This window comes from Bos mutus, chromosome 15, assembly GCF_027580195.1.
Source record: "Bos mutus isolate GX-2022 chromosome 15, NWIPB_WYAK_1.1, whole genome shotgun sequence".
NCBI lineage: Eukaryota > Metazoa > Chordata > Mammalia > Artiodactyla > Bovidae > Bos > Bos mutus.
In genome coordinates this window covers 50,984,256-51,124,916 of record NC_091631.1, presented here as the reverse complement: position 1 = coordinate 51,124,916, position 140,661 = coordinate 50,984,256, and the positions used below count along the sequence as shown (strand labels likewise).

The window sequence follows — 140,661 nt, the reverse complement described above, 5'->3', positions numbered from 1 at the left end:
ATGTGTCACTCCATGCTGCTGCTGGGTGGGGAGTCTTCCAAAATTAACAAAACAAGGAGAAAAAGTCATCTCTACTTGAATAAATTCTACTGGCTTTTACTGCCTAGAGCTGGTCTCCAAGCCTCTTTGATGCTTATTAATACCAAAATAATTTTGGCACCCACTTCTAACATAGGTATATTTCTTTACATAAAAATTGTATTTCCATATTCTACCATCATTCAGTTCAGTTCAGTTGCTCAGTCGTGTCCAACTCTTTGCGACCCCATGAACTGCAGCACGCCAGGCCTCCCTGTCCGTCACCAACTCCCAGAGTTCACTCAAACTCACGTCCATCGAGTCGGTGATGCCATCCAGCCATCTCACCCTCTGTCGTCCCCTTCTCCTCCTGCCCCCAATCACTCCCAGCATCAGAGTCTTTTCCAACGAGTCAACTCTTTGCATGAGGTGACCAAAGTACTGGAGTTTCAGCTTTAGCATCATTCCTTCCAAAGAACACCCAGGGCTGATCTCCTTCAGAATGGACTGGTTGGATCTCTTTTCAGTCCAAGGGACTCTCATTAGCCAATATCTAAAGGATAACCAACCTTTAGAAAAAGAGTATCACCAACACCAAGAGATTTAAGTCTATATTTCAAATAATCCTGATAATTTTTAACAGTTCTAATCAGCTTCCATTAATAGTGATTAGATTGTTACAGTTTTTAACTCAAGACTAAAAGGTAACAAGGAGCCTATTTGAAGAGTGGGTTGCCATCTGCTTGGACCACTGGCTTTCTCTTCAACCGCCACCGTCTTTTCAGGAAACTTGCTATTGTCCATTGCGTGTGGGTCAATTTAGTTAAAACTAGATGAAAGTGTTAGTCACTCAGTCATGCCCGACTGTTTGAGATCCCATGGACTGTAGCCCACTGGACTCCTCTGTCCATGGGAGTCTCCAGGCAGGAATACTGAAGTGGGTTGCCATTTCCTTCTCCAGGGAAACTTCCCGACCCAGGGATTAAACCTGAGTCTCCTGCATTGCAGGCAGATTCATTAACATCTGAGCCATCAGGGAAACTTTCTTTTTTAACTAGATGAGCTCACCCCTAAATCTACTTTGTGAGCATGTGTAAGTGTGTCACAAGATGCTACAAGGGAGTGACGGTGGAAGGACCCTTCTGCCCATTGTCATGGAACTCTGCATCCCCTGTTCCCCTCAGATCCCCTCAAACACACACAACATGCATGACACAGGGGCTAAGTGCAGGCACTGGGGTCACCTCACACAGAAAATATTGGAAAAACTCAAATTCTTCCTTTGATTTTCATTTTAAAACACACATAACAATTTCATTATTTTTCAATATTGAAGTTTCAATATTTTTTCCTCCTATCCCAGTGGATCCTCTTGCATAATCACCGGGTTTAAGAACCCTTATTGGGAACTTCTAAGACTAGTACATGGGCCTGTGTCCAAATTCCTCATTTCGTGCACAGGTTCTGCAAAAGAAGATATCTTGTGAGTTTCACTGGAACTCTGCAGCTTCCCAGCCCCAGTTGAAGGCTGGCATGGACAAGGTGCTCAGTAAATATTTGTGGAATTAAGAGCTCCTTCCCCAGACACCCAGCCTCCCCTCTGTGCTGCGAATGCTCTCCTCCCCTTTGGCTCCCACTCTTCCACCTGACCGCATCCTGCTCATCCTCATAAGCTCAGCACAAATGTTACCTCTTCTGGGGAGGCTGCCAACTCTGGCTCTGTTTGCTCTCTCAGCTTAGCCTCCCAGGCAGATCACAGAACCATGGGGCAGGGAAGTTGCCTGATTCACCACGTCCCTAGACTGCAGGTGCTCAGTAAATGGCTGATGAGTGAGAGAATCCCACAGAGCCTGGGGTGAGGTCAAGGGATAGCCTGGGCCAGAGACTTTCAGGTTCTCTGGGTAATGGACAGGGAGAGGATGAGGGCCAAGAGAGATTGTGTGAGGGGCGTCCAGGACCGTGTCTGCATGCTGAACCTCAGGAGGACTCCTCACTGATGGTCTTTCAGGTGGGAGACGAATCTACTTAAAAAAGAAACAGGGACCCTGGGGTGAGGGAGCGAGCTTCCACCACCTGGCAGCGTCGGGGAATCCTAGGGAGGCAGAGCAGCTTCCAGGAGCCAGGCAGCCTCTCCCCAAGCACCACTCTGCGGCCAGAAGCACTCAGTCAAGCCAGAGGCACCAGCATTGTCATTAAGTGCTCATCTGCGGGATTTGGGAAGGCCTGGACACAGACCATCTAAAAGCATTTCCTCTTCCAACAGGGTCAACCCACTGAACCCAATTTTTTTTTTTTTTTTTAATCAGATCAGATCAGATCAGTTGCTCAGTCGTGTCCGACTCTTTTTTTTTTTTTTTAATTTTATTTTTAAACTTTACAATATTGTGTTAGTTTTGCCAAGTATCAAAATGAATCCGCCACAGGTATACATGTGTTCCCCATCCTGAACCCTCCTCCCTCCTCCCTTCCCATACCATCCCTCTGGGTCGTCCCAGTGCACCAGCCCCAAGCATCCAGTATCGTGCATCGAACCTGGACTGGCGACTCATTTCATACATGATATTATACATGCTTCAATGCCATTCTCCCAAATCTTCCCACCCTCTCCCTCTCCCACAGAGTCCATAAGACTGTTCTATACATCAGTGTCTCTTTTGCTGTCTCGTGCACAGGGTTATTGTTACCATCTTTCTAAATTCCATATATATGCATTAGCATACTGTATTGGTGTTTTTCTTTCTGGCTTACTTCAGTCTGTATAATAGGCTCCAGTTTCATCCACCTCATTAGAACTGATTCAAATGTACCCAATTGTTAATGGCGCACCATAACTCCATCACCCACAGAGAAACCTCAGAGTCATCCCCAGTTCCTCCCACAGCCAGTCCGTTAGTCTGTGTCCGCCATGTTTCTAAATCCTGGCACCAATCTTGTGCTCTGCGTTTCCCTGCCAAGTATGAGCTGAGTGATATTGGGTCAGTGACTTCAGTTCCCTCAGCCATAAAATGGGAACATTTTATGAGGGTGAGTCTGCAAGGTTATTAGCACAAAATAACTTAGATATAGCACATAGGATAGGGCCCAACACAGAGTAGAAAATTAATAAAGAGAGCCTTTCCTTTTCTTCATCATCTCTAGAACTTCTCCATTTTTGCCTGAAATATTGCAACTGCCTCTCACTTGGTCTCCCCACTGCTGTCCTACATGGCTGGCTGAAGTATCTTCCCCTGTGGCAAGAGTTACATTTTAAACTAAATTTACTCAAGCAACATTTAAGCACGTTGTGTGCCAGGCATTGTTGTGTGCCAGGCATTGCACCAGTGCTACAGATATATAAATAAATGAGCTCTCTCACAGGGAGCCCAGCACAGGGTTCCATAAATACTTATGACTTTTTCACCTAGGAGGTCATTAAGCAGGGACTCGAACCCATGGACACCGAACTCATGGTCTTTCTGATTTACCCCTGATCTCCATCACCCTCACCTGCCTTCCTTCCTCCATTTCCCCCAGCCACTTTCATCACAAAGATGTGTATGTGTGCATGCACGTGTGCCCAGCCGTTTCAGTCGTGTCTGACTCTGTGACCCCATGGACTGTAGCCCACAAGCCTCCTCTGTCCACGGGATTCTCCAGGCAAGAATACTGGAGTGGGTTGCCATGCCCTTCTTCAGGGGATCTTCCCGATGCAGGGGTCAAACCTGCATTTCCTGTTTCTCCTGCACTGCAGGCAGATTCTTTACCACTGAGCCACCGGGGAAGCACTCATCACAAAGACAAGTAGCAGAAAGTCCCCGCATAAAGATACGGTCTAAGCATGGTGACAGCAACAGTCAACAGGCAAAGATTATGACTCAAATATCTGCAAGAACCTGGTTCAATGGCTCTAGTGGAGGAAATGCCTCTCTTGGTGGGGGTTGGGTGGTCAACTCCTTTCTCGATATTTTCCTTTACGTGGCAGCCTAAACAAGATAAGATCCTCAGGCAGCATTGATCCAGCCCTCAGTTGAAGGCCAAGAACAAGATCCAGCTTGAGCCCTCAGCCCCAGCCTGAGACCTCCAGCCCCAGACAGATGGACTCTGAGGGTCTGCCAGACAAAAACTTGTTCCCCAGGGTGTGATGGCCACACCGCCTCCTACCTCCCCTCCCAGACACCATCACGCCTACAAACACAGACGGACACACTCTCAGAGAGTAGCTGAGACAGTAGAAGTTATGCTGAATAAAAGCCAGAGCCAAATAGGATTAGACAGGTGAATTTGCTGTAATAAATATAATCCAGGTCAAGGAATCCAAACTCCATGTCTATGGAGGGCATGAGTTGTCAGGACTTAGCTGCGCTTTGTGTATAACCATCCAGTAGGGAAAAGGACACAGCAAGACTAGAGGAAACAGAAACACAAGGAAGAATAGGACAATCCCTTCTCTTATCACTGAACAGCACTAACATACCATAAACTAGGCAGCAAAAACAAGAAACTACTGTCTCACCATTCAACCAGAAGTCTGAAATCAGGGTGTTGGCAGGGCTGTGCTCCCTCTGAAGCCTCTAGGGAGGATTATTCATGGCCTCTTCTGACTTCTGGTGGCCCCAAGTGATCCTTGGCCTATAGCAGCATCACTCTAATCTCTGCCTCCATCTTCAATTAGCCATCTTCCCTTCTCAAGCACGACCCAGTCTTAACTGATTACATCTACAATGACCCTCTTTCCAAATAAGGTTACATGCTGAGGATCTGGGTGAACATGAAGACTCGGGTGTTACCAACTCAAGTCCTCAAATTCTTTAACCAGTACAAATTGATAAGAGGCCAGACAAGGAATTCTGGAAGGCATTATTGGTGTTTCTGCTGCACCTCAAGGGAACCAGAACAAGGTGGTTTCTTAAACGGAGGAGGGTAGGGGCAGATCAGCCCACTGAGTTGGGCTAGAGGGGTGGCTTAGGTGGTCTGCCCACCCCCTTGGTGGTGCTGTGTACAGGGATGGTTCATAGTATCTTGCTTTTGCTCCTGGTAACTCAGAAATGGCTGTTGGTTTGTGGCCTTTTTGTATCTTATTGTTTCTTCTCTGTCCCATCTGCACATGTGTGCAGTTAGTTTTAGTCCCTTGTAGTTTCTTTGTATTCTTTTGCACTAGCAGATGTTTATCCAGATGCAAGCACTGCAGCAAAGCGTCCCAGGTCCCAGTCTGTCTCAGAGAGACATTATTCAACCCAGTACAGCATCTACAATCCAGCACGAGGATACACTGCCAAGTTGCCAATAAAAGTTAGAAGAAAGGACCATGTGAAGGGATTTGGGACAGGTCAGTTCCAGGTGGACATCTTAGTAGGTGTAGTCCTGGAAAAGCTGCTCAAATTCTCTGAGCCTCGATTCTCTGGTTGACAGCACAGGATTGTTTTGAAGGTCAAATAAGAAAAGATGCTTTGTTGCTCTGTAAAACCCACACAGACACATGTGACATTTATTCACCAATTCATGCACCTTTTCTCTCAACAATGCTTGAGAAGACATTGACATTCTCACTCCCTCTTTTCTGGATTCAGTGCTTCTGCCAGAATACTCCCCTGTGCCTGTGAACACAAGTTGGTTTCTTGAATGAACTGCAAGCTACCCTCATCAAGCATTTGCTAAGGCATCTCTGAAAAAAATCAAAACTAGATAATTTCATGATTTGGGATATCTGGAGGGCATCCTTTAGTAACTGTGTTAGAGAGTCCAAGCTCACTGCAGCTAAGTCGCTTCAGTCGTGTCCAACTCTGTGCGACCCCATAGATGGCAGCCCACCAGGCCCTGCCGTCCCTGGGATTCTCCAGGCAAGCACACTGGACTGGGTTGCCATTTCCTCCTCCAATGCATGAAAGTGAAAAGTGAAAGTGAAGTCGCTCAGTCGTGTCCGACTCTTAGCGACCCCATGGACTGCAGCCTACAAGGCTCCTCCGTCCATGGCAGGAGGAGCATTTTCATTTCCTCCGTCCATTTTCTAGGCAAGAGTACTGGAGTGGGTTGCCATCGCCTTCTCCGACACGTCTCTAATGCTTTTCTACCACTTCCTCTTCCACAGTCAGTTCAGGTAAATAGAGAGCCAAGAGGGGTTATCCAAGCTCCATTGCCACAAACAAAGGTGCTCTTTCCTTCCCTCTAAACAGAGCTCCTGCTCTTAATAACAGGTTTACTTCCTAAATGAAGGGCCTGCCTTCACAGCAAACTGGTCAACAATCACTTTACTGCTGGCATTATGGTTACTGCTCTCATCCTCAATCTATAGGATTTCCTGGGTCAAAACAGCATTCAGACAATGGTTCAAGCTGTAGATGTCTCTCCTTATCCTGGCAAAGGCAGGCCTGCATCTGGCGAACAATCTCTGGCTATAACGATTCCTTTCTTTTTCGGCTCCATCTCTCACTCTTCTGTTGAAATTACAGAAAGAAACCACTCCAGGGCTGCCTTCCTCTTCCTCGTTAGGAACCAGCTTGCAACACGCTCTCCGGGGTGCACGTGAACGCGCACGCGTCACTCCCCTCTAACGCGGACACTTTGCCGGCGCGCGCACGCGCGGATGCGTCGGCCTCCAATCGCCCCGCGCCCAGCGACGCCGACGCGGCTCCCCGCCCCGCCCTCCCGCTGGCCCACCGCCCCCGCTCCCCGTGGGCCTTCCGCAAGCTCACTATGCCAGGCCAATTAGTCAAGTGTACGGGCAAGGAATCATGAGTTTATTTGAAAATCCTGCAGACTTTTCTGCACATGGCAGACTAATGTCTCAAAATAACCATCTTATCAGGGTCTGGATGTCTGTTTCTTTTACAGAACCCAGAGGGGGAGGAGATGAGGAAATAAAACAAAAGACCATTAATCATGTCTCTTGCTGGAGCAACTGTGAGGAGATACCCCATGTCCAAGGGCAAAGGAGAAGCCACTGCAAGATGATAGGAAGGGCGAATTCACATTTAGAATCAAGCCCCATACCTGCCAGAGATGCTCAGAGGGCTCAAACAACCTTATATGCGCCAGGACCTGGAGACCCTACAGAGACTGAGACAGAACTGTGTTTGAGTGTCTCCTGTGGAGGTATGGGTCAGCAGTGGACTGCTGCAGGGTCAGGGGCTCTGGGTGCAGCAGACTCGGCTATGGCAGAAGCTCTCTTGGAGGAGGTTGTCGTTAACCCCACCACAGAGCCACCAGAACTTACACAGGACTGAGAAACAGACTCTGGGAGGGCACAAACAGAACTCTGTGTGCACCAGGACCCAGAAGAAAGGAGCAGTGACCCCACAAAAGACTGACCCAGACTTGCCCATGAGTGTCCAGGAGACTCCAGCAGAGGCGTGGGTTGGCGGCGGCCTGCTGCAGGGTTAGCTGCACTGAGTGTAGCAATGCGTGCATGGGACCTTTTGAAGGAGGTCACCATTATCTTCATTAGTCCACCATAGTTTGGCCCCAGGTAAATAACAGGGAGGAAACACAGCCCCACCCATCAACAGAAAATTGGATTAAAGATTTACTGAGCATGGCCCCGCCCTTCATAACAAGACCCAGTTTCCCCCCTCAGTCAGTCTCTCATCAGGAAGCTTCCATAAGCTTCTTCATCATATCCTTCTCCATCAGAGGGCAGACAGAATGAAAATCACAATCACAGAAAACTAACTAGTCTGATCCCATGGACCACAGCCTTGTCTAACTCAGTGAAACTATGAGCCATGCCATGTAGGGCCACTCAAGACAGACCGGTCATGGTGGAGAGTTCTGACAAAACGTGGTCCACTGGAGAAGGGAATGGCAAACCACTTCAGTATTCTTGCCTTGAGAATCCCATGAACAGTATGAAAAGGCAAAAAGATAGGACACTGAAAGATGAACTCCCCAAGTCGGTAGGTGCCCAATATGCTACTGGAGATCAGTGGAGAAATAACTTGAGAAAGAATGAAGAATCCAGCAGTGGATGTGACTGGTGACGGAAATATAGTCCAATACTGTAAAGAGCAATATTGCATAGGAACCTGGAATGATAGGTCCATGAATCAAGGCAAATGGAAAGTAGTCAAACAGGAGGTGGCAAGAGTGATCATCAACATTTTTAGGAATCAGCAAACTAAAATGGACTGGAATGGGTGAATTTAACTCAATGACCATAATATCTACTACTGTGGGCAAGAATCCCTTAGAAGAAATGGAGAAGCCATCATAGTCAACAAAAGAGTCCAAAATGTAATCTTGTTGGATTGGATTGGATTGGATGCAATCTCAAAAACGAGAGAATGATCTCTGTTCTTTTCCAAAGCAAACCATTCAATATTACAGTAATCTAAGTCTATACCCTGAGCAGTAATCCTGAAGAAGCTGAAGTTGAATAGTTCTATGAAGACCTACAAGACCTTCTAGAATTAACACCCCAAAAAGATGTCCTTTTCATTATAGGGGACTCGAATGCAAAAGGAGGAAGTCAAGAGATACCGGGAATAACAGGCAAATTTGGCCTGGAGTACAGAATGAAGCAGGCAAAGGCTTTTTTTTTTCCCCAAGAGAATGCAAACACCCTCTTCCAACAACACAAGAGAAAATTCTACACATGGACATCACCAGATGCTCAATACCGAAATCAGATTGATTATATACTTCACAGCCAAAGATGGAGAAGCTCTATACAGTCAGCAAAAACAAGACTGGGAGCTGACTGTGGCTCAGATCATGAACTCCTTATTGCCAAATTCAGACTTAAATTGAAGAAAGTAGGGAGAACCACTAGACCATTCAGATATGACCTAAATCAAATCCCTTACGATTATACGGTAGAAGTGACAAATAGATTCAAGGGATTAGATCTGACAGAGAGAGTGCCTGAAGAACTATGGACTGAGGTTCATGACATTGCACAGGAGGCAGGGATCAAGACCATCCATAAGAAAAACAAATGCCAAAAGGCCAAATGGTTGTCTGAAGAGGCCTTACAAACCGCTGTGAAAAGAAGTGAAAGGCAAAGGCGAAAAGGAAAGATATCCCCATTTGAATGCAGAGTTCCAAAGAATAGCAATGAGAGATAAGAAAGCCTTCCTCAGTGGTCAGTGCAAAGAAATAGAAGAAAACAATAGAATGGGAAAGACTAGAGATCTCTTCAAGAAAATTAGAGATTCCAAGGGAACATTTCATGCAAAGATGGGCTCAATAAAGGACAGAAACGGTATGGACCTAACAGAAGCAGAAGATATTAAGAAGAGGTGGCAAGAATACACAGAAGAGCTATACAAAAAAAGATCCTCACAACCCAGATAATCACGATGGTGTGATCACTCACCAAGAGCTCGACATCCTGAAAAGTGAAGTCAAGTGGGCCGTAGGAAACATCACTACAAACAAAGCTAGTGGAGGTGATGGAATTCCAGTGGAGCTATTTCAAATCCTGGAAGATGATGCTGTGAAAGTGCTGCATGCAACACGCCAGCAAATTTGGAAAACTCAGCAGTGGCCACAGGACTGGAAAAGGTCAGTTTTCGTTCCAATCCCAAAGAAAGGCAATGCCAAAGAATGCTCAAACCACTGCACAATTGCACTCATCTCACATGCTAGTAAAGTCATGCTCAAAATTCTCCAAGCCAGGCTTCAGCAATATGTGAACTGTGAACTTCCAGATATTCAAGCTGGTTTTAGAAAAGGCAGAGGAACCAGAGATCAAATTGCCAACATCTGTTGGATCATCGAACAAGCAAAAGAATTCCAGAAAACATCTATTTCTGCTTTATTGACTACATCAAAGCCTTTGACTGTGTGGATCACAACAAACTATGGAAAATTCTTAAAGAGAGGGGAATACCAGACCACCTGACCTGCCTCTTGAGAAATCTGTATGCAGGTCAGGAAGCAACAGTTAGAACTGGACATGGAACAACAGACTGGTTCCAAATAGGAAAAGGAGTACATCAAGGCTGTATATTGTCACCCTGCTTATTTAAGTTCTATGCAGAGTACATCTTGAGAAATGTTGGGCTGGATGAAACACAAGCTGGAATCAAGATTGCTGGGAGAAATATCAATAACCTCAGATATGCAGATGACACCACCCTTATGGCAGAAAGCAAAGAAGAACTAAAGAGGCTTTTGATGAAAGTGAAAGAGGAGAGTGAAAAGTTGGCTTAAAACTCAACATTCAGAAACTAAGATCATGGCATCTGGACACATCACTTCACGGAAAATAAATGGGGAAACAGTGGAAACAGTGGCAGACTTTATTTTTCTGGGCTCCAAAATCACTGCAGATGGTGACTGCAGCCATGAAATAAAAAGATGCTTGCTCCTTGGAAGAAAAGTTATGACCAACCTAGATAGCATATTCAAAAGCAAAGACATTACTTTGCCAACAAAGGTTCATCTAGTCAAGGCTATGGTTTTTCCTGTGGTCATGTATGGATGTGAGAGTTGGACTATAAAGAAAGCTGAGAGCCGAAGAATTGATGCTTTTGAACTGTGGTGTTGGAGAAGATTCTTGAGAGTCCCTTGGGCAGCAAGGAGATCCAACCAGTCCATCCTAAAGGAGATCAGTCCTGGGTGTTCATTGGAAGGACTGATGCTGAAGCTTCAATACTGATGCAAAGCTCCAATACTTTGGCCACCTGATGTGAAGAATTGACTCATTGGAAAAGACCATGATGCTGGGAAAGATTGAAGGCAGGAGGAGAAGGGGAAAACAGAGGATGAGATGGTTGGATGATATCACCGACTCGATGGACATAAGTTTGAGTAAATTTCAGGAGTTGGTGATGGACAGGGAAGCCTGGCGTGCTGCAGTTCATTGGGTCACATAGAGTTGGACGCAACTGAATTGAACTAAACTGATTAATCTTCCAAATATCTCCTAGAATGGCCAGCCTCCAGGGAGAGATGTATTAACATTCTAGCAGAGGTGTAGGGTTCCCCCAGGCAGGCAATTATGTCTAGACCATATCCTCTTAGTGAACAAAAGCAATAGGAAGCAAAGGGTTAAAGTAAAAGAAACAGATTATCTCCTATAACAGCTGCCAGAGTTAATTGGTGTATTGTCCTATTAAGCCTTCAACCAACTAGCTGCCTCCTCTGGTCCAGGCTCCTCATTGCACACAGCACTAGGAACTCTTCAGCGATCTGTTTATAATTCCATCCCTATAGGGGTGTGAAAGCTCAGAGTTGGGAAAGAAGACAAGGTAAGGAGATGCAGGATAAGCCAAGCACACAACAAAGCAAAACTCGGGTGAGATCGCATCTGCGGAACAGTCCAGCCCTTCCTGGAGCAGGTACATGGACTACACCTGGGCCTTCAAAATTCTCACAAGTCCCACATCTATAATGAATGGGTCCCTTACGCTGACAGAGTCCTGCACAGTGGTGAAAGAAAGTGAAAGTGAAGTCACTCAGTCGTGCCCGAATCTTTGCGACCCCATGGGCCTGCACCAGGCTCCTCCGTCCATGGGATTTTCTAGGCAAGAGTACTGGAGTAGGTTGCCATTTCCTTCTCCAGGGAATCTTCCCGACCCAGGGAGCGAACCCAGGTCTCCTGCATTGTAGACAGACGCTTTACCATCTGAGCCAGAAGACCTTACACAAATGTCCTCCCCTCCCACTGTCACAACCACATCATGGACCAGACTGTGCAGCTATTTTTACCCCACAGGTAACTGAGGCCAAGAAGTAATGTCCTGCCCTCATCCCCAGAACTGGCAAAGATGGGGCTGGAATCTGAATTAAAAGCATGCATTGTTGATGAAGCAGTGAAAAGACTAATGGGGTGTAGACTACTCAGCACACAGTCATCAAAACACACATTCTGGGACTTCCCCGGTGGTCCAATGGTTAAGACTCTGTGTGCTTCCCCTACAGGGGACACGGGTTTGATCCCTGTTTGTGATCTCGAAGAGGCAGCCATGAGCAGTCGCATGAAGCAAGATCTTAATTCCCTGCCCAGGAACTGAACTTGGATAGCCTGGATGAAAACTAGGAATCCTAACTACCAGACCAGCAAGGGCTAGAGGTTAGAAGCAAATTTTCCCTGGATCTTGCCCCCACTGAAAAATGCATTTCTCAAGGAGGTAAAAACTGTAAAAATACGTATGAAGTTATTATTAGAGACACAGCACAGGAACAAGTGGGAAAGCACACAGAGAAACTGTTTGCTTAGTTAAGATAGAAGCAAGGCAGATGCACACCCAGAAAGAAAGGGTGTGGCCATTGCCCCTTGTGAGGAAGAGAGCAGCGAAGAAGCAGTTAAATCATTTATATAGGACAGGTCTTTCAGGTCTTTGTTTACCTTTGGCTAATTATCTAGTTTTTTCCTCACCTGACCTACCCTGGGACCTTCCCCAACATGCATGCGCAACATTTTCCAAGATGGATTCCAGCCCAGAGGCCTATGGGATCACATATTAGCATCATATATTACAGGGTGGTGTCTCCTCTTTTTGACCCCAGAGGAGCCTTTCTGCACATGTGAAATGTCTCCTTGCCCCAAGGATGGGAAATACATGACTTTCTGATCCTTTGCTCAAACAAAGTTTAGCCTCTCTCTGTTCCTGCCCTGACTGTCACCCTGTGGTGTCCACGGGAGACAAGTCCTGGCTATTTACCCTGTTTCAGTTTTTCCTTCCACTTTGGAGAGCAAACAGAAGGAGGCTGGTTGTAAACATCTAACCTGGAACCCACCTAGCCCCCGAGTCAGGAAATGCAAACAGGCTAGGTGTAAGCTCTAACACGAAGCCCATCTTTTTCTTGCCCCAAGAAACGTAAACAGGATGCCAGTTGTAAATGCCTTGCCTGGGTCCCACCTATCTCCTGCTTCAGTTCAAGAACTAGGATCTGTTAGGTAGGTAGAATAGGGAAAAGGAGTCCAATATGGCGGTGGCTAAAAGACAAGGAAGGGAAAAGCCCACAAAAATAGAACAAAAGAAGGTCTGAGGACTGGAGTGAGAACATCAGGTAAAACAAACAACACTCCTGGCTGGCCCAATTTACATAGGACAGGCCCAGGGAGAGATAAACATATAAATAGAGGAGCCAAAGCTAGCTCTCTCTCTCTCCCTCTCCTGCACGCTGGGGAGCTCTTCTCTTCGCGTCTTTGGATCAACGTGCCCTCACGCCTCGAAGATGGATTTTCCTGCTATCTTCTAAATAAAATAGAGCTGTAACACTGAGTTGTAACACTGATTTGTCTAAGAGCTATAACATGGTCCATTCGAGACCTGAGAGCTATAACACGGTCTATCCAAGACCTGAGAGCTGTGACAGGCCGAGGGGGCTTTAATGTCCGTCACTCCAAATCTTTGTTGTGACAAAACAAAGAACCGAGGAACATACACTCGCGTGACAGATCCAACATGCCATGTACTCCATGGGGGAGTAAAAAAAAAAAAAACCAACACATTCCAAAGGTGGTGATTTATTTAACCTGTGGCTAAAAAAATAATCACTGACAATATTTTTATGGTAGCATTGCAAGCACTTTACAAATATTAAGTCACCTAATCCCTGCAACAGCCCTAGATGATATATATTATTGTCATCCTGTTGCAGGGAAAAGCCAATTCTGACTCTATGTTGGAACAGTTTCTTTGACTTGCTGTTCATTGCTTTTGTTATTATAATCATACATAATGTCCTGCCTCTGAGACTATCCTGTGCCTTTGCCTGAATGTTAAAGTGCCTTTGTTCAGAACTCGGTCCAAAGGTAGATGACAAGAAGGAAGAAATTAACATATCCCCTGCTTGAGACTTGCCATTCTAAGAGATAGTTGCAAGATTAATGGCCTTTTTACTTTGTTTCCTGGCTTCCCAGCTGGTGCAGTGGTAAAGAAGCCACCTGCCAATGCAGGATACACAAGAGATGTGGGTTTGATCCCTGGGTTGGGAAGATCCCCTGGAGTAGAAAATGGCAATCCACTCCAGTATTCTTGCCTAGAGAATCCCATGGACAGAGAAGCCTGGAGGGCTACAGTCCACCGGGTCGCAGAGTCAGACATAACCCTGCACGCATGTGCACACGCACCGCCTCCCCCCATCTCTGCTCTATTAAAAAACCTGCATCCAGAACCTGGTAAGATGGTTACTTCAAGACGTTAGTCTGCCATCTTCTCAGTCAGATGGCTCTCCAAATAAAGTCATATTCCTTGTCTCAATGCCTTGTCTCTGATTCATTGGCCTGTCATGCTGTGAGCAGAGGGAGCTTGGACTCTGTAACAATCCATTTTACAGATGAGGAAAGTGAGGCACAGAGAGGCTAACTAACATGCCCAAGGTAGTAGGTAGACAGAACCGTTATAGTTAAAATTTAAACCTGTTCATGGAGTTAATCCCATGTAGAAGCTGTTCATTATTTGACCCTGAGAAAATAAATGTAATGAAGTTTCCATCTATACTATTTAATTTCTAACCAGATTCCTTTTTTAAAAAAAGTTATCAAAGTACTGTATGTTCAGAGTCTCAAATCTACAGCACAGTTCAGAGGAAAAGCAGCATCTCCCAGCCCCACTGCTCCCCCTTCTTCTAAACCACTGGGCTTCTCCAGGGTGAAGCTATGAGTAGCCTCTAGAGACAGAAGAAAAGAAAGAGGCTGCCTCTGAAATGATCAGAAACTCATTATTTGCCTACTGTGGGGGGAGAGGCCTGAATGAAAATGTTTTTTCTGAAACTGATTTCAAGTTACACTGGCAATGTAGAAACTGCCCCCTGGAACCCAGGCAGGCTCACCTGGTAGCTTGCTCGGGGGCCCAAGTGGCTTTCCAGAGGTCCCTGGAGGACAGCAGAGGCCATTGCAGATTCTCTCCCTGACCCATGCAAGGCCTACCCATGCACAGTGGAAGAGACCTGGGTGTGCCGGGTCACACAGACCTGGATCCCAGCCCGATCTGAGCCTGCATCTCCTTCTTTGTAAAATAGAGGAAGAGCAGCATCCACACCTTACGGTGGCCACAGGGACTAAATAAGGTGATGTTCTTTCTTTGCACAGGTGTAAAAGCCTGGCACATGGGAGCACAATTTATGTGCTGGCCTTTTGCCCCTTTTGTGGAGCAAATGAGTCCTGTCATTTCCCCTCCTGCCCCCAACCTTAGTTCCCCAACCCAGGGACGTTCATCCCAGCCAGAGAAAGGTCAGCTCCCACCCATCAGAGATCAGCCAGGGTTTCCCCCGTGCTTCTTCGGTGCAGATATTTAAGACTCAATTCTACAGCCTTGGGGCCTAACCCAGGTCTTGGAAGAAGGGTTGGCAAGCAGTGAAAAGAGACATTTCCTCTGCAAAGAGACTGAACAGAGAGCCACACCTGAAGCATCCCTCACAGCGAGCCGGGCTACCCCTTGCTGTCCCTAGAGTACAGGTACTGCATTCCCCGTGTGCTGTATTTCAGAGTCACCAGGCTCTGGTGACAGGAGCCGCTGCCAGCACGTGCCCACAGGCTGCACCCTTCCTCACTTAATTTCCTAGGAAAGGCTCAAACAAAAGGGTCTGTTCCTGACACTGATCTCAAATTACTTGGGCTCAGAGGAAGGAATCATAGACTCTGCTGCTTGGAAGAAACCCCAAGGACTCATGGATGTCAAGCCTCAGTCTCTGAATTCAGCTTGCTCCAGAAATGACAGCCTCTATCCTCTCCCCAGGGCTTCCCTGGTGGCACTAGTGGTCAAGAATCTGCCTGCCAGTACAGGAGATGCAAAGATGTAGGTTTAATCCCTGAGTCAGGAAGATCCCCTGGAGAAGGAAATGGCAACCCACTCGAGTATATTCTTGCCTGGGAAATCTCATAGGCAGAGGAGCCTGGTGACCTACAGCCCATAGGGTCGCAAAAGAGTCGGACCTGACTTAGCAACTAAACAACCGCACAAGAACCCACTCTCCAGTGTGAGAAGAGATCTAGCCCAGCATTTTTCAAACTTAAGGGAACATTCAAATCACCCAGGATCCTTGTAATGCAGATTTACTGATTGAGTAAATCGATCAATACACCTTGCTGCCCTCAAAAGCTCCTGTTTTAGTGGGGGAAGTGCAGTCTCTGGGCAGGCTGAGCCCTCCAGGGCAAGAGCTTTATATTTTCTCCAGTCACATAGTCTAATGTCACAGTACCTTTAATATCATAACCTGTAACTATAGAAAATATTTGTTGGATGGTTGTATGATTGGGTGGGCACATGTGAATGGATGGGTGGATGGGTGCTGATGTGAAAATCAAATCAATCAGAAACAGTCAGCAATTGATAGACTGTGTGTGTGTGTGTGTGTGTGTGTGTGTGTTAGTTGCTCAGTCATGTCCGACTCCTGGCAACCCCATAGACTGTAGCCCACCAGGCCCCTCTGTCCATGGGACTCTCCAGGCAAGAACACTGGAATGGGTTGCCATTTCCTTCTCCAAAAGGAACTATAGAAAGAAAGAAAGTGATAGACCATACTATTGAATATTTACATATGTATTTACCTATTATATATAGAGGCAAAATAGTCCTGGGGGGAAATGGGGGAAGGGAGAAGGAAGGAAGAAGGGTGGGAGGAAGACAGGGAGGGGCAGAGAGACAGAGGGAGGAGGGGAAGGAAAGAAGGTAGTGAAAGAGGAAAAACTCTCCAAACCCCCAAAGAGTTTTCTTTATCCCTTTACTGGAACATCTTACTAATTTAGAATGATTTATGGATGCGTCACATCCCCTCCCGTAAACTATAAGGTATGTGCATGCGAGACTGCGTCTTTTATCTCCTAATCCCCACTGCCTGGCTGTAGTAGGAACTCTGTAAACATACATTTTGTGAAATGAATAGCGATAATAGCTCCATTCAAGAAATCCTTCTTAGGTACCAGACATGGATATCTCATTTAATCCTGTAACAGTCTTATGAGGCCAGTCTGATTATCCGCACTTTACAGATGAGGATGGTGAAATGTAGCAGGATTAAATAAAATGCCCATAGTCTACATAATCAGCGGTTGGACCAGAGCCCACAGTCTTGACCAAGTGATAGCCAGATTTTGTGAGGCCTGAAGCTGATATATTTTGAGGGACTCACTTTACGGAAAAGAATACCCCAAAAAATCTGCTGCAAAGTTTACAGAATAGTATGACCATGTGAACACAGAACCAAGACAGGGCTCCTTACAGGGGCCATGCAGGGAGGGGCTCTGAAGCTTGGACCATACGAGTGCCATGGCAAAACGTCCTCTGATCTTGACCCACGGACTGGAACCAGAAGCAACAGGAAGAAGGAAGAGATAAAAATGTCAGAAAAAGAGATGAAGTGATAAAAAAGGAACAAAAGGAAAGGGAGGAGGAAGGGAAAAGGAGGGGACTCTAAAGAGATGGCTGGGGGACTTCCTTGGTGGCTCAGTGGTGAAGAATCCACATGCCAGTGCAGGAGACACTGGTTCGATCCCTGGTCCAGGAAGATCCCGTGTGCTGTGGAGCAACTAAGCCAGTGTGTCACAACTACAGAGCCTGTGCTCTAGAGCCACACAGGGGAAGCCACTGCAATGAGAAGTCCATGCATAGCAACAAAGAGCACAGTCAAAAATAAATAAACACTATGTATATCTGGTCCCATACTTCATGGCAAATAGATGGGGAAACAATGGAAACAGTGAGAGACTGGAAACAGTGAAGGCTCCAAAATCACTGCAGATGGTGACTGCAGCCATGAAATTAAAAGACGCTTGCTCCTTGGAAGAAAAGCTATGACCAACCTAGACAGCCTATTAAAAAGCAGAGACGTTACTTTGCCAACAACGGTCTGTCTAGTCAAAGCTATGGTTTTCCCAGTAGTCATGTACAGATATGAGAGTTGGACTATAAAGAAAGCTGAGCGCTGAAGAATTGATGCTTTTGAACTGTGGTGTTGAAGACTCTTGAGAGTCCCTTGGACTGCAAGGAGATCCAACCAGTCCATCCTAAAGGAAATCAGTCCTGAAAATTCATTAGAAGGACTGACGGTGAAGCTGAAACTCAATACTTTGGCCACCTGATGTGAAGAACTGATTCATTGGAAAAGACCCTGATGCTGGGAAAGATTGAAGGCAGGAGGAGAAGGGGATGACAGGGGAAGAGATGGTTGGATGGCATCACCAACTCGATGGACGTGAGTTTGAATAAGCTCTGGGAATTGGTGATGGACAGGGAAGCCTGGCATGCTGCAGTCCATGGGGTCGCCGGACACAACTGAGCGACTGAACTGAACTGATGTATATACATATACATCTTTTCCCAGGTGGCACAGTGGTAAAGAAACTATCTGCCAGTGCAGGAGACATAAGAGACGCAAGTTCGATCCCTGGGTTGGGATCAAACCAACTGGATGAGAACCCAGTGAGGAGATGCAAGCCTGGGGCCCGATGTTTAGCTCGATACATATAAGAAGCATGAAAAGCTTGGTTGGGAAAAGGAAATGGCAACCCACTCCAGTATTCTTGCCTAGAAAATCCTATAGACTAGGGAGCCTGGTGGGCTGCAGTCCATGGGGTCGTAGAGTCACATGACTGAGTGAGCACACACACACACACACACACACACACATATAAAGAGATGGTTAGAAAACAGAAAGAGCAGGACAGGAAGGGATTGAGGGAGAGATGAAGCTGCCTCTGGATGAACGGAGGTGGGGGAGCGGGGAACATCCAGCCAGCTGGTCCCGCACCCCCGCCCCAGGCACCTGGAAGGATGGGCCCTCTACTCTCTGCAGGCCATGACACCTCCACCTGCACACTGTGAGCCTCCTCCCTGCAAGGACCCTGCCTCATCCTGTCCACGTATCTCCTTCTCCAGCCTCTCCTCCGGCTCCCAGACCCTGGGAGCTGCCCCAGAGCTGCAGCCAGGAGGCCTGAGTAATCAGCCCTCCAGCCAGCCTCGCCCAGCAGCATTCTTGCCCAGGCAGCTACCTCTTTCCTGGTTCATCACCTGAGAACCCAGTGAGGAGATGCAAGCCTGGGGCCCGATGTTTAGCTCGATACATATAAGAAGCATGAAAAGCTTGGTTCAGGGTAACCCACTGGCCTCCCACTGCCTGATTGCTGGGTCCTCCTTGAAAGGGACATGCCTGCCTGTGTCTTCACAGCCTGTCCCTTGATGTCGCCTGTTCTAAGATCACGGGCTGTTCACATTGCCCAAAACTTCTGATTCTAAAGGCACCACCCTTGATTGGGGGAAAGTGGTTGGCTCAAGAGACACTTCAGACCAGCTCAGATCTCTGCTGCTCAGAGACAAGTCCAAGGCCATACCTCACGGAGCAGCCAAAATTAGGCCAGTAAACTGTTCAATCTAGCCCATACTCCTCCTCCTGCTCAGAGCTCACCAGGGTCTTCCACGGGCCATATCTCCCCAGGCCATTACCCAGGGCTTCCAGACACCTGTGCTACATTCAATTCTGAGCCAGACTCAAAACTGCCAAGAGCCCAGTACGACTTGGGGGCCAGTCCCTTGTCTCCATGAGCTACTATTTCCTCAATGTCAAATGGGAGTTTTGACAGGGTTGTGGTGAGAACTAAAGAGATGATGGCCCAATACACAGATCTAACCTGGGCTGGTCCCTGGGGAGGGTCCAGGCTGAGAAATGGACGAAGATCTGGATTTGTTCAGAAACCAACACTAATTTACTGTGTGACCTTGGGAACTTGGAACTTAGTTTCCTGACCCATAAAAACGATGGGAAATGACGGTTGCCCAAATCCCTTCCAGCTGTGTGGTTCTGCAGTCCCAAGGTCTCTCTGCACACCCCACTGGCCAAGGGGTGGCTCCAACCCTGAGAATATGGCAAGACGTGAATCAGCAGGGACCCTGTGAGGAGTGGGACCCGTGTTCAAGCCAGAGCACCAACAGTAATAGCCAAAATATTGAATTGGCTAAAATGTTCCTTTGGGTTTTTCCATAGGATGTTACAGAAAAATCAGAAAAACAAAAACAAAAACAAAAAAACCTTTTTGGCCAACCCAAAAGTAATAACTGGTTTGGTGGGGCTAAGAAATGCTTAGAAGGGCTGCTGACTGGAACCCCATATATAAGCCTACCCAGGACAGCGTCACCCCACGGTCCAGGGAAAAAGGAGGGAACCTCTTCTCCATGGACTTTCCAATCCGGTTGCTCCACTCATGGCAACAATCTGGTTCCACTGAGCAGTAAACTCTGTCATCCTAACTCCCCACAACCCCAAACACAGCACCCACACAGGGAGAAGTCACTCATCTAGAAGAGATAGAGAGAGAGAGGGCCTTCTAACATCACCAGCAGCCAACACCCAGTTGGGTGGAAGCCACTCAGGTGGGAAGGCCTTTACGACATCTAGGTGTGTCGCCTGTTCTGAGGCTGAAGGTCCCAGGAATGACTCCAGGTGTTGTTCCAGCCCCTAACTAAGACAGGTGTCAGGTTACAAAACATAATCATTCCAGTTTGGCAACTTTACCTGGAGGATTGCTTTAACTGACCTGCCCCACACTCCCCAAATCACTCCTGGAAGACGGCAGTGGGAGGCACGCGCCAGCTACGCCAGGGGATAGAGATGCTGGACGCCAGGAACCACCAAGGCCTGCCCTGCACTTAGGGCTCCTCCAGCCAATGTTGCCTGGGGATCGCTGACCTGCTGGCCAGCCAGGGCCCGGTCCCGAGAGACCCTCATCCTGACTTGGGTTGGCGACCTCAGCTCCAGGCCATGGAAAATTCAGAAGATCGAAGAGCCAGGGTGGTAAGTGTGGGGGCTCCAAGGACTGGGAGAGGGAGGGTCTCCCCTCTTCAGGCAGCCTAAGAGGTCATCAGCTCACAACTTTGCAGCACCTTCCAGGTGAAAAAAGAGGTCCCACCTAAGTCACCCTGGTCCCCACCTGCCCTCCCCTCCCTCCAACAGCCAAGCCGAGGCTATCCTTTCAGCTCAGCCCTCCTAAATCCTGCCTCTCTCTTACCCAAGGTCTCCTGGCTTGTTGGCTGGAGACTGGCACCACCTTGCCAATGGCGAGGGACTGTCTTGACACAATGGTGGCCCTCTGCCCCCTCTGTGGGGAAACTGACTCATTTCTTTTTAAAGAAAACAGTAGAGCACTGACTTAGAACAATCTAGGGTGCCATGGAGATCTACTTGTCTCTTTTGTTGGCTCTGCCTGCTCTCCTTCTCCTCTGAACACTGAGAGCTTCTCCACGGTCTTGGGGTGAAGAGAATCAATCCCATTTTTCAGGGAGGATAACTGAGGACAAGGAGGGGAGGAGGTGGAACCCAGGGAACCTTCCTTCTCCGATTGTTGGACAAGATGCCACAGTTGCCAACAACCAGCATGAAAATGAAAGGGAGGGGAGGGGGGAGCACTATGTCCAGGGAGAAAGGGATGACCTGCTGGGGCCCCTCAGGTGCTGGTCTCCTGACTCTCGAGCACTTCCCGTGACACTCCTCTGGACTGTCTGGCAACACTCCGGCCCCAGGGCTGGGGTAGCCGGGGCCAGGAAGGGCTCACCGCTTTACTCTGTAATTCAGCCAGGATCGAAGCACACCCTCCCGTGTCCCATCCCTAGACGCCCAGCCTGTGTGCCGAGAAGCTCCATCCTGCGGGGCTCTCAGAATGGAGGAGGGAGCGGTACCAGCCTGCCTGAGTGTTGGCAGCTTTCTGGTGTCACTTGGAGCCACATAGGAGGCAGTTTTTTGATTTATAGTTTTATTTATTTACTTTGGCTGCGCCAGGTCATCATTGATGTTTGTGCTTTTTTCTACTATGGTGAGCGGGAACTACTCTTCATTGCCGTGCACAGGTTTCTCAATGCACTGGCTTCTCTTGTGGAACATGGGCTCCAGGGCCTGTGGGCTCTGAAGTTGCGGTTCCTGGGCTCTAGAGTACAGGTTCAACAGTTGTGGCACACGGGCTTAGTTGCTCCATGGCATGTGGGATCTTCTCAGACCAGGGATCAAACCTGCATTGGCAGGTGGATTCTTTACCACTGAGCCACCAGGAAAGTCCCAGGAGGCAGTTTTGATGGCAGATTGCTGGGGCACTACCTGCAGAGTCAAAGGTCGCATGGCCAGCTCCTTTGTGAGCTTATCAGTCTAGAGACTTTGAAACTCACCGTCTCCTTCTATAAAACAGAAATATCCACACCACCCCCTAGGCATACACACAGGTTAGCCTAGTGATATATGAGAATAGCCTCTGTAAACCAGGGAACCCTGTGCAGAAGTCAGGACTTTATGACTAAATAGAACTTGCTCCAGGGAATGGCAGATCGGGGGGCATGACCTACACTGACCCTCCGCTGCCCTGGGCAGGAGCTGGGTGCTCACTGCTGTGTGAACAAGTTGGGGCAGGTGAACACACTGGGGAGGAGGGGCCAAGCCTGGGTCCCCAAAGGCCAGGCAACAGTGAGGCCATAAATCAGGATAGCACCCAGCGAGCTTCCAGTCCCTGAGCTAACCATTAAACCACTGTGCCTCATAACCTGCTATTTCCTCTAATGAGGCCCAGACAACTATAGCTCCCAGCCCTGGGAGAGATGAGACAGCCTTCCCTCCTCCTCCCACACCCCAGGGCCTCTCCCTGGACCAGGTCCTGCACTGTGGCTTTGTCTTCATACTGGTTCTCCCTCAAACCTATTCAACCAGATGTGCCAGTGAGACAGGAGCTAGGGAGGAAGAGGGCCCTGGGAAGAGGTCTGAGCCTCGGCCCTCAAGGGGAACATGTCCCTTGGTATCTGATACCTACAGCTGAGCCCTGGAGGGAAGCCTGGGATGGGAGGACTAGCCATCCTGGTCTTAACTGGTTACTGCCCAAGAGGCCCCAATACACTATGAGTGACAGGAGTAGAGGGCTCAACACTTGAGGTCAGTCCAACCCTCGGGCTACCCTGGAGAAAGCAGGTCCTCCTTGCCTCTCCTCCTTAACTTGCTACTGATACAGGCCCAGAGGTTACTGGGCTTGGTGGGACTCAGGAAAGTGGCCAGTCAGCGGGCAGCCTGCTGGCAGCGGGGGTCAGGGAGCATGAGTGGTGTCCACTTCAAAGAGAGGCTGAGTCCAGGAGCCCACTCAGTCCTCGTGGTGCCTTCCTGGCTGGTAGACAGAAGAGTTGGGCCATGCAAAGACCCAAGAGAGCAAGACAGGCAAAGAAGGGCTAGGCACCCTCCTGTTCTCCAGGCCCCCCACCTGCTGTGACCCCCAAAGTAGCTGCACCCTTCCAACTGCCATTTAATCAGCCCCTCCTACTGGCCAGCCTCCAGACGGCTGGAAGTGGAACAAGAGGGTACAACGCCTGGGTTCTGGCCTGGAGGTGCTCAAATCCAGAGGAAGGGCGGCTCCTTAAGCAAAGGATCCTAAGGCAGTGTGAGCAATCCAAAACCAGAGGAGGTGCGAGGTACCGGTGGAGCAGAGAAGGCAGCAGATTCTCTCTAGGGGTAGCCGGGGAGTCGTCCCAGAAGAGACAGTACTTGCACTTGACCTTGAAGCAGGCTCTCTCCAGGCAAGAGGAAGTGCATGTGAATAGCAGAAAGCATGGCAGTGCAGTGGCAAGGGGGCGGGGGCAGTGGCTGGAGCAAAGGGCACAGGCGCAGCAAGCACAGAGGGCGAAGCTGGGGTCTGGGCCCCTCGGGGTGTCAGGCAGGCTCTCCATGGAGATTAGGTTCGGGGTCCCCACCCTGCCCTGGAGTTCAGGGGGGCTGGGCCAGGGTGAAGTCCCAGCAACTGCTGGGTGCTCATGCTTCAGGTTGAGCCACCCCTAGAACCTGGCACAGCCCCACCTCGTCCCAAGAAATGGGTGCTGTGCCTTCTCTGTACCCACACTAGACTCGCTGGTGACAGAGCAGACGTGGGCCATGCACTCACGGAGCTCAGCGTCTAGAGCACATGGAGGGTAGGAAGGGGTTGATGGTTATCAACAATCTGTTTCACTCCTGAAACAGGAGTTTTACCAAACAACTGAGTATCACAGGCTGCGATGAGACACACAGGAGCTGTCAGAGCCAGACCAGGGTGTGGGCCTGGCTAGAGGTCAGCAGAGGCCAAGGGCTGCATAGGAGCTGGGATGCAGGGAGATGGGCCATGCCGGGTGGAGGGAACAGTGGGCTAGAAGGTGGACGTACCGCCCCAGGCCCTCTTCTGTCTCCCAGGACTCTTCCCTCCAGCCCTGGGGGTAGAGCTCTGTGCCTGGGTTTGAGGATGTGGAGAAGTGGTTTAGAAGTCAGGCCTGGTCCTGCCCCCGGCCTCTCCCTCACCCTCCCTGCTGCCGCTCTGTGCCACTGAGACCCCAGCGGCCATCTGCAGCAAACATCTGTGCCCTTGACAAAGACTGAGAAACTGAGGAGCTAAATATGGGAAGTGAGGCAAGATTAGTTCAGGACAGAGGGGGAACATGGAAGAAACCAAAAACAGGGCTCAAGAACTCTGGACAAACTTTTCTGAAGCCCAGAACTAACCCAGGATAGCCGGAGACAGGTGTTCTCAGGCCTGAAAATCTTGGCAGGCCTCTCAGATTTCCACAGCTCACCTCCCCTCACTCTTCCTTCTTGCTCAAATAAAAACATCTGCCTCTAAAAAGTACCTCAAATGCCCAAGCAATGATCCACCCCAACAGTGATTCCCCAAAACCTGAAATGCATTCATCTGCCACATTGTTTTATAAACATCAGAGTTACTACCAGACTGTGAGCTTTGAGAGGAGGGTCTGTGTCTCTATTGTTATTTTTACTTATTTATTTGTTGTTGGCTGTGCTGGGTCTTCACTGCTGCGCGGCTTTTCTCTAGTTGTAGCGAGCAGGGGCTACCCTCTAGTTTTGGTGTGCAGGCTTCTCGTTGCTTTACTTACTGCGGAGCACAGGCTCTAGGGCTCATGGGCTTCAGTAAGGCTCGTGGGCTTAGTAGTTGCGATTCCCAGGCTCCAGAGCACAGGCTCCAGAGTTGTGGTACATGGAATTAGTTGCTCCACAGCATGTGGGGTCTTCCTGGACCAGGGATCAAACCTGTCTTGTCTCCTGCGTTGGCAAGTGGATTCTTTACCACTGTATATAGAAGCCCAGGTCTGTGTCTTTTCCATCTTTTTAGCCCCAAACCTACCATAGGACCTAGCACGGAATAGGCACCTGATAAATGTTTGCTAACAAAGGACAAACAAATGACCAAAGACTGGAACCCCTGTACCTAGCAGTTTGATTTATTTGACACTGAAAACAAGATTATCCAAGTCTGAATGGAAAGATCCCAGATGCCACCAGAGGTGTTCCCCAGCTGTTTTCATCCCAGATGGGGCTGGGATGAGGCCTGAGCCCACCTGGAAACCCCAGTGATAAGAAAGAGAGAGTTTGAGCACAGCCAATGTGGCAATCGCCGTGCGACGTGATTAAATCCACCTCACAGCCTGCAGCTCTGTCATGATCACAGCAGGGAAATTCGTAAACAAGAGTTAAGACTCAAAACCGCAACACCTCTCTCCACTCCTCCTTCCCAGAGCAGCTTCCAGCTTCCTCGCATAATCCACACGCAACTGGAAACTCTCACAGGGTAGCAGGAGAAAGAAACACTTGAGGAAGAGGGCAAGAGGCTGCTTTGGCACCCCTTCAGGGGTGGACCCACGTCCAGGGGTGTCAGCAGCGTCTTCCGTCACGAAACGTGCAGCACACCGGGCTGGCAGGGGCTCTGCCTGCTGGTGTGGCTGATGCTTTAGGCATTTCCTGCAGTCAGTCTCTGCCTATATAACATGCATGCATGCATTCAGCATGTGCTTCCTTGAGCATACAGTATGTACTATGCACGGGCAGGACACGGTGGGAGACTCAGAGAACACCCAAAATCTAAGCTCATGTGCTCCATATGCTCTCTATGGATGGAACGCTGCTGCTGCTAAGTCGCCTCAGTCGTGTCAGACTCTGTGCGACCCCATAGACGGCAGCCCACCAGGCTCCTCTGTCCCTGGGATTCTCCAGGCAAGAATGCTGGAGTGGGTTGCCATTTCCTTCTCCTAGAAGCAAGGAAAACTACTTCCCCCCACCTCAGGCAGAGCAGAGCATCTGTTCACCCACGGACATGAAACAGAAAGGGAACAACGTAGCTGAGGCCACCCCACCTCACCTTCGTTCCATTCCCACCCTGACACTGAGGACTACATGCATGATCATGCCTCTGATCCCCAGAGAAGAGGGTCCTGCCAGGGTGTCAGAGGACCTACCCTGGTGAGAAAGAATCACTGACACTCTAAAGAGAATAGTAACAATAGCAGCTGCATCTCATCTCCACCTGAACACAGCAAGAGCAGCATTTTCTGGCTTGAGAAGCACATTCATATCCAGAATCACCCTGAATCCTTTTTTCAATATGTATTTATTTGGCTGCACCAGGGCTTAGTTGCAACATGTGAACTCTCAGTTGCAGCATGTGGGCTCTGGTTCCCTGACCAGGAATCGAAAAGGCCCCCTGCATTGGGAGCATGAAGTCTTAGCCACTGGATCGCCAGGGAAGTCCCAAGAATCTCTCTGCCTCTTACCCCCGCTCTCTGAGATGTAGTGATCCTCCTTGTACAGATGAGGAGACCGAGGCTCAAAGAGCTCAAGTGACTTGAGCAGGATCACTTAGCCAAGAGGAGTCAGGGCTGGGACCCTAAGCTCTGGGATTTGGGGATCCAGTCCCCTGCTTTTCCGTCCTGCCGTCCTATCTCCTCGAAGATGTGGACCCATAAGACCTGAACTTAAACTAGAAACTGTAAGACCAGAGGGCCCCAGTTTCCTATCTAGAAGCTGATAAATTTTATAATAAAGTATGCATTTAGGGAAGACTGCATCAGCTGGTACAACCAAATGGAATAAAGACAATGTCATTTCTGCAAGGAGACTGCATTCCTTGCTAAGCTACTAAAGGTCACTAAGGAAGAAATAAAATACAGGGACACAAGAAGCCAGTGGGCACGATTAACTCAGACTTTCAAGAAGGCCTAGGACAAGGTTCATGCCTGATGCTACCTAGGAGAAAAGCAAGTTACAATGAGATCACTAAGGACAGAAAATTGATTTAAAGAGAGAATGTTATGAGTAAATCAGCACTAGGACTATCTTATCTGGCAAGGAGGTAACAGAAGTTCCTTATTAACAGCAAGCTCTTCAGAATCATAGGCCCTAAGGAAAGGACTTTAGAGGTCTTCCAGATAAGTGGTTTCCCGAAATTTGGTTCAGCCTCAGAGCCCTTGGCCCCTCTGAAATCTAATATAGAACCCCAAGTGGAAAACAGAGAAAAAGCCAGAGCTGCAGTATTTGAAAGAACTGTGACCCCCATCCACTCCTCTCCTGCCTCCCTCCTGCTGCAGCAACCTCTGGGGCTCCGCCAAATCCCCAGGATTCCCCAGAGCGCTTCACTGGCCTTGCCTTTGTCTAGAACGGAAATTTCCTTCACGATTCAGCTTCTACTCATAGTCCTTCCGTGGTTCATAAGAATCTTCCCTTTGCCAAGAGAAAGCCATCTTTATGTGACTGGCCCCATTTGTCCTCAGCATCCTTTTTGCCTCCACCTTGAGATGGCCCTACACGTGTTTTAACCTTTTATTTATGTTTTATTCTTGGCTGCCCTGGGTCTTGATTTTGCAGGCTTTCTCTAGTGGTGGTGAGCAGGGGCTACACTTTCGTTGTGGTAGGTGAGCTCCTTATGGCGGTGGCTTCTCTCTCCTGCAGAGCATGGGCTCTAGGGTGCACGGGCTTCAGTAGTTGCAGCTCTTGGGCTCTAGAGCACGGGTTCAATAGAGAAACACAGGCTTAGTTTCCCTACGGCATGTGGAATCTTCCCAGACCAAGGATGGAGTTCATGTCCCCTGCATTGGCAGGAAAATTCTTAGCCACTGGGGAAGTCCAGCCCTACATATTTTAAAGGACCACATCTGTGCCACCTGAAATCTTCACTTCTCTGGCTCCTGCATCCTCCAATCTTTGTTCATGGAAAGATCACACACGTCCCATGACATCACTTCAGGTCCCCTAACTGCCCTGGTCATTCTCCCCACCAGGGCATCCTCATCCTTCAATTCCTTTCCTAAAGTCAGAACCGTTGACCTAATGAAACCATAAAATAGTTACCATTTGCTCTGCTCCTATTACACACATGCTAGACCCTCTACTAGGCTTTCTCATTAATAATTAATGATATTTTAGTATCTATTATGTCAAGCCCTTCCTAGGTTCTATATTAATATTGTGAATTATTAATTTAAGTAATACAATATATACCCCATGGGCACAAGGACTTTGCCTACTTGTTCATTGCTATATCTCCAGTCCCAGAACAGTGTCTTACTGAATGGACAAAGTATTAGTATTATTGTTGTTGTTGTTGTTGTTAATATTTATTGCATTCCTACTATGTAATAGGCAATGTGCTATATGCTATGCATATTTTGGTCTCATTAAAAGGAAGACACTGAATCTCTGTCTAGCTCTATCTGTGTCTCTGTCTCTCTCTTTCACTCTCTCTCTCTCTCTCACACACACACACACACACACACACACACACATCCTTGAGGCCACCAGGGGCTAAATAACTTGATTGAGGCCCGTGCTCCATCCATCCAGCATGAAGCACAGTCTCCTCTAGAAAACGGCAGCCCAGAAAGGAGAAACTTCACCAAGCGCTCCCAGTGTCATCTGAGTGGGCAGGAAAGCAGGGGGCTTCCTTGGTGGTTCAGTGGTAAAGAATCCACCTGCTAATGCACAAGACTTGGATTCAATCTCTGAGTCAGGAAGATCCCCTGGAGAAGGAAATGGTAACCCACTCCAGTATTCTTGCCTGGGGAATCTCATGGACAGAGGAGCCTGGCAGGCTACAGTCCATGGGGTCACAAAAGAGTCAGACACGACTGAGTGACTGAACAATAACAATGGGAATGCGGGAAAGGAGCTTCACGTTGTACAACTCCAAAGTAATAGATGAGGAGCAGCCACGGAAGCAGCGCTGAAGCACCGTTTGCAGGATCACGAGTTCAGGGTTCACAGGCAGAGATCCCGGAATGACTACAAACTTCAGCCAGGAGATGGCAGCTCTTTGCTGCAGCAGCCAAACCAGCCCACTAGAAGCTGGTTCTCTGGCCTCATGCGGAACAGGGAGAATCAGTTCTCAGTTCCGCTGGGAACTGAGAATCAGTTCCGCTCAGTCCTCCCTGTGAAGTCCTCCCTGTGAAGCCACCTTCAGACCCTCCTCCACTGCTGCGGGGAGTCCTGCTCCCCAAGCCTCCGGGGCATGTTGGAGGGGTGAATTTTCATGTCAGGAAGATCCCTGAAGAAGGGAATGGCTACCCACTCCAGTATTCTTGCCTGGAGAATTCCACGGACAGAGAGGCCTGGTGGGCTACAGTCCATGGGGTCGCAAAGAGTCAGACATGACTGAGTGACTGAACAACATCAACAGTTCCTCTGTACATCAAAGCACTGTGTACGTCACCTCAGTTAATCCTCACCAACAACCCTGTGAAGTAGATCGTATTCTCCCCATTTTACAGATAAGGAAACAGAAAAACTGAGTAACTTGCTCAGGATCACACTGTCGATAAGGGGCGGAACTAGGTTCAGGCCAGTGCTCCTGACTCAGAGTTCAGAGGGTACAAGAGCAGAGACACCCCTCCTCAGACCACAAACACCAAGTGAGCGGGACCATGAGCAGGTCTGTTTGACCAGGAGAAGACCAGATGCGGCTTTCTGTGAGCTTGAAAAGGTGCATCGAAACTAGGACGTAAAGTACCTGATGGAAACTTTCTCACTGTCAGGTTTTATCACAGTAAGGTTTATCACACCTGAGTTCCGAAGGAAAAAACTCGGTCCAGAAGATGTTAAATGATTTACCTAAGGTAAATAGTAGCTAAAAAAGAGCTCCGCAGGTAAATAGTCAGATTTTACAACACCAAAGTCCCTCTTCCCTCCCCACCATTTCTCTCCCTGTTAAAGTTTAAAGGACAATTCAGGACAAGCCAAGGGAGTATGATTTTTCCAAGGCAATATAAACTTTGTGGGGTTCTTTATCAACCTCAGCCTGAATCACGGATGGCTGTTCCTTAGTTCAGGTAAATTACAAGGTTTAGAGAACCCTGCCAAGCTTTGAGATCCATTAGCTTAAAAGGCAGTTCCAAAGGCAAACCCCTAAGGGTCCCTGTCAGTCTGGGTGGCCTGCCTCCTGGCGGCTTTCCTGTCCCCTTCAGCCTCTGCGCAGGCATAGCCCTCGGGTGTGCAGAGGTGGGGACACCTTCCTTCCCATCACACCGTGCAGGGAAGGGAAAGTGGGCTGGATGGAGCCACTGTCAGAAAGCAAACTGAATAAAGTAGAATTGCTAGGAGAACTCAGAGAGGCTGCAAAGAAGGGGCTGCTCCTCCTGAGGCCGAAGGATGGCCCTCAGGTGGGATTTGTAGGAGCGACAGGTAACAGCAAAATCAGCTGGAGGCAAGGGCTCTGCACTGGGGAACCCCAGCTTCCTTCAGTTTGACTCAACCCAACAGGCATGTACTAATACCTCCCGCCAGCCCTTCACAATGTTCAGCCATGTGACCTGGGGCGAGACAGCACAGTGCCTCTGGACCTCAGTTTCCTCACTTGTAAGCCACCTTTGCTCTCTGCCCTGGCCCTACCTGGAGTTGAGAGCTGTGCCTGAACACAAAGGCTGATTCTTAATTGATGGCAGTGAACAGCAGGCTGGCCACAGGATAATGGCAGGTCACCCGACACCTCCCTTCCGCCCCAGGCCCTGCCCTGGAGCCATTATAAGCTGGGATGGGGCCAAGGTGCTCAGCTCAAGTTGCCAACAGGTCAGCATCTATGTGCTTAGAACAAGACAAAATGGTTTTGAATGTAGCAACTGAGACTGAGGTTGGTCCAAAGGAAAGCAAGCTGCCATAAGGACATCTCTGCCCAAAGCAAAGTGAGCAAGGGCATATCCAGAGGCCCCTCCTTGCCAGGGTGGGGATACCCACCTGTGCGTGGCCATGGCTGAGGGGTCTGCCTGGCCATGGGCTCTAATAGTTCAGAAGATACTTGAAAGCCAGCATGATCTGTCATCTCTGAGAACCTTCCATGTACTCAGGGCTGCTGCTTCCCATCCAGGCTCGTCTCAGGACACTCACACTCTCCTCTCTTGACTCGTGATCCCTCAGCCCCACTCACAGCCACCCTCCTTACCTTACCTGTCATGGCTGAGGCACCCTAGAGAGAGGGTACTCGCTTCAGCCTGCCAAAGGCATCAGACTGCGGATGGACAGTATGTAACTGCTTGCCGTCAGGTTGGGAGTGAGATGCAGGTTCATGGGTCAGAATTGTGTGAGGCCCCTCAGAGCAGCCCCTGAGCCAGCCGATGGCCGAGCCCCACTCTGCAGGCTAACTGGGAGCAGCCTCTGGGTCCCCTGGCTCACCCAGAGAACTTCCCCCACCTCCTCCCCTGGGTTTCCCCCCTCCCTACCATATCACCAGCCTTAGCAACCTAGCTGCCACCTGCCAGAGCCCCAGAGGACCTGTATATCCCGTCACCTAGCAACAGCAGCATCCCTTCTCTAAGTTTTCCCAGGGAGACTATGGGAAGCCAGGGCTTCAGACCCCATGGGAGCTTGAAGCTGCCACAGACCAGATCAGGGCCAGAAACCTCCTTTCTGTAGACCCCTGCTTTTCTCCATTCTTCTACACCCCAATCAGCCAGCTCTGCGCCCCTACCAACTTCTTTCTGGAATAAGGAATGAAGAGATAGCATTACAGAAAAGAAGAGAGAAATGAGGTCCAAGAGCAGGCTACTTGGCAAAGAAAGCACACCAAGGAGCTGACCAGGCTTTCTGGCCTCTGTGAGCAGTTGCTTCTTCTTTGCCTCATTATTAGCCTGGTGGTGCCCATTTCATTGTGCAGTTAGTTACCCTCTTCTCTGCTTCATCATCTCTGAAAGAGAGCTCCCAATTACTGAAGGCATCTTGAGGTTCAGAGAGGTCGAGGAGCATGCCCAAGCTCACCCAGCAAGTCAGAAGACAGGGCAAGATGAGAACTCATACTCCCCCAACTGGGTCTTCGTCTTTCCTACAGTACACTTAATCCTCGCCCCCATTTAAAAACAAGAGCTGCCTTCTGTTTGATTCATCACCTCTGTGCAGGAGGGGAAACAGCTGAGATAGTTATCTGTGATTTGGAGCTGAGCTAAATACAACCAGGAATTTCTTGGGATCTAAAACAGCAGGGACTTGAGGGGAAGGGATAGTTAGGGAGTTTGGGATGGACATGCACACATGCTGTATTTAAAACAGATAACCAACAAGGACCTACTGTCTAGCACAGGAAACTCTGCTCAGTGTTATGTGGCAGCCTGGATGGGAGCAGAGTGTGGGAGAGGATGGATACATGTATATGCACGGCTGAGTCCCTTTGCTGTCCACCTAAAACTATCAGAACATTGTTTATCGGCTGTACCCCGGTGCAAAACTAAAAGTTAAAAAAATAGCAAAACAGCAGTGGCTGAGGTAAATAAAGGAAAGAAAGTAAATAAAATAAAGGTAAATAAAGGAAGGAGAGCAGGTGATAAAGGTGCAAAGCTAAAAGAACAGAGGGAAGAAGGGGTAGTAAATCAATAAAGCTCCTGCCAGGTACCAAGCACTGTAGTAGGCCTTTCCTTAACTCAGCCTGGGAGGAAGGTTTTCTCAGCCCTGCTCACGGACAATTTAGCAGAGTCAAGAATCATGCAGAGGTGGGTTTGCCTCCAGACTGAAGAAGGGCTGGGGAGATGCTGGGAGTTAAGTTCTACATGTTGACTGCATGCTAATTATATGCAACTAGACATTCATGGGGTCGCAAAGAGTCGGACACGACTGAGCGACTGAACTGAACTGAACTGAACTGAAGACCTCGTTGCAGGGGAGTGGAGAATCAGAAGGATCCAGTACCGGTTGACAACAGCCAAACAGGTTCCTGAAACAGTGGGGAAATGAAAACAACAGTCCACCAAGCCCAAGAGGCTGGCCTCAAGGGCTGGATCTGTTACTTACTCTGGGGCCATAGCGACCACTCAATCTATAGGAGTCTGGGTTTTCTCTTGTATAAAGTGGGGATAATTTCTCAGGGTTGTTGTGAAAATATTTAATCCTCGTGGCATTTATGAAAGATATGTAACAATACCCAATTGCAGAATAAGTTGTTCTGCCTCCATATTTAGGTCTTGGGTTAATGTCTTTCTGCCACCAATTGAGAAGCAAGGTAAGAAGATTCTCTGAGAGAATCAGGCAGTAGGCACTAATGTAATGTTTTCCAGTCAAATAACTTCCACCCACCTCCCACATCCCTCCAGCTCTGGGGTCTCCGGGGCCCTAGGGATTCTTGCCCTTTTGTTTTACTCCAGACAGCAGGAGCCTTATTCCAGGATAAGCCCTGGGTCAGACACCGGTTTGGCTGGCCCTGTGAGTCAGGGCTCTACTGGCAGACTGAGTCAATAAGGCAGGTGACCCCACCAGCAGCCCCAACCAAAAGAGGAGGGCCAACGCCTTTGCATGGGCAGGGCTGGGCCTGGGCTGTGGCAGTTGTGGCCAGAGGCTGAGTTCAAGCTGAGGATAAACAGAGACGCCTCCAGCAAAGCGGAAGGAGACACAGCTGGTCTTTGGTGGCCTCATAGCCCCCTTCACTCTATCAGCTCCAAGGCAAGACATTACCCTGGCCTGGAGGGAATCAGAGCAGAACATCGGGAGGATGAGAGTTTAACACCTTGAACCCCTCAGCAGAGCCAGGTGGCTGCATTTTTGTTTTCTCTTTGACCCTCAGATACATGGCCCTGGATAAATCATAATCCTTGATTCATGGCGTTTTTCACTGTTGGCCCATGCAGGTCTCACTGTATGGAGCTCACCCCCTAGTTTCAGTAACATAATAAGTCTCCATAAACCTACCACCCAAAACAAAAGCTAGGATTTAGCAATAACCTATATCTAACCAGGCGATCTCCTTGCTGAGGGACGTGGGCAAGTCTCTTTTGTTTATTAATTCAACAAATCTTAGTTGTACATATTTGATAGGCCAGAAAGAGTGCTAGAATCAACCTGAATGCCATGTTCATAATTTCCTTGCCTTTTTCCGGAAAAGATTCTGTGTTCTATGAAGTCTTCTGGGAGTTAATTTTTCCTTTAATATGAAATTGCTCAAGCCATTCGTAGTACTTCGCGGCAGTATACTCTGTGTGTTTTGACTGCAGCATAATATTCTATTGTGCGAATTAACAGCCAGCTTCTTCAAGGCTAGCTTGGGACTGAGCCCTAAAACTGCAATCTTTTCCTTAATTTTTTCATTCAGCAAAGATTTATTAACTACCCATAATGTGTCAGGCATTGTAGGAGACACCAGGGGTGCAGTCATGACCAAAACACCCGCAGCCCCTATCCTTCTAGTTTGCAGGCTTTTCTCCCCATTTTTCTTTTGTATTCTAAAAGGTAAGGCTTTTCTGTATAATGACCACTATTCAGTTGATAGCAACAGAAAGCATATTAGCCCGGGGTGCTGAGGTCACTTCAGTTCAGAGATGAGGAATTCAAGGTCCCAGCAAGAACAGGCTGAAAGCCTCTTTGGTTCCTGCTCTCAGCTTCTAGAGCAACTCTGGACCCACCAAAGGAAAACATTCAATATTTGTTGAAATAATAAACAAAAGAGACTCGACCTACCTGCTTCAACCAATGCAGACACTTATGTGCAGGCAGACTCTGTGAAGAAGAAGGACTTGACAGGGGACTGGCCACTAACTGGATGTTCTTGATACCCCTCCAAACTGCCCCTCCCATAGCCTTCCACCCTCTTGCCTGTTCACTAAAAACCCAAAAGCATTCAATCTATTAGGAAGGCCGATTGCCTTTAGGCCCTGGAGGAGGGCATGGCAATCCACTCCATATTCTTGCCTGGAGAATCCCCATGGACAGAGGAGCTTGGTGGGATACAGGTCATGAGGTCTCAAAGAGTCAGACATGACTGAGCGACTAAGCACACATTGCCTTCAGGGGCTTCCCAGGTGGCGCACTGGTAAAGAATCTGCCTGCCGACACAGGAGACACAAGAAACTGAGGTCAACTTGGGTTCATCCCTGGGTCAGGAAGATACCCTGGAGGAGGAAACTGCAACCCGCTCCAGTATTCTTGCCTGGAAAATTCCATAAACAGTGGAGCCTGACAGGCTACAGTCCAGGGGGTTGCAAAAAGTCAGACTTGACGGAGCGACTGAACACACACACACACATTGCCTTTATCTTTGAAGCACAGCTGAATCTTTCACCAGCTGTCTGTTTATCCCTCCTTGCTGTAGCCACACTGATCTCCATTCTGTTCCTCCAGCACCAAGCTTATTCCTGCCTGCCTGGCAACTTCCGGTCATTCAAGCCTCAGACCAGAGGTGCTCTCTAAGATGATCCCTTCCCTAGATCTCCCATTCTCAGCACACAGCCAGGCACTGTCTCCCATCACCCACATTACTCTCCGCATAGCACCCAGCTCTCTCTGGGTTTATCTGCTGATGGTCGGCTCTCCCCTAACTTCTCCTACTCTCCCCCACCTTCCCCTACCCTCCCCCTGACTCCCCCACCCCCACCTCACCTCAGGATACAAGCTTCTCAAGACCAGGGTCCCGCATACCTTGTTTGGCACTTCTCCCATCCTTGCTGTAATTATTTCTCACTTGTCTTTAAATCCGTAGCTCCCAGAGCAGTGCCTGGTACAACACTGACCCTCAACAAATAGTTGTTTAATACTTAGCTATTGAACCACTCTGGTTATCAGACAAGTGTTATTTCTTTTCACCTTTGTATTTGACTGAATTAGACAAAAGAGCTTTGTGGACTGTTACTTGCTGATTGTGTGTAGATTACTGTTGGTAACATCACCTGACTCTGTAGCTACCGAAATGGAGGAGTCACCAGATTTGTTCTCATCTTCATTCTGGAAGTAGCTGCTGATGCAGGCCCTGGTGATGGTGGAGGAGAGATGGCCCAGAGGAGCTACAGTACAGAGCCCAGAATTCTAGCTGTCATTTACTGGGCCTCTACTAGGTAAAAGCCAGATGCAAAGCACCGAAGGCAAAGGCAATAAGAAATAGAGATCGCCTGACTGGAGAGTTCCTGGGGTAGAGTCCTGGGCCAAGCGTCTGGGGGCACAGGGAGGAAGGGCCCGGAAGGAAGCTGCTTTGTGAACCAGGCGCTTCCCACTAGATATTTCACGGCAGCACTATGATGCAGGTGTCATTTTCCCCGCTCTGCCGAGGGGACGCCTAAAGCTCAGAGAGGTTAAGTATCTTGCCCAAAGGCTCACAGTTAATAGGAGGCAGAGCCCATGTTCCAACTTGGTCCCTGCAGAGCCTTGGCCATCTCTGCTGCATCCCCCAGCTACCCATGGCCTAGTGCCCCCATAGGGCAAAGCCAGGCACGTCCCCAGAGCAGACCACAGAGTTGAGGAAGAAAGGAAGAAGCTCCTTCTCCCAGTGACTGTGTCTGCCATGAGAGCAGGTAGCTCCCAGGGACCCCACAATTTATAATCTAGATCACCACCCTCCCCTCCAGGCATTAGAAGAGTCCCTCTCAATCCCCAATGGGACTCAGGAAATTCCAGCTGGAAATGTCCAGGGACCTGCAGCTTCCCCACCTGCTCTGGAATGGCTGTGACCTCAGCCAGTGCGCAGGTGAGCCCCGGGGTGGAGACCTAGACCTCGCCCTGCCCAGGGGCTCCCGGTCATGTGCTAGACAAGGAAAAGGAAGAAAGAAAAGAGAGTTCACAAGTGGCAGGAAAGCATGAACTTAGGCAGCACCCTCCCCTAACCTCTGCATTGCAGGAAAGGGTGCAAGTACTTTGCATGAGAGTCATTGTGTATATATTTTTGTATGTGTGTTGACAAGACTACACTTGAAGAAATACTTTAGTGTCCTGGTTGCTTTTTTTTTTCTGTCTATTCTGTTGAGTATAATATATGTTCAGTAAATTACTCAAATCTAAAATGTACAACTCAATGAATTTTTACCCGTAGGGGCTCAGTGGTAAAGAATTTGCCTGCTATGCAAGAGACTCAGGTTCAATCTCTGGGTCAGAAAGATGCCCTGGAAAAGGAACTGGCAACCCACTCCAGTATTCTTGCCTGTGAAATCCCATGGACAGAGAGCCTGACAGGCTACAGTCCATGGGGCTGCAAAAGAGTTGGACACAACTTAGCGGCTGAACAACAATATACCCCCATGTAATCAATGCTTAGATCAAGATCCAGTTTTCCAACATTCCAAAAGGCTCCATTGTGCTCCTTCCAATAACCCTCATTATAATCACTGTTACGATTTCTATCACCATGGATTACCTTTACCTTTTGGTCATATATATGAAATGATATTCGTGTCTATAGTTTCTTTTTTATTATTATTATGTCTTTGAGATTACTCCATGTGTCATTGCATTTGCACTAGTGCTGAAACTCCAGTACTTTGGCCACCTCATGCGAAGAGTTGACTCATTGGAAAAGACTCTGATGCTGGGAGGGATTGGGGGCAAGAGGAGAAGGGGACGACAGAGGATGAGATGGCTGGATAGCATCACTGACTCGATGGATGTGAGTCTCAGTGAACTCCAGGAGTTGGTGATGGACAGGGAGGCCTGGAGTGCTGCGATTCATGGGGACGCAAAGAGTTGGACACGACTGAGCAACTGATTTTATCTGATCTGATTCTTGTCTACTGCTGAATTATATTCCATTATATGAATATACCACAATTTACATATCTATTCCACCAGTGATTGACTTTTGGATATAGTAGGAAGACTTCTATACAGGTGTTTTGCTGAACAGATGTACTCATTTCTCTTGGCCCTAATTCTTGGTCATAGAATCAGAGAAGAGTCATTTGTTTAGCTTTAGTAAACTCAGCTAAACCTTTTTCCAAAATATTTATACCAATTTACACTCACAGCAGCAGTGTCTGAGATTTCCAACTGCTCCACATTCTCATCAACACTTGTTATTGTCAGGCTTTTTAATTTTAGCCACTCTGGTGTCTGTGTAGACATGGCTCATTGTGGTTTGAATTTACTTTGGCCTGGAATTTCCAGTGGTCCAGTGGTTAGGACTCCACACTTTCACTGCTGAAGGCCTAGGTTCAACTTCCGGTCAGAGAACTAAGATCCCACAAGCCGTGTGGCATGGTAAAAATAATAATAATAATTTACATTAGGCTGATGAATGATGATATCAAGCATCTTTTGGCACTTAACTGGCCATGGAAGCATCTCCTTTTGTGAAGTGTTTGTTCAAGTTTCTAAAGAATTATATCATCCATAAAAGTAGACAAATGATGGACAAAAACATAAAAGAAAGCAAAATCATCTTAGAAACTCAGTAAAACACACAATAGCCCAGCAGCCAGTTGCTTCTAATAATTGATAACTAGTAGCTACAACTAGTAAATCTGCTGTACCAGGTCATTTGAATGCATAACTGATTTATATATTTTGAACCAATTATTTAGATATCATGGAGACCTCCAACTTAGACTTAACAGGGAAAAGAGAATGTAGATAAAAGCCCTTCCCTCAGTTCAGAGCCCCAGCTTAAAAGGCTCCCTCACTTAACTCACTATTTTTCCTTCAATTACAGGATCCTGAGATCAATCGACCCCTGAACAGCCTCGGTAAGCTCAGGTCTAGCTTTCATTTGTCTACCTCGGCCTCAATCAGTTACCAAGTAGATACTAAACCCCTCTTGCAGGACCCTCACCACCACCTCCAAGTGGTAAATGCTACGGGAGACACCCATCCATCATTCAACAAACATTTATTGAGCGAGTGTAATCTCCAGGATTCGTTATAAGAAAGAGGCACAGTCTCTGGAGAAATAGGATCAACAAACCTAAAACCCTAGTGGCAGTGACTCTCTAATTCACTCGTTCAGTTCCTCATTCTCTCATTCCTTCAACAATACTATGAGAGCCTGCATGGGCCAGGCCCTGGACTGGACGCTGAGCTACAGCATAAATACAAGAGCTAATGTCCCTGCCCTCGTGAAGTTTACAGTCTGACCATGCTGCCGAGGAACAGCCTGAACAAAAGTGCTTTCACTAGTAAAACAGAAAATGGGAGGGACTTCCCTGGCGGTCCAGTGGTTAAATCTCCAAACTTCCACTGCAGAGGATGCCAGTTTGATCCCTGGTCCGGGAACTAAGATCCCACATGCCAAAAATTAGTTTAATTAAATTGTAAAAAATAAAAGCAAAAAATAGCATATAAAATGAAAATAGCAGTATTTGCCTGACTTACAGCAGAAAAAAGGAGTTAATAGATAAAGTCTTCCCAAATATAGAGGGATTGTTTTTCCTCTCGTTCCATTTCCTTAAATTTTTGATACCTATGTCTTATAGCCTGGATCAGCAAAAAAAAAAAAAAATGAGCAGAGAACAAATATTAATATGACAGGTTCATAAGGAAATGACCAAACCCACTTACTTTGATAGCTTATTATTTCAGGGTCATGGGTTAATAAAGATCACAAACAATACAATCTTCAGCAGGTAAAATGATGCCTAGTTTCTACTTTGCGATTTAACATATCAGTATTCCCTGGTATCCCCAAAGAACACCAGACGTACAAGCGCTCCATCACCTGAGTAAGCCTGGGAACTGCCAAACGAGAAAACAATTAAGGGAGCCCGGGAGGGAGAAATCAGTGCCAAGTGACAATCCTGAAGTTAAGAGTGATTACAGGTTGTGCAAGGACCAGGGAGTGAATCTGTTTGTGTGGAACCAGGGCTGGTGAGGACTAGCAGTGGGAATCCATCTGACTGGGAGAAGGAGGCCAAATTACACTGGGTTTGAAAGCCCAGAGAAGAGTGTGGTCCAGTTATGGAAGTCGTGGGGAGCCCTTGTGGGTTCCGGAGCAGGGACATGACAGGATGAAAGCAAAGTATTAGGAAGCTCTGTCTAGCAGCAGATGGCTGGACAGGCTGAAGGAACTGAGGCAGGCAGGGACGCTGTTCACAGGTCAGAGGGTTGGTTAACTTTATAAACAGTAAACTTTATAGACAATAAACCAAGAAAACCCTTCCCTTCATGATGATGTTCTCCATGAGAACATCAGGGAGGCAGAGACTCTGGGCCCTGGACAAGAGAACTCATCAAAGAATTCCCAGTAAGTACGTCTGGGAAAACCAGCCAACCTTGTATCCCCAGAGGTAAGTGCTCAATGAAGAAATTGCACGTGAATGAAGGAGCAAAATGTCTCCATGTCCACGGCCCCAGGAAAGAGGATAGTTTTGAACACTCACTGCTGGAACTTGAAAAACAACACCCACTAACATTATTAATAACATTATTAATAACATTATTAATGTTGCCAGGCGGCATTAGTGGTAAAGAATCCGCCTGCCAGTGCAGGAGACAATAATAGATGCAGGTTCAATCCCTGGGTCAGGAAGATCCCCTGCAGGAGGGCATGGCAACCTACTCCAGTATTCTTGCCTGGAGAATCCCATGGACAGAGGAGCCTGGAGGGCTACAGTCCGTAGGATCACAAAGACTCAGACACAACTGAGCTACGAAGCACACTGGACTGGATAAGCACGTACTGTGCTGGCAGCCCCTGCACACCTGGAGCTCAAAGTCTGGTCAAAAGTTAACCCGGGAAAGAGGATGCCTGCACACGTGCTCAGTCGTGTCCGACTCTTAACAACCCTGTGGACTATAGCCTGCCAGGCTCCTCTGACCATGGGATTCTCCAGGCAAGAATACTGGAGTGGGTTGCCATGCCCTTCTCCAGGGAATCTTCCCAACCCAGGGATCGGATCCTGTCTCTTAACGTCTCCTGCATTGACAGGCAGGTTCGTTACCACTGGCGCCACTTGGGAAGCCCAGGAAAGAGGTCACGTGATATAAAAGGAAAGGGGATGGGCCTCTCCTGGGGCAGACGCAGGTCAGACTGGACAGAGTAAAACATCCTAGGACAGGTACCACGGCGGGAGGAGCACCGGGAAAGATGGACAAGCCCGGGAAAGTGAAAGGAGGTGGGGGTCCACGCGCTGAGGAAGCTGAGCCTAGTCTGCAGGAATAACCCCAGCACCAAACAAAACTGTACCCAAAGTTTTCCCAGGGCCAGAGGGTGGGGAGGCTGTAGCCCTTGGCAGGGGCAGCCTCTGAGAGCTGACTGCTCTTTCCCTCCCCCTACAGATGTCACCCCCCTGCGCAAATCCCGCACCCCGTTGGAGATCTTCAAAAAAGTAGGGATCCCGATCATCGCAGCAGTGCTGATCCTGGCAACCATCATTGTGGTGGCCGTCCTCAGTAAGTCCCAGCCCCCACCCAGTGTCCAACCTCACCCCAGCAAGGGGTAGCTCCCACCCACCCCTCCCCTGCCCTCACCTCCCAGCGCTACCCATCCTTACCCCTCCCACCCCAGCAGAGTCGAGGGGAGGAGATGTGCATATAGCTTTGAATCCACCCCTGCTTTGAACGAAGTCTTCCTCTTGGAGTGGAGGGGAGATGAACTCCTCCCCCGTCTATCCCAGATGGATTCTGTCCCCGATGATTCCTTCTGCCAGGAAAGCACAGTTTGCACCAGTTACAAAGCTACTCAGGCAATTTGCGCAGCAGCCGCGCCCCCAGCCTCCTCCCTTCCAGGTCTGCAGACTGAGAGCTGAGTGAATTCTGGCAGCTCTGGGGCTGGAGAAGCAGAGCATGTCTGCTTGTGAGGAGGGGAAGAAGGAAGAGGCATTAGGGAAGATGCCCAGGAGGGTAGCACCTCACCCCATCTTGAGCTTTGGTTTCACCATGGCTGGAGCCTAAGACCCAGTGTGATCCAAGCAGGCAAAAAATGAGTGAATCAAGCAAGCCCTGATTCCCAGAGCCTGTCCCTCTCAGCCTCCCCCACACCCCATCCTACGACTGAGCCCTCACCTCCACCCCCCACCATAGCCAAGCAGGGTACTGACCACAGATTTCACCCAGGAAGTAGGGCCAAGAGGACCTGACTAGGACTCAAGACACCTGGGATGGGGATCCCGGTGCTGCCCCTTCTTGGTGCTGTGTGACCTTGAGTAAGTCTCCCAACCTCTCTTAACCTCAGTTACCTCGCCTGTAAAATACCCTATCTTCATCAGAGGGATATCAGAGAACCAATGAGGTAATATGTGTAAAGTGCTTGGATTAAAAACTAGGCTGTGCAAAAGTGGAAGTCATCATGCATATGTAGGGCTGAGGCCAAGGGCATGTGTTTGCTCACCAGGCCAGGACGGCTTTCCAGGAGCCTGGGGCGGCCTCCGCCCCATCGGAGGACATTCAGAGCTCATCTGATCCAACCCCTCAGTCTCCACTTGGGCACTGAGGCAGAGAAAGGGGATATGGCAGTTGAGGGGCCTGGACAGACAATCAGGCCCCCAAATGAGCATGTCCATTTCCACCTCATGGCGGTGGAAATGCAGATCCAAAACATAAACATCACCCATCCTGGGTGCCCACGGGGACATGAGATGCAGATAAACCCAAACCCTTTAGACCTTGGCTGACCCAAGAGTGGTGGTGGGCATCAGCAGATTTGTTGTCCTAAGCCTGTTTGGCTCAAACTAATAGTAAGATGAGCTTACCTTCTCTGACCATGTGCCCCGCCATAGTGGAGAGAGCAGTCAGGGCCAGGTTCAGGGTGAGCCAGGGCAGGTACTAATACATGATTTAGAGTCAGGCTTTCCTTGTCCCAGAAGGTCCTGAGTGACTTCCAGCCCGGGGCCCCCAGGTTCTGCAACTAGAAGCAGTAACCTGAACTTCCTTCCTGGGCTGGGCTCCAACATTTGGTTTCTGGGGACTCAACTGGTGACACTGTATCCTGGCTTCCCCCAGGAGGCAGGACTGACCCTTTCTGACCCTGGCTCCTGACCATGAACCAAACCCTGAAAGTTGAGGAAATAGCTGATCTGCTCCTTTTCCCTTACTTCTCAAAGCAGGAGCATCAGGACCAAGAAGTCACATTTTAAGCTCCTGTAGGGAAGGCTGGGAGAAGTAGCAAAAAACTTTGGAGCTGGACGGACTAATTGAAATCCTGGCTCCACCTAACTGCATGTGGCTTGGGAAGTAAACCCTAACTCTCTAAACTTCCATATCATTGTTTGTAACATGAGTTAATGATAGCACCTACCTCCTAAAGTTATTGTCAGGACTCCGGGTGACAATGCCTGGAAAGCTGTTAGCAGTGATAAGCAGCCCCATCATGACACTTGTTTCCATCACTCTGAGGGCCACTCAAGGGTGATGCTAGGCTGCCCAGGGGAGCTTCAGGCCAAAGGAGAGTTCGGTTAGACAGGAGGAGCTGGGAGAGTTTGGAAAAGTATTGAAATATCTGTTTCCTGAGGACTTAAAAACACCAGACTCCTTCCCATCATCCAAGACAGAGAAGGAGCAATAGACTCTGAAGGCAGGAGGCAGAAGACAAAGCAAGCAAAATGCCAGCCTCTTTCAACCCCAGGTAAAAGCACCTTGTCCTAGAACTGCGCTTGATAGCGAAGAGACACTTTCACAATCACCAGCCCACTACTTGTTCATTCTCCACAACCCTGTGAAGCCCAGAAAGGGCAAGGGATTGGTCTAAAGTCACCCAGGAGGTGGCAGAGCCAGTGCTCAGGTCTTCAGACTCCAGGCCCAGAAAGGGCAGCGACTGGTCTAAAGTCACCCAGGAGGTGGCAGAGCCAGTGCTCAGGTCTTCAGACTCCGGGCCCAGAAAGGGCAGCGATTGGTCTAAAGTCACCCAGGAGGTGGCAGAGCCAGTGCTCAGGTCTTCAGACTCCGGGCCCAGAAAGGGCAGCGATTGGTCTAAAGTCACCCAGGAGGTGGCAGAGTCAGTGCTCAGGTCTTCAGACTCCGGGTCCAGAAAGGGCAGCGATTGGTCTAAAATCACCCAGGAGGTGGCAGAGCCAGTGCTCAGGTCTTCAGACTCTGGGCCCAGTGCTATCTCCCCCATCCACAGAGGCCCTGGCCAATACTTGGGCTTGAGAAGCGAGTGGGGGCTATTTCTGAGTTGCTCCTCACACATGATCTTGATAGACTCTGGGGACTGGTGTTATTATCAACACTTTACAGATGAGAAGACTGAGGACACCAGTAATTAAGTGGCAGAAGTGGGCCTGGAACCCATATCTGCCTGTCTCCAGGCCCAGCAGGTTTTCAGGTAAACACAGCCTCTCCTACCCCTGGGCTGCCTGCCTGACCATCAGCCCTCTCTGCCCTTCCCTGCCCTTGCCTTCCAGTCAAGGTCATTCTGGACAGTTACTTCTTCTTCTGTGGGCAGCCCCTCCTCTTCATCCCAAGGGAGCAGGTGTGTGATGGCCACCAGGACTGTGCCTCAGGGGAGGATGAGAAGTACTGCGTCAAGAAACTCCCCGACGGACCTCCAGTGGCAGGTGAGTCCAGGGGCCAAGGGGCCAGGGGAGTGGACAGAGCAGGAAGTTGGCTCAGGTCCTCTTGGTCCACTGCATAGCATCTGCTACCTGACAAGTCAGCTTCCTTCCCTATTGTAAGAGTCTTAAAAACAGGATCATGTCTTATCTACTGGATCCCCAATACTTAACATGTAGCAAACACTCAGTACATTTTGATGAACAAATGTGGACCAGAGGGGACAGGGAGTTGTAACTGAGCCTGCCCCATTCCTGCTGCACCTGGACGCTGAATTGAATGACCTTGGGGAGTTCCCTTTTTTCTCTGACACCTATTATTTCAAGAGGACTGCAAAGAGACCATATGGCCACTAGCCAGCTATTGATTCTTCTATTTATTTTGCGTGTGTGCTTAGTTGCTCAATCGTATCTACTCTTTGCAACCCCATGGACTGTGGTCCCCCAGGCTCCCCTGTCCATGGGATTCTCCAGGCAAGAATACTGGAGTGGGTTGCCATTTCCTTCTCCAGGGGATCTTCCTGACCCAGGGATCGAACCCAGTCTCTTGAATTACAGATAGTTTATTTACCATCTGAGCCACCAGGGGTGGCTATTCATTATAGAAATGTTTATTGTAACATGTTATGGAACAAGACTGAGCTAGGTCCTTCAAAGGATGGTTTTTACATAAAAACCCATGTTCTTCCTTGGATTGGGTTACTCCAGCTTGATCCACCTAGTACTTGGGCTCTGCAAAGAAAAGACAGCCCAGGGCATGGGTGATGGGGGCTTTTATAGGGCAAGGCTGAGTGACATCCTGTGTATTTGATCCTTTTTTTAATCAGAAATCAAATGCCTGTGAGCCTTGCCACCCTACTGCCAATAGCAATTCTCACTCGCCTACCCCTCTCTGACCTTACATGGAAAAAAGAGCAAGGTTCCTCTTTGAGAAGTTTTCCCAGACAAGAGAACTTGTGTGAACCACAGGTAGGAAGGCCTTATAATACAACCATCAAATACATATATGCAAATACATCTAAAAAGTGAAAGTCACTCAGTTTTGTCCAATTCTTTGCGACCCTATGGACTACACAGTCCAGGAAATTCTCCAAGCCAGAATACTGGAGTGGGTAGCCTTTCCCTTCTCCAGGGGACCTTCCCAACTCAGGGATTGATCCCAGGTCTCCCACATTGCACAGATTCTTTACCAGCTGAGCTACAGGGGAAGCCCAAAAGTGGAAGGGGAGCTATTAATAATTATGCCAGGGCAAAAGTCAAAATGGAGATTATTCCCAGGACATCTGGTCACCCTGCTGCTGCTGCTGCTAAGTCGCTTCAGTCGTGTCCGACTCTGTGTGACCCCATAGACGGCAGCCCACCAGGCTCCCCATCCCTGGGATTCTCCAGGCAAGAACACTGGAGTGGGTTGCCATTTCCTTCTCCAATGCATGCAAGTGAAAAGTGAAAGTGAAGTCTCTCAGTCATGTCCAACCCTCAGCGACCCCATGGACTTCAGCCTACCAGGCTCCTCCATCCATGGGATTTTCCAGGCAAGAGTACTGGAGTGGGGTGCCATTGCCTTCTCCTGGTCACCCTAGCTCCTGTCAGAATGAGACTCAATCAGACAAAGCCAAAAGGAGGAACTCCTCTTGAGGTGGAAAGGTTAGGTGTTCTGTGAGGCTCCCCGGTTCCCAGGAGGGTTTGGACCACCAGTTTGGGCTGGTCACATGATAAATTCTTTGGGAGATGAGCCAGATGAGCCCCTGCCCTGAGCTGACCCGGGTTCCTTCCCTCCCAGTCCGCCTCTCCAGGGACCGATCCACCCTGCAGGTGCTGAACCCCGCCACGAAGAACTGGGCCTCCGCCTGTTTTGACAGCTTCACAGAAGCTCTGGCCAAGACCGCCTGTCGGCAGATGGGCTATAACAGGTACCCAGCCCAAGGTCCGGTGGCTGTCACCTCACCCCATGACCTCTCTCCCTCTCTTCCTTCCCTCCTCTTTTCCCCTTTCCCTCTTTCCTTCCTCCTTCCTCTCTCTTTCCTAAAAATTGTAGGTATTGGAGTCAGACAACTGCTTTTGAAACACTTTTCCTTACAAGCAGCATGAAGTTAAATCTTGTAAGGCTCAGTTTGTTGAAGAGTTAATGGAGATGTGTGTGTGTGGTGGGGGGAGGTGGTGAGGCTTCCCTGGTGGTCCAGTGGCTAAGATTCTGTGCTCCCAATGCAAAGGCCCAGGTCTGACCTCTCGTGGGTGAACTAGACCCTGCATGCCATAATGAAGACTGAAGATCCTGCGTGCCACAGCTGAGACCTGGTTGTTGTTTAGTGGCTCAGTCATGTCCGACCCTTTTGTGACCCCCATGGATAGCCCACCAGGCTCCTTTGTCCATGGGATTTCCTAGGCAAGAACTCTGGAGTGGGTTGCCATTTCCTCCTCCAGGGGATATTCCCAACTCAGGGATCGAACCCATGTCTCCTGCATTGGCAGGCAGATTGTTTTACCACTGAGCCACTTGGGAAGCCTACAGACAAATTAATTAATTAATTTTAAAAAAGAATTAATGGGAGAAGCAATGCCAACCTCATAGGATGGTTATGAGAGAGAGAATATCTGCCCTCAAAAGAAAAAAAGGAAAAAAGAATATCTGCCCCCCCATCCCCCCTCACCCCCATCCCCACCCCCACACACAGTTCAGGCTCCTTATAATCCCCTCCTTTCCTTTACTCCTCTACCCTCATTTCTTCTTGGTTTGGCAAGCTGCCATCCCTGCCCCAGAATACAAAAAAATCTTATTTATTTATTCAAAGTCCTATTGGTTAAAATTTAGTTTAAATGAACCTGATCTCACTGGGGTTTCATGGGCAATCTCAGCTCTCAGCAAATTTCAAAGGCAGTTTTAAATCTTTAGTGGATGAAAAAATATACAGTTTTAAGAAGGGTAATTAACATTGCATACTTATATTCATTTGATCTTGGCAAAAACCAAAATGGTAGTTACTATTCTATCTGTTCTATAAGTAGGTTCAAAGAAGGTAAATAACTTGATCGGATAGTAGCTGGGAGCAAGAGGGCTGGAATGTGTGCCCAAGACCCCCTAATTCCTGGGTGTCAGAATTATATCTGTTTCTAGGTTGGGTAATTCTCTCTTTTGTGGAGGTTTCATCTATAAAGGGAGGAGAGGGGAGACAGTTGATCACTCAGAGCCTAACTGGAGAGGATAAGAAAGGACCCATGCATTCAGCTGCACAGGGGGTAATCTCTTCCTGGCAGGCCCCAAATTATAGGATTCTAAGAAACTGGACCCGGAGACTAGGTGTAAATGATACATCCTAGGCAGACATAGTCCATCAATCAATCACAGAATCCTCTTCCATCAAATCCTAGAGCAGCCTCAAGCTCATTTTTCAGTAAGTACTCTAGACAGACATCACCGATCCATCAGAACTATTTGCGTCTTCTGCTCTCTGGTTGTCAGGTTTCTCCTGCTCTCTGCCCTCCACAGTGTGCAACTTGCAGTACCCTCCGGAAAGGACACCCTGCCCCCTTCATTTCCAAGGAGAGCTAGGAAGGCAAGCCCTGCCCCTGCGTCACCCCTCCCCCAACAGCAACCCCAGCCTGGCCTCCTGGCTGCAGCACCCCCCTCCTACTGCAGGCCAGCCAACTGCAGTGTCAGCTGTACTAGCAGAGCAGGCTGCAGCCTGATTATGAAACCAGGATGTCTCCAGGGGTTCTTAAGGTAAAAGGCTCCTAGATTTTCTGTCCTTCTAAGCTCTTTAAGGCATCAAGCCATCTAGCTCTTGGGCTCTGCAAGATCAATGCTGATCAGAATTATTCATCATGATGTAACTGGTGAATAGAGGCTAACTCTCCTGGGAATGTCCACTTCCACCATGATCCTTCTTTTTGTATCTCAGATTTCCCTGGCTAGGAGGGCCTTCTTGTCCCAGGACCACAAAACTCTAGATGCCTCAAGATGGGAAGGACTCTGAAGATCATCTGGTCTACCCATCATTAATAGAGGGGGAAACTGAGGCTTAGAGAGACCCAGAGAGAAAATGTGACCTGCCAAGGGTCACAAATCAAGCTAGTGTCAGAGCCAGGACAAGAATCTCAGGCTTGAGGGCTCTCAGCACAAAACCCAGCACTGCTAGACTTCAGCCTTTCAGGTGCCATGGCTGGGTCATCCAAGTAGTGCCAGATTCCTGGGTGGGCATGTGAGAGTGTGCCAGTCAGCCAGTGTCTTGGGTTGACCCAAACCTGCATACAGAGCTTATGCTAGCATGACTGGTATAAAGGATAGGCAAGGACAGGAGAGATGGAAAAGAGGTACATTCAGTACAGCAACAATCAGAAAGATGAGATTAATCAGGGAAGACTTCTTGGAGGAGGGAAGACTTATACTCAAGGTCTGAAAGAAAACAAACATGGATTTGTGGAGAGAAAGAGAGATAGTGATCCAAATGAGAGAGATGTTTGTCTGAATGCACGTGAAGCCTGATCTTGGCCTGTCCCACCTTCAAAGGGACCATAAATGTACCCCACTACCACGTTCAGACCAGATGCCTCGTTTGGAGAACCAAATGTCCACATCTAGTTCCCTCCAAGGTAGGGATGGGTGCTAACTTGTTTCCTCTGCCTCCTTGTGAACCAGGAGAAACAGCTGGGACATTTGGAATAAGGACAGAGCTGGGAGTTACAAAAGAGCATCCATAGGATTTCTTCAGAGCTCTGGGCTCTGAACCAGTCTTCCCTGCCCAAGAAAGCAAGTCCACATCAGCGCTGTGCTCAGGGCTGAGTCCTGGATGTCAAGAAACATCCCTTGTCCTCTAGCAAAGCAGGCACTACCCTCGCTTACCACCTCCACTCCCCTGCCACACCCCACCCAGCACCCTCCGCTGCCCCCTCTCCTGGGAGTAGGGGCTACTCCCACCATCTTGGTCTGAGCTCCTGCCTCAGCTCACATCTCTCGCTCTCTCCCTTTCCCTCCCAACACTAGCAGCAAACCCACCTTCAGAGCTGTGGACGTTGGCCCAGCCCAAGATCTGGACATTGTCAAAGTCACAGAGAACCTGCAGGAGCTTCAGGTGCAAAACTCAAGTGGGTAAGTGAGAGGATGCCTCTGGCCCAGAAAGCTCAGCCACGCTCGCTGTCATTGGGATTGCAGCCAGACTGCCCCGAACGGATGCAGCAAGGGGAACATAAGCCAGACAACAAGAACTCCTGGCCAGGCAGACAGTCCGATATCAAAAGCTAGAGCATCACATTTCTGAGCGGTTTTCTGTGTTGACTCTTTGGCTTAATACAAGGGGCAGCTGGACAAAGTGTGCTGTCCACACGCTGGCGGCCTTTCATCAGTCAAAGAAGAAAACCAAATTGGTTTCCTATGGCCTTATGCTCTCTTTGAGCCCCAGAGGCAGGATTCCAAAGGCCACTTTGTCCTTCCTGCCACTCACCCAGGCCAGAGTAGTACCCCCCTCTGCATTTCTAACTCTCCAGGGGAGCAGCTGTATGGCCGCTGTCCTGTTCTCATGCCCACCATCCGTGCCAGAGCCCAGCATCTACAGGAACACTGTCACCCCACAGAGAGAATGATGTCTCCTTAGGATGCAGGGAGGTTGCTGAGAGCTGCTTATTCATCAAAGAGTAAATCTTGAAAAGGAGAGGACTAGGAGCAGAATGATTGTTTGCCTGGAGTTTCACTAAAATCCCATTCCTCTTCTGTTTGAAGAACCTGCAGTGCCGCAGACACTGGTCCAGCCTCTGCTCTCTTCCATCTCAGGCTGCCAAGAGCCCCAGGGTGGGCTGTGACTCAGGCAGGGCCCAGCACATAGCAGATGCTTATCAGTAGGGGTGTGGAATCCAACTGCATTCAGTCGCACTGAATTGGGTGGAAGTACGGTGTCTATATGGGGCTTCCCTGGTGGCTCAACTGGTAAAGAATCCACCTGCAAGGCAGGAGACCCTGGTGAGTTTCCTGGGTTGGGAAAATCCCATGGAGAAAGGATAGGCTACCCACTCCAGTATTCTTGGGCTTCTCTGGTGGCTCAGACAGTAAAGAATCCACCTGCAATGCAGGAGACTTGTGTTCGATCCCTAGGTTGGGAAGATCCCCTGGAGGAGGGCATGGCAACCCACCTCAGTGTTCTTGCCTGGAGAATCTGATGGACAGAGGAGGCTGGAAGGCTATAGACCATGGGGTCAGAGTCAGACACGATTGAACAGCTAAGTACAGCACAGCACGGTGTCTGTACAGCCCCCACCCAGCAAGGCTTCATATTTCCTGGGTGCTGGGAGGGGACTGGAGTCAATAGTGCCAGGAGACCCGAGTCCCTGCACCCCAGCCAAAAGACAAGCAAAAGCCACAGGATGCCTGTGTCTCCTTTCCAGCCCCTGTCTCTCAGGTTCCCTGGTTTCCCTGCAGTGCCTTGGTGAGTACGCCCCATCTCTGAGGGTTTGGGTCCTGGGCCAGCAATAAGCAGGAAAGAAGACCTTCATCCTCATTCTTAAATCACTCAGACTCCAAGTGTCACTCTATTCTGTCCAGACATTACTCCCTGGACCTTGGGCTTGTAGGTGAACATTCCTTCAAGTAGTTGATGTTAAGAACTCCCTCCCACTGCCCACCCATATCTCCACACTTGTTGTGGGCAGAGATCCAAGAGAGAGTAGGAAAACCAGAGCCTCTACCCGCTCTCACCCCTGGCCAGGGCCCACGTAATCTCATCTGCTCATTCCGTTTAGCAAAGATTCATGGAACAGTTAAGATGCATCATCACTGTCAGATGCTAGCTGGAAGTAGAAGATACCAGACAAGCAAGAGAATTGGCCTCTGTCCTCAGGAGCTAATGGCTGACCAAAGGGAGAGGTGTGAGGCCACATGGAGGAAGTGCCAAACTGACCAGTAGTCCTGACTAACATGCTCCAGAGTGATGGCATGGGGCCGGGAGGGCAGGGGGGACATCAGGAGATCTGGACAGCACCTGTCCCACTGGCTTCCAGTGTGACCTTGGGTAATTCACTTGATCTCTCGGAAGTTCATCTTCCCAAGGAGCCCTTTAGTCCAACAGCCCAACAGAATCCTGGGAGAGCCCCTAGTTCTGAGAGAAGATCAGAAGGAAAAACAAGCTCTGAGGTCCCACTCATCCCACCAGCCTCGTGGGAGAACCAGGCTGAGCCTGGCAGATGGCCAGAAACTGGATCGCCTGAGAGGAGGAAGGTCATCCTCGCTGCCTTTGCAGTTGAGCAGTGAGGATGCATCCCTGCAGCTTAGTAGTGTGTGTGCATGGAACAACGGACTGGTTCCAAACTGGGAAAGGAGTAATTCAAGGCTGTATATTGTCACCCTTCTTATTTAACTTCTATGCAGAGTACATCATGAGAAACGCTGGGCTGGATGAAGCACAAGCTGGAATCAAAATTGCCAGGAGAAATATCAATCACCTCAGATACGCAGATGACACCACCCTTATGGCAGAAAGTGAAGAGGAACTGAAGAGCCTTTTGATGAAAGTGAAAGAGGGGAGTGAAAAAGCTGACTTAAATCTCAACCTTCAAAAAACCAAAATTATGGCGTCTGGTCCCATCACTTCGTGGCAAATAGATGGGGAAACAATAGTAACAGTGACAGACTTTATTTTCTTGGGCTCCAAAATCACTGCAGATGGTGACTGCAGCCATGAAATTGGAAGATGCTTGCTCCTTAGAAGAAAAGCTATGACCAACCTAGACAGCATGTTAAAAAGCAGAGACATTACTTTACCAACAAAGGTCCATCTAGTCAAAGCTATGGTTTTTCCAGTAGTCATGTATGGATGTAAGAGTTGGACTATGAAGAAAGCTGAGTGCCGAAGAATTGGTGCTTTTGAACTGTGTTGTTGGAGAAGACTCTTGGGAGTCCCTTGGACTGCAAGGAGATCCAACCAGTCAATCCTAAAGGAAATCAGTCCTGAATATTCATTGGAAGGGCTGATGCTGAAGGTGAAACTCAACACTTTGGCCACCTGATGTGAAGAACTGACTCATTGGAAAAGACCCTGATGCTGGGAAAGATTGAAGGCAGGAGGAGAAGGGGACGACAGAGGATGAGATGGCTGGATGGCATCACTGACTCGATGGACATGAGTTTGAGCAAGTTCTGGGAGTTGGTGATGGACAGGGAAGCCTGGCGTGCTGCAGTCCATGGGGTCGCAGAGAGTCGGACATGACTGAGCAACTGAACTGACTGATGCATCCCTGTTGGATGTTAAGACTTTTACCCATTCTCATGTGATCTCAAGTTACTGATGGGATCTGAGCACCTGATGTGCTGAGCTAAGCAGCACTGAAGTCAGAACGAGGCTTAAGCCACAGATCCTCCCTACAGGAGGCTTCAGTCTCATTGAGAAGACAAGACTGAACAATGACAACAAGGAAAGCTGGCTAACATCCAGGCATGCTGTGAAAATGCCAGGAGAGGGAAATCCCCAGGGATCAGGCAACGTGGAGAAAATTCTCAGGCTAAACATCACAGAATGAACTGTAGGCTCTAAGAGGGCAGGAACCAGGTCTGTCTCTCTGTCTTGGCCAGTGCTCTCTTCCCAGCCGAATGAACAGTGATTTAGATGAACATGAGAGGAGACAGCATCTCAGGGACAGGGACTTCCTGGAGCAAAAACAGAAAGACTTTTCAGGGAGCTACCAGCAGATCGATTTGGCTAGACAGCAATTTTCTATCAGGAGGCTGCCAGGAGCAGGAGTTTAAACTCTTCCCCTACAGACAGAGAGGGATGCTAAGGAGCTTTGAGTGAGGGAGTGAGGGATGTGTAGAAAGCAGTGTTTGGAATTAGAAAGTGTTTCACAAGCCCCTTCCAGGCACAAACCCAGAGAGGGTGGTGGCCTTTCCCCCTTAGAACCATCACTGTGGCAGTGACTACCAGAAGGATTGGAGAGGCTGGGAACAGGGCGGAGAGGTGGAACCGGAGATTTTTTACAAGAGTTCACAAGTCAGACGTGAGAGCCAGGAGAGTGGGATGTGAAAGAGGGAACAGGATGTCAAATCGGGAGACTCTCTGAGCAGGGGGAAGGGACTTGGAGAAAGGTGTGTTTAGGATGGGAAGATCCATTTCTGGAACTTTCTTCCCACTCTCCAATCCCGAAGCAGCCTGTGGGCGTCTGTTCACTGTTACTCAGTGGGAGCAGCTGGGGACACCCCCTGGGCAGGACTTTCATAATTCTGGGTCCACGTTTAGCTTCAAGGTCATGAATTCCAGCACAATGGACACATCTATATTCCCAGTATAAACTCCATCCGAAGCTAAAAACAGGAGACAGAGATTGGGGGAGTCTGGGATACTCAGCGTCTCCTGGTGAATAATTCAAAATTGGCCTGGTTCTCTACCCCCACCCCTGTTTCCAGTCCTAAGGACCCTGCTCAGGATAGGCTGGCTGGGGGCTCTAAGGGGGACAACCCCAGTCCCCAAGAGCCTGACTCCTTCTTTTCTTTCTCCTTCCCTCTGAGTCCAGCCTGCGGACAGAGTGTGAAGGCCCCTCGGGTGGTGGGTGGGAAGGAGGCCTCTGTGGATTCTTGGCCTTGGCAGGTCAGCATCCAGTATGACAAACAACACATCTGTGGAGGGAGCATCCTAGACCCACACTGGATCCTCACGGCTGCCCACTGCTTCTGGTAAGGCGCATTCGGGGAGCTCCTGGGGTCAGAGCTGCAGAGGAACCTGAGCACCTGGATCCTCTGTCTCCAATCTGTTGTCTGATGCCCTCCAGCCCTTCCCTTCCCCCTAAAGAAGGGTGTGGCTGCCTAATGAGACACTGGACATGACATCCTTTGTTAGGCCTTGGGGGGTCTTAGCAGAGGGTACCAGTCACCAGGCCTGACTGGTACCAGTCACCAGGCCCTTCCCTTTCGGGGGGGAAGCCAGCAAAGACCCCGTGTCCTCACTCTCCCCTAAATCACTCACTGCACAAAAGCACTTCCCATCCGCCTCTGAGGACTCCAAGGGAGGCTTGAGAACTCTCTCCCTTTCTGCTAGTCTTTCAAGAAGTGGTTCCAAATCCCAGGTCCATGCCACTCCTTCATTATATCCAGAAGTTAAAACAGAAAAAAGTATTCTGTTACCAGCCAGCAGAGACAGGCCTGCCCATACCTCTGGAGAAGGACCATTCCAGGTCCTCTTCACCTTCATTCATCCATCTGTTCATTCATTCACCATCTATGAGTACCTACTAGGTACCACGTGCCTTCGTGCAGCAGACGCCAGAAGTGCCTCAGAGGAGCACACCGTGTAGGCCAGTGATTTTTAACTTTTTTGGAGAATCTGATAAAAGCTATATTTCCCCTGTGCACTCAGCTGTGTCTGGTGTCAGGAAGAAGAAAAGTACAGTAAATTCCCTACATATGAATGTGTTCCATTCCAAGAATACGTTTGTAAGTCCAATTTGTTCATTAACTTCAACAAAGTTAGCCTAGGTACCCAACTTTTACAAATAGCGCCAGACACATTAACTAACTTACATGATTGGAGATGCAAACACACATTCACATCTTTGAGAGTCTTCAACTTGAAGGTTCATACGTAGGGGACTTACTGTATACAATAGAACTGACCACAATGCAAGTACCACATGAGTAACAAGACCAGTAAAATGCACTAGAGTGTCAGGACCCAGAGCACAGGCACTGAGCATAGCCCATTCCCCAGCCCTCCAGTTTTAAGTTTCTTCCAGCAGGTTTCACCAGGGAGAAGAATCGAATCCCCTTTAGAATCTGACCTGCAGTAGGTGATTCCTCAGATGGCCCTTCTCCAGCACCCCTGCCCTTATCATCATTACCCGCCAAGGCAGGGACATGCAGCACCCACTCCCCAGGGCCCCGGAGACCCAGCCTTTAGCAAAACCTCCTCATGCTTGACTCGGACCTGAACTTCACTGTCTCTGCCCCCAGGAAGCATCTCGATGTGCCCAACTGGAAGGTGAGGGCTGGCTCAGACAGATTGGGCAGCTTCCCATCCCTGCCTGTGGCCAAGATCTTCATCCTTGAGCCTAACGCCACATATCCCAGAGAGCATGACATTGCCCTCGTGAAGCTGCAGCTCCCGCTCACGTTCTCCGGTGAGAGCCGGCGCCTGGGGACAGAACTCCCATTCCGCCACTAGCTCTTTCACTAAGTGGCCTTGGGCACATCACTACTCCTCTCAAGATCTCAGTTGGCCCATTGTTTCTGGCAAGTATATCAGCCTATTGTCATGAAAGCCATGAGGCCTCCTCGAGCTCTCAGCTGACACCTTACCCCTGCCAGATTCTTCTGATGTCTGTTTTCTCTACATAGAGCACCCCAAGTGAGAATCACAGATTCATCCAATCTTGGAGTTGTGAGGGACCTAAAAGATCTCCTGGCCCATCCTCCACCCCAACCAATGCAAAAGCCTGCACAATCTCCCTGCCAAAGGGTCATTGAGCTCATTTGCTCTCCTCCAGGGACAGCAACTCATTACTGTTAAGGCAACCCATAGCATCTTTGACCAGCTCTGTTCAATGACTCAGGCTTACACTGGGTAGTATTTAGATCAGCATCTCCAATGGTTGGTTCCATAGAACACGGGTCCCTTGGGTACAAGAGGGTTCCTTTCTCAAATAAGTTTGGAAAATATTTTTATACCATAGCTCTCTTCCTAGAACACGTTAGTATATTAATGACATTAAGAGGGTTTGGGTTTTTTTTAGCAATTTGTTTTGTTGTGTTTAATTCACATTTTCTTTATTTAAAATTATTTATTTGTTTTTGGCTGTGCTGGGTCTTGATTGCTGCATAGGCTTTTCTCCAGTTGTGGCAAGCAGGGGCTACTCTTCCTCGCGGTGCTCGGGCTTCTCACTACTATGGCTTCTCCTGTTGCAGAGCAAGGGCTCTAGGCACACGGCTTCAGTAGTTGCAGCACATGGGCTCAGCAGTTGTGTCTCCTGGACTCAGTTGCTCTGTGGCATGTGGAATCTTCCTGGACCAGGGACCAAACTCATGTCTCCTGCATTGGCAGGTGGACTCTCATTCACTACACCACCAGGGAAGTCCAACACATTTTCTAAACTTATTTGACCACAGAATCTTTTTTTTTTTTTCCATGCTACTTCTATTAACATCCCATGGAACATGTGCTATGGAAACCCTGGTGTTAACCCTAACAGAGGATTAGCCACCAGGCTCTCCTGAACTTTGGGTCCCCTCTTCCTCTCTGCTCCTGGTAGGCACAATCAGGCCCATCTGCCTGCCCTTCTCTGATGAGGAGCTCACTCCAGGCACCCCACTCTGGGTCATCGGATGGGGCTTTACAGAAGAGAACGGAGGTAAGTGCCAGGCTCAGGATTACAGGACTAAGTGAGCAGCTCCCAAAAGTGATGGGAAGGAGGACCATCCTTTAGAAAAACCCATCCTGGAGGTCCAAGCACCAAGGTACCAGGAAACCCAGAGAACTGTCCTGGGCTGGGATTTGAAGGCAAGAATGGGAATGCAAGTGTGTTTTCAACCTCCAGGGAAGATGTCTGACATACTGCAGCAGGGATCCGTCCAGCTCATCAACAGAACTCGGTGCAATGCAGAGGATGCGTACCAGGGGGAGGTCACCAAGACGATGATGTGCGCAGGCCTCCCGGAGGGCGGCGTGGACACCTGCCAGGTGCGGCCTCCAAGGATCATGAGGGAATTACAGAGATAGGGGAAGTCTGCTCTGAAGAGATGAAAAAGTTCAGAGGATGAATGCCCCCACATGAAGGCTTGCACATGGTGGGCACTCGGTGTGTGATGAAGGGAGGAAGGGGGAGAGGGAAAAAGATATAAGGATGGATGGATGCATGGATGCATGGATAGACAGATAGAAGCAAAGAGATTTCAAATGTATATTTTACATATAAAGATGATGTTTCCCTCCCCACCTGCTCTTACTTCCCGTCATTTAAAACAGTATGAGCCCCTAGCAGGCAGGAACCCCAGGTCTGTTTTCTCTACAACTGTCCTCAAGCTGCTGAACTACACTAGAGAAAACCCATCTCGTGCTGGATAAGCCCCAGTGCACTGTCCCTCACCCATCCTACTGGCCAGTCCATGAATATATTCTCACATCCCCACCCAGAGGATCTTCTCAACTATTTTCGTTAAAACCCCAAACCCTTCTCCCACCCCCATTCTCAGTCATTAAATTCCTTCACTCAAGAGGCATCTCTTAGTCATCTCTTGATGACTTGATATCAGGTAGATGCAGAACTTTGAGGACAGTGTCTTCCCTCAGGGAGTTCACAGTAATGGGGGCGGGGGTGAATAACTCCACAGGCAGTTCAGCTACAGAGTTATTGGGTTCTGAGGGATGAAACCCCAGAGGCTATAAGAGCTGGTAAGAAGGACACCCAAATAAGTGAACTTTTCACTCTCTCTCATTTTTTGTACAAGAAAATGTCATTTTGTAGTTTGCTTGTTCTCTCTCTCTCTCTCCATTTAATTCTAAGCTCCCTTAGGGCAAGGATCTTTTCTCTTTTCATTAATTGATCCCAGTTATCTAGAACAGTGACTAGCATGAAATAAGCCCCCCTGTAATGGTTCAATAAATCTGGAAACTACTAGGTTAGATGGGCTTCCCAGGGGGCTCGGTTGGTAAAGAATTCGCCTGAAATGCAGGAAGTGCGGGTTCTATCCCTGGATCGGGAAGATCCTCTGGAGAAGGGAATGGCTACCCACTTCAATATTCTTGCTTGGAGAATCCCACGGACAGAGAAGCCTGGCGCGCTGCAGTCCATATGGTCACATAGAGTCGGACATGACTGAAGCGACTTAGCATGCACTGCTGCTGCTGCTGCTAAGTCGCTTCAGTCATGTCCGACTCTGTGCGACCCCATAGACGGCAGCCCACCAGGCTCCCCCATCCCTGGGATTCTCAAGGCAAGAACACTGGAGTGGGTTGCCATTGCGTTCTCCAGCACACACTGAGTTAGACAAAGATAACCAGGCTTCTTTACTACAGGCCCTTAGAGCCCTCACTGTGCTAGTGTGAGTTGTAGATCTCCAAGAAAGGGCTAACAGCACACCCACAACTTGGTTGACCGCAGACAAAACCCTTTCACCCCGAAAGGGAAGGGCATTCCAGGCTGCAGGAACAGCATGAGCAGGGGAAGTGAAGGTAGAACAGCAGAGGGCGCTGGAGAGCAGGGACCAGATGGGCCAATGCAGTGAGGGGAGGGTGGAGAAGCCCACCTCTCCACCCCAGCCCTGCCCACCCTCCCCAGCAGCCTCTGCTCTGGCCTCTCTCACAGGGTGACAGTGGTGGCCCTCTGATGTATCACTCTGACTGGTGGCAAGTGGTGGGCATCGTGAGCTGGGGCCATGGCTGTGGGGGGCCTACTACCCCAGGAGTATACACTAAGGTCACAGCCTATCTCAACTGGATCTACAATGTCCGGAAGGTAAGCGTGTTTGCCCTCCCTGTGGTACCCTCCCTCCCTTCCTCTCCTCTGTGGGTTCCAAGCCACCCTTAGTGACTTAATGGCTCTGAGATTCCCCTTTAAACCCCCAATAGTCTTCATTTCCAGCAGTGACAACCTGGAATTCCACCATTAAGAGCTGAAATTCCTTAGATCAGAGACTCCCATTAAATCCAAATACCTTACTGTATGGAACACACCCAGTTTTACCATTCTCTTGTTCTCTGATCAAATGCAGCTATCAGACACTTTCCAGAGACCAGATTCTGATAAGAAGGAGGATGGAAATATTACTCAGTCATAAAAAGGAATGAATTTGAGTCAGTTGTAGTGAGGTGGATGAACCTAGAGCCTTTTATACAGAGTGAAGTTGATCAGAAAGAGAAAAACAAACATCAGATATTAATGCATATATAGGAATCTAGAAAAAAATAGTACTGATGAACCTATTTACAGAGAAGAAATGGAGATATAGACATAGCGAACAGACTTGTGGATGCATTTGGAGAAGGAGAGGGTGGGACAAATTGAGAAAGGAGCATTGATATATATACACTATCATGTGTAAAACAGATAAGTAGTGGGAAGCTGCTATATAACACAGGGAGCTCAGCCTGGTGCTTTGTGATGACCTAGGGGGTGGAATGGATGGGGGGAGCGAGGCTCAAAAGGGAGGTGATATGTATAATCATGACTGATTCCATTAATGTACAGCAGAGACCACCACAATGCTATAAAGCGATTATCCTCCAATTAAAAAAAAAAAGGAGGATGGAAAGGCTTATAAGACTTCCTGAGCTCTAGAGAGTAGAGAGAGGCGCAAAGAGCTTCAGAAAAGGAAGATTAATTTTGCATGCCACCATTTTGTTCAATTTCAAATTACCTAGTTTATTTGTTGGTCTCTTTTATTCTAGTCTGATCCATGATGCTCCTGCCCTTGAAGTGCTGGAAACTGCTTCCCCCTGCCCTGCCCACATGGGAATCCCCCAGAAGTCAGACACAGACCAAGAGCCCCCTGGGGCACACCTCTCTGCCCACACTCTCAGCATTTCTAGGTGCAGCAAAGGACCTGCAATCCTGTAAGTCACCCCACAGCTCACAGGCACGCAGGAAATCAGCAGCTCCAGTTCAGCTGCCCATGATGCTCTCGGCATCCCAAGGAGGGAGAGACACAGCCCACCGAACAAGCCAGCCTCCAAGACTGAGGTCTCAGAAGGCATTGCTAAGCCAAGAACTTTCTACTCTATTGAATGGAAACAGACGCTCTTCTAAGAGCCTAGATCACCAAGGGCTGGAGTGGAGGGAGGAGAGGGTCTGAGCCAGCCCTCTGCCTCCCCACCCATCCCCAAGCCCACCTGAACAAGAAACCGTTTATAATGGAAAATGTGCTGTCCTGCTCTTGGCTCAAGTACTGTTTCTTACTGTTTCGTATTGTGGCCACTGTTTATTAAACTGGTGCGTGAAGTCTTTGACATAGGCTGACTGGGCTGCTTGAAAAGTGTTGAGCTAAAGACTACCAAACTATGATCTTTATTCCTTGTCCTGGGTAGGAAAAGATCTATGGGAAATGATTGATTTTCAAAGTAGAAGAAAAGAAGGCATGGGTACCAGAGCTGATGGGTGGGGGCACCCCACTCAGGGGGCAACAGTGAACAACCAACTGGGGAAGCCAGGGGTCATTAAGTGTGCTTTCTACACAGGGGACTTGTCCCACTGCCTTCCTCCCCTTCCTCTCTGCCCTGATATCAGCCACAAGCAGGGAGAGGATCTGGGCTTTCAAGGCTGACTTTGAATCATGGCTCCCCAAGAGGCTGGGAAAAGGTATTGCAACTCTAGGTCCTAACATCTACCTTAAGAACTCTAGGTGTGATTTTTAACCATTCTTTTCTTTTTTTTTTAGCCACATGGCATGTGAGATCTTAGTTCCCCACCAGGATCAAACCCACACCCCTGCACAGAAGTGCAGAGTCTTAACCACTGGACCACCAGGGAAGTCCCTATCATTCAGTTTTAAGCAGTCATTTATCACCTGCTTCCCTGGCGGCACTAGTGGTAAAGATCCGCCTGCCAATGCAGGAAATGCAGGTTCGATCCCTGGGTCTGGAAGATCCCCTGGAATAGGAAATGGCACCCCACTCCAGTATTCTTGCCTGGAAAATTCCATGGGCAGAGGAGCCTGGTGGGCTACAGTTCATGGGGCCACAAAGAGTCGGACATGACTGAGCAACTGAGCACAATCCTGCACAGGAATGAGATGGTCTCCAAGCTGGGATCTGAGGATATTAGCATGAATAAGTTCCTGCACTCAAAATAATCAGAGAAGTAAGCCCCATGAACTTTTCTGGCAGCTGTAGGGAGCCTAGGTGTTTTGAGGACCCTCTTGCTATAGTTGTGTCAAATCCTTGATAAAATATACTTGTTAATGTCTTCTTAGGGTCTTAGTAAACAACAGAAATCCTCAAAGGCCAAAAAAGTAAAAATAAAGCAAAGCCATCAGAATCATGAGCTGAAACTATGGGGGAGATCTGGGAACAATAGCTTACTAAAGTCTTGGGTTGCCCTCAGACAAAGACTTACATGAAAGCTGAGATCAGAACTAACCCCAGACCCACTGTAGGCAGGGAAGCTGAAACTGGGATTGTCACATAAAACAGAGACAACTGAATGGGGTAGATCCCATGTGGCAAATATAATGGAGGAGGAAAGACTCCATTAGATTTAGGGCCTCAGGATTCCCAGAGGAAGATCCTCCAAATATGAGTTCACAATCAAAGATTGGCGAAGAGTTTAAAAATAAAACCTCAAGAACTTTAGATGTTAGAATTATAGATAATTATAATAATTATAATATTTTATTATACATATAGACATAGAATGTATATATATATATACATATAGTATATATATATACTGTATCATATATCATATATATATGATAGAGTATGTCTGTGTGATGGACACTACTCTTTAATGGCTTCATCATGTAGGTAGTCACTTAATACTCACACAAATCTATGAAATTGGTTCTATTCTTATCCCCATTTTATAGATAAGAAAACTAAGCATAATCAGAGTAGATACCTTGCCTGAGGTTGCATACTGGCAAATTGAACATAAGCATTCTCACTCCAGAGTTCATGGTACAAACTACCAAAATATTGGGCCATACATATTCTAAGTGGTCAAAAAAAGTAACCACCAAAAGAATGGAAATAAAGTTTTTAACTTCAAAACAATAAAAACAAGAAATAGATTCAGTTCAGTTGCTCAGTTGTGTCCGACTCTTTGCGACCCCATGAATCACAGCATGCCAGGCCTCCCTGTCCATCACCAACTCCCGGAGTTCACTCAGACTCACGTCCATCGAGTCAGTGATGCCATCCAGCCATCTCATCCTCTGTCGTCCCCTTCTCCTCCTGCCCCCAATCCCTCCCAGCATCAGAGTCTTTTCCAATGAGTCAACTCTTTGCATGAGGTAGCCAAAGTACTGGAGTTTCAGCTTTAGCATCATTCCTTCCAAAGAAATCCCAGGGCTGATCTCCTTCAGAATGGACTGGTTGGATCTCCTTGCAGTCCAAGGGACTCTCAAGAGTCTTCTCCAACAACACAGTTCAAAAGCATCAATTCTTCGGCGCTCAGCCTTCTTCACAGTCCAACTCTCACATCCATACATGACCACAGGAAAAACCATAGCCTTGACTAGATGGACCTTTGTTGGCAAAGTAATGTCTCTGCTTTTGAATATGCTATCTAGGTTGGTCATAACTTTCCTTCCAAGGAGTAAGCGTCTTTTAATTTCATGGCTGCAGTCACCATCTGTAGTGATTTTGGAGCCCAGAAAAATAAAGTCTGACACTGTTTCCACTGTTTCCCCATCTATTTCCCATGAAGTGCTGGGACCAGATGCCATGATCTTCGTTTTCTGAATGTTGAGCTTTAAGCCAACTTTTTCACTCTCCTCTTTCACTTTCATCAAGAGGCTTTTGAGTTCCTCTTCACTTTCTGCCATAAGGGTGGTGTCATCTGCATATCTGAGGTTATTGATATTTCTCCCGGCAATCTTGATTCCAGCTTGTGTTTCTTCCAGCCCAGCGTTTCTCATGATGTACTCTGCATAGAAGTTAAATAAGCAGGGTGACAATATATAGCCTTGACGCACTCCTTTTCCTATTTGGAACCAGTCTGTTGTTCCATGTCCAGTTCTAACTGTTGCTTCCTGACCTGCATACAGATTTCTCAAGAGGCAGATCAGGTGGTCTGGTATTCCCATCTCTCAGAATTTTCCACAGTTTATTGTGATCCACACAGTCAAAGGCTTTGGCATAGTCAGTAAAGCAGAAATAGATGTTTTTCTGGAACTCTCTTGCTTTTTCCATGATCCAGCGGATGTTAGCAATTTGATCTCTGGTTCCTCTGCCTTTTCTAAAACCAGCTTGAACATCAGGAAGTTCACGGTTCACATATTGCTGAAGCCTGGCTTGGAGAATTTTGAGCATGACTTTACTAGCATGTGAGATGAGTGCAATTGTGCAGTAGTTTGAGCATTCTTTGGCATTGCCTTTCTTTGGGATCGAAATGAAAACTGACATTTTCCAGTAGATTAAGGAAAAACAAACTAAATATCAAGCAATCTCAAAAGAAGGATGAGAGCTAAAATTAAAAAAGTATAGAACACGGAATAAATAAAATATACAAAGATAGGATAAAATATCAATAATTACAATAAATGTTAAATTCATCAACTAATACATAGAGATAGGCAAAATGGATAAAAATGTACAATTAAGCTACATGTTATTTATAAGAGACATACCAGAATGTTAGGTTACAGACTGTTAAAACCAAGAAGATGAAAAAAAGTACAAAAAGCAAGCACATCACAAAATGTAAGCTGGAGAAGCTAAATATTTTTTTAAAATAGGGATTTAGGACAAAAAAAGGAAAAAATACTTAAGGATAAAGAGAGTTACTACACAATCATAAAAGCTTCAATTCACCAGGAAGACACAGTAAGTTAAAACTTGTAAAAGCGGCTGCTGCTGTTTTCCTTCCAGTCCCGGAACCAAATGGCTGCCCCACGGAGGGCTTCCAGGAGCATCTAAGTCACTGCAGGTTTTCCTCCTCTTCCATCAGAAAACAGCTTCTAACTGACTTCAGCCTTCCCTCATCTTCTCTTAGATGCAGAGAGATCAAGCTCTGAGCCTTTGGAGTGGGATCACTGACTCCAAGACCCTAGACTACCAGAGAACTAACCCTTGGGAGTATCAGATGGTCAGAACTCACACAAAGGAAACCACTTGAAGACAAGACCTGCATCCCCTTACCACCAGTAGCAGCCTGTGCAGGACGCCTCATCTAAACAACAAACAAAAAAAAATACAAACCAAATCATCAGCAGACAGGATTACCACCTCACTCAGCCTTGCCCATCAGAGGAAAACAAATAAACAAAAACTCAGCACAAATCACACCCTATACAAAGCTTACACAAATCACTAAACCAACCGTAGGAGGGCAGAAACCAAAAGGAAGAAGGAATTCAATCTTGAAGCCTGGGAAAAGGAGACCTCAAACACAATAAATTAAAAAAATAATAATGAAAAGGCAAATAAATACTACACAAACTAGAAACACAGAAGTCCAAATAAATGAAGAGGAAATAGGCAAACTACCTGAAAAAGAAATCAGAATAATGATAGTAAAGATGATTAAAACCTTGAAAACAAAATGGAGAAAATGCAAGACTCAATTAACAAAGACCTAGAAGAAATAAAGAATAAACATATAGAGACAAACAACACAATTACTGAAATTAAAAATACTCTAGAAGGAATCAATAGCAGAATATCTGAAGCAAAAGAACAAATCAGTGAGCTGGAAGATAAAATGGTGGAAATAACTTCTGAAGAGCAAAATAAAGTAAAAAGAATGAAAAGAACTGGAGACAGTCTCAGAGACCTCTGGGACAATATCAAATGCACCAACATTCGAGTTATAGGGGTCCCAGAAGAAGAAGGTAAAAAGAAAGGGTATGAGAAAACTTTTGAAGAGATTATAGTTGAAAATTTCCCCAACATGGAAAAGGCAATAGTCAATCAAGTCCAAGAGGCACAAAGAGTCCCATACAGGATAAACCCAAAGAGAAACACACCAAGACACATATTAATCAAACTAACAAAGACTAAACACAAAGAAAGAATATTAAAAGCAACAAGGGAGAAACAACAAGTAACATACAAGGGAAACCCCACATGCTTAACAGCTGATCTTTCAGCAGAAACTGCAAGCCAGAAGGGAATGGCAGAATATATTTAAAGTACTGAAAGGGAAAAATATACAACCAAGATTACTGTACCTGGCAAGGATCTCATTCAAAATTGATGGAGAAATATAAAGCTTTTCAAACAAGCAAAAGTTAAGAGAATTCAGTACCACCAAACCAGCTTTACAACAAATGTTAAAGGGACTTATATAGTCAAGAAATACAAAAGAAGAAAAAAGATCTACAAAATCGACCCCAAACAATTAAAAAATGGCAATAGGAAAATATATATCAATAATTTCTTTAAATGTAAATAATTAAATGCTCCAACCAAAGGACACAGACTAGCTGAATGGATACAAAAACAAGACCCATATATATGCTGTCTACAGGAAACCCACTTCAGACCTCAAGGCACAGATAGACTGAAAGTGAGAAGATGGAAAAATATATTCCATGCAAATGGGAAGCAAAAGAAAGCTGGGGTAGCAATCCTCATATCAGACAAAACAGACCTTAAAATAAAGAAGATTGCAAGAGATAAGGAAGGACACTACATAAAGATCAAGGGATCAATCCAAGAGGAAGACATAGCAATTGTAAATATCTATGCACCCAACATAGGAGCACCTCAACACACAAGACAAACACTAACAAACGTAAAAGGAGAAATTGACAGTAACACAATAATAGTAGGAGACTCTAACACCCCACTCACACCAATGGACAAATCATCAAAACAGAAAATTAATAAGGAAACACAAGTCTTAAATAATACATTAGATGAGATGGATCTCATTGATATTTTCAGGACATTTCATCCAAATGTAGAAGAATACACCTTCTTCTCAAGTGCACATGGAACGTTCTCCAGGATAGACCACATCTTGGGTCACAAATCAAACCTCAGTAAATTTAAGAAAATCAAAATCATGTCAAGCATCTTCTCCGACCACAATGTTATAAGACTAGATATCAATTACAAGAAAAAAAAAACTGTAAGAAACACAAACACGTGGAGATTAAACAACATGTTTCTAAATAATCAACAAGTTACTGAAGAAATCAAAAGGGAAATCAAAAATTTCAATGAAAACACGACAACTCAAAATCTATGGGATGTAGCAAAAGCAGTTCTAAGAGGGAAGTTTATAGCCATACTTACCTCAACAAACAAGAAAAACATCGAATAGACAACCTAACTTTACACCTAAAACAACTGGAAAAAGATGAACAAAAAACCCCCCAAAATTAGTAGAAGGAAATAAATTATAAAGATCCAAGCAGAAATAAATGAAAAATAAATGAAAGAAACAATAGTAAAGATCAATAAAACTAAACGCTGGTTCTTTGAGAAGATAAACAAAATTGACAAGCCTTTAGTCAGACTCATCAAGAAAAAGAGAGAAGAATCAAATCAACAAAATTAGAAATAAAAAAGGAGAGGTTACAACAGACAATGCAGAAATACGAAGGATTATAAGAGACTAATATGAACAACTATATGGAAATAAAATGGATAACCTGGAAGAAATGGACAGATTCTTAGAAAAGCTCAATCTTCCAAGACTGAACCAGGAAGAAATAGAAACTATGAACAACCCAATTACAAGCACTGAAATTGAAGCTGTGATCAAAAATTTCCCAAAATACAAAAGCCCAGGACCAGATGGCTTCACAGGAGAATTCTAGCAAATATTTAGAGAAGAGCTAATGCCTATCCTTCTAAAGCTCTTTCAAAAAACTGCAAAGGAAGGAACACTTCCAAACTCATTCTACGAGGCCACCATCACCCTGATATCAAAACCAGACAAAGTGAAGTGAAGTTGCTCCGTCGTGTCTGACTCTTTGCGACCTCATGGACTGTAGCCTACCAGGCTCCATCCATGAGATTTTCCAGGCAAGAATACTGGAGTGGGTTGCCACTTCCTTCTCCAGAGGACCTTCCCGACCCAGAGATCGAACCCAGGTCTCCCGCATTGCAGACAGACGCTTTACCGTCTGAGCTACCAGGAAACCAGACAAAGACAACACTAAAAAAGAAAACTACAGGTCAATATCACTGATGAACATAGATCCAAAAATCCTCAATAAAAGTTTAGCAAACAGAATTCAGCAACACGTCAAAAAGCTCATACACCATGATCAAGTTGGGTTTATTCCAGGAATGCAAGGATTCTTCAGTATATGCAAATCAATCAATGATACACCATATTAACAAATTGAAAGATGAAAACCATATGAGAATCTCAATAGATGCAGAAAAAGCCTTTGACAAAATTCAGCACCCATTTATGATTAAAACTCTTCAAAAAAAATGGGCATAGAAGGAACCTACCTCAACATAGTAAAGGCCATATATTATAAGCCTATAGCAAACATTATTCTCAATGGTAAAAATCTGAAAGTATTTCCCCTAAGATCAAGAACAGGACAAGGGTGTCCACTTTCCCCACTATTATTCAACATAGTTCTGGAAGTCCTAGCTATAGCAATCAGAGAAGAAAAAGAAATAAAAGAAATCCAGATTGGAGAAAAAGAAGTAAAGCTCTCACTGTTTGCAGATGGCATGATACTGTACATAGAAAACCCTAAAGATAATATCAGAAAATTACTAGAGCTAATCAGTGAATTTAGTAAAGTTGCAGGATACAAAATCAATACACAGAAATCACTTGCAATTCTATATACTAACAATGAAAAATCAGAAAGAGAAATTAAGGAGTCAATCCCATTCACCATTGCAACAAAAAGAATTAAATATGTAGGAATAAACTTACCTAAGGAGACAAAAGAACACAGAAAATTATAAGACACTAATGAAAGAAATCAAAGATGACACAAACAGATGGAGAGATATTCCATGTTCCTGGGTAGAAAGAATCAGTATTGTGAAAATGACTGTGCTACCAAATACAGTCTACAGATTCAATGCAATCCCTATCAAATTACCAATGCCATTTTTCACAGAACTAGAACACAAAATTTCACAATTCATATGGGAACACAAAAGACCCCGAATAGCCAAAGCAGTCTTGAGAAAGAAGAATGGAGCTGGAGGAATCAAGCTTCCTGACTTCAGATTATACTACAAAGCTAAGGTCATCAAGACAATATAGTTCTGGCACAGAAACAGAAATATAGACCAATGGAACAAGATAGAAAGCCCAGAAATAAACCCATGCACCTATGGGAACCTTATTTTTGACAAAGAAGGGAAGAATCTACAATGGGGCAAAGACAGCCTCTTCAATAAATGGTGCTGGGAAAACTCAACAGCTACATGTTAAAGAATGAAATTAGAACACTTCCTAACACCATACACAAAGATTAACTCAAAATGGATTAAAGACCTAAACATAAGACCAGAAACTATAAAGCTCTTAGAGGAAAGCATAGGCAGAATACTCGATGACATAAATCAAAGCAAGATCCTCTATGACACACCTCCTAGAGTAACAGAAATAAAAACAAAAGTAAACAAGGGGGACCTGATTAAACTTAAAAGCTTTTGCACAGCAAAGGAAACTATAAGCAAGGTGAAAAGACAACTGTCAGAATAGGAGAAAATAATAGCAAATAAAACAACTGACAAAGGATTCATTTCCAAAATATACAAGAAGCTCGTACAACTCAATGCCAGAAAAACAACCCAATCAAAAAGTGGGGAAAAGACCTAAACAGACATTTCTCCAAAGAAGACACCCAGATGGCTAACAAACACGTGAAAAGATGCTCAACAGCGCTCATTATTAGAGAGCTGCAAATCGAAACTGCAATGAGATATCACCTGACACTGGTCAGAATGGCCATCATCAAAAATGCTACAAACAATAAATGCTGGAAAGCGAGTGGAGAAAAGGGAACGTTCTTGCACTATTGGTGGGAATGTACACTGATACAGCCACTATGAAAGACAGTATGGAGATTCTTTAAAACTTAGGAATAAAACCACCGTATGACCCAGCAACCCCACTCTTAGGCATATACCCTGAGGAAACCAAAATTGAAAAAGACACATGTATCCCATTTTTCATTGTAGTACTATTTACAATAGCTAGAACATGGAAGCAATCTAGATGTCCATTGACAGATGAATGGATAAAGAAGTTGTGGTACATATACACAGTGGAATATTAGCCATAAAACGGAACACATTTGAGTCAGTTCTGATGAGGCGGATGAACCTAGAACCTATTATACAAAGTGAAGTGAGTCAGAAAGAGAAAGACAAATATCATATTCTAACACATATATACAGAATCTAGAAAAATGATACTGAAGAATTTATTTATAGGGCAGCAATGAAGAAACAGACATAGAGAACAGACTTATGGACCTGGGAAGAGGGAAGGAGAGAGTGAGATGTATGGAAAGAGTAACACGGAAACTTACATAACCATATGTAAAATAGATAGCCAACAGGAATTTGTTGTATGGCTCAGGAAACTCAAACAGGGGATCTGTATCAATCTAGAGGGGTGGGATGGTGTAGGAGATGGAGGGAGGTTCAAAAGGAAGGGGATATGTGTATACCTATGGCTGGTTCATGCTGAGGTTTGACAGAAAACAACAAAATTCTGTAAAGTAATTATCCTTCAATAAAAAAATAAATTAAAAAGAAAAACTTGTAAACAAAGAGAAGAAAAAAGAAATGAAAAAATGCCATCTCTTTGTCACCACAGGAGTTAGCTATCACACCAAGTCTTTATTTGGAAATTGTATTTAGAGAGAAAAAAGGGAGCATCATTCTGTTTTGCCATAAAAATCTACTTGCAGTTAACAAGATGACTCAAGGTGGTAAGGGAAAGCTCTTCTTTAAAGAAAAAATATAGCAAATTGATATAGATGAATGATAAAAAATCATTTTTTGCATCGTCAATGAAATAATTGATTCAGGCAAGTATCATCAACAGATGCTAAAACCATTAAATGAAAGGTTGAAAGAGAACAGGATATTTGCATAAAGCCCAAGTATAACCCTCACAGATTCCCTGCTAATCTCAAGAGTAAAACCTAGTTTTAAAATCAAGAGGGGACTTCCCTGGTGGTCCAGTAATTAAGACTCCATGCTCCCAATGCAGGGGGCACAGGTTCAATCCCTGGTCAGGTAACAAAGATCCCACAAGCCACACGGTACAGCCAAAAATTAATAAATAAAATATAAATTGACAAAAAATAAAAATGAGAAAATTCTGAACAGAAAAATATTTCAAATTTAAAAGCTAAAATATAATCAAAAGATCATCATCTACTCACTAACAGTGAAACAACCAGATTATATGCCTCCCAACATGAAGATAACATATACCTCATGTTTTGTCACCTAAAGGTGACTTACCAAATATGCTTAAGTCAAACCTTTACATCTAATTTCCAGTTTATAGGAAATATAAGAATTAGAGGAATAAGTTAAATGACACTCTTGGGACCTAACCGACAAATCCAGAAGGTGGGACATTCTAAAGACCAAGAGACCTGGTCAGGGAACAAAGATCCCACATACTACAACTAAGCCCATGGGCTGCAACTGCTGATCCCATGCACCACAGCGAAGACCCAGCACAGCCAGTGTAAACAGTAAAAATAATAATAATAACAATGTAAAAAGTAAAAAAGACTTAAGAGAGTAACAACCAAATAGAAAGTGTGGACCTCGACTGGATCCTCCCTGAGCATTTGCTCAGTCGCTCAGTCATGTCCGACTCTTTGCAACCCCATGGACTGTAGTCCGCCAGGCTCCTCTGTCCATAGGGTTCTTCAGGCAAGAATACTGGAGTGGGTTGCCATACCCTCCTCCAGGGGATCTTCCCAACCCAGGATCAAACCCGGGTCTCCTGTGTCTCGTCTCCTGCACTGGCAGGTGGATTCTTCACCATTGAGCCACCTGGGAATCCCAAAAGACATCTGAGCTAAGGGCTAACTGGGGAAATATGAATACCATCCGGATATTGGATGATAACAAGGAATTGTTAATTTCATTATAATATTCTACTTTAAAATACCTTTAATTTTTAGAGATTCATATAGAAGTGTCTGGGATAAAATGACACAATGTTGTAATTCATTTAAAAAAGAGTTGAAACAAGATAGAAAAGTGTCAACAAGTGTGGAATCTAGGTGATGGATATTTATTATTCTTCCTACTTTTCTGTATATCTGAATTTTTTCTCAGTAAATAGATTAAAAAAAACCATATAAGCACAGTTTTAAATCCATCTCAAAACTGAAAGAACTTCAAGGAGATATGGATAAATCCACCATCATAAAGCAAACTTGAAGCATACTTCTCTCAATGATTATTAGGTCAAACAGGTAAAATATTAGTGAAGTATAGATGCTAAAGGCTTCCCAGGTGACTCAGTAGTAAAGAATCCGCCTACAAATGCAGGAGATGCAAGAGACATGGGTTCAATCCCTGGGTCGGGAAGATCCCTAGAGTGGGAAATGGCAACCTGCTCCAGTGTTCTTGCCTGGGAAATCCCATGAACAGAGGAACCTGACAAGCTATAGTCCATGGGGTTGCAAAAAGTCAGACATCACTGAGTGTGTGCACACACACACACACACACATATACACACATAGATGTGTAAACAATATACTTAGCATACTTGATTAATACACATGTGTAGGACCTTGCACTCAATGCTTAGAAAGTAAACATCCTTCTCAAGCACATTTGTTAAAAAAAAAAATTAACTCCATACTGGTTCATAAGGTAAGTTTCAACCTGTTTCAAAGGCAGTATGGGCACCCACCACATCCATCAATTTCTACTCAGCCTTGTCTGCATCCCCCATCCTCTCACCACTTGGATGAAGTCACTGGCCTGGCTTCCTGCCCCACCTCTGGTTCCTTTCATTCCCTTGGTTCTAAAGCCCTTTCAACTGTCACCGCCTCTTCTCCTAACACCATGTTGGTCTCCACCTCCCCTGGAGCCAGGGATGGTGTGTGGCTTGAAGGGTCTTCATCATACCCACCAGCACTGAGCACCAGCAGACTATACCCACAAGGCTCTGCTTCCCCAGGGCTGTCTGGAAGGACTGGGTAAAATATGGAAGGTATTGTCTATGGTATAAATGTTTAATAATGGAAAACAGTAGACAGGAAGGAGCCAGAAGATAAATTATTCTACCTTCTTCCCCAGAATGAAACTATTCAGAGAAGCCCTAGTTCTCCAGAGACAGTCCTGTGATTCAGCAACCAGCGGCGTGTTGCTGATAGAGCTGTGTCAGCTCAGGGCTGCATTGCTTTGTGTTTCCTTTCTCTCTTTATCTGCCATTCTGTCCTTTCCCCCGAAATGCTACTTCCCTGAGACTGAACCCCATAAAAAAGCATTAAGATTAACTTTAATTTATACAACTTAAGTTTTCTAAGAAACCTGGTCTGACTATCAAGCCGATGAAACTCTGATTGCAACCCCATTAAGTTACAAGACAACAGCAAGCAGTAATTTTTAAATATAAAATGTATGTGATGTTTAACAGCACTTCTAAATAATTCATAGGTCAAAGCAGAAATTGTAAGAAAAAAATTTACTTAGAATGATAATGAAAGATATAGAATATATGTAAAGATGTACACAAACACAAGCACATATGCATAGATTGTTTTAGAGTGACATTCAGCAGCTAACCTGAAAGTCTTTGTGCTCATACTGATCTGGATTTGTTTGGAGATGGACCAATATTTGCACTTGACACTCAGAGTATAAGTGGTTCCACTAGACAAGGGGAGAGGAATCAAGAGAGAAACAACAGGAAGCTATAAAGTGACTAGCACTGAGACTCACAAAGGTGACCCTCACCATCTCTGGAAGGGAGGGTGTGGTGAGGGGGTTGGTGGAGAGAAGACCCCTGTCCCCTTCCCACTAAGAAGGATGGGACCTGAACCCCAGAAAGATGAGCCTGGCTCTGTGGTGCTCTCAGCTTCTGTCCAGGGCCATCTACACTAGAAACTCCCCACCTAAAAGCAAGTCGTTACAGAGACCATGATGGAGCCCTGAGTGTGAATGTGGGTCAGGAACTAGAAAAGGCAGAGGGAGAGGGTAAAGAGGCAGCCCAGCCCCTTAGGGGAACTCAGGAGAGAATTTAAGGATGGCATGGGAAACAGCACAATACAAGTGTGTACAAATGCCATGAGACAGTGACGTCTGAAATAGAGCTGGAGACCATAGGCTGTACCCAGCCCAGGAGGAGAGCATGGCTAGAGGGAACAGCAAGCACAAAGGAAGGGGTAGGAAGAAGCCCTGTGTTTAGAGAACAGTATGAGCGGGGACAGAATGGGAAGTAGAAAGGAGAGATGTGGATGACACCATAGTGAAGAGAAAGGATTTTAGAGGCAAGTACATCTGACTCAAAACTCTGTGTGTATGTGTGTGTTTATTATGAACGTATTCAGTTCAGTTCAGTTCGGTCGCTCAATCGTGTCCGACTCTTTGCCACCCCATGAATCACAGCACACTAGGCCTCGCTGTCCATCACCAACTCCCGGAGTTCACTCAAACTCATGTCCATCGAGTCGGTGATGCCATCCAGCCATCTCATCCTCTGTCGTCCCCTTCTCCTCCTGCCCCCAACCCCTCCCAGCATCAGGGTCTTTTCCAATGAGTCAACTCTTTGCATGAGGTGGCCAAAGTACTGGAGTTTCAGCTTTAGCATCAGTCCTTCCAATGAACACCCAGGACTGATCTCCTTTAGGATGGACTGGTTGGATCTCCTTGCAAACCAAGGGACTCTCAAGAATGTATTACATAGTTATAAAAAACTCCAACACCAAAGGTTTAAAGTAAAGAGTTAAGCACAGTCATAGAAAATAGAATTGCGGTTGCCAAGGCAGGGGGCGGGTGGAGGAGGGATGGAGTGGGAGGTTGGGGTTAGCAGATGCAAACCATTATATATAGAATAGATAAACAACGAAGTCCTACTGTATAGCACAGGCAACTGTATTCAATATCCTGTGATAAACCATCACAGAAAAGAATACTAAAAACAGTGCATATATAATCAAAACTACAGTGAGATACCACCTCAAACCAGTCAGAATGGCCATCATCAAAAAGTCCACAAACAATAAATGCTGGAGAGGGTGTGGAGCAAAGGGAACCCTCTTGCATTGCTGGTGGGAATGTAAACTGATACAGCCACTGTGGAAGAAGGTATGGAGATTCCTTAAAATACTAGGAAGAAAACCACCATATGACCCAGCAATTGCACAACTAGGCATATACCCTGAGGAAACCAAAACTGAAGAAGACACATGTACCCCAGTGTTCGCTGCAGCACTATTTACACTAGTTAGACACGGAAGCAGTCTAGATGTCCATCGACAGGTGAATGGATAAAGAAGCTGTGGTGCATATATACAATGGAATATTATTCAGCCATAAAAAGGAATGCATTTGAGTCAATCCTAATGAGGTGGATGAACCTAGAGCCTATTATACAGGGTGAAGTAAATCAGAAAGAGAAATATAAATATCGTATACTAACACACATATATATGGAATCTAGAAAAATGGTACTGATTATTTTCAGGGCAGCAATGGAGAAATAGACACAGAGAACAGACCTATGGACATAGCAGGAGGGGAGGAGGGAGAGGGTAAGATGCATGGAGAGAGTAACATGGAAACTTACAATACCATATGTAAAATAGACAGCCAGTGGGAATTTGCTGAATGATTCAGGGAACTCAAACGGGGGCTCTGTGACGATCCAGAGGGGTGGGAGTGGGAGGGGGATGGGAGGGGGGTTCAGGAGGGAGGGAACATGGGTGTACCTAGGACTGATTCTTGCTGCTGTTTGACTGAAAACAACAAAATTCTGTAAAGCAATTACCATTCAACTAAAAAATTAAAATTTAAAAAAGAGTGCATATATACATAACCGAATCCCTTCACTGTACCACAACATCGCAAATCAACTATATTTCAATAAAAATATAATTTTATAGCATATTTTTGAATTTTTATTGGGGTATAGTTGCTTTACTTTTATTTTTTTTTTAATTTTATTTTATTTTTAAACTTTACGTAATTGTATTAGTTTTGCCAAATATCAAAATGAATCTGCCACAGGCATACATGTGTTCCCCATCCTGAACCCTCCTCCCTCCTCCCTCCCCACACCATCCCTCTGGGTCGTCCCAGTGCACCAGCCCCAAGCATCCAGTATCGCGCATCGAACCTGGACTGGCAACTCGTTTCTTACATAATATTCTACATGTTTCAATGTCACTCTCCCAAATCTTCCCACCCTCTCCCTCTCCCACAGAGTCCATAAGACTGTTCTATACATCAGTGTCTCTTTTGCTGTCTCGTACACCAGGTTATTGTTACCATCTTTCTAAATTCCATATATATGCGTTAGTATACTGTATTTCTGTTTTTCCTTCTGGCTTACTTCACTCTGTATAATAGGCTCCAGTTTGATCCACCTCATTAGAACTGATTCAAATGTATTCTTTTTAATGGCTGAGTAATACTCCATTGTGTATATGTACCACAGCTTTCTTATCCATTCATCTGCTGATGGACATCTAGGTTGCTTCCATGTCCTGGCTATTATAAACAGTGCTGCGATGAACATTGGGGTACATGTGTCTCTTTCCCTTCTGGTTTCCTCAGTGTGTATGCCCAGCAGTGCGACTGCTGGATCATAAGGCAGTTCTATTTCCAGTTTTTTAAGGAATCTCCACACTGTTCTCCATAGTGGTTGTACTAGTTTGCATTCCCACCAACAGTGTAAGAGGGTTCCCTTTCTCCACACCCTCTCCAGCACTTATTATTTGTAGACTTTTGGATCGCAGCCATTCTGACTGGTGTGAAATGGTACCTCATAGTGGTTTTGATTTGCATTTCTCTGATAATGAGTGATGTTGAGCATCTTTTCATGTGTTTGTTAGCCATCTGTATGTCTTCTTTGGAGAAATGTCTATTTAGTTCTTTGGCCCATTTTTTGATTGGGTCATTTATTTTTCTGGAGTTGAGCTGTAGGAGTTGCTTGTATATTTTTGAGATGAGTTGTTTGTCAGTTGCTTCATTTGCTATTATTTTCTCCCATTCTGAAGGCTGTCTTTTCACCTTGCTAATAGTTTCCTTTGATGTGCAGAAGCTTTTAAGGTTAATTAGGTCCCATTTGTTTATTTTTGCTTTTATTTCCAATATTCTGGGAGGTGGGTCATAGAGGATCCTGCTGTGATGTATGTCAGAGAGGGTTTTGCCTATGTTCTCCTCTAGGAGTTTTATAGTTTCTGGTCTTACGTTTAGATCTTTAATCCATTTTGAGTTTATTTTTGTGTATGGTGTTAGAAAGTGGTCTAGTTTCATTCTTTTACACGTGGTTGACCAGATTTCCCAGCACCACTTGTTAAAGAGATTGTCTTTAATCCATTGTATATTCTTGCCTCCTTTGTCAAAGATAAGGTGTCCATATGTGCGTGGATTTATCTCTGGGCTTTCTATTTTATTCCATTGATCTATATGTCTGTCTTTGTGCCAGTACCATACTGTCTTGATAACTGTGGCTTTGTAGTAGAGCCTGAAGTCAGGTAGGTTGATTCCTCCAGGTCCATTCTTCTTTCTCAAGATCGCTTTGGCTATTCGAGGTTTTTTGTTTTTCCATACAAATTGTGAAATTATTTGTTCCAGCTCTGTGAAGAATACTGTTGGTAGCTTGATAGGGATTGCGTTGAATCTATAAATTGCTTTGGGTAGTATACTCATTTTCACTATATTGATTCTTCCAATCCATGAACATGGTATATTTCTCCATCTATTAGTGTCCTCTTTGATTTCTTTCACCAGTGTTTTATAGTTTTTTATATATAGGTCTTTAGTTTCTTTAGGTAGATATATTCCTAAGTATTTTATTCTTTCCGTTGCAATGGTGAATGGAATTGTTTCCTTAATTTCTCTCTCTGTTTTCTCATTATTAGTGTATAGGAATGCAAGGGATTTCTGTGTGTTGATTTTATATCCTGCAACTTTACTATAGTCATTGATTATTTCTAGTAATTTTCTGGTGGAATCTTTAGGGTTTTCTATGTAGAGGATCATGTCATCTGCAAATAGTGAGAGTTTTACTTCTTCTTTTCCAATTTGGATTCCTTTTATTTCTTTTTCTGCTCTGATTGCTGTGGCCAAAACTTCCAAAACTATGTTGAATAGTAATGGTGAAAGTGGGCACCCTTGTCTTGTTCCTGACTTTAGAGGAAATGCTTTCAATTTTTCACCATTGAGGATAATGTTTGCTGTGGGTTTGTCATATATAGCTTTTATTATGTTGAGGTATGTTCCTTCTATTCCTGCTTTCTGGAGAGTTTTTATCATAAATGGATGTTGAATTTTGTCAAAGGCTTTCTCTGCATCTATTGAGATAATCATATGGTTTTTATTTTTCAATTTGTTAATGTGGTGTATTACATTGATTGATTTGTGGATATTGAAGAATCCTTGCATCCCTGGGATAAAGCCCACTTGATCATGGTGTATGATCTTTTTAATGTGTTGTTGGATTCTGATTGCTAGAATTTTGTTAAGGATTTTTGCATCTATGTTCATCAGTGATATTGGCCTGTAGTTTTCTTTTTTTGTGGCATCTTTGTCAGGTTTTGGTATTAGGGTGATGGTGGCCTCATAGAATGAGTTTGGAAGTTTACCTTCCTCTGCAATTTTTTGGAAGAGTTTGAGCAGGATAGGTGTCAGCTCTTCTCTAAATTTTTGGTAGAATTCAGCTGTGAAGCCGTCTGGACCGGGGCTTTTGTTTGCTGGAAGATTTTTGATTACAGTTTCAATTTCCATGCTTGTGATGGGTCTGTTAAGATTTTCTATTTCTTCCTGGTCTAGTTTTGGAAAGTTGTACTTTTCTAAGAATTTGTCCATTTCTTCCACGTTGTCCATTTTATTGGCATATAATTGTTGATAGTAGTCTCTTATGATCCTTTGTATTTCTGTGTTGTCTGTTGTGATCTCTCCATTTTCGTTTCTAATTTTGTTGATTTGATTTTTCTCCCTTTGTTTCTTGATGAGTCTGGCTAATGGTTTGTCAATTTTATTTATCCTTTCAAAGAACCAGCTTTTGGTTTTGTTGATTTTTGCTATGGTCTCTTTTGTTTCTTTTGCATTTATTTCTGCTCTAATTTTTAAGATTTCTTTCCTTCTACTAACCCTGGGGTTCTTCATTTCTTCCTTTTCTAGTTGCTTTAGGTGTAGAGTTAGGTTATTTATTTGACTTTTTTCTTGTTTCTTGAGGTGTGCCTGTATTGCTATGAACTTTCCCCTTAGGACTGCTTTTACCGTGTCCCACAGGTTTTGGGTTGTTGTGTTTTCATTTTCATTTGTTTCTATGCAAATTTTGATTTCTTTGATTTCTTCTGTGATTTGTTGGTTATTCAGCAGCGTGTTGTTCAGCCTCCATATGTTGGAATTTTTAATAGTTTTTCTCCTGTAATTGAGATCTAATCTTACTGCATTGTGGTCAGAAAAAAATGCTTGGGATGATTTCTATTTTTTGAATTTACCAAGGCTAGCTTTATGGCCCAGGATGTGATCTATCCTGGAGAAGGTTCCATGTGCGCTGAGAAAAAAGGTGAAATTCATTGTTTTGGGATGAAATGTCCTATATATATCAATTAGGTCTAACTGGTCTATTGTATCATTTAAAGTTTGTGTTTCCTTGTTAATTTTCTGTTTAGTTGATCTATCCATAGGTGTGAGTGGGGTATTAAAGTCTCCCACTATTATTGTGTTATTGTTAATTTCTCCTTTCATACTTGTTAGCATTTGTCTTACGTACTGTGGTGCTCCCGTGTTGGGTGCATATATATTTATAATTGTTATATCTTCTTCTTGGATTGATCCTTTGATCATTATGTAGTGACCTTCTTTGTCTCTTTTCACAGCCTTTGTTTTAAAGTCTATTTTATCTGATATGAGTATTGCTACTCCTGCTTTCTTTTGGTCCCTATTTGCATGGAAAATCTTTTTCCAGCCCTTCACTTTCAGTCTGTATGTGTCCCCTGTTTTGAGGTGGGTCTCCTGTAGACAACATATGTAGGGGTCTTGTTTTTGTATCCATTCAGCCAGTCTTTGTCTTTTGGTTGGGGCATTCAACCCATTTATGTTTAAGGTAATTACTGATAAGTATGATCCCGTTGCCATTTACTTTATTGTTCTGGGTTCGAGTTTATATACCGTTTTTGTGTTTCTTGTCTAGAGAATATCCTTTAGTATTTGTTGGAGAGCTGGTTTGGTGGTGCAGAATTCTCTCAGCTTTTGCTTGTCTGAAAAGCTTTTGATTTCTCCTTCATACTTGAATGAGATCCTTGCTGGGTACAATAATCTGGGCTGTAGGTTATTTTCTTTCATCATTTTAAGTATGTCTTGCCATTCCCTCCTGGCTTGAAGAGTTTCTATTGAAAGATCAGCTGTTATCCTTATGGGAATTCCCTCGTGTGTTATTTGTTGTTTTTCCCTTGCTGCTTTTAATATTTGTTCTTTGTGTTTGATCTTTGTTAATTTGATTAATATGTGTCTTGGGGTGTTTCTCCTTGGGTTTATCCTGTTTGGGACTCTCTGGGTTTCTTGGACTTGGGTGATTATTTCCTTCCCCATTTTAGGAAGTTTTCAACTATTATCTCCTCAAGTATTTTCTCATGGTCTTTCTTTTGTCTTCTTCTTCTGGAACCCTATTATTCAATGTTGTAGCGTTTAATATTGTCCTGGAGGTCTCTGAGATTGTCCTCATTTCTTTTAATTCGTTTTTCTTTTATCCTCTCTGATTCATTTATTTCTACCATTCTATCTTCTAATTCACTAATCCTATGTTCTGCCTCTGTTATTCTACTATTTGTTGCCTCCAGAGTGTTTTTAATTTCATTTATTGCATTATTCATTATATTTTGACTCTTTTTTATTTCTTCTAGGTCCTTGTTAAACCTTTCTAGCATCTTCTCAATCCTTGTCTCCAGGCTATTTATCTGTGATTCCATTTTAGTTTCAAGATTTTGGATCAATTTCACTATCATTATTCGAATTCTTTATCAGGTAGATTCCCTATCTCTTCCTCTTTGTTTGGTTTGGTGGGCATTTATCCTGTTCCTTTATCTGCTGAGTATTCCTCTGTCTCTTCATCTTGTTTAAATTGCTGAGTTTGGGGTGTCCTTTATGTATCCTGGCAGTTTGTGGAGTTCTCTTTATTGTGGCGTTTCCTCACTGTGTGTGGGTTTGTACAGGTGGCTTGTCAAGGTTTCCTGGTTAGGGAAGCTTGTGTCGGTGTTCTGGTGGATGGGGCTGTATTTCTTCTCTCTGGAGTGCAATGAAATGTCCAGTAGTGAGTTATGAGATGTCTATAGTTTTGGGGTGACTTTGGGCAGTCTGTATCTTGAAGCTCAGGGCTGTGTTCCTTTGTTGCTGGAGAATTTGCTTGGTATGTCTTGCCCTGGAACTTATTGGCCCTTGTGTGGTGCTTGGTTTCAGTGTCGGTATGGAGGCGTTTGATGAGCTCCTGTCAATTAATGTTCCTTGGAGTCAGGAGTTCCCTGGAGTCAGGGTTTGGACTTAAGTCTCCTGCTTCCGGTTATCGGTCTTATTTTTACAGTAGTTTCAAAACTTCTCCTTCTATACAGCACCATTGATAAAACATCTACATTAAAGATGAAAAGTTTCTCTCTGATCATGGGTCACTCAGAGAGGTTCACAGGGTTACATGGAGAAGAGAAGAGGAGGGAGGAGGGAGTTAGAGGTGACCCAAATGAGATGAGGTGAATCAATAATGGAGAGAGTGGGGTAGCCAGTAGTCACTTCCTTATGTGCACTCCACAACTAGACCACTCAGAGATGTTCACGGAGTTATACAGAGAAGAGAAGAAGGAGGAAGGTGACAGAGGTGGCCAGAAGGATAAAAGGGGGGAATGAAAAGGAGGGAGACAGATCCAGCCAGTAATCAGTTCCCTAAGTGTTCTCCACCGTCTGGAACACACAGAAATTCACAGAGTTGGGTAGAGTAGAGGGGTTAGGGAGGAGACACAGGCGACCTGGTGGAGAAAAAGGAGAGTCTAAAGGGAGAGAGAGCAGTCAAGCCAGTATTCTTGCTCCCTAGTGAAAAATGAGTCCTGAAGATTGGGTTCTTAAAGGTACAAAATTGGTAACAAATACATAAAAGCAAGAATTAAAAATCTAGAGTAGAGTTTGGAATTTCAAAAATACGATGTTAAAGAAAAGAAGAAGGAAAAGAAAGAGAGAAAAAACGAACAAACAAAAACAAACAAGGTCGCGAAAATTGTAAAGAAAGTACAGGTACAAAATTGATAACTAATACCAAAAAGCAAAAATTAAAAATCTAGAGTAGAGTTTGGAATTTCAAAAATACAATGTTAAAAAAAAAAAAAGAAGAAGAAGAAGAAAAATAAAGAGAGAAAACAGACAAACGAAAACAAACAATGTCACAAAAATTATAAAGAAAATACAGGTACAAAATTTATATTATTCAGATATACAATGTTATATAGAAGAAGAAGAGAAAGAAACAAAGAAGAAGAAAAAAAGAAGTCACAGAAATTATATAAAAATAAACTATAGGTACAAAATTGATAACAAATACCAAAAAGCGAAAATTAAAAATCTAGAGTAGAGTTTAGAATTTCAAAAATACAATGTTAAAGAAAAGAAAAAAAAAAAAACAAGGTCAAAAAATTATAAAATATATATACATGAACTTTGCTGAAGAAGAAAAAAATAGGGTCTTTTTTTTTTTTTTTTGCAAAAGTAATAGGTTATAAAAGTGAAAATTAAAGGAACAATAGAGGACTTAAAAAATTTTTTTTTTAATTAAAAAAAAAAAGAAAAGAATGATCGTAAAAATACTAAAAATATATCTAGGACTTTCTTGGTGGTGTTGTGGGTTCAGTTCATTTTTGGCTAGTTCCTTGGTCAGACTTATATTTCTCAAGATCTATAGGCCCCTTCCTATGTAGTCCGTAGTAACCACAGGGTTTTGGTCTATTGCCTGTAGCTTCCAAGGCGTTTCCCTCTGTTATATCTTCTTCTGTTTGCTAGTCTCTTCAGTATCTGGTTTCCGCCCTGACACAAAGGGGACAGTGGAGGACACTTTTTTTTTTTTTTTTTTAGGTTTACTTGTTCAGTCGCGCTGTGGGGAGGGAGGGAGGAATGCTGCAAACAAATAACACTGGCGTGGGCTCGCAGTGCCTCAGCCACCCTGGGTCTGCCCCCGCTCACGGCGTGTGTAGCCTCCCTGTCCACACCGCTCGGGCTCTAGGTTGTTCCGCCGGGAACAATCCGAGGCTGGCCCTGGGCTGCATGCACCTCCCAGGTCCAAGCCGCTCAGGTTCAGGCACTCGGGTAGTCCTCAGAGGCGCAGACTCAGTTGGGCCTGCGTTTTGTGCTCTTCCCAGGTCCGAGCAGCTCAGGTGATGAGGTGTTTGGCGAGCGCCAATGCTGCGACTTACCGCCTCCCCGCCACTCGGTTTTCTGGTTGTAAAACCGGCGCACCTTCTCAGGCAGATGTTGACTGTCCAGACCCCCAAGAAGTTTTAGTTAGCAAAGAAGCCCGCTTACAGTTTTATAGATAATGTCTCTCTGGGGCTGCGATTGCCCCCTTCCGGCTCTGGCTGCCTGTCACCGGAGGGGGAAGGTCTGCAGCCGGCTATCTCTGTTCAGTCCTTTGTTCCGTGCGCGGGCCTGGCGGTTTTAGGTTAGGACTGGCTTTTCGCGTGGTAGATATCCCACAGTCTGGTTTGCTAGCCCAAATTATTTCGCTCAGATAGTGCTCAGGGTATTCAGGTCAGATTCTTACTCTCAGCGTGCTTTACTTTTAAAAAGAATAGTTTTGTCTTCAATTCCCAGCTGAATCCCCAGTCCTCCTCATCAGAGACAACCACTGACCTCAGCTGAATGTGTATCTTTTCAGACTCTTTTCTATACAATTATCAATAACCATACCTGTGTCTCTATTTCCTCATCTGTAAAATGGGACTAGTAATAATGGCTCTTCCCTCATAGGGCTGGAGCTTCCCCAGTGGCTCAGCTGTGAAGAAGCCACCTGCAATGCAGGAAATGCAGGAGACTCAGGTTCAGTCCCTGGGTCTGGAAGATCCCCTGGAGAAGGGAATGGCAACCACCTCCAGTATTCCTACCTGGAGAATCCCATGGACAGAGAAGTCTAGAGAGCCACAATCCATGGGGTCACAAAGAGTCAGATACGACTGAGCAACTGAGCAGGCACACAGCTAATAGTTACATGTCTTTGGAAAATTATTTTTCCTCCTCAGCGCTTTGGTTTTATCATGGGTAAAAGGGAATTAATTCTACCTACCTTTAAGGATTGTAATGAGATGTGAATATGTTGCAGGAAGGGGACTAGAATCTCAGGAACCAGATCAGTACCTGCCTTAGTCATGACTACACAGAGCCCGGGTCTCCCTTGCTTGCTCCCACAGGTCTTCACACTCACTGATTAAGGCCATCTTACACCAAAAAGAAGAGGAGATCAAGGGCAAGACAAACCCTGGCTTTTCTCACCCTCCTGCAGACCGTGCCCAAGAAAAGGATGGAGTTTGGGCCAGGGACTAGAACTTGCACAGAAATCTCCTGGGAAACTTGTTACAGGTGCAAATTCTGATTCTGTGCTTTGGGGATGAGGCCTAAACTTCTGCATCTCTAACAAGCTCTCCAGTAACACTCATGCTGTAGGTCGGCAGACCACAATTTTAGTAGTCAGGGCCCTTGACTCCTGTCCTTCCTGTGGCCCAACTGAAAGACATGGACAAATGTTCTGCCTGACAAGATCAAGGACCCAGACAATTGACCTCACAATTCATTCTGAACCCCAAGGGGCTGCCCTCCCTCTGGGCACACTCAAGCCTCTGAGAATCCTATTCCTTCAAAGAAAGCAGGGAAAATCTAGATTCTCCTCAGAGAATAGACACAGCCTCTGCTCCCATGGAGTTTATGTCCTAATTAGAGAAGGTATACAATAAACAAGTAAACAAATAGACATCTGCTAGAGAGAAGTGCTTTGAAAAAAATAAAGCAGGATAGGTAGACAGCATCTGAGTGTGAAAGATGTGATTGTAGATAAGATAGCCAGGGGAATCTTTTCTGAGAGATGGGTTTTGAGCAGAGATCTGACTGAAATAGGAGAATAATAGGGAATTCCCTAGCAGTCCAGTGGGTAGGACTTGGCAGTCTCACTGTGGGGGCCCCAGGTTTAATTCCTGAGGGAACTAGGATTCCACAAACCACACAGCCAAAAAAATAAATAAAATAAAAAGAAATAGGAGGGGCTACCCTGGTGGCTCAGTGGTAAAGAATCTCCCTGTCAACGCAGGAGACATGAGTCTGATCCCTGATCCAGGAAGATTCCACGTGCCACGGAGCAGCTAAGCCTGTGCCACAACTATTGAGCCTGCGCTCCAGAGCCCAGGAACCGCAACTACTGAAGCCCACACACCTGGAGCCCAAACTCCCCGGCAAAAGAAGCCACTGCAGCGAGGAGACCACGCACCACAACTCAAGAGCAGTCCCTGCTCCCTGCAACTAGAGAAAAGACCCAGCAGCAACGAAGACCCAGAACAGTCAAAATAAAAAAGAAGAAGAAATAGGAGAATGACTTCTGTGCATATCTGGGGAAGAACATTCTAGTAGAGGAACAGCATGTGCAAAGGTCCTGAGACAGAAGGAGAATGATATTTGTAGGAACAGCAAGGAGAACAGTGAGACTGGCATGGGATGAGTCAGCAGGAGAGTGTCAGGAAAAGAAGATATCAAAGAGGCAGCACCAGGGAGAACAATAGAGCCTTCTGGGCAATTGTGAGGTGTGAGTAAGACAAACTGGAAAGTTCTGAACAAAAGAGTGACATCATCTTTCTTTTGGTAATTTTTTAAGATGTCATTTACATAAAGTAAACTTTACCATTTTGGGTATAGAGTTCTGCCAGTTCTGACGAATGTGCGCAATCACGGCTCTATCACCCCCGCAAAAGTCTCCCTTGCCCTTTGTAGCCTTTCCCATCCCCACCTATTGCCATTGGCAACCACGGATCTATTTTCTGTCCCAATAGCTTTGCTTCTTCCAGGGTGTCATTTAGAGGAAACTTTATAGTAGATGCCCTCTTGAGTCTGAATCCTTTCCCTTAGCATAAAGCACTTGAGATTCATCCATATTGGCATATAGAACCTCTTTTTATTTTCCAAATTCAAAGATTAAAATTGAGCAAGATTTCTGGCTTTTGTTGATGTCACATGGTCAGTATCCTGTCATTTCCATAACGACTAGAGAAACACCAGGTTGTTTTAATATATACATTCATTTACTGTTACTTAGTAGTTACTCTAGATATTATACCATGTATGGAGCTTTTTATTACTGAAGAATATTCCACTGTATGGATGTGATAGTTTGTTCATCCATTCACCAGGTGAAAGACATTTGGACTGTTTCTTGTTGATGACAATGACAAAATAAAATCCCTACAAACATCTATATACATGTTTTTGTGTGATCATAGGTTTTCATGAATTTCTTTGGACAAAGACGGAGTAACAGGAAATGGATTTACTCTCCTATCTGAAACAACTAAAAACCTGGGGGAAAATAATATACAAAATGGTTTTCAGACATAGGAGGACATCAGACATCACATGACAGCTATAGCTGAGAGGGGAGGAACCAGTGAAAGGAGCCCTACAAACGCTGAGCGCAGGGAGGGGGACTCAGGCAGAGCCTGGCAGCCCCCTGGAATCAAGGAGATGAAGTGGGAGTCAGGGAGACCAAAGCAGATGGGGCCCACCTTGCAAAGTCCTGGAGATGAGAACTTCCCAGAAAGAAAGTTCCAGAGAGCTGCAAAGGGCCCCCTCAGGTCTTTGGCTTCTGAACAACCCATGTATGTGAGGAAGCCACCTAAGGCTGAGGAAGAACCACCAGAAAGGATTGGTGAGAACAACCCCTGGAGATCACACAGGCCGGGGAGGAGGATCATCAGCACCAACCAGAATGGAAAACGTCATGATTCCTGGGAGACGAGGAAGAGAGTTCAAAGGGTATTGCCTCAGTAATCAGTGAGATGCTGCATAGTTGCTCAGTCATATCCAACTCTTTGTTACCCTTTGGACTATAGCCGGCCGGGTTCCTCTGCCCATGGGGCTTCCCAGGCAAGAATACTGGCGTGGGTTCCCATTTCCTTCTCCAGGCGATCTTCTTGATCCTGGGGTCAAACCTGTGTCTCCTGGGTCTCCACCATTGGCAGGCAGATTCTTTACCACTGAGCCACCAGGAAGCCCAGTGGGTGAGATCGACCCTAGATGAAAGGCTGCCTTGTGTCAGCTCCAGCAAGCATTCCCCCTAGCCCTTTCTGCTGCTTCTCTTCCTTAGCCTCACAGAGTTTCCTCACACACCCAACTAGCAATGCTCAGCTGAAGACTCAGGAAGACCCAGGAATTCTCAACTCCTGTCATCAACTCAGGGACAACACTGGGCTTAGCCTGGGTCCCCCTCCCTCCCTGCACTGTAGTCTAGAAATTCTCTCCAAGCAGTAAGCTGGGCCAGTGGAAGTTTCGTTTTTTTTCACTCTCAGAAACCATCTGTCCCCCACTCCCCTTTGTCTTATGATTTATGATGAAAACCACCATGTTACATATTTCTCCCAGTTTTTTAGTTATTTGAAGTACAAGGGTAAATGGTCTCCAAGACTCCATCTTGGCTGGGAAGTGGAGATGACATCATCTAATTTTGTCTTAAAAGGATCACTCTGGAGACCAGACTAAGGATGGGCAAGGGCAACAGTAGAAAGACCAGTGGACAATGGCAGTAATCCAGGGGACAGCCAGCGGTCCCCTGGCCCATGACTTCAGGGATGGTGGTGTGAGGTCACTGAGTTCAGGGTGTACTTTGAAGGCAGAGCCAATGAGATTTGCTGATTCATGTGTGAGATTCATGTGTGAGAGATCATAAGGAGTCATGGTCAACTCTACTATTTGGGGCCTGAATGACTGGGTGAATGCGGAAGACTGGGAGCAGCAAGATTGGAATGAAACAAGATCCGGAATTTGGTTTTGAAGAGTTGACACAACCCTGTCTGCCAGGAAGTCATTTCTCAACACGTTTCCCTCCCTCCCAGGTCTGCCCCACTCCACTGACGGTCTCTCCTAACCTGGAACATGAGGGTGTGCTCAGCTCTGGGCACACCCTGGCTTGCCTTCCAGTCCACTGGAGATGCCATGATGGAGCCCTGCCTCGGGCAGCCCTTTCCAAGTATAGAAACGCTCGTGGAAGCCTTTACCTGGCTTAGAAACTACTGACATTTATGGCCAGCACTTTGTAGTTTTTAAAGTGAAAGTGAAATTGAAGTCGCTCAGTCGTGTCCGACTCTTTGCAACCCTGTGGACTGTAGCCCACCAGGCTCCTCCATCCATGGGATTCTCCAGGCAAGAATACTGGAGTGGGTTGCCATTTCCTTCTCCAGGGGATCTTCTCAACCCAGGGATCGAACCCAGGTCTCCCACATTGCAGGCAGACACTTTAACCTCTGAGCCACCAGTTTTTAAAGTATTTCACAACTATTGTCTCCCTTAATCCTCTCAAGAGCAACAGTGGTGGGTGTAATCATCTCTATTTGCAGGTTATGGAACCGGAACTAAGATTGAGAAAGGTGAGGTGGTGCCCAAGGCCATTACTGGTCAATCATAGAGTGAAAACTTGAACCTGAACTCTGGATTCTAAATCCAGGATTGTTCTTTTCCATACTTAGACTCAGGCAGTGGAAGGGGACCCTTTGTCTTACCTGTTAGCACCTCGGAGGCTTTATCTGAGCCTTGACCCATGAGCACATCCCCTTCCCACCATTAGTATGTTCCTGTTGCAGTGCGTGCACGTGCAAGTGGAATGCCAGGAAAAAGCCGGCCAGATGCCCAGAGCCCTGAATTGAGAGGGGTGCTGAGCTGTCTCCAGCTTCAGTCTAAAGTCTGCTCCGCAAATGACCTGGTGTCCTAGTAGGAACCAAGACCATGAGGCAAAGTCTCTCAGTCTCTTGCCCCACACCCCCTGCAAATTTAGCAGCCTTAATTTCCACTTGTACTCCTTTCCCTGGCGGCTTAGAAGGTAAAGTGTCCACCTGCAATGCGGGAGACCCGGGTTCAATCCCTGAGTCAGGAAGATCCCCTGGAGAAGGCGATGGCACCCGACTCCAGTATTCTTGCCTGGAAAATCCCATGGACGGAGGAGCCTAGGAGGCTGCAGTCCATGGAGTCGCAAAGAGTCAGACACGACTGAGCAACTTCACTTTCTTTCCTTTCCTTTTCCCTGTCGCAGTAGTAGAGGGTTGATTCCCCTCTTGTCTAACACCAATTAGACAAGATAAAACCCTCCCAGCCTCCGGGGCCCATCCCCTCAGGTCTGAAGGACTCTTGCCTGCCTATCAGCCAAGACAGCCTTCCCCTCTCCACTACCTCTTCCCCACCCGAGTTTAACCCTGATTTTATTTTATTTCTCCCATCTTAAGAAGAAAACCATCCATTCTCCTTCCTACCTGGGCCAATGCCTTTTCTTTCCTTCAAGTTCCCTGAATTCGTAACCTTGTGTGCCAGTGAGTTCCTCCCTTCCGCTGACTCACCCACACCCTGGAATCAGGCTCCTTAAGCCTCTCCCACCTGGCCCTCCCTTCTCCTGTGCTGGGCTCATGGGGGTCACCAATGTCCTTTGTAAGGATTGATCCTTAACTTAGCGATGGCCACTCAGTTCTTAGCACTCCTTGCCACCTTGACCTCAAAGACACCATTGACCTTGCCCTTGGGCCCACCCTCATGACACTCTTTATGGCCTCCCCTTCCTCCAAACAGCCCTTGAGTGTCAGAGCCCAGGATTCTCTAGATGAGCCCACCTTCGCCATGGTTTGAACATACTACTTGAACTACTCCTAAGTTCTAGACTCTTCTTTACAACTACCTGCTATTATTCTGGAGGCACATTGAACATTTTCATAAATGCATTTATATTCTCCCCACACCCAGAGTTCCCCTCTGCTCCCTTTCAGGGCAAAATTATTTCTAAATACCTTATCATCCGCAGGGGGATCTTAGAAGCCATCCTTGGCACCATCTTCTCCTACCCGCCCCCTGCCCCCAAATCAAGCTCTGTATATTCTATCCCCTTGATTATCTCAACCCTTGCTCTCCATTCCCCTGCCTTCATCTGTTGCCTGGGCAACCACATCAGCCCTGCCATACTCATTGTCTCCTGTCTTGTCTTCCCCAATTCAGCCCTCTCTCTCCCCTGTCTCTCCCAAGTCTTCCAATGGTTCCCCATTGCCTACAAAATACAGGTTGAACCTTCTAGCATGGCCTACGAGCCCTGCAGGATTGGGGCCCCACCTATGCTGCCTGCAGATCTCCCTCCCCATCTCCAGCACACCACTGGGGCTTCAGCAACAGTTGAATCTCCTACAGTTGCCTGAACCCTTGTCTTCTCATGGGCTGTTTTATGTTCCCCAAAACACACTTCACACCCAGCTTCCCTGTGGGGAGCACACGAACAGAGTGATGTGGTTCTTTTCCAAGCCTAGCCCGTAAAAATCCCCACACACCATCTTCATTCTCTCCTTCCCCGTCCATCAGCTGCATGGGAAAGGCTCCAAGGACCCAGAGGAGGACAAAGCCACAATGTAAGATGCCACACCTCTGAGCAAGATGTGGAAAGAGCCTAGACAGAAGATCCACAAGTGAGAAGCAAACTTGCATCGTGTTAGAAGTTTTCTGTTTGAATCACAAGAGACTATAAGCTCCCTGAGAGTATGCTTTGTATTTAGCCCATTTTAGTAACACTAGCTTCTAACAGAGCTTCTGGTTCAAAATAGTCCATCTAGTCTGTGTGCCTGCCAGCAGCTCAAATTAAGAACCCTTAAATTTATGTGTATGGTGGGGAGGGGCTTCCCTGATGTCTCAGTGGTAAAGAATCCACCTGCCAACACAGGAGATGTGGGTTCAATCCCTGGGTTGGAAAGATCCCCTGGAGAAGGAAATGGCAACCACTCCAGTATTCTTGCCTGGGAAATCCCATGGACGGAGGAGCCTGGAGGGCTACAGTCCATGGGGTCACAAAAGAGTCAGACACAACTTAATGACTAAACAAAAACAGTTTATGTGTATTTTCGTCCTGGCTGAGTCAGTATGGCCTTCACAGGGTGATCCTATGTCAGGTTTACCCAGGACAGTCCCAGTTCCTAATTTGGTTTTGACACATTCGTTTATCTATCAATTATGACAGTTGAGTATGGAAAGGAAATATAATGAAACAGCAAAGATGGAAACCTACCTAGATCTTGGGACTGATCCTTACATGGGGAACTACAAGTTCAATGCACAGCACTCCAAGAGTGTTATAAACTCAGATATGGACCAGGAAACCTCAATATCTCACAGGTCTCTAGCTGATGAGAAGGTGCCAGGAGGTCCCAAGCAACAAGCAGGCGCTGAAGACGGGTGAGCACATGGATCCTGGTGATGAGTCTATTCAGGGTGGGAGCACAGAGGAGTTACTATTGCTGAGGGTGAAGGAAACACAGATGTTAACGGCATCTGCTGACACTGAGGACCTCATAGACCTCTGCCTTGCTGGGGTCCTTGATTGAGGAAGCAGAGTCTTTTAATAAGATCTCTTAAGGACTTAGTGTTTGAAACTCTTTGAGATGCAGTCTTAGGTGAACCCATTTAAGAGAGGGATATGGGGGAAAAATATGGAATGATAGAATCCACAAATATAAGCACACACACACATTCACAATTCCTTCCCAGCCTGCCTTATGCCCAGCAGCTGGAAAGGAGGCTGGAGTGCTCGGTTAAACTATGTTCAAATAACTTAGGTGGCTCAGAGGTTAAAGCGTCTGCCTGCAATGCAGGAGACCTGGGTTCAATCCCTGGGTTGGGAAGATCCCCTGGAGAAGGAAATAGCAACCCATTCCAGTATTCTTGCCTGGAGAATCCCATGGACGGAGGAGCCTGGTGGGCTACAGTTCACGGGGTCGCAAAGAGTCAGACACAACTGAGCGACTTCACTTTCACTTTCTTTCAAATAATTAAGATGGACAATATGAAATGCACATGGGTAGTCATTCCTGGGATGTAAGCCTAAACTTCCTCCCTCCCCCATCCCCACCCACGCCCATCCTCCCATCCCTCCAGACAGCATGACCCACCAAGCGTGGCTCGTTGTGCCTATATAGACCAGTCAGTAGGTCATTTTGTGCTTTCTCTCTTTTTTAATCTTTTTAGATTTTTTTTAATGTGGACTATTTTTTAAATTTTATTTATTTTTGGCTGTGCTTCATCTTTGTTGCTTCACGGGCTTTTCTCTGGCTGTGGTGAGCAGGGGCTACTCTCTAGTCGTGGTACGCAGGCTTTTTGCTGCAATGGCCTCTCTTGCTGTAGAGCACAGGTTCTAGGGCACGTGCGCTTCAGGAGTTTCAGCACATGGGCTCAGTACTTGTGCTCCTGGGCTCTAGAGCCCGGGCTCAGCAGTTGTGGTGCATGGGCTTAGTTGCTTCATGGCATGTGGGATCTTCCCAGATCAGGGATTGAACCCATGTCGCCTGCATTGGCAGGGGCATTCTTCACCACTCAGCTACCAGGGAAGCCCTGTGCTTTTCCTCTTTAAGGTTGGCCTTGTCATTTGAAACAGATTTCACCTGGATACACGTTAACCTGGGGTGGAGAGACCTGGGTAAGGGAATGTGATGACATTGACTGGTACCAGAATCATTGCCAAGGTCATCAGTACAGGGAAGGCCCTGGTAACGATTCCAGTATCAGAGGGCCATCTTTGCACCTTCTTCGGGGAAGGAGAAGTACTATCAGCACTAATACAACCTGAATGCCTATGAATACAGCAGACATTCTTAGACTTTTTACATCTGGTATCTCACCAAGGCAGGGGACGTTTCAGACACAAGGAGACTGAGGCTCAGCTGGCAAAGTAATAAAGCTGGACCCCAACTTCCAATTAGCCAAGGATAGAAACCCCAAACTGTTTCTATTAAACATAATTTTTATTTCATCCAAGGCAAAACTAAATAAAATTCTACAAAGCAAAACATGTTGTCAAGGCAAGACAGTCAGTCAGCTCACGTTCATTCTGTGCTTGAACACAAGTAAGTGCTTGGTGTGTACACATCTGCGCCTCCCAGAGGCACCCGCAGATCTGAGGCCCGCCCCCACAAGGCCCGTTTGTGCTGCATTGTTTTGATCTATAGTTTTACAGGAAATTGACTATGAGTATTGTTGTTATCCAAGCCAGAGGGATAAACCATGCATAAGATAGTCGAAAGCACTGTGTATCAGGTGGGAGGTGGGAGGGTAGGGACTCCCTGGGACACAGTAGTCAAGCAAGCTGTAGGATTTCCCCCAGAGAAGTCCCCTCTCCTAGCACCCCCTCCCCCCCACACTCTGACGGCAGCTGTGACAGTGAGATGGCATCATGGTGTGTTATGCGACCCAGGAGCACAGCTGGTCTCTCCCTCTGTCTCTTATTCTTTCTCAGATTCCAGGTGCCCCAACAGGAAAGATGGCTCTGAAATGTATAGAAGCTCCCCCATCTCAGGCACACTCAGCCTTTATACATAGCTCCACACATCCGCATGCCCATGCATGGCCCACCCACCCCACAGCCACGCATTTCCACACGCTCAGTCCACACAGGCACACCCTCGGCTGCCCCCATCTCAGGAGCTTGCTCTTACACCCCTCCCTTTGCATCCAGCTGTGGGCAGCCAGCCAGATGTGAAAGTCTGAGCTCCACCAGCTGTCCTCCCAGACCTCTCCAGGCTCGTTCTGGCTGCCTTCTGCACAATTCCTACATCAGGAGAATCCCAAGGCTTGGAATGCTCAGGTCCTACTTGGGGGTCAAGGAAGGGGGAGTGGGAAAGACTTTGTTCGTGGTCTCCTGACTTTAGTGTCAGCGAAACTGCACGTGTCCTGGGCTCCCAAGTTCAATATTGTGAATGCTCTCTAGCCCACACACCCTGAAAACACCCTCACCAGCCCCTGAAGATCCCTCTCAGAGACCTGCACGGGCTGAGGGTCTGCTTGGGAAGATGGCTTTGCCCACACATCTTCCACTGCAAGTTCATGCCAGAGCTTCTCCATGGGTATAATCCCAGCCTTGGGGCAGGACAGTCTTTGTTGTGGGGACTGAGTTGAACATCCTTAGCCCTCACGCTCATTAAACGGCAGTAGCCATGAGTCCTCAGGCCTTGGAGCAACCTAAAGTGTCCCCCTCTACAGTTCCAATCACCTCTATGGAAAACTACCAAACAAAAGCCATGGACAAGAAGCTTTAAGCATCAGAGCCAAGGTTTCTAACATTACAAAAGCTAAAATAATTCTAAGGGCAGGGGGTGGGTGGGAAGAGAGAGACAGAAAAGAGTGAGAATGTGTGTATGTGTGTGTGTGAGTGTGTGCACTATAGGGATAGGACACAGAGGACAGGATAGACTTGGAACACTCCCTCCAACTTTGATACCTGAACTCCTAAATCCCTTTCCAAGCCAAAAAGACATTTTTAAACCAAAACTTTCCAAGTCTTACAGTCCTGTGAAGTAGGTAAGTATTATTACCCCATTTTACAGATAGGAAAAGTTGAGCCCAGAGAAGTTACATGATCTGCCTATGAGTCAGCAGCAGACCCAGGAATACAGAGGATGATGCTCTCCCTCTCCCATACTCTGTATGCCTTGGTTTCCTCTCAGGGAAGTCAGAGGAGCCCAAGCCTGTCCAAATGCTGAAGCTGGGAAAGGAAAAGAAAACGGTTCTAAATGAAGGGAACCTAATACGTTTCCAGAATAACTGGTGGCTCTGGTCTGTCTGCTCCTAAAGACAGGAAAGCCTGAACCTGAGCCCAGGATGGGAGAAGGAAGACACAAGGGACGGAAGCAGATCTGAGTGGGCCCTTGCTGGGATGTTCACTGCTGATTTTTGGCAGGGAGAGCCCTTAGGCAGTCCCCATACACTTTGAAAAAGGGGCTACTCCCCTCTCATTCCTCCCAGGGCCCCAAAGGACAGAGTGTCAGAAATTTAATGAGAGATGGAGGTGGGTGGAAGCAGATGGTGGATTCCTCCATGATCACAGCCCCGTCCATCCCCCACTTCATCAACTCACAGGGAAAACACCATGACATGGCAGGGCCCCAGGGAGCACTTGGCAGATGCCTCCAGGACTCAGCTGCTGGCCCAGGGGGCGTTAGCTCCCCGGTCCCTTGCCTGACCCTGAGTGTGGGCGGCTGGGGACCCCTCACCAGGGCCCCACCAGAGTTGGCTGTTCCACGTGGGCTGAAGGAAGGGGTCGAAGACGTTATGAGCCAGGACTCAGGAGCTAAGGCACAGTCTAGCCCCACACACAAGGGGTGTGCAAACCAGTGCGTGGAAAAGCAGAGGAAAACTGTGGGCACTCTCTACCTGCCCCTCCCCCACCCCAGGCTGAGGATGGAGGAGACAGCTGAGCAGGAAGCAGCCAGAAAACCCAAGAGCCCTCTCATTCAAAGCAAGAGGGTTCCTGAGGCGAAGGCAAGCCTTGACCCGGGGATGGAGGTGAACAACCCTGGGAGGGGAGAAGCGAGAGGAACACAGGAGCGAGCAGCTCCTCAAGCGAGATGGCGCCACCTGCTGCTTCGGAGGAAGAGCAGCAGGGCGGAGCCGGTTGGGAGTTCCCACGAGCGGCCACGGTCCTGCCAGGCCAAGGAGAAGGGGCAGCCGGCGTTGGTGGGCGTTCTACGGCCCTGACGCCCCGAACAGAAATTCTAGGAAAGAAATAAGTGGCGCCCAGTGCTCTGGGACAGCCTGAGGGACCCATTCATGAGCCCTTCGGAACCCAGAGATTAGAAAAGCAGACCAGGTGGGCTAGGACCCCCTAACACAAAGTGGCAGCCCTAGCTGGGAGTCTTCAGGGACTCCGAGCAGCGGGGGAGAAGGGGAAGAACCAAGGCAGGCAGGCACCCAGGGGTCGGCGTAGGGGGAGGGAAGTTCCTCACTGGAGGGACATGGGGAACCAGGTATCCATCGAAGCCTCTCCCTGCAGGATCCTTCCAGCAGCCCCCAACCCCCAGAGCCTGTAGAGAGTCCTCCGGCCACTCCCGCCATAAAAGGGTTAGTCTTCTATACTCAGGGTCCAACTACTGGGGCAGCCCTCGGCGACCCCCCAAGTCTCTCACAAAGAGACATCAGGAGGAAAACCAAGGTGCTCCTCATCTAGGGTGGGGGGCACTGAAGACCATCTACCCCGGTGTCGGGGAACAGGCCATCCACACCGCCTCAGCCCCTCCTTTCCTTTCCCGAACCTTCCGCGGGTTCCTTTCCCTGGCCAGCCATTGTCCCTGGGGAGCCCTGGTGGGAGGTAGGGGGTGGGGCAGGCGGGACAGGACCCCAGTTTCTCCCCGCCCGGGGAAGACTACAGTTCGAGCCAAGCAGCAGATGTCTCAGGCACATGGGGTCACGGACACGGCTCAAGCATCGGCTTCATCGTAGGAAAGTGAGGCTCCCAGCAGCTGCTTGGCCCCACGCAGGGCTCACACTTTGGTTGGTGCTTTCTCTTCGCCTTGGAGCCGGGCAACCCATTCTCGGTATTATCGTTCCCTGAGGAACTCACGAGGCACTCCTTCCTGAGAGGGAGAAAGGAGAGAGGGGAGGCAGTGGTGAGAGAGAGAGCCAAGTAGTGGGTAAAACTGTGTGGGAGGGGAGCCGTGGCCCCCTGTGCCAGCCCCGAGCCTCTCCCTGGCCTTCTGTAGTGCCACGGTAGCCAGAGGCCAGATCGCCCACCCTCTCTGCCTCCATTTCCTTGTCTAAAAAGTGGCTGCAATGGCCCCTTCTTCATGGGATTACTGGGAGGAGCCAGGGAGCACTTGGAACAGTGCCTGAGCCACAGGAAGTACTCAGTAAGGCCAGCATCACCAGGTCATCTCAACATGGCAGAGGGCAAGGGTACCAGTCACTCCTCCCAGGGGTCAGTAATGAGGGGAGCCCAAACCAGGGTAGATGTCAGGCTGTGCCAAGCCAGGGGAAGGGTCCAGGCCAGCAGACAGGATGCCCAGGGCAAGTAGCTCCTCACCCAGGCCCTGCAGGCCCTTCCTCCTGAAGTTCTCTGGGACTAGAGGTAGCAAAATGAGATGGAAGGGTAGGCAGGTGCGGGTAGAGGCGGAGGATGGGGCAGGAGGAAGGAGAGGTGGGCAGGTGGGAATACCCCCCAGAACAGGCACCACCCCGGCCACCCTGTGCTGGGCATGTTCCAGTCTTAAGTACAAGACCCCCCAACAGCAGTGGCCAGGCCGCACAGGGTGCTCCAGAGAAGACCTGACTGCTGCATTACTCCTACATTTTGGCCCATGAAAACTTCCAAGTCTTTTTCATGGCTTCTGTCACTAAACTACATCTTAGCCTCACCCTAGGCTTGTATAGCTGAGTTTGAGGCCTTCAGGAGAGATTTAACATTTCATCTTCATCAATTTCATCTTGCAGGCTTTAGTCTATACCTCCAGCCTATGCTCCTAAATCCGGAAAAGGGAACTCTCCTACACTGTTGGTGGGCATGTAAATTGGTGCAGCCACTATGCAAAACAGTTTGGAGGTTTCGTTTTTTAAAACTAAAAATAGAGTTGCCATATGATCCAACAATCCCACTCTTGGGCATATATCCAGAGAAAACTCTAATTCAAAAAGATACATGCACCCTAAAGGTCATAGCAGCGCTATTTACAATAGCCAAGACATGGAAACAATCTGAATGTCCATCCATAGACGAATGAATAAAGAAGATGTGGTACATGTATACAGTGAAATATTACTCAGCCATAAAAATAATGAAATAATGCATTTGCAGCAACATGGATGGACATAGAGATTATCACACTAAGTGAAGTAGATCAGACAGAGAGACAAACACCATATATACTTATATGTGGCATCTAAAGTATGAGTGAAATGAACTTCTTTACAAAGCATAAACAGAAAATCACAGAGATAGAAAAAAACTTATAATTACCAAAGGGGGAGGGATACATTTGGATAAATTAGGGATTAACAGATACAAACTACTATTATATAAAATAGATAAACCACAATGCCTTACTGTATAGCACAGGGAACTATATTCAATATCTGATAATAAACCACAATGGAAAAGAATCTGAAAAAGAACAAATATGTAGGTATGTACAACTGAACCACTTTGCTATGATTCCAGCAAACCAACACAACACTAAATTAGCTATACTTCAATTTAAAAAAAAATAAAAAAATATCCTCCCAGATCCCAATTTTGTTATCCATCCAATACAGTGGCTAGGTTTCTGGAAATTTGATAAGCGTATCATTCCTGTTGTTGTTGTTGTTTAGTCACTAAGTCGTGTCCAACTCTTTTCGACCCCATGGACTGTAGCCCACAAGGTTGCTCTGTCCATGGGATTTCCTAGACCAGACTACTGGAGTGGGTTGCCATTTCCTTTTCCAGGGGATCTTCCCAACCCGGGGATCGAACCTGTGTCTAGTGCATTGGCAAGTTGGTTCTTTACCCCTGAGCCACCAGAGCCCATGTCATTCTTAGTGTAGTTTAAATCAGTAATAACAATGAACAAACAGAGCCTGTGACATACCACTAAAGACCCCTATTCAGATGGGTCTATCATCTATCTATCTACCTGCCTATCTCTAAACCTAAGGAATAGTCAGTCTAGCCAATTCCTATCCACCTAACCATCCATATTTCTTTCCAAAGACCCTGCTAGCTACCAGGCACTGTGTCAGGCTACAAAGGTGTCCAACTGACAAAGTGCCTGCTCTCCAAAAACCTGCAGTCTTCCAGGGAATATGCTATTAAACAAGTACCTGCAGCACAATGCAGTAAATGGCAGGACGGGGGTGGGGCATGCCAGGGAGGGACTCAGCCTAAGAGGGCTCCTTCTAGGGTCAGGGAGGGCCCTTTGGAAGCGTCATTTAAGCTGAGACCAAGAAAGATGAGCAGGAAAAGAGGGAGGAGACGTTCGAGGCAGAGGGAACACCCTCACATGTGAAAGCCCAGAACTGATCATAAGATGCTGCCCCACACCTCCCTTCTTCTCAGGAAGCCACCACATCTTTACTGTCACGCAGGCCTATCTCGCTGCTCAGAGGACCCTCTCAGGCTTCCTCCTGGCCTGTCTCCCACCTCTAGCCTCTGCCTTCCCAGTCCCTGTGCCCACCAACACCAGACCCTTTCTTCCAGGTCCTCTGATGGAGCCAGGCCCTGCAAGCCCTCCCCAGCTCCCCTGTGGTCAGAGAAAAGCCAATCTCAGCCTCAAGGGTCCTCAAGGGTCTGTCCCCACCCCCTTTGCGGGTTTCCCCACTTCCTCCTGACCCCACCCCCACTCTCTCAACAACAGCAACCACAAACGCCTGTTCTCCACAACATGCTCGCTTCCCAGGCTGGCTGTCTTTGCTCTCAGCAGTTCCCCCTACAGAACAACCTTCTCTTCACCCTCCCTGGGACTTAACTCATATCCATCTTGCAAGGCTGACCACAAATGTCTCTTTGTTCTCCAAATTTTCTCACCAGCAATAGTAAGACTGATTATTAAAAACACAATTTGGTCTGAATCCATGCTCCAGACTCCTCTCAAGATCTCTGAAATCCTCCCAGCCTCTGGCCATGATGCAGCTAGATAGCCCAAGAGTTCATCATCGCAACCAGTCCTCCCAGCTCTCCCTCCCCTCTGCCAATCCCTAAAATTCTCTCCCTGCCTTCAGCTGCCTTCCTTTCTGACCAGTGCCCTTTTCAGCCTAATTTCTTCTCAACAAAGCAGCATGAAGCCAACCCCAACAGATCTTCTCCTTCTATCTTCTGCTTCTCCCTTGCTTCTCCTACTTACTTTCACCCTCTCTGCTTCAATGGAAGGCCTGCCTCATCTCATCTTTCTTGCCAAGAACACAACTTTCAAATGCCTTTGGTCTGCTCTGGGTTTTGCAGCATTCAATCATGGAACCTGCCAGCTCTGGCAATTCTGGGTAAGTGTGGGCCGCACCCTTTGTACCTCCCGATCTTTCTTCTCGTTCCTCTTACAAATATCTGTCTTTATACCTGAATTTGTCCTAGGGCTTCCAGGGTAGTCATATCAGCCTTTTTAGACTGTTTTTCTCTCCTTCATTTGAATTTTCAGAATTTCACAATAAAAGACTCCCATCACCCTAGAAGGATCTTCCCATTTTAGAGTTTCTGTATGCAGAATCTCATTATTTCCCCTGATCTAAAAAAAAAAAAATGCATTTTAAAGCCTTTGGTAGGACTTTAGATTGAGATGGTACAAATAACGGGATGGGCAGGAAGTCGGGGGAATGAGGAAGAGCAGATGAGTTGTATGTATGTTCTCAGTGAAGTCTGTGTATTCAATAAACACCTCCTGAGCGGATGGGGGAAAGGGAGTGAGATGAAGAATAAGGCTGAAAGATGAGAGGAGCGGGGCAGGGATAAAAAGAGAGTAGAAGAATTAGGAAGAGAGGAGGGATTAGGAGATAGATGGAAGGATGAAGGCAGATGGGGATGTATGATGGTGGATGAGAGGATGCTGGAACACCCATGAGATGAGAATGGGTGGCGGGCCAGTGGGAAGGCAGGAGTCAACTTACTTCTTCTCCTGAGTCTTCTTGATGATGAAGGCAATGAACTTCTTAACCAGCAGGATGAAGATGAGGAGCCCAATGACCCCGCCCACGACACCCAGGATGATGAGGGTCACAGTGTTGTCCACTTCTTCCACTTCATGGTCAGAGAAGGGAAAGAAGAGGGGTGGAGAAGGAGAGCAGGAGTCACCTGGAGCACCACGGCAGCCCAGCAGCTCCCCAGCCTCCAACCTGGGCATCTGGGACACGCCCACCCCAGCAGGAAGCAGGAGAAGCTAGAATATGGCATCCGTCAGGCTAAGGCATAACAGGAAGTCGTCCCTCTCCCCCTGTGCTCCACACATACTCCCTCCCGCAGACACCCACACAACAAGTTCTCGAATAACTCAGACTTGGGGACCACAGCATCCAGGTTTGACTTGACCCTCAAGCATGAGACTTTCATTGCCTCCTTCTAGGTTTCCTTTTACCCATGCAGAAAAAAAATTGAGAGTCTCCCTGCAATACCTCTTATGCGGCCAGAAGACACAGTAGCCAGGTAATCTGGATTTCAACAACAGGATTTCCACGGTCACTAATGAGCTGGTCACCAATAGTCACTAATAGCCTACAGCTGGTCACTTAACCCTTCTAGCCTCAGTTCCCTCATCTGAAAACTGACCTCCTGACTTCCCAAACCTGTTCCACCCACAATCTCCTCCATCTCTGCTGAGAAAACACCATCCTTTGAGCTGCTCTGACCAAAATCCTTGGAGTCATCCTTGACTCCTCTCTTTTTCTCAAACCCCTATATCCAACCCACCTGAGAATCTTAATGGCCCTAACTCCAAAAAATTGCAGAATCATGAGCATCTTCTCTGCAGGAATCCCACATCATCCAGGAGAGCAGTGGATCCCCAGGAACACAAGAAACACAACACAATCAGGATGCTTAAGCAAGTTTCCTTCCTTTTTCTCTGCTTCCATGCCTCACCAGCCTTCCAGGCTCCCCTCTCCATGATGCCCACCCAGTCTTAACTCCTTCAGCCCTTTCTCTAAACACGTCCAATGTCGGAGTCATGGGATACCCTCATCACATGTTTCCTCATTGTCTAATTGTTCCACCATTGTCGGATTGGAATCCCCTCAACCAGGACTTAAGCCCCAGAGAGGAGAGACCATTCTTATCAATCTCTACTGGAACTTCCCCGGTGGTCCAATGGCTACGACTCTGAGCTCCCAATGAAGAGGGCCCTGGTTCAAGCCCTAGTCAGGGAACTAGATCCCACATGTGGCAACTAAGAGCCCACATGCCTCAACTAAGATCTGGCTCAGCCAAATAAATAGATAAATATATTTTTAATCTCCTTCGCTTTGGCTTTGCATGCTTTGCCCCATTTCAGTTATGTGTTTACTTGTCTTCTGTCCTACCCTGACCTGTCAATTCTTTGAGTGTATCATTCATAGCACTTTTTGGTCCTACATGGCATTCAATCAGCTGTTGCTAACAGAATACACAAGAGCAGTAATAATCAACACATAAGGAGAACTTCACAACACACTTCCATATAGCTTCTGGAACTCTCACAGCAACCCTAAGAGAAGGCAGATCTTCATATGAGGAAAACAAGGCTCAGAGGGCCTCAGTGTATATCTTAAGCTATTCAGTGGCAGAATAAGTATTCACACTAAGTTATTCGAGTTTCCAGATGTAACTCCAGTTGCCCTTGAAAGCATAAAGTGAAAGAAAACACCAATGGTCCATTTCACCATTACACTGAGATGGGTACCCACCCCCAGCCCCGTCCTTCCAACGCCATTGCCCTTGTCCCAGACCCATTACATACATTTATCAACAACTTGGAGGAAGATGGTGGCCTGGTGCTGAAAATCATTCTCCTTAGGGTTCTTCACGTGGCAGGTATATTTGCCCGTGTCGCTGAACTCCAGGTTCTTCAGCGAAATGGAAATATTGTTCATTTTCTCCTTTGTGGAGCCCTCCAGAGTGATGCGGTCATCATCTTTCAATTTCACCTTGGGGTCCGATTTCTCATTCTTCACAGTCCCATCTATGAGCTGTGTGGGAAGATGGGAGCAAGGAGGGGGCCAAGAAAAAAATCAGAGTCCTTTCTAGAGTCATGACATCACTCCAGCCCACTCCTTGGGCACCTTCCTGCCCAGGTCAGGAAGAGCCCTTCCCCTTGGTTTCCCACGCTTATCGATAGATCTGTCTGTCTAACCTGGATTTTACTTGCTTCAGGCTAAACCCAATTTCTGTTACTAAGGTCTCCCTAGAATGTAGCATGACTTTTACTGCTTTCTTCATAAAAGCCTTTTAATACCACATAAAAGCCTGTTAATACCACACTCGCTTCCTTCTGTCATTCCTTCCAGCCTTTGCTAGCACCTCATCCCCTATCTGCCTGAATTCTGACCCTTCATCAAGATGTGGATCAATCCCACAGGGCAGTGCATCGGCACCCCCTGAGTTCAGTGTTTAATTACATCCAGAGTTGGTCTCTTGTGACTTCCAGTCCCCTACTAGGTTGCAGAGTACTCAAAAAGCACATGCTGGGGCTTCCTTGGTGGTCCGGTGGCTAAGACTCCACACTCCCAATGCAGGGTGGCCTGGGTTCAATCCCTGGTCAGGGAACTAGATCCCACATGCCACAACTAAAGATCCTGCTTGCCACAACTAAGATCTGGTGCAGTCAAATACGTAAAGAAACATTTAAAAAACAATTGCTGACTCTCCATCCCCACCTCCAGCCAAAGCCCTGGACCCTTCTCTTCTCCAGCATCCCCTTCCATCCTTCCAAGGCCTATTCCCCAGCCCTTCTCCTGTTTGGACTCTTCTCATTCTCCGTCTCCAAGTCTTCCAAATGTCTTGTCTCTTCTGCTTTTTAAATTAAATTATTAATATTCACACCAGCTAACCAAGTTTCGGTATTTCTTCAGACCAGACAGAGGACTCTAGACAGGAATTCCACCCCAAATTCTAGCAACAAAAATCTAAGCATCCTTCCCACATAGATCTGTCTAGACAGGCTCTGGAAAGAATACTGGGAGAGAGACTTCCCTAGTGGTCCAGTGGTTAAGAATCCGCCTGCCAATGCAGGGGCCACGGGTTCGATCCCTAGTCCGGGAAGATCCCACATGCCACGGGGCAACTAAGCCCGTGCACCACAACTACTGAACCCACGTGCCCCAGAGCCCCTGCTCCACAGCCAGAGGGGCTGCTGCAGTGAGAAGCCTGTGCACCGAACTAGAAGGTAGCCTCCACTAGCTGCAACCAAAGAAAATGTCAAAGACCCAGTGCAGCCAAAAAGAACGAAATACATGTATTTTTAAAATAAATAAAAGGTGAGGGTGACCAAAGATGCATCCCTGGAGACCATCATTGGGGGGTCAGTCCAGAAAGGACCATAGCCTGGGGTTGGAGGCAGGGGTGAGGGGTCAAACCCCGGAGGAGGATCTGAACTGCCCCATCCCTTCTCCGGCTACTTACGATCTTGTATGTATCACTGCTGTTGTAGGACCACCAGAAGTGTAGGTTCTCGAAGCCAAAGCAGCTGGAGAAGGTGCAGGGTAGCAGGATCTCCGTGCCGTTGACAGCGTAGATGGTGGTGGCCTTTCCCACTGACACCTCCAGCGACAGGGACACCGGGAGCAGGAAAAGACCTGTGTGAGGGGCACCACCTCCCTGAGTAAAACCCCACCAGAACCTCCAGCCTGCAGCCCTGGAAGGGACCTCTCCGGTGGAGTGCAGTGGCATGGTCAGGCAGGGATGTCTCTATTGCCCTCTGTGTCAATATTAGGAAGATGGTTCTCTTTACTTTAACCGACTCTGCCTGGACTACCTCCGTGATTGATTCTCCCTCTTGGCCTGAGCTGGATGGACTTCTGAGCCTGTTAGTAACCCTTGTGACACTCTAAGTGACCACCAGGGGTCACCCCAACCCAGGAAAACTAGGTCCCGGCCTCCGTGCCGCGAGTCCGCGCCCCTTAAACAGCAGATGTGATCCCTGTGGCCCCCAAGTGCAGAACCTGCGCCTCCTGTTCGCGCTGGGAATCTCCCCAAGGGCTGTGCGCCACTCCCTCGTGATATTTTCGGGATTTGGCGGGGCAGGGGTGTTGGGAGGCTGAGCGGGTCTCCTGAGGTGGCTAAAAGGAAAACGGCAGACACCGGCTCCTCGGCCACTCATCACGGACCCTGGCGGCTCCCACCCGCCCCAAGGGGCCGAGAGGCAGGGGGATGCCTCCCGCTGGACCTTGCTCCACCACCGAAAGGGACCTCGAGAAGAAAAGAGAGACAAGGCGGACCTAGAGGGCATCCCGCAGGGTGGGGTGGAACGGGGATGTCTTGGCATCAGTCAGCAGCCGTGAAATCAGAGGGAGTAAAGCAATAACCTCAGAGAAAGTGAGGGTGGGAGACACTTGATGGAGGCCGACTCAGGGCAGCAGGATGCTTGCAAGCCGGTGGCTGGAGTGGGCGCTGCACCCGTGGTCCCCTCCGGACCCAGAGTAGCCCCCCGACCCCCTGCAGCCCCACTGCGGGGACCATCCCCACCCCCACCCCCTTCTTTCCCACACCTTCCAGTCTAATGCCATGGCTGCCAGTTGAGCAGGTGGCAGTTGTGAATTTCCACTCATGGCCTCTGGGTCCTGCCTTGTGAGTTTGTGAGTTCTTGTAAGAGAACCTGGCCCTCCTGTCCTACAGAGTCCTTGAGGAAACCCTACTGTACCTCAAGGTCATGAGGAGAAGGGGTTTCAGAATTAGACACTAGCTGTCCTTGCCCCTGAATGAACCAGGGTCACTCCGGGTGAGAACTCAGAGTCCTTCTCAGGTTCCCAGTGATGCTGAGAATAATGACCTTTTCCTGAGCAGAGATGTTGGCTAAGGCTGCGTATGAGTAATTTCATAGCATCTTCACCTCTCACCTGGAAGGAGGGTCTTATTAATCACATTTTACAGGTGGGAAAGATAAGGTTCAGAAGAGCAAAGTGCCCTGTGCCTTGGCCAAAGTCCTACAACTTCCAGAGGTAAATGTGAACTGGAGTGTGACTCCAGTTGGGCAGTTGAGAGCAGACACCTGGCTGTACCACCTCCTATGCCAAAGTTTCCCTGGCATCTCTTCTCAGACTGTAGCTTCTCTCAACTACTTGGACCACCAGCCTGGCGTTCCCACAGTGTCAGAGCCTAAAGGACCCGGATGGTTTCAGCTTAGAGACACTAAGTTGCCACTGCCTGATTTTAGAGATGGGACAACCAAGACCCCAAATGGGAGGAGACTTGGCTAAACTAACTGGGTTTAGAGGCTGAGCCACTTGAGAACCCCTCTCAGGCCAGTCAGCTCCCAGCTCTGCAGGCAATTCCCAGAACTGTTCTTGTTCCCAAGACAGATAGGACCAGTCTTTGTTTTAAAGTTGCCAACCTTGCTCCCATCCTCATTCTCAGGGAAGGACCTCTTTCATCAAACTTAATTTCCTCATTGTATCGATACATCATAAACCAGCTTCCTCTTGGTTTGCACACACGAGATAAGGATGCCTAGTGCCACCTGGGCAATGCTTTTTAACTTAGAAGGAGACCTCTCCATCAGTCCAGTGGTTAAGACTCTGCACTTCCCACTGCAGGGGGCTCAGTTTCAATCCCTGGTTGCGGAATTAAGATCTCGCCTGCCATGTGGTGCGGCCTTAAGTAAGTAAGAGGAGCTCCATGGAGAGCTGGAGGCCCAACTCTGCCCTTAGGACTCCCTCAGCTTCTTCATATCCTCTTTACTTCTGAAGGCAAAGCGGACTGCTCTTAACACAAAGCTCAGAAATAACAACCCATAGTCCAGGATCAACAGCTATCAACAACTGCTGGTATATGCTCAGCACTTACTATGTGCCGGCTACATATAACCCCCACAGCCACGCTCTGAGTGGTGTACCGTAATAGCTCCATATTGTAGACACGGCAACTGAACACAGACAGGTTTGGTGACTTGCCTAAGGTCAACAGAGGGGCTTCCCACATGGTGCTAGTGGTAAAGAACCCGTCTGCCAATGCAGATGTAAGACACATGGGTTCAGGTTCGATCCCCGGGTCAGGAAGATCCCCTTGAGGAGGGAAAGGCACCCCACTCCAGTATTCTTGCCTGGAAAATCCCATGGACACAGGAGACTGGCAGGCCACAGTCCATAGGGTAGCACAGAGTCAGATATGACTGAAGCAACTTAGCACATACACACAAAGGTCAACAAGAGACATTTCTAGCATCCCAAAGCAAGAAAGCCCTACCTTACATCCTAAAACAGCAGATTTTGCCCACCAGAGTTCCAGTTAGTGCTGAGGGGTCATTTCAATTAGCCTTCAATCTTTGATCAGCTCCTCTGTGCCAGGGATTGTTCTACAGCAGTGGCTTTCACAAAGCATCAGAATCACCTGGAGGTGATTACAGCTAGCTCCGCCGGCCCCACCCCAGCAGTTTCAGATCCAGCACCTAGAGTGGAGCCTGAAATTTTGCATTTCTAAGAGGTTCCCAGAAAATGCTGCAATCAGAGATGACACTTTGGGCCCCACTGTGCTAGAGGATTTCTACCTATTAACTTCAACTCTGATTAGAATGCCGAAAGATGGGTATCATTTTTCTCATTGTACAGATGATACAATTGAGGCTCAGAGAGGTTAAGTCACTTGCACAGGGTCACATAATAAATGGTGGATCTGGAATTGAGCACTGATGGTAAAATAGGATGGGCATTTTACAGGCACTGTCTCATTTAATCCTCATGATAATCCAAATGAGGTAGTTATTATTTTTATCCCCAACATGCAAAATGAAGAAACAGCCTCAGAGAGATTAACTTGCTCAAGGCCACACAACTGGTGAGTGGAATAAGCAGACTACAGACTGAGCTCTGCTTTCCACCACTCTGTGACGGTGCCTCTCCAAGGGAACAACACCATCAGGGCCAGCCCTCCTTAAAGCTCCTGGTTTTCTTTTCATTTCTCCCCTCCCTCACCACCTTGCCCCAGAGATCTACAGACAGGAGCCAGACATGAGATTACACCCTCCTGCCTAAAAGATGGCCTTCAATTTGGTTGTCTTTTTTTTTTTTTTTTTTGCCACACTGCATGGCATGTGGGATCTTAGTTCCTCACCTAGGGATTGAACCCATACCCCCTGCAGTAGAAGCAAGGAGTTTTGCTTGCTTCTGGACTGCCTGGGAAGTCCCAAGAAGACAACCTTCTGATGGGAGATCTCAGTTTTGCTTCTCACCACCCCTACCACCTCCACAAACCAAAGAATGGAGTGCAGTGTGGTGAAGCTCTCAGCAGAAGGAGCTTCCTGATGCCTACAGTGCTCCCTCGGAGCCTGAGCACGTGTTCCAGGGAGCACCACAGCACCAGCCTCTAGTGTCCAGGATCCTAGGGGAGACAGGGGGATCCAAGTCAGGGGCCAAACCCCTTCCCCCCAACCTCAGCTGGAATAGACTATCCAAGCACCAGAGATACCCATCAGAAGCGAAATCTTTTTGATCACTTTAAATAGAAGCAAAAACAAACAAACAAAAAAAACAGTCCAGGACAGAGGAGAAAAGTACTTCTCTAAGGTCTGACTCATGACGGTGCGCATTTCCACCTGATTAGTGTGTGTGCCTGTGTGAATGAATTAACTCTAATGTACTCAGGACTCCCAGACTCCCAGAGTGAAGCATCACCTTTCCCACCGTAGCCTGGAAGGGACAAAGGGAAGGCAGAGATGTTTATACGATGAAGTTCAGAGTCCTGCCTGAATTAAAGCATCAGAGACGGGGAGCAAGCCTGGCTTCTCCACTGCACACCCTCCCAGCACACAGAAGTCTTATCAGCCGTGTCTGGGAGGCTCGTGCACGGGAAAACCCAGAAGCCTGCGTCCTGTGCCTTCTTCCCTGTGAGCCTGTGCTGTGGGGAGAGAAGGGGGCAGAGTCAGATCTAGACCCACTAGAGGACTCAGAGAGGTACTTCAGCAGGATGACCAAGCCAGGATGCATGTATCAGGAGGCACATGGCAGACCCCACTTGGCTGGCTGACCTTGAGAAAGTCAGAGGTGCTACATCCTCAAACCAGGGATGCCTGTCTTTCCTACCTTCTAAGCTTGGTATAAAGCTAAAAAAAAAAACATGAACTTATAAAACATGAGAAGGGCTTCAATGAGTGCATCCATCTGGCCTGGGCTCTCTGCGGGTAGAGGAACATCATGTGTAAAAGGAGGCAGAGGGACAGGGCTGGCCTCCACTGTAGGTCTAGATGTAACCAAGACACTCAACTTAAGGACCAGTGTCAGCCAACAATATCTCCAAGCCATTCAAGCACTGTTTTATACTTTCACCCTGTATTACTTCCTGGAGGTAATTATTTCCATGTGGCTACTTCCTCGGATAAAGAAGGACTTTCTTTGTCCCAAACTAAACTCTTTAGAATTTCAAGTGATCTTGTGTGTGTTTCAGATTGGGGGTCCCTTTCCTGCATCTTGGGATGGGTGGGAACAAGTCCTCTGACCCGTGATCCTGTGGAATTCAATCCTAAGCCTTGTCTTTGCTCGCTAACTGCCGAACCGTTCTCAGAACAGCCATTTTCTTGGCTGTTTTCTGATCGGCCCCCTCCTATCCCACCCGATTATGTCTAAGGATTGACTCAGGCCTCCCATTTAAAGTAAAAATATATTTGTACAGGCAAATCTTATTAAATACACCAAGGGGGATCTCATATCTACCATCAGACGTTCCAAGTCAAATGCCAAGGCAGAAATCTTCTGCCACCTTTTCCCATATCCGGGTACAGTGATACCCAACTTAGGCCGAGAGGAGGAAAGAGGGGCAGCGTGGAGCACACTCTAAGTTTAGCTCCCCGGGCTTGCCTGGCAAGGCAGGCAGAATTGCGGCTGACTTTAATAGAGAAGCTGATACACTGGCCCCAGGGGAGTCAGGTTCAAAGTAAGAGCTGGGAGGGAGAAAGTGGGCCGAGGCCAGCAGGACAAGACCCCTCCTGGGGTGCAGGCCCTAGGGGCTGTGGGAGGCAGGGCTGAGCCAGGCAAGGCCCCTGGGCCCAAAGACAGAGGAAAGATTTCAGCTCCCTCTCCCTAGGCAACCTGCCGGCTTCCTGCCCACCCCCAGGAGCTTTGCCAGGATAGAAACATGCCCCTGAGACAGCGCTGGATGCTCAACAAAACCAGCTTTGCAAACAATTCCAAGCAGTGTGCCCATCCCTCCTCTTGCAGGCCATGGAATGGGTGTGGCTTCTGCAGAGATCCTTACACCCTCAGCAGCGGGGCAAGGTGGGAGAATCTGTGCCTGGGGTCTACCTAACATGCTGGTCCCACCCGCCACAGCAGCCATAATGACTTGGGACCCCACAAGCCTGCACGTCCAAAAAAAGAATGAATCCCCAACCCTGGGATCTTTCTCCTCTTCCCTGCTTTCCCATCTTCTTTGCCATGAACCGCTTATTTACCCTTTCCTTTTCCTTCCTCTGAGTGGGACTAAACACCCTCTGCTTAATTGCCTTCTCATTAAACAAGTCCTTAATAAATACATGCCCAGGGAAAGAGGGTTGGGCAACAGAGCACCCTCACAAGTGATAATTACACAGAGATCGCAGCAATTAAGCAGATCAGGCAACAAGTAAGGAGTGGGTAGGACAGATACATTACCAGTCACGTGCTTAGGAAGGGACTGACACCTTTTAGCCTCAATTGCAATACTGCCGTCTTGAAAACTGTGTCTCAATTTAAAAACTGAGCGTCTGGTCAGATTATCAAAAATCAGTTTCGTCTCGCTTAGGAGATTGAGTTTGATGTGGGGAGAGGAAGCTGGAGGGGTAGAGGACTCCTAGGAGCTTACTACTCTGTACCCAGTTTCCATAGTTGTGAGAACAGCTCTGGGCCCCTAAGCCTCTGTTCTTCCACACTCAGGCTCCCGAGCTCACTGCTTCTTCAGTCCATCAGCACGACCCCTGCTGACCTTCCCCCGCAGCAGACTGTGGTTAACTGAGAGGGAAGTTGGTGTGACAAAGCCCCAGAGACCTGGATTCTGGCCTACCTGGCCATCAACTGGCTACACACCAGTGAGCAAGTCACCTTCCCTCTCTGGACCGTGGTTTCTACATCCTGAGGGGAGCTCTGTGCTATGGTTTCCAAAGCTCCTGCCAGCTCTGATGCTCTACTTGGCTGTCCAGTCATCTCTGCATCTCCCCTCCTGGACCAAGACCAAGGATGGTGTCTTCATGCCAAGCTCAAAGCAATGCCACTGCGAGGTCTTATCGGTGGCTGCCTGGGCAACGTCCAGGGAGGGACTCAGGCTGTATTCCCTCGGCAGACCAGAGGGGCAAGGGGCAGAGCAGCTGGGGCCAGTTCTAGGGTCTTCTGGTCTCCCCCTACGAATCACTCTGCTCTCTCCCGGGCTCCCAGAGGGTAGCTCAGGGAATCTTCCAAACCTGTTCCAATGGGCCTCTGTCCCTCCCTAGTCTATCAGCTCAAACAGTGCTTAGAGGATGTGGGGGTTTCCACCTGGAGAAAAGTACCAAGAATCTGTGCCTTTGTGTGTACACACACACACACTCACACACGGTGTATGGTGGGGTTCCCCACAGAAGACAAGTTCTATGAATACTCTGGCACTCACATTCCACCAGCCAACCAGGCAATAGGAGAAAGGGAAGCCAGAGGTGTTGATAAGCAGGCTAGTTTAATGGTGGTGTGAGTTTGTATTCCCCAGTGACCCCTTCCCCTTGCCATGGCCACAGTGATCAGAGATGGGATGAGGGGGAGCAGAGGGCCACTGTGCCCTGCCCATGAAGAGAAGCCTCGGGCCTCACAGAGACCCACCTCTTAGGGTCACCGTGGAATCAGCACACCTGTGCCTAAGCTACAAGAGAGAACACCAGCTGTAGGGATGTAACAAAAGCAGCGGCTCCTGAGTGAAGGACATACTTTATCCCCGCTCCACCCCCAGGTGCTAACATGACAGGTCAGCACACGGTTTACCTCGGCAGAAGCAGCAGCGGCCACCCTTAAAGACTTCTGTCTTCCTGTTTTCAGCCCAAATGCTTACATCGTGTGCCCAACCCGATGAGGGGAGCTGCCAAAAGCCAAATCTGACAAATATAAACAGGAAGAGGTGCAGGTGCCAGAGATGGAATCGGCTTACACTGAAATCCAGCTTTGACTTCTGAAAGGCTACATTCTGGACTACTAAATGTCATTCCCTAATCTCTGGGAGTTTGACGTTCAAAAGTATCATATGCATAAAACAGACACTAATCATGGGTTCCTTCTGTGGTCTCCGGATGTGCCTCCTTAGTCTTCATACTCATCCCAAAAATGAAGAGCCAAGAGCAGGTTAAACAGGTCCCACCGCCCAACCCCATGGAATCTTTACCTAAGAAGAGAGACAGGATCCTTCCTAAAAGGGGGAAATTCTTGGCAGTCCAGTGGTTAAGATTTGGTGCCTTCACTGCCGAGTACATGGGTTCAATCCCTAGTCGAAGAACTAAGATTCCCATAAGTCTCGAGCCATAAAAACATAAATAAAATTTAAAGGAGGGCTTGAACGATCCTCCAAGTCCCTCCAACCCCATCCAGTCTGCAGAGAAGGCAATGGGCACTAGAGGAAGTAGACAGCAGAGGAGCCAAACGGAAAAGGGACAGGAGGAAGGGGCGCTCCCCCGCCTTGAACTGGTGCACGCCAGTGCCGGGGCAACACGCATCTAAGTTGCAAGGGGCTCCGGGCTGGGGTAGAAACCAGCGTCCCAACAACCACACGTGCAACCCACCGGGCATCTCCTACATCCGATCCCAGACACGTTCGCCCAGCCGGCTTAAACCTCTGCGGCCCCAAGCTCCAGCTCCTGAAGCTGAACTCACTAGAGACAGCAAAGAACTAATCTCCGGGCTGGCGGGTGGGATGGGGCGGGGGACGGCGCAAGGTCCCCCGGCAGCTCAGCAGTCCAAACGGCGTCCTGGAAGTAGCTGGAGCCGCTCATTGGGGGCCGCGCTCCAAAGCCCACCCTATCCAAGGTGCTGTTCTTCTAAGTGTTCCCTGCTCTGGGGGGAGGGGGAGGGGGGAAGGGTTGGGGCAAGAGGTAGAAGAAACCAAGCCGGGTGTCTGTCTTACCCAAAAGCCCAATGCCCAGCCATCTCGCCCGGGCTGCGCCTTGGTCCCGAGCCCCGGGCATCGTTCTGTTCTCTCCGGAGCGCCCCCGGGGCGCGGGGACGGGATACAGGGCACACCCGCGCTCGCAGCCCGCGGTCTGCAGTGGGGCCGGAGGCTGCCGGGGAGCTCTGCGCCGCTGGCCAGGGCTCGGGAAAGTTAGCGCGGAGAGCGCGAGGAGGGGGAGGCAGGGAGGGAGAGGAGGAGCCGGCTGCAGGAGCGGCCGCCGGGGGCGCGGGAGGAGAAGGAGGAGCCCGCGGAGGAGGAACGCGAGCAGGGCCAGGAGGCCCGCCGAGCTAGCACCTAGGCGAGCGACGCTGCGCCTCTGCTCTGGAAGCGCTCCAGCCGCAGGAGGGGCGGTGGCCGCCGCGGAGCCCGGGGCGCCCCCGCCTCCAGGTCCCGGAGCCCCGGGAGCCGGCCGCACCCCCAGCACCGCCCCCCCCCACACACACACACCCCCTTGCTTCCTCTCCGGCTTGGGCTGGGCGGCTGCGGCTTGGCACTGCAGGGCCGCCCGCAGCCGCCCGCATCATCCCGTGCGCTGAGCTGCCAATTAGGAGGATAGTTTGGGGAGGAGTCGAGGTGGAGCGTTTCGGGTGTTGGAAGGCTGCGATGTCTGCTTTGGGGAACACGAGTTTGGGTAACGGCTCCCTCTCCCGGGGCCGCGAAAGGACCGCTCGGTCGCCCGCAGCCGGCACTGCCGCAGCCGGTGGGCGTGTGCGGGCTTGTATGTACACTGCGGCCGCCGACGCGCGTGTGTGCAACCTTGAAGCCCAGCTGTACAGGGTCCCACGGACCCGGCTTCCAACTGCAAACTGCCCCTGCCACCGCACACCAACCTCTCCCATTGCTTTATAGACTCCTCAGAAATCTTGATGCTCCTGGTTACGGAATCCGGCCAGGCCCTACCGTTGGGTCCAAGCCCTGATTCACCCTCTGGGGAGCCCCTACTTCTTTTTTCCACCTAGGCCACCCCCTCCACCCTCGAACCTCCCTTTTTCCCCCTCTTCCAAGGGTTTCCTGTGTCCTTCAGAATCCTCGAAGACTCTCTTAGGCTTGCCTCTGTTTTGAAGTGGGGGTAGATTAGCCCGGGATAGGAGGGGGGTGGTCACAGCCAGGTCAGAGGGCTTTTTCCCAGAACCTCTGGAGTTACAAGGGAGCCTGTCTCGGGTGCCTCGGTTGGTAAAGAACCCACCAGCCAACGCAGGAGACGGAAGAGACACAGTTTCGATCCCTGGGTCGGGAAGATCCCCTGGAGTAGGAAATGGCAACCCACTCCAGTATTCTTGCCTGGAGAATTCCACGAGCAGAGGAGCCTGGTGGGCTACAGTTCATGGGGTCGCAAAGAGTCCTGAGGACTGAGCACACACACTCCCAGGCATGCGCCCACGCACAGTGCTATTCCCAGTGGTTTAGTATCTCACGTCTGCTCTCCTCCTCCGGCCCCCTACCCAACCATTCCAGCCCCCTCCCTCCACCGCAGGTCCTGTCTGCATTCCTGACCCTCCATCCTTCGCCTGTCTGGACACTGGTTCCACACTTGGAAACCTGCTTCCACTTCGTGGCCTGACCCCTGCTACAGCCCCCCCACCACCCACCTTCTTGACTTGAGGGTCCTTGGTGGGATTCAGAGATCATGGACCCCTTGAGGTTGTATGGGAAATGCTGGAAGTCTATGTGGTTTTTTCTTTTTTTTCCTGGGAGAAAGATTCAGTATAGCTGTGATAGTGGTACAGTGGCTCTGGAGCTATACGCTGGGGAATCAAGTCCCGGCTCCAGCTTATTGTTGGATGACCTTGAGCAAGTTATGCAATCTTCTGCAGAAACCTCATTTGAAATATGATGAAAGTGATATTTACCTCGTGAAATTGTTCAGGGCAATGCCACCCTTAGACCTGGGCAACAGGGGCCTCAGCCCTGGGCTGCTGAGTTTGGAGGGTCTCACTCTGGCCCTCCTTTGATCACACCCCCTCCTCCTCACTGGAAAAGTGGTTCCTGGGACAGCAGGGAAGGGTAATCCCTACACCTCATCTTCTAGACCATGCTCCAGACACCTGAGATCATGGAATTCTCTGTTCAAATGACCCAATTCTGAGCAAGCCTCTTCCCTGGGCCCATCCTCTTAGGAGCTGCCCGTGCAGAATGTGTACCCACAGGCCTGGGGAGAGGGCAAAGGGCAGCTGTTTGCAGAGGGTGGGGAGTGGATGGAACTTGACATTCAGGTGGAACCTGACATCCAGACATGCATCAGAGACCCTATCCTCCAAGGACCAGGGAAGAGTGGACCAGGGAATGGCTTTGGGCCCTGGCCTTAAAATTAAGACTGAGAAAAATCCATCAAAGACAGAAGATAATAGGTAAGTTTCCACACTTTTTTATCTTGATTCTTAACTTATATTTAGACATATATGTAATTTCCATTTGTGTGCTCACCCCAAGCATCACAGACATCAGATGTAGACCTATGGAGACTGGATGAGATGTTGTTGTTTGTCCTTTAGTCTCTAAGTTGTGTCTGACTCCTCTGCAACCCCATGGACTACAGCCCACCAGGCTCCTCTGTCCAGGGTTTCCCAGGCAAGAATACTGGAGTGGGTTGCCATTTCCTCTTCTAGGGGATCTTCCTGACCCAGGGATTGAACCTGCATCTCCTGGTTGCCAGGTAGATTCTTTACCACTGAGCCACCAGGGAAGCCCTGGATGAGCTATTATCACATGTAAAATGCTAATAGAGTTCTAAGCACAGGGTCAGCTCCCAGTACATTTTAGCTCTTATTATTCTCAAAGAGGTCTGGGGCCCTAAAAAGTCTAAGCCTCTTTCTGTCTCCAAGTTTGCACGTTCACCCCCTCCTTTGCCAGGAGGTTCCAGACACTAGATCCACAGGGCCAGGCCTCCTCGCTGCTCAATTTATTTTTACAGCAGGGGTTATGTTTCTCAGGAGCTGGAGCCTGAGGTGAGTCAGGAGGTGAGCCAAAGGGAAGGAACGTGACCCCTGCCCAGAGAAGGGGGTTGGGAGGGGACAGAGCTCCCTGGGTATCTCTAGATCCTGGTGACCCGAAAATGTGCCAGTTTCCTCCATGCCCTCCACCTTTTCAGCTGCATCTCTGCTCACCAATTCGTAGAGCCGGAAGGGTCTTTACAAAATCCATACGCCTCCCAAATGAAAAAACAGGCGCAGAGAGGTAAGATGTGTGGGCCAAGGTCACAGAGAAAGTGATTCTTCAAGTCAGAATTAGAATCTAGCCCATTATTTGATTCCCTCCCTCCACACCCCCAGCTCTCCTCTAAAGAACATCAGGAGGGCTCCACAACTGGGCAGAAAAAGTGTTTGAGAGATGCATTAGCGGCTAGAGGAATTTTACATTTAGAGAGCACTTTCCTCAAAAATTCTCAAAACCCTAGTCCATCGATTGATCCATCCAGGGATGCCAGGGGAGAGGGCAAGCAAAAGTCAGAATTCCTCTGTCCCACCTTTAGAAAGCTACTTCTTTGCAGAGCCCTCCCTGACATAAACCCCCTTCATCCAACTCAAGAGCCCCAGTCTGGGGTCTGGGAGGGAGATGGGCAGGTACCTTGGCTCTTTCCTCCTCCTCCTCCTCCTTCTGTTGGAAGTCCTAGAAGGCAGGATGGCAGTTGGGACACAGCCCCCACCTGCACCCAGCAGGGTGGATTCCTGAGGGTGGGCTCCTGCACCCTCAGGTCTTAGGCGGCTTGGCTCAGAAATACCCTGAAGAGCAAGTTTTCAGGGAGGCATAGAGGGATTGGGCCCTGGGCCAAGGAGCTGTCAGGGAGCTGTTATCAGGTGGGAGGAGATAGGGCCTAGATTTAAGGGGAAAGGATTTTTTTTCTATGTAGGGGGGTGGGGGAGGGGGGACGGGGGGAGGGTTCAAGCGGTTCTTTGAGGCAGTTAGTCCAACAGTCTTCTCTGAGATAGGCGAGCCTCTCTCAGTTCCTGCTCTCGGCCCCCACCCCCGGCCCTCCCGGGAGCAAGATGGGAGCTAGGAAGGGGGCGCAAGCACGAGATGAGGGTCAGAGTGTCAGAGTGTGGTGGGGACATGGCCCGGGCAGGAACGGGGGTTAAAGCTCTGGCTCGAAGCCTTCCGGGAGATGCTCTTACCCGGGAAGGCACGCACCCCTGGGCGCGGTCCCACCTTCCACGGTGGGGGGTAGGGGGTGGTGATGGAAGATTCCATCCCCTATCTGTTCTCAGAAAGCGAGCCAAGACCCCGGCAGGGGAGGAAGGGAGAGATCTGGTGAGGTCTCCAGAGCTATTTTAAGAGGAGTTCCTTCTAAGTAAAGAGAACTTGGCAGGGAGCCGCCCCCCTCCACCCCCCCGGCTCCCCTCTCGCCCTTGCCTCCCGCTCGCCTCCCCCGCTCCCCCACAAGCCCTCGCGGCTCCTGTCCGGGCATTGCAGGTAACGGGGCTGGAGGGCAACCCTGCTGACTCGGCTCTTAGAGGCAGAGGACGAGGGGCTCTGCAGGGAGCCCCCCAAGCCCTCCACTTCACAGCCTCTCCCACCAACCATGGACCACTTGCATCAACACCCCAGAGCTTATAACCCCCGGTTATAAACAGAGCCCCAACCTCAGGACCGCGGGACTGCAGGAGCCAGGAAGCTCTGCATGAACTTCAAGCTGAATGCCCCCAAATCCTTCTGCCTCTGGGGTTGGGGTAGAGTGGATGTGACCTGGACAGACATTTGGGAACCTCTTTCTAGTGTACCTCGGTCTATTCGCTGCCCATCCTTACTATTCTGCCCCCACCCCCAACTCACTGCCGGCTTGCCCCAGCCACAGTCTCAGCATCCGCTGAAGTTTGGCAGGTGCTGAGGGGGTTAACCCGACAGAGTGTACCTAACCAACCCGCAGGCACGTGGCTCAGCAGTCCAGCAAGGAACCAGTACTGGCCACCTTGCCTGCTGATCCCCAGCCCACCGGGCATCTGAGTTGGGGTGGAGATAAACCCTTCCTGAACCCTTCTCAGGCATCTCCACTTTCTAAGGGCTCTGGATGCAGGCAGGTAGGCAGCCACCCCCTCCATCCCTCCCTTCCTCTTTTTCTGTTTTCTGCCAGGTTCTTTCCAAACATCCTCTCAGGCAAAGGGGGTGGGGAGCCCCAGACAGATGAGCTCATTGGGAGGAGGAGGGCAGAGAGAGGAGGAAGCTGAAATATCCTGACCAGAGAGATGCTCACCGGACTATCCTAAGCTGGAGAGGGGTGTGTGCCCTCTTCCAGGAACAGGCTCTGCTTCCCTCACAGCAACTCAGAGATGGGGTGAGTCCTGGGCATCCCTTTATTCTGGGCCACTTTGGGGTGGGGTGTGAAGCCCCACGGCAAGGTCTCTGCCACCCTGCCCAGCACCCCAGAGCTGTGTTTACCTCTCTGCTTCAGGGGTTACCATGCCTCCTCACTGCCTTCCCATCAAGGGAGGATGGGGGTTCAGGAGGGCTGGGGGTCGGAGGCATCGGGAAGGTGGTCACTGATCGCAGGGAGACTGCCTTGTCAGCTGAATGGCCAGATGTCCTCCCAGAACCCTAGACCTGGTCCTGCCACTGAGCTGGGCACTGGGACAGACTGACCAAACCAGGAGCATAAAATGGAACAGAGCGCCAGGCAAGGCTCCCTGGATGTTCTGATCCCGTCTGCTATGAACATTTTAGTGCAGGAGCAGTGGATCTTGTAAAATGAGGGGAAAGGGAGGGCATGGGGTAGGAGCAGAGCTATGACAGGGACAGAAGGTCAGGATTTGGCCAAGAGGAAGGGAAGCAGCATGGAGAGAGTCTGCCCGGAGTGAAGGGTCGCCTGGGGAAGTTGGAGTGAGATACAGGCCGAGGAGGAGGGGTAACGATAGAGGCAACTGGTCAGCAGGTGAAGAAAATTTTTCATAGATTTTCAGAAACCAAGAGAGGAGAGGGTGGCCGGCAGAGGCCAGAGCTGTTTGCACAGAGCTGTGGGGTCAAGGGCCAGGCCAGTCAGGGTGGGATGTTTGGGGCATCCCAAACATCCCAGTGGGGAGGCTTTGCCTCTGCTTCCAAACACTTTTGCCCACCTCTTGTTGTCTACAGTCATTTTGAGACTGGCTCCGAGTCGCCCTTCCCCCACCCACTCCCAGGTCTCTGGGCTGCAAGAGGCTGGTCCACTGCCCTCTCACAGTCTGATGTGATGGCTTTGGCATCGCTCCACCCTGGGTTTGAATTCTTTGCTAGTATTTTCTAGCTGTGTCACCTTGAATGTACACATACTTTGTATAACAGAACCTTGGTCTCTTTATCTGTAAAAGTGAGAAAAGAATGCATATTGGGGGAGTTGTCCTGAGGATTAAGTCAGCTGATGCACACAGAATACTGAGTTCAGAGCAAGGCACAGAGTGGCTACTCAGTAAAAAGTGATCATCCTTATTAGCCTAGCCAACTGTCACTCATCCCTGCAACCAACCCGGCCCCACCATCCAAGCCCTCTGAGGCTGGATATGAACCCACCTGAGCTTCTCAATGTCTCAGTGGTAAAGAATCCACCTGTAATGCAGGAGATGCATGGGTTCGACCCCTGGGTTGGGAAGATCCCTTGGAAGAGGGCATGGCAACCCACTCCAGTATTCCTGCCGTATGCATTTGAACATGCTATGAGACAAGGATGGGGAGGCTGAAGACTATAGCAAAGTTGGGAGGGTGAAGGGAGGAGGGGGAAAGGATTGTCACCATTTTCTGCAGTTTTGCTTGAAGGACAAGGGATACTCCGCCCCTGCTGGAGGACCAAGCATTCAAGTTAGGCTTGGTGTGATCTTTGGAAGGAAGCTCCTGAGGGTTCCTAACTCCAAATTTCCACCCTCTCCCAGCCTATTTCCCACTGTGAATAGGGTTTTGCCACCTGCCCTCTCCCCACCATTGCTAAGTCAAGTAAAGATGGCCAGGGCAGGCAGGTAGAAGGATGCAGAGGCAGCCTGGGATAGAGCACGACAGGAACACGGCAGCCAGACAGGACAGAGTTTGCCCTTGTGTGTGTCCTGTTCATCTTCAGCCAAGCAAGAGTTAATCCCACATCTGTCATTTGAATCCTAAGATGACAGCGGCAGAGGGACATCGCCAGTAAGTTTAGACAGCATCTAAAAGTATGCCCTAATATATGCATCTTCTGGACAACACCCCCAAGCTAGGCTTGAAGACCTTCCGGGATCGAGATCTCATTACCTCAAAGAAACTCAACCCTCTGCACAGCTCTGACTTACGCTGGATCTATACCCGCCTCTGTCTGCCAGCTCTAATGTTTCACCCTGGGGCAGAACAGGACAAGGCTAATCCCTCTCCCCTGTGGCCACAGCCCTAACCACTTTTTGGCCATCAGCTGTGACATATACTTTCCCTCCAAGCGGAACCCACCCTCTTCATTTGTCCGTTTGCCCACAGGGGGCTTTCAATCTGTTGAGGCAAACAGTTCCTAGTCCTCACGCCACCTGTTCACAGGGAATTTGTCACAGCTGAGAAGCAGAGACAGCTACGGTCAGGACAAAGGTGATTTGCCAATGAGGCAAAAGGGAAAGCCCCTCCCATGGAATCCTGAGTTGCCAAGCAGAGCATCCAGTGTCCACTTGCCCCCCTTCCCTAACACCTCATGGACCCTCAAGGTCATGATGGCCAGAGAAAAGAGGCTGCTTTGTGAGGCTTCCCACTACTAGCCTAGTGGGAGCACTCAACTCATCCAGTCCCGCCACCTGCATCCCACAGTCTTTCTCTCTCCTAGACAGAGATGTCCTCGGCCCCACAGAGGAGTGGGGTTCTAGGCTAGACTAATCTATATGGGGGCAAGTTTATGTGCCATATCAAGATGCCAGGATCTAGTTCTAAGATGAACTTCCTTCCCCATCACCCTCTGGAACCCTCAATCACTGGGTGGTTGGAGCCTTGCACGTCAGCATGGTAGCAGGCATCATGGCTGGCATCAGGATGAGTCTGTGCAGGGCAATGCCACTGGGCATCTGAGAAGCATGCCTGCAAAGCCCAGCCAGCATGGACCTTCTGAGGCCCCAAAACGCCAAAGGAGGAGGAGGGCAGGAGAGCTAGTGGGGCCCATGCTCCGCCTTCCGGCTGCCCAGCCCGCATTTCACCAGGCCCTGCTCCAGCCTCCTCTCACCTAAAGGTTTCTAGATACCACCCCCACCCCTGCAAGATGGAAGGAAGACGAGTGGTCTAAGAGGGACTGGACACCACCAGCATGAAGAAAGTCACTCTACTGGGGTGTAGAAGAGGACTCAGAAAGGCAACTAAAGCCAAGCTCTGTCAATAGCCTACTGTGTGACTTTGGGAAAATTACTTACCCTCTTTGAACCTCAGCTTTAAAAACTGCACCCTGACGAGAAGCCTGGGGCCTCTTCTTGTGCAACTCAAGCCCTCTGGGGAGGGGCAGGCAGGCGCCTGGGCCGGTGTGGGCTGCTGTGCTGAGCTGTGCCGAGCTCTAGGCCCAGACGAGGTGTGGGCTATGGGAAGAACAGGTTGGAGCCTGCTGGGAGATCCTGGATTGTCCTGGACTCATCAACTGGCCTTAAGCAAGTCACTGCCCCAATCTGGTCCTCAATTTCCCCTTCAGGATAATCAGGAGACCTGGTCAAGTAGTCCCTAGGACCCGTCTGATGTAAAGATCTACTCCCTCCCAAACTCCACCATTCTTCTGGGCTCTAAAACCTGTCTTAGAGACTCAGGCCCGGCACACAGACTCCTGTTCCATGGCAGCTGGCTGTGAGCAGGCCGATGGCCTGAGCCACGGGGGCTCCAGTGGGAAGCCAAGGAGCAGTGGGGATGGGGAGGCTCTTGTACAGGCACCTCGGCTGGGGGCCATGGGAGGCTGGTGAGCAATTCTGAACACCAGGGTGGGAGCTAACCTTCCCCTGACACGGCAGTGCCTTCAGCAATCAGAAACAAACCTCCCCCCAGGCCCCAAGCAGGCTGGGCCCCAAAACATCAATTTAGGGGAGACACCTGAGCCAAACCCAGCCCTCCCAGAAGCCAGTTGTTATTGTTTAGTGGCTAAGTCATGTCCAACTCCTTGTGACCTCATGGACTGTAGCCCACCAGGCTCCTCTGTCCATGGGATTTTCCAGGCAAAAATACTGGAGTGGGTTGCCATTTCCTCCTCCAGGGGATCTTCCCGACCCAGGGATCAAACACACGTCTCCTGCACTGGTGGGCGGGTTCTTTACTGCTGAGCCACAAGGGAAGACTCCCACGAGCCAGGCCCAGATCCGAGGTGTCCTCCAAGGCTCTGGTGGAAAAGCCCTGGGCTGAGTTAGATGCTGTATCCACCCAGAAGGAACCAGCCAGGATCCTAGCAGCTTCTACTCCTGAGTCCACGTCGCTTGCATCAGTTTCCCTGTTAGGTAAAGAAGCATCCTGTCTAACATCAGGTCCTTGGAAGGACTCCGGGACTCCAAGGACAGACATCCTTTTAAACTAGGGTAGCTTCAGTTCTGTCAAATACTGGCCACCTCTGCTTAAGGCTGCCAGCTTCTATCTGGCTGCTTTCTTGGGGAGCAGCTGCCAGCATTAGGACTATGAGTGTTAGGCTCCTCCTGGAATATTCTAAAATGCATCTGACCACTCACCACTGGTGAAGGTCTCTGGATTACCGGGGAGCAGGCAAAAATGAGAAAGGAACTAAGAAAAAAACAGGAACCAACCACTTCAGCATTCCCTTGACATTCAGAAAGTTGAGGCTTTTCTTATTGGGTGAGCTTCCTAGGCAAGGGTTTGTGTGTGTGTGTGTCTGTGCATAAGAGAGAGAAAAATGCAAAGAGAAACATAAGAACAGGAGGCAAGAGAGGAAAAGATTGTATGTGCCTAGGGGAAGCAGAACCCCAGGGCCAGGTGGTTGCTTTTGGTCCTAAATTGAGGGCTGACACATCAACACATCACTAGGATACAGCAGTTCGCAGATGGGACACGAGCAACTTGATTCCTCCCTGCAGCCACCCTCATCCGTGAAGTTGCATGAGGGCAGACTCTGCACCAGCTGTCGTCTATTTTCTGTGAGCCTGAAGCAGATGAAAGAGATGTCTGCCTAGTCAGAAGCAGCTTAGCAACAGGGAGCAGGAAGGATGGCCCATCCAACCCCAGAAAGAGTAGACAGCACCAGCATGACAGTCGGCCTTGGGGGCTTGCAGTGTTGTTGTCATCCAGAAATAACCAAGAGCCCTCCAAGAAGTGGGTGTTTAGCCACCCTGTCCCCAGGGTGCTTTCAAGGTGGATGGAGTCGCCCAGGATTCTGGGAAGGCCACGAGGGAAAAAGAGGAGACATCTGACAACAAGAGGGGAGCGGGACGACCTCATCCTTGATGGGGACCCGGCAGTGTCAGTGACGTCACCAGGAAAGGAGTAACAGGGGCCCCTGTGACGGTCCTGGCACTGCTTCAACTTGCCCCACCCCCTGAAAAAAGTCACACTCAAGGGAGGTTCAGGGGAGACCGTCAGTTTATTGCAGCCAATACATCCAAGCAAGGAGACACACCGCGGGAGAAACTCAGTCTGCTACCGAAAGCAGACACCTCACAGCGGTTGGGTCACAGAGGACCACTTGAGTTTCTCTCCCCACTACCTCTTCCATCACCACATAGCACATCAGTCCTAGAAAATGCATGAGTAGCTGTGTTTTCCCCTCCAAGTGCACAAACAGCCATGAGAACATTCCATAATTTGCCTTTGATGAATCAACTCAAAATATTGAGAAATGATTGTTTCCCCCCTACCCAGTGTAACTTTTGGGGTGGATGTAGTGAGATGTCCTATATTTGTATATATAATATATCTCTACCTATATATAGACTATGTACAAACGCATCGGCAAGCTTCAATAAAGGACAACATCAGCAAGAGGCACAGCAAAAGACACAGGCTGTCTATCCTTAAGACGCAGATAGGAAGAAAAATCTCTTGATCATCACCCGTTCCAATTACATCAAGCCATTCCTATGGCTGGGACTATCTTTTTTGGACCTAGCCAGTATTTTCATTTGTCCATCTGCTTAACCTGACCTTGCAAATACTTACCAGCCCGGCCTCACCAAGGAGATTCACAAGGAGAAATACGGATCCAGCTTCTCCTTTTTATAAACCGAGAATAAACTGTGATTAGCCCAGAGCCAGGGGGCAGATAGCTATTTCCAAAGCCAGTTCCAAGGCACCTCAAGGCATTTCAGTCCTGAAAAAGTGTACTTTGTTCTTCATAAGCTAAACTCCATGGGTTGGCCAGCCCACCTCTCTTTACAGGGACCCTTAATTAGGAGAAAGAGACAGATAGGGGGTTCCAAGAGAGCAGGTGAGGCAGGAGCAGTTGAGAAAACCAGCAGAGTGCAGTGATGGGAATGTGCAGCTGGAAGCAGGGCTTGAGCCCCATGGTGCAGGAGGAGGTCCACGCTAGAAAGCAGGGTGCCGAGGGGACATCTCACCGGTCTCCCACCTCTACTCGCAGAAGCCCCATTTTGTTCCCAACCTCATCGCCTTGGGGGAGGTAGCTCCATGAGGCCTCTGGAAGAGATTCTTAAGAGGCTTGGGAAGAAAGAGCATATGAAGATGGGCCCCTGGGACAAAGGTGGTTCCTGGTCCCTCCCCATCGGCTCAGGCATCTGAGGCCCCTTGGAGAGGCATTGCTCTCCCTAGGACCCTCCAGGTCAGGGCAGAGAAAGGAAGGAACCCGAAAGTCTCAGGCTTCTTTTATAGAGAGTAGAATTTCTTAGAATAAACCTAGGGAATCTTGCAAATAATTCCCCTAAATGTTATGAAAAAGAAGAGCTTCCAGCATCTGCAGATCCTTCCTCATCCTGGAAGAGGAGAGCACTTAAGAAGTTGCCCAAAAAAGCGAAATCTGCAAGGGGCAGACGTGTATCTACAACCACCCTTGATCTCAGCTGGAGATCAAGGTGCCCACCACCCACCTCTCCCCTCTCAGCTGGCTGGCTTCAAGGATGGGCAATGTCCACCCACCCCAGGTATCCTGGGGGCTTAGCCCACCCCCCATTGGCAGTGTGTTGATTGGCAGTTAGGTACTGATGACTTAGAATTTCCAGATGAGCTGGACTCATCCCACCTAGGAGCTCTCAGGCTGTGGCCCATCCCCAACTCTGTGTGCACTCTGCCTGGCCTCTCACCCTCTTCCCTATTGTATCTTCCCTTTTTCCTTCCTTTCTTCCCTTCCCAGGGCCCAGATTCTGGAATCTCTTCCTTCTTCTCCTACTCCAGCCCTGGAAGCAGTAGCTGCAGAGGTGGAATTAGATGCACCAAAAAAAAAAAAAATCTTGGTTCCCCATAGTGCTGACCTAGCAGTTCCCAGCTCTGTTATGGCTTTGTGTACATCCCCAGTACCTGGCCCAGTGCCTGGCACATAGGAGATGCTCAATAAATGGATGGTGAGTTGAAGTGAATTAAAGTGAATCGTCCATATGCTATTGCTCTCTCCCCTCTGCTGGGCAGAGGCAGAGAATGGTCCCAGAGGCTGCTGGAGTCCTGTCTCCACCCCATTTCCCCAGACTCCCATTCTCGGGTTCTGGGCACTGACTCCCTGAGCCTGGGCAGGGCTTGAGCTCCGAGAAAGATTGGGAAGTGCTGCAGAGGGTCCGCTTGGGGCAGGGTGGGGCATTCTGGCAGCTCTGCCCTCCCACTGCCATCACCCCATCCCAGGCTCCCAAGAGGTGAGTGGGGCTGGAGGAGCCCGACTCCCTCTCCCCATCTCTTCCACAAACTGTAGCTCTGTTGATTCAAACTGGAAAATAAGAAACCCAAGGAGAAGCAGGCCCCTTGGTTTCTGTGAATGTGACCCTCAGTCTCCTGGTCTGTAGTATGGGTAACGAGGCTAGTTGATCTCCGAGGGCCTTCCAAGGCAGTTTCTCTCTGTCTCTCTCCCTCTCCTGAGGTTTAAGCAATTCCCTCTCCATGTGAGTAAAATGGCAGTGAAAGTTGGCTCCCCACAAATGCTACTCTGCTCTCCACAGAGAGAGTCGTCCAGGCAGGGGAGGGTGTAACATGGCTTCAGATGTGACATGGCCACACGGTCTCAGAGGCTTCCCTCCCGGCCAAAAGCCAGATGGAACCCTGCTGAGCTCGGGAAAGTTTGAGCAGAAGTCCCAGTGAAGCCCTCCACTCTGCGCACCAGCTCCTCCAGTGTGGCTCCCACCCCCACCCTCCTCATCTCCACACCTGAGGCGGCTCCTGGCCCAGTGAGAGCCGCCACCCTGGGCGAGAAGGCAGTTGACCGTAAACTCCATTCTACAACAGAGCCCCCAGCCCCTTGTCTCTCTCTCCGCTAACTCTGAACTTCATCTCCTGTTAGTGGGTAACTGTGGTGAAAACGGACCACCAGCCAGACAGACCCGACCCCTGCCCCATGGCCTCGCTCAGCAGGCCTTTGGTACTTTTCTCTCTCCAGAAGTCCCAAAGGCTTGGCAGCCAGTGCAGACCCAGGGGCATCTGTGGAAGCAGACGAGGTGGGGAAGGGCGAGGAGTAGAGATCCCGGGGTCAAGGCTTGTCTCTGGCTGCCTCCAGCTCCGGCTCCCCTTCCTTCCACACCCAGGAAACGCACAGGTGTCCCTTCAACAAGCCTCCAAGTTACAGGAAGCTGTCACCACCCCCATGACAAGGCCGCCCGGGGCTGGGAGCCGGGCCATGCGCCCCGCGCCTTGAAGGGGCAGCCCCAGAGCCCTGTCCCACCTTCAGGCCCCCTCTGAAGCAACCACCAGATCAGCCCACGCCCTGGACAGGCTGGACAGCTGGTCCCCTCCTCTCTCTCCGCGCCCCTCCCGCAGGCCTCCTGCCTCCTCTCAGGGGCTGGCAGTTTTCACCCCGCTTCTCCACCCCACCCCCCACCCCCCACCCAGGGCCCACACATCCCAGACGCCCAGCAGGTTTCTCAAATCAAAGAGAGGTGGGTCACTCTTGGTGCAGGGGACAGGAAGGGAGGGGCTCAGGAGGCGGCCCCAGGCGGGCCCCGGGGTCCTGGCTCGAGAGAAGCGCACCGAGAGAGGGCAGGCGGGGCGGGGTGGGGGAGGGAGGGGCAGCGCACGGGGGCGGGGCCGCAGGGCCGCCGCCGTTACTTGGCGCCGTCGTCCGCGTTGCCCTCTCCATCGGTCTTGCCCTCCTCCTCAGTCTTCAGGTCATCCGTGCTCAGTTTCTGCTCTTTTTTCCTCCTCACGCATTTCACCACCATCAGCACCAAGATGACCACAGCCAGAAAGCCTCCGACGGAGGCGCCCACGATCACGGCCACTGTGGAATCCCGCTCAGGGGGCTCTGGAGAACGAAAGGAGACAGACCCGCTGAGCAATAGGGCTGGAAAAGGGAGTCCCGCCCGCTGGCGCCTGCTCCCTGCAGCGCGCGCGGGGTGGTCCTGCCTTCACTCTGCTGCTGGAAAGCTGCTGCTGCTGCTGCTAAGTCGCTTCAGTCGTATCCGACTCGGCGCGACCCCATAGACGGCAGCCCACCAGGCTCCCCGGTCCCTGGGATTCTCCAGGCAAGAACATTGGAGTGGGTTGCCATTGCCTTCTCCAATGCATGAAAGTGAAAAGTGAAAGTGAAGTCGCTCAGTCGTGTCCGACTCCTAGCGACCCCATGGACTGCAGCCCACCAGGCTCCTCCGTCCATGGGATTTGCCAGGCAAGAGTACTGGAGTGGGGTGCTATTGCCTTCTCCGTGCGGGAAAGCTAGTCATAGCCAAAATCCAACCCAGCCTCTCAGCGCCCGGCCCACCCCATAATCCCAGGGCACCTGAAATCGCCAGGGGTGAGTGGTCCAATACCATATCCAAGAGGATGGGCTTTGAGGCCGATGGACCAATCTGAGTCCCAACTGTACTATTTTTCCTTTTTTTTTTTTCTTCACACTTCTTCAGTAACATTTCTTTTATTAAAAACTTCTCTCAAAATTTTTTTAATTTTTAAAAAGTAAAATATAGAAAAGCTGCCGCACTCCCATATACTCTTCACAGTTTCACCAATTATTAACATTTTGGCAACGCTAACAAATTTGCCAATTTGTTTTATAAACCTTTTATTCTATATTGGGGCATAGCTGATAAACAGTGTTGTACAGTTTCAAGTGAACATCGAAGGGACTCAGCCACACATGTACAAGTATCTGTTCTCCCTGAAACTCCCCTCCCTTCCAGGCTACCACATAACATGGAACAGAGTTCCAAAGGCTCTACAGTAGATCCTCACTGCTTATCCCTTTTAAATATACCAATGTCTGATTGCACTATTTTTTTAAATTCTCTTTTTTAATTAATTATTTATTTGCACCGAATCTCAATTGCTGCATGTAGGATCCTTAGTTGTGGCATGTGGGATCTTTAGTGGCAGCACTTGAAGTCTTAGTTACAGCATGTGTGATCTAGTTTCCTGACCAGGGACCAAACCTAAGCCCTCTGGATGCAGAGTCTTGACCACTGGACCACCAGGGAAGTTGCTGTACTATTTATTGTGTGACCTTAGGTACCTCACAAAGCCTTGGTTTTCTCATCTGTAAAATGGGGATGAGAAAGGGCTGTATGAAGATGAAATGAGATAATGCATATAGAGAGTTTACCTGTACCTATAACTGAGACATAGTAAGTGTCCAATAAATGAAAGCTGTTCTCAAGATTCTTAAGGTCATGATCATGATGGATAGCATCATCAGGACTCTCGGAGACACAGTCCTCAAGGACTGGAAGGAGTAAAACAGATGCCTTCCACCCAGCACATGCTGTGGCTCCCACCCCTCAGGAGGGCACAGCTTCTCCCAAGGCGCCCACTGTCCCTGCTGGAGAGTAGCGGGCTGGGAATGGGCAGGGCCCCCCCAGCAGCCTCTCACCTTCCATGAGGACCTGCAGATAGATCTTGCCGTGGCCGCGGTGGCGGTCAGGCGGATTCATGATGTAGCAGTTGTAGGTGCCCTCATCCTCCAGCTGCACTTTTTTCAGGGTGACTGACACGTCATACTTGCTGGGGTTCCCCGAGAACTCCACGCGGTCTCGGAACCGCTCCAGCTTCAGGTTAATGATCTTCATGCGGAACTGGAGGAACTGAGTGGGGGCGAAGGACAGGATGGGGTGGGGGGGGCTGGATGAGCGAGGAGCTGCAAGGACAGCAGGACCCCCCTCCTCCCTCCCCCGCCTTTACCTGGAAGGGAGGCAGTCACCTCCAGATCTCTGCCGCCCTCCCAGGGCCACCCAGGTGTGACCACACACCTCTGCTGAGGCCCTGGGGAGCAGACAGCCCACCAGGGTATGCTGCAGTCCTGGTCCAAGGCAGGGACAGGTGGTGGGAAAGGGGGCTTCATGTTGTGGGGCTCCTGCCTCCTCCCCCATCCCCTGCCACCATCCCAGGGCTCACCATCTCCTCGGAGCAGTTGTTACACTCCTGGTAAGTCCAGTTCAGGGAGAACTGTTTGTGGTTCACGGTGTAGCAGGAGTTGAAGGTGCAGGACAGGCGGGCATCAGAGCCATTGAGGACGTTGAGGGTGTTAGGTACTGTGACTTCCATGCTCCTCCCTGGTGGCACTGTGGACAAAGTCACACCCAGTGAGGATTCTGGCTGATGCTGCCGGGGAGGGGACAGGTGCGCCTGATGGGGAGTGGAGCAGAGCTCGGGCAGCTGGCTGAGTCCCTTGTGGCTGCAATTTGTCAGGGGAAGGGGTGGAGGGGAGGGCAAAACTCCTAAGGGGTGCCTCATGTGGCCCTTGGAGAGAAGTGGGGGACAGAACAAGGCTGGGGTGAAGAGAAAGCATCTGTCAAGCCAGGAACAGACAGATGGCCTCAAGGCCTCCCTCCACCTGACTGTCATGACTCCACAGGACTGTCATGGCCACCTGGTGGCTGAAGACCTTGGACAAGGCGCTGCATTATGCTGGCCTAGCTTTCCCCTTCTTGCCACCGCTTCCAACCATCTCAGCAGAGCCCATGCCCTTCCAGCTGCAGCTGCGGTGTCTCGGGGGCAGGCAGCCGGGAGGACAGATGCAGACCGGCACACCCCAGAGCAGAGGAAAGCTTGTGCACTCAGCCCAGCCCAGTTCCCTCCTCTTCCCCAGGGTCCTGGTGGGGATGGCAGATGAACAACAGGAGGGAAGCAATACCCCAGAAGAACAAGCACAATTCGAAGGGATCAACCGATGGGTCTACAAGGACAGGAGTCCCTTTAGGAGACATCAGGCCTGGACTGCAAAATGCCAGGCTGGATGAATCACAAGCTGGAATCAAGACTGCCGTGAGAAATATTAACAACTTCAGATATGCAGATGACACCACACTTATGGCAGAAAGTGAAAAGGAACTAAAGAGCCTCTTGATGAAGGTGAAAGAGGAGACTGGAAAAAGCTGGCTTAAAACTCAACATTCAGAAAACTCAGATCATGGCATATGATCCCATCACTTCATGGAAACAATATGGGGAAAAAATGAAAACAGTGGCAGATTATATTTTCTTGGGCTCCAAAATTACTGTGGACAGTGACTGCAGCCATGAAATTAAAAAAAGCTTGCTCCTTGGAAGAAAAGCTATGACAAACCTAGACAGCATATTAAAAAGCAGAGACATCACTTTACTCACAAAGGTCCATACAGTCAAAATTTCCATAGTCATGTAGGGAGGTGAGAATTGGACCATAAAGAAGCTAAGTGCCAAAGAACTGATGCTTTTGAACTGTGGTGCTGGAGAAGATTCTTGACAGTCCTTTGGACAGCAAGCCCAGCAAACCAGTCAATCCTGAAGGAAATCAACCCTGAATATTCATTGAAAGGACTGATGCTGAAGCTGAAGCTTCAATCCTTTGGCCACGTGGTGCAAAGAGCTGACTCATTGGAAAAGACCCTGATGCTGGGAAAGATTGAAGGCAGGAGGAGAAGAAGGTGACAGAGAATGAGATAGTTGGCTGACATCATCGATTCAATGGACATGACTTTGAGCAAACTCTGAGAGATAGTGAAGGACAGGGAAGCCTGGCATGCTGCAGTCCGTGGGGTCACAAAGAGTCAGACAGGACTGAGTGGCTGAACAACAACACAGAGGAGAAATAGTAATACTAAGTATCAATCATTCATTCATCCATTTACCAAATGTTTACCAAACATTTCTAAATCACCTTCTCTGCCCGCCCCCGCCCCCCCCAGACACTCAGTCTAGGCCCCAGAGTTATTGCTGTGATACAGGCAGAGATGCTATAACTGAGTTTGTATTCTAGGGAGGGGGGCAGATGTTAACAGGGAAAAGATAATAATGTAACTTTAGTGATACAGGGCAAGGGCTGTAAATAATATAAGGTGCAGGGTGCTGTTTGACATCAAAAGTCAGGGAAGGCTTCCCCAAGGGGTGCCCTGTAGGTGGGCCCCACTAAAGTGAGGGAGGAAGAAGTTTTCAAATTTTGAAGGAAGCTGGGGCAGCAGAACATCCAGAGGAAAGTTCCAGTGGTTGAATGAGCATCACGTGTCTGGGGCACAACCCAGGAGGTGATCAAAGGGGCAGTTGGAGACAGCTGAGGTCTCAGACTTAGGCAGGGACCAGGCTGCCATTCTTCTGAGATAGGAAGCCGCTAGAGGGTGCCCAGGGAGCAGCTAGGAGGCACGGAGTTCCCATTAGACACAGTTCAATCCTAGCTCTGCCTTCTGTCAGCTGGGAGAACGTGGGCAGGTTCTTCCACCTTCTGAGGCTCAGGCACCCCCTGTGTAAAATGCACTGATGATATCTACCTGCTGGGGTAATTATAACAATTAAATAAGACAAAACATATAAACCAAAGGGTAGAGGAATTCCCTGGCTGTCCAGCACTTAGGACTGCACTTCACTGCAGTGGCTGGGGGTTCAACCCCTGGTTGGGGAACTTAAGATCCCGCAAGCTGCACAGCATGGGCCCCCCAAAAATAAAATAAAGCAAAAGGTAGACTAAATTCTCCTCAAGCTCTGCCCCATAGAAGGAAGAGCTTCTGGGGCACTCTCCTGGCAGGGGCACCTTGGAGCCTGGCCCCTCAGGACAGCCCCTTGGAACTCCCTGGGATCTGGCAAAGGGCGCTCCTTCTGCAGAAGTTGTTTTTTGTGCCAAGCTGCGGAGGCCCCACCCCAGGCACTGCAGCCTGGAAGCAGGGATAGCAAAGTCCTTCCGCTCAGCTCATTCCTCGGGATGAGTGGCCAGGGCCCAGCAGGCAGCACTTAAGAACAGGGGATGCTCAGAAACATCCTGATGCTGGCCCCAGAGATCAGGACCTAACCATAGACAGCGGGGGCAGACAGGCGGCCCCACCTGCAAGGACAGGCTGCTAGGTGTGCTGACGTGCATGTCAGGGGAATATGAACTGGGGAGGCTGAGCTGCCGGCCCAGAAGAACAAAGCCCAGTTCCTACCTCCCCACTCGCAGCCGTTATGAAAGCGCCGAGCATAGATACGCCAGGCTAGGAGGAGGTGTGCGGAAAATGCCATCTCCACCCCAGCTCTGCAGAGGCGGAGGAATCTGCAGGGAAAGAGCCTGGCAGGGCCTTGTCCTGAGCTTACCTCATATCCCAGGAACACCCTGCTTCTCCAGCACCTTCCCTGGGAAGGGTCTGCCCTTTCCCAGGGCTCCTGAGCAAAAGGAGCCTCCAAGTGACATCAGGAAGTAGGTCGGGTGAATCTGCGTAACCCATCCCTGCCTCTGTCCCGCCCCAGCCCACGACATCACTCCACACACAGAACTTGAACCCTACCAGGAAACCCCTCCATCTTGAAGAAGCTAGCACCCTTCGGGGAGGTCGGGACTCTGGGAAGCGAGGGGCCTTTTCTGGCCCGCAGGAGGGAGGCAGACATAGAGATGCAATGCGGATCCCTCCTGCATCCCTACCGCACGTCCGGCAGGAGGCACCAGGCGGACACGTGTGCCCTCTAGCGGCCAGAGAGGTCAATCGTCAATTCCCAACTGCAGAGAGGGAAACTCGGGAATTGTATCCACAGATCCAGCTCCATCATCTTACCAACGAGGAAAGGGAGGCCTGAGGAAGACACACCGCGGATAGGGACAAGCCGGGGCCAGAGTCATGGTCCCTGACTCCCTGTCCAGCGCCTACTTCCACCTGAGGCCTCCCAGGATCCCAGCTCAGGGCAAAGTCTTGATGTCCTTTCACCAATCCAGGCGGTCCTTAAAGATGAGTAAGTCATCAGGCAACACAGGCAGAACTCTGAGCAAACTTCTGGGCTCCTGATGAACTCTGCTGCTTCAGGAAAGTAGTGGAATCCACAGCTAAGGCCACAAAAGGACTTCATAATAACAAGGCCCTTACCATGTACCAGGCTCTGTTTAAGCACCCTACAGATATTGCCCTATGACCACCCCCACTTTCCAGGTGAAGAAATGGAGCACAAAGAAGTAAATGAATAGCCCAAGTTCACAGCTAGTAAGTGACAAAGCTAGATTGGAACCCAGGCTTCTAGGCTCCAGACAGAGAGGGTTGAGGGGTGGAGACTGTGTGAGGGTGTGGGTTTTGTTCCAAGGGGTCCCAGAGACCAGGCCTCCTGCTGTCTGCAAAGCAGGTCCTGCGCCATAACTGTCAGCCCCCAGGCTGGCCAGAGGGGAATGGTCTTATTGAAAATGAACTTCCATACAAGAGGGGGCTTCCCAGGTGGTACTAGTGGTAAAGAACCTGCCTGCCAATGCAGGAGATGTAAGAGACGTGGGTTTGATCCCTGGGTTGGGAAGACCCCTGGAGGAGGGCATGGCAACCCATTCCAGTATTCTTGCCTGGAGAATCCCATGGACAGAGGAGCCTGGTGGGCTATAGGATCACAAAGAGTCTGACATGACTGAAGCGACTTAGCACACGTGCCCCGTACAAGGGGAGCCCACGGTCTTCCTGGACCAGGTCTAGAGCCTGGGTCTCCTGAATTCCAGCTCACAGAAAGGATATGATCAACAGGGGTACAGTCAGGATGTGGCTTTTGACATTACCAGGGCCCAGGCCCCCTCATTTTCTCCTAAGCTCATCTGGGCATCGTGGGCCCCATGTCATACAATGGCCCATCCTGCAGAGATCATGAACATTTGCTCATTACCGTCAAACACTTTCCTACAGAGACTAGGAGTTAATTCTCCTCATGCCTCCTTCCAGTCTATGAGGTAGACTAATTTTTTCTGGGTTAAAAAAAAAAAAAAGTTTGTCTAAGCAGAGAAATTGCCTCCCACCCTTCTGGAGCACATGGCCTCCTGCCACCCCTGACTCCCAGGTGAGTGTGACGTGCAGTCTATCTCCTGGGCTGCCTCACTATTTAGACCTATCACCTCAGGGCTCCCCTCCCAGGCCAGGCCACCCCCATGCAGCCATGAAAGCCCTTGTCCTCATCACCCCTCACTCCCAACCACCACAGGCTCCCTGGTACTTTCAGGATCTCGTCCAGGCTCCTGGGCTTCCAAGCCCTTTACCATCTGGGGCCAACCAGCATCCCAACCTCATTTCCGGCTCCCAACCCTCCATACTTCCTCCACTCCAGTGACTCCAGAGTTCTTGTGGTGATTTAGTCGCTAAGTTACATCCAATTCTTGCGACCCCATGGACTGTAGCCTCCTGGGCTCCTCTGTCCATGGGGTGCTCCAGGCAAGAATATTGGAGTGGGTTGCCATTCCCTTCTCCAGAGTTCTTACTTTTCTGAAAACACCGCCTTCCTCCACTCCTCCATGCCTTTGCATGAGTTTTTGTTCCAGGTTGGGACGCTCATTCACCCTGCTGCACCTGAGCCCTCCTGCTTATCCTGCAGACCCCAGCTAACAAGGCATCACTTCCCCAGCGCCTGAACCTTCTCCCCAGCCTTCCAGACCCATAGGCAGAGCAGTATCATGGCCAAGACCGGTGCTCTCATACCCTGCTCTGATCTCAGGCAAGATGGTTCACCTCCCAACACCTCAGCTTCCTCATCTGTAAAACGGGAGACAACAATAGGCCCTACCTCCTAGGGTTGTTGTGAGGATTACATACTAAAACATAAAGCTCATGGCAGTGCCTGGTACGTGGTCAGCCTCACCAAAGGTTAGCTGCTGTTATTATCACCATTCGGAGAAGGCAAAGGCACCCCACTCCAGTACTCTTGCCTGGAAAATCCCATGGACAGAGGAGCCTGGTAGGCTGCAGTCCATGGGGTTGCTGAGGGTCGGACACGACTGAGCGACTTCACTTTCACTTTTCACTTTCATGCATTGGAGAAGGAAATGGCAACCCACTCCAGTGTTCTTGCCTGGAGAATCCCAGGGATGGGGAGCCTGGTGGGCTGCCGTCTATGGGGTCGCACAGAGTCGGACACGACTGAAGCGACTTAGCAGCAGCAGCAGCAGCAGCAGCGTTATCACCATTGCTGTTGTTTTATAGCACATGTGATGTGGCATTGTTATTTATGTTCCCAAATCCCTCGGGAGACTCTGGGGAGCTGATTCTTACCCATCTTGGCATCCCTGGACCTAGAACAGTGAACGACACACAGGGGACACTCAGTAACAGTCTGTAGGGGGAAGGGAAGGCCTCTTCCCCCGTGTGTTCATGCACAGTGGGCTTGAGTGAGGACCAGACTCCACTTTCTAGGCCTCATCTAATATGACCCAGGGGCTTCCTGGGTGGCTCAATGGTGAAGAATCCACCTGCCAAGCACAGGTTTGATCCCTGGGTCGGGAACATCCACTGGAGAAGGAAATGCCACCCCACTCCAGTATTCTTGCCTGGGAAGATCTCATGGACAGAGGAGACTGGTGGGCTACAGTGTCCACAAAAGAGTCAGACACGATTTAGTGACTAAACAATACCAACAACATAATCCAGACTCTGGTAACCAGTCCAGTGACTACCGGGCCGAGGCTCTTGAGAAAAACTCTAGGAAAGATCAGTCAATTGGATTGCTTCCAACTGAGAGCTAGTCTCACGTGCTTCTGCCGTGTATACAGCAGGTTGACCCACTGTCCCCTGCCCTGTGTCCGCTCTACAGTCATCCTCACAAGCCCAGCCCCTGTCGTGGCCCCACCCTTCTCACCTGTGGCGGTCCCTGCTACAGCCGTCAAAGTTTCCTTGTCCACCTGACTCCTTGGCCTTGAGTGCCAGAGCATGCCTCATCACAGCACCAACCAAGTCCAAGTTCAAGGTCCCCACTCTTGCATCCTCCCCCCGTCCAGGTTTGCAGAAGCTTTCCTCCCACCATCACATCACAGTCTCCACACCCTGACTTCTTCACCCCAGACTCCACCTTCCCCTGAGCCACACCCCGGTTCAGGACCCCCAAACACCCTCCCTTTCTTCACTTAGGGAAGGCTCTCCCTCCCACAGGAAGCTCTCTCTAACTCCTGGAAGAGATCGCCTGTCCTGCTTCCCCATCTCCTTATACACTGGTCACTCACCCAGCTCCCCTTTTTTTTGCCCGTACTTAAGATTCTTTAATCCAAATTGTTAGCATGTGCTGTGCTTAGTCGCTCAGTTGTGTCTGACTCTTTGCAACCCCACAGACTGTAGCCCACCAGGCTTCTCTGTCCATTGGATTTTCCAGGCGAGAATTTTGGAGTAGGTTGCCATTTCCTCCTCCAGGGGGATATTCCCAACCCACGGATCGAACTCAGGTCTCCCGCAGGTGGATTCTTTACTGTCTGCGCTACCAGGGTAGCCCAAGAATACTGGAGTGGATAGCCTATCCCTTCTCCACGGGATCTTCCTGACCCAGGGAGCAAACCAGGATCTAGTGCGTTGCAGGCTGATTCTTTACCAGCTGAGCTAACAGAGCCCATTTTTAGCATAGAAGTACCATTTCTCAAACATTGGGGGCAGTAGAGTTCAGTGGTTAAGAATGGGCTGAAGTCAGACAACCAAGGGTTCAAATCTCAACTCCCTTTAAACTATTCCTGGGACCCTATTGGGCAAGTTATTTCTCTGTGCCTGTTTCCTTATCTATAACATGAGAATCACAGCATATCTACCCCACATGATTACCAATTGCCTCAGGACTAAACAATCGCAGTGCACAGGCATGTGAAAAGCATTCATAAATGTTAACTATCATTGAGCATCTGCTGTGTGCCAGACTCAAAACACCCCAGGCAGTAGATACTCTTCAGTTCACCCAGGAAAGAGGTGAGTAACTTGGCAATCAGTTCAGTTCAGTCGCTCAGTCGTGTCCGACTCTTTGCGACCCCATGAATCGCAACTTGGCAATAGTATAAAGTAAATGACAAAGGTGGCTTTAAAACCAGATGGAATCCAAGGCTTATGCTCTTTCTACCACCTTAGCTTCTGTAACACTCTGTTAATACACCCAATAATCCAGCAAAGCTCATTTGCCTCATCGTGCAGGCTGCCAGGGGCCCTGTGCTGTCTCTGTTTAGCACTCCAGCCCAATAGCCAGCATGTATGCTAAGTCACTTCAGTCATGTCCAACTCTTTGTGACCCCATGGACTGTAGCCTGCCAGCTTCCTCTGTCCATGGGATTCTCCAGGCAAGAATACTGGAGTGGGTTGCCATGCCCTCCTCCAGGGGATCTTCCCCACCCAGGGATTGAATTCGCGTCTCTTATGTCTCCTGCATTGGCAGGCAGGTTCTTTACCACTAGCGCCACCAATAGCCAGCACAGCATGCCAGATAAGGAGAGAGAAAGAGGGTTAAAGAGAGGGAGTGAGAGAGAGACTTTGTGATAGGGAATATTCCCACTGACCGCCCTTGGACTGGATCCTCAATTGCTACACCAGCAATGAGTAAGTTTAAGAGCAAGAGTGAAACTACCTTGAAAGCAGGCTTGCAAGTAACTCCTTCACCCACCTACCCACCAGGAAGTCCATGAGTGGTCAGGTATGAAATTAGCATTTGGATCTCTTGACAGTCTGCAAGCGGGGTGGTGGGGGCAGTGCTGGGCAGTTTAGAGACATGATCTAAAGGGCCACAACCACCCTCAGTCCATGAGTTGCTTTTTTTTTTCTCCTGATCCCTTCACCTGACCCCTCCTCCACTCCATCTGGCCCAAGCCAGAGAGCTTCTTCATCAGTGCCTGCTTCAGCAGTTCTCATCCCAATGCAGAAATCATTCCTCAAGCCTGCTTCCCACCTACGCCCCCACACACAGCAACAGATCAGTGGTACAGATTTCCAGGAAGCCAGACCCAGACTCAACTTTCTGCCCCCTACTCCACCACCGAATACTCTTTTAAATACCCTAAATCCGCCAGATTCTGAAGATTCACAGACATTAAGTCCCAGATCATCTGTAGCAGCTGAAAGCAAAAATCCATGAAGAGGCTCTGCACATCAACCTACCCTCTGCCCCCACCCCCACATAGGTCCATTTCAGGGAAATCCACAGAAAAATCACTTCTCTTGACACCTCTGGGGAATTCTCAGATCCCCTGACCCAGCGTTTCTGTGACCAGATCACCCCAGCATTAGGCAGTCCCCAGACTGCATTATGCAGTCCCACAGTCACAGCACCTCTCTCCCCAAGGACACCAAGGGAACCACAAGCAATGTCTTCTTTCCTGCCCCCGGCCCCCATCCTCCTCCTGTTGCAGCTGCACTTCTGGACCCCTCAGGAGCATGCAGATGTGCAGTCTAACTTACCCAAAGAGAAAAAGAGACTGAGCCCCGTGAGACTGAAGGCAGGGCGAGGTAGCCAGGCATTTCTGTGCATTTTCAGACTGAGATGTTAGTCGGGTGGGAGAGGGGAGAGGGCGATTTGAGAGGGGCCGAGGGCTACGAGGGAGGAATGGTTAGGTGCTAAAAAAAAAAATGCACGGATGTACTTCAAAGACACATACAACATTAAGGAACCTTTATTTCCATCTCTCTAATATGGCCGGCTTGTATGTTGCTGCTAAAAAAGAGAGAGGGAGTGTGGAAGGGAGAGAGAAAAAAGTGGATGGAGTAAATTTTGTGGTTAGTGGATTTTGAAAAGCAGGTGGGAGGGCATAAAAAAGTCTTTCTGCAAAGAAAAAAGTCCCTCCAACAGCAGCACTGAAGTATGGACTGCTTTTCTTCTTCACTGGGATGATTGTTGGGGTTTGAAAGTTGTTTGAGGAACCCATTTATCTCAAAGCAGCTGAATCCTTTTTTGGGGGTGAATTCTTTTTTGTCATTTAAAAACACCCAAAAAAGGAGATGATAATTTTTGTTTACTTGGAATGGGTTCAGGAAGTAGGCTGGGAGATTTTCAGGAAGTAAGAACTTCCTCATTTTTCTAGCATTTCCACTGAAAACAGAACAGCAGATTGGTGTGAAAATGTCTAGGAGACCTTATAATCAAATGTAATGTGAACTTTTGGGGAATCCTGATTCAATCAAATCAATAGTAAAAAGACATTGTTGAGATCACTGGGGAGAGAACAAATATGGACTGGGTGTTAGATTAATGAAGAATACTTCATTTCGGGGGTGTAATAAAAAAAATTGTAGTTATGTTCTTTAACGTTTTTTCTGTTATACGCACTGGAATGTTTATAGTTGAAATGATAGGATGGATGAAATTTGCTTTAAAATATTTCAAGAAAAAAAATTATGGGGGGAGGCCGGTGACACAGGAGACGTGGTAGTTGTTGACTCTTGAAAGTAGTGATGGATGCAAAGGTTTACTATATGTCCACTCTTCTGTTGTGTATGTTGGAAAATACCTCCTTTGAAAAAAAGAAGAAGAAAAAAAGCTAAAATCATAAGAGAACTTGCGGTGTAGTACCCACTCTTCCAAGGAGACATTTGAGGAGAACACAGACTCTCATGCAGCCACTACATGCCCTTGTGACGGGCCACTGAAGAGCCAAGAGGGAGCCACTTGCATCTGAGAGCATTAACTCTGTACCAAGTCTGAACAAGTCTCTACCTCGATATAAGCCTGGAAGAAGTGCTTTCTTCTTTTTTAAGTTTATTTTTTAATTGGAGTATAGTTTCTTCACAATGTTGGGCTAGTTTCTGCCCTACAACAACATGGATCAGTACACAAGCATCCTCTCCCTCTTGAGCCTCCCTCCCGCCTCCCCCATCCCAGCCCTCTAGGCCATCACAGAGCTCAGCTCCCCGTGTTACACAGCAGCTTCCCACTAGCTGTCTAGTTCACACAGGGTCGTGAAACAGGAGATACATGCCCACCCCCCAGGGTAAAGCAATTGGAGAGTCATTCCCTGCAGAATAATAATATAATATATATGTAAGTATTAATAATATGATTCCCTGGTGGCTCAGACAGTAAAGAATCTGCCTGCAATGCAGGAGACCCAGGTTCGATCCCTGGGTCGAGAAGATCCCCTGGAGAAGGGAATGGCTACCCGCTCCAGTACTCTCACCTGCACAATCCCATGGACAGAGAGTCTGGTGGGCTACAGTCCATGGTGGTGCAAAGAGCTAGACATAACTGAGTGACTAACACAACAACAATAATTGTTGTTGTTCAATAATTACATAAATTATGAATAATATATATGATTATGAATTCATATAATATTCATTATATATATGAATAATTATGAGTGAATTATAATTATATGCTGTTGTTCAATAATTACAATAATAAAAATGATATAATACTGTAGCCCGCCAGATTCCTCAGTTCATGGAGTTCTCCAGGCAAGAACACTAGAGTGGGTAGCCATTCCCTTTTCCAGGGGGTCTTCTCAACCCAGGGATCCAAACTGGGTCTCCTGCATTGTAGGCAGATTCTTTATTGTCTGAGCCACTAGGGAAGCCCTAATATAATGTAAGAGTAGGACAATTAAGGGAGGAGGCTGGGCCCTGCCTAGAAAACATATTTCTCATTCTTGAAATCAGGAGACCTCCCCAACCACATGTGCACAGAAAGGCTCCTTGGAGGTTAAAGGGGGATTGATGTCAATGGATGCTCTACCCACAGACCTTTGCGGTAGAATTCATCTTGGCTAAGAAACGCCTGTACACACATGGAAGGATCCTGAGATATACCAAATATAAACTGGCAACTCAAAATGATCAGGTAACTCAAAATGATTGGCCAAAGGAAAACAGGAAGAAATGCCCCCACGTAAGTGATTTTAACTGCCATGGGAGCACAGTTCAAGGACTTTCCCTCTGAGTTTGCACTTGTGTCTATGCACACATCCTGTACTCTTTCTTCCTCTTAATAACTACTTGCTTCCCTACTTTCTGTCTTTGTGGAAATTCTTTTCTGTAAAGCCAAAGGGCCAGGCCCCTTGTCACTGACCGCTGGTCTAATGGCCAGGATCTGGTGCACTCACCACCACAGCCTGGCCTCGCTCTGTGGCTGGGAACCCAAGCCTCCCTCCAAGCGATTGCGGGCCAAGGCCACCTGAGATAAGTAGTGTATGTGTGTCAATGCTGCTCTCTCAATTCATCCTTTTCCCTTTCTTTTTGTTAACTGCAATGAGGAAACAGAGGACAACAGGGCCTAACCCACTCAAGTTCAGTTCAATTCAGTCACTCAGTCGTGTCCAACTCTTTGCGACCCCATGGACTGCAGCACGCCAGGCCTCCCTGTCCATCACCAATTCCTGGAGTTTGCTTAAACTCATGTCCATTGAGTTGGTAATGCCATCCAACCATCTCATCCTCTGTCATCCCCTTCTCTTCCTGCCCTCAATCTTTCCTGGCATCAGGGTCTTTTCAAATGAGTCACCTCTTTGCATGAGGTGGCTAAAGTATTGGAGTTTCAGCTTCAACATTAGTCCTTCCAATGAACACCCAGGACTGATTTCCTTTAGGATGGACTGGTTGGATCTCCTTGAAGTCCAAGGGACTCTCAAGAGTCTTCTCCACGCCACAGTTCAAAAGCGTCAATCCTTCAGTGCTCAGCTTTCTTTATAGTCCAACTCTCACATTCACACATGACTACTGGAAAAACCATAGCTTTGACTAGACAAACCTTTGTTGGCAAAATAATGTCTCTCCTTTTTAATAAACTGTCTAGGTTGGTCATAATTTTCCTTCCAAG

The 140,661-nt window shown here is 48.3% G+C and overlaps 3 protein-coding genes across 4 annotated transcripts; 1 reads left to right on the top strand and 2 right to left on the bottom strand.

Annotated features, from left to right (window-relative positions):
- The first annotated feature begins 36,538 nt into the window (after positions 1-36,538).
- On the top strand, positions 36,539-87,922 carry TMPRSS4 (transmembrane serine protease 4). Its single transcript, XM_070383109.1, has 13 exons — positions 36,539-36,565; positions 38,519-38,552; positions 41,080-41,193; positions 44,142-44,294; positions 46,069-46,198; positions 49,270-49,371; positions 50,658-50,698; positions 53,772-53,931; positions 55,204-55,370; positions 56,499-56,597; positions 56,784-56,926; positions 58,551-58,724; positions 87,860-87,922. Exons 1-13 carry the CDS (start codon positions 36,539-36,541, stop codon positions 87,920-87,922), a joined length of 1,407 nt encoding a protein of 468 aa, XP_070239210.1.
- A 4,089-nt stretch (positions 87,923-92,011) lies between these two features.
- SCN4B (sodium voltage-gated channel beta subunit 4) lies at positions 92,012-112,151 on the bottom strand. The gene is made up of 5 exons (XM_005897160.3): positions 111,742-112,151; positions 103,108-103,280; positions 101,447-101,675; positions 99,627-99,756; positions 92,012-95,635 (listed from the first exon to the last, which is right to left on the bottom strand). Exons 1-5 carry the CDS (start codon positions 111,800-111,802, stop codon positions 95,467-95,469), a joined length of 762 nt encoding a protein of 253 aa, XP_005897222.2. The 5' UTR covers positions 111,803-112,151; the 3' UTR covers positions 92,012-95,466.
- A 10,073-nt stretch (positions 112,152-122,224) lies between these two features.
- On the bottom strand, positions 122,225-137,577 carry SCN2B (sodium voltage-gated channel beta subunit 2). Of its 2 annotated transcripts, none has more exons than XM_005897159.2 (4): positions 137,313-137,577; positions 128,125-128,291; positions 127,604-127,814; positions 122,225-126,043 (listed from the first exon to the last, which is right to left on the bottom strand). In XM_005897159.2, the coding sequence occupies exons 1-4, from the start codon at positions 137,380-137,382 to the stop codon at positions 125,844-125,846; spliced, it is 648 nt and encodes a 215-aa protein (XP_005897221.1). In that variant the 5' UTR covers positions 137,383-137,577; the 3' UTR covers positions 122,225-125,843. The 2 variants fall into 2 exon arrangements, with proteins under 2 accessions (XP_005897221.1, XP_070240248.1); XM_070384147.1 differs by having other exon boundaries at positions 137,510-137,565.
- Between the last annotated feature and the right edge of the window lie 3,084 nt (positions 137,578-140,661).

Bases quoted from the DNA above. Each gene is read 5' to 3' on its own strand.
- SCN2B (XM_005897159.2), bottom strand. From the start codon at position 137,382: ATGCACAGAAATGCCTGGCTACCTCGCCCTGCCTTCAGTCTCACGGGG. The intron at 128,292-137,312 runs GTAAGTTAGACT...CTTTGTCCACAG, and splicing joins CAGTCTCTTTTTCTCTTTGG to TGCCACCAGGGAGGAGCATG. The intron at 127,815-128,124 runs GTGAGCCCTGGG...GCCCCCACTCAG, and splicing joins ACAACTGCTCCGAGGAGATG to TTCCTCCAGTTCCGCATGAA.
- TMPRSS4 (XM_070383109.1), top strand. From the start codon at position 36,539: ATGGCTGTGACCTCAGCCAGTGCGCAG. The intron at 38,553-41,079 runs GTAAGCTCAGGT...CTCCCCCTACAG, and splicing joins TCGACCCCTGAACAGCCTCG to ATGTCACCCCCCTGCGCAAA. The intron at 44,295-46,068 runs GTGAGTCCAGGG...CTTCCCTCCCAG, and splicing joins CGACGGACCTCCAGTGGCAG to TCCGCCTCTCCAGGGACCGA.
- SCN4B (XM_005897160.3), bottom strand. From the start codon at position 111,802: ATGCCCGGGGCTCGGGACCAAGGCGCAGCCCGGGCGAGATGGCTGGGC. The intron at 103,281-111,741 runs GTAAGACAGACA...CCCCTCACACAG, and splicing joins GCTGGGCATTGGGCTTTTGG to GTCTTTTCCTGCTCCCGGTG. The intron at 95,636-99,626 runs GTAAGTTGACTC...TCTCCCTCTCAG, and splicing joins AAGAAGACTCAGGAGAAGAA to GAAGGAGTGCCTCGTGAGTT.